The 144,179-nt window shown below is 44.1% G+C and overlaps 2 protein-coding genes across 2 annotated transcripts; both read left to right on the forward strand.

The window, feature by feature from the left end:
* The first annotated feature begins 24,943 nt into the window (after nucleotides 1–24,943).
* Nucleotides 24,944–59,951, forward strand: LOC149374976 (uncharacterized). Its single transcript, XM_089590769.1, has 3 exons — nucleotides 24,944–25,117; nucleotides 25,237–25,406; nucleotides 59,600–59,951. The coding sequence occupies exons 1-3, from the start codon at nucleotides 24,944–24,946 to the stop codon at nucleotides 59,811–59,813; spliced, it is 558 nt and encodes a 185-aa protein (XP_089446895.1). The 3' UTR covers nucleotides 59,814–59,951.
* Nucleotides 59,952–60,695: 744 nt separating this feature from the next.
* Nucleotides 60,696–78,404, forward strand: Antp (homeotic protein antennapedia). Its single transcript, XM_014363609.3, has 2 exons — nucleotides 60,696–61,768; nucleotides 77,136–78,404. The coding sequence occupies exons 1-2, from the start codon at nucleotides 60,883–60,885 to the stop codon at nucleotides 77,387–77,389; spliced, it is 1,140 nt and encodes a 379-aa protein (XP_014219095.1). The 5' UTR covers nucleotides 60,696–60,882; the 3' UTR covers nucleotides 77,390–78,404.
* Nucleotides 78,405–144,179: the final 65,775 nt, after the last annotated feature.

The raw sequence follows: 144,179 nt of genomic DNA on the forward strand, positions 1-144,179 counted from the left end.
AGAAGCTCATTATGTGAGGCATAAATAATGAACGGAACAAAAGAAAAGGAAAAAAAAAAAAGTGCCTCCACGAACTTGTCTTGATCCTCTCACCGCGTATCCTCGCGAATCGGCAAATGTGAAAAATTTCCCTCCTCCCCTTCATATTTCTCCAGAGCCCGATGGATTTGCGTGCCAATAAACACACTCTGGCAGAATGTAGAAAAAAAGGCCGACAACTCACACTCGGCTGTAATTTGGCAAGCCGAGCGCACGGCTCGTGGGTGGTTGCTGTCGGCTGTGCCCCTAGCGCGGGATTGGCCGGGCGTCTGACAGTTGACGGATGACGAGGCGGCCTCTCCACGTACACCCGCAGCGCTTCTCCCCCTTCCTTCTTTCGTTCCACGAGCGCATCCCTCTTCCACTACACACGCACACCCGAGGAGCTAAACAGTCCCGGCAGTCCATTATTTTCTCTCGATGGCCAAAATATATACGAAGCGGGAGGATATACACACGCCGTAACGGGATTATTAACGAAAATGGGCGCATAACTCACACTCGAGACTCTGTATACGGCTGAGCTCGTGCGGGCTTCTTTTGGGACCTACAAGCCTTTTTTTTTTTTTTTTTTTCTTTTTCGCTTCTCTCAATCTCGACTGTGAAAAATCACGGCGATTAGAGCTCCGTCTAAACCATTCTTGGAAACCGGTGGTATTTATTCCACGATTATTAATATAATTACCATCAAGCCGCACAACTCATTGTTTTCAGCAACGCGCAGTTACTTGCAATGTAATATATATGTATGATGACGGGAAAAACATGTCATTGCAAAATGGAAAATCGTGGGAGTAGGGGGACCTGAAGAAACTGTCAAAAAGCACGGAGTCGAGATTGGTTTATGATAGCAGCGCATGAATGCTGGGAACACAAAACCGCGTGCATTGAATAGGCTGCAAAGGCCTCATAGAGCGAGCAAAAAACATGACTGTTCCAATTTAGATCGGAATCTCCTAAAATCGCACATGTATACGTGCACTTACCCGACCTTGATTTCTTCGTCGCGTATGGCACGTAAACTCGTCCGAAACTAATCACGAGGAAGGAGTCCTGTAAACGCGGAATAGAGAGGAGGACCCGGTTATCGAGAGCTCCGATCGCGGGTCTCTTCCCCCCTTGGCCCGTCAGATGCGAATCTCGAAGGCACGAGGCAAAACACACGTATAGAGGCCCTCTCCTCCCGGGGTGTATATAGCCCCGCTCTCCTGGGAGATCTCGCACCATCTTGAGCTACACTTGTCTCCCCGGTTTATCCGCCCGATCTTTGCAAATTAACGTGACTTTACGCGGAGAAAAGGAACAAGAGAGCCAGTATTTCTCTCGTATTATAAAGCGACGTGGGTATACGTGGTATAAATTACCCGGTGACTAGCTCAAAAATCCTTAATTGCCACGAGACGGATGACGCATTTTCCTCTGTCTTTTCATAACTTTCGGAATCCTCGGGGGAAAAATAATAATCTCCTTTCTCTCGAGAGTTCCGTGTGTATTTTTTTTGTCCCTCGTATAAAACCCATTGCATTCATCTTCCGAAGAAACGAGCACTGCACAGCTTACGCGTACAAAAAAAAAAAAAAAAAAAAAAAATGTTAGTCCTGCGTATTATCCTCGAGTAGTCCGAAAAAAGGCGGCCAATTACACGCTTTCTTAATATTAAATTACAAATTTGTATAAATGTGTGCATGCTTCTCGCGTACCTGTTATTTACGAGGAAACATTGCAAATCGGCACAACGAGGCATTATCCAGGAATCTGAAAAGGCACGCACGAGATGTGTGGAGTGTACGAGTATTATAAGTACGAAAAAAAAACGTAGGTACACCGCTCAGCCTATTTCGGAACGCACGATGAGTATCTTGCGTGTATAAGCGCAGCAGCGCTCGACGGTGTGTAAAAAGCATATTATTCATTATATCACCCGCGAAGGCGCGTATATGTGTACGTGTATTATATGTACGAATCGCCATCACGCACCGTACTACCGAGGGAGAGAAAAAGAGAGAAATACCGCGCGTGTCAGTGCTGGCGTCGGTACAAACGATAAAATCTTTTTCCCCTATATACATAGGCACTGCAGCAGAGAAGCCCATACACTCCGTACGGCAGCGTATTACGGTTATGCGCGAGCTAATTGGCCTCTCGTCTATGTACACATATATTCCATTCGTCCCTTTTTTTCCAAGTTCTCGGGCAAACAAGCGCCGCACTCGAGCCATCTTTGGCGAATTCTTTTCCACCTCCCCTCTCCTCTGCAGGGGCCTTAATTTTATTTTATTTTTTTCCACAAAATCCTCCTCTTTGGGAGTTTCGCTCTTCCATCGTACACGACTGCATTACACCCAGAGTGGAAGGATGAGCTCGAAGGGTATACACAACGCATGAGTTACAGCCTCCGCGGAGAATATTACTACCTGTCCGAGAAGTCCAGCCGCAGCCCTCTCATCGAGGAGTCGAGTGTCGGTGAAGGGGAGGGGGCATTATTTATTCGTCCCCGTAGCCTCGTAATCGCCGAGACGTCAACTTTTTTCCTCCCTCTCTCCGTTGTTCCCTCCTGGTGAGCAATCAAAACTTCCTCTCTCTCTCTCGTAATAACCTACTTTTAACAGTCCTAATCGGCCCCCTCGCCTCCCACCCTTTTTTGTCTCTCCGTCCGTCGATGTATACAATTTCGAGGGTCTGTTGTTTTCTCTCTCTCTCTCTGCCATTGGCCGTCGATACGTCTGCTTTTGTTGTGTACAAGGAGTCCAAGCTGTAATTAGACGAAAATCAATTTACGTCAGAGGTTTACCTCTTCCAACGAAACGCTTGATTTATACGCGTCGTAAATAGCGTTGCTCTTTTCATGTTTTTCTTCGATTTTATTTCTCAATCATACTTACCTGTAATCATTGTAATTGACGGTAAACGCCGAGAGTCTTGGATGACGTTGAACAAATGATGCACATATTGTATCGTTGGCTCGTTTTATCTTCCTAAAAATTTACCCTCGCGATTTGGATTGATGAATATTTCATGGGGTCTAATAACATCGGTAATTGCCCGTTTTCTTAGTCACAGTTGAAAAAATGTATATATTTATTCCTCATGAAAACCAAATGTCCGGACAATGAGGCTCCCCTGGATACGATCAACAAAAGAATCGAGGAATGTAGGTGCGCGTATGCGGGTGATCGAATCGTATGGCCAAGCCATCTTTTTCTGGGCACCGCTTATATATAGTATACGTAATCGTGCGCCGTCATCGCACACTTGCGTGCACGTGTTTATCTACAAAAAAAGGAAAGAAAAGAGATTTAAAAAAGGACTTCACCAATGCCAGCCTTCGAGAAAGCGAGAGGTCGTCTTTGTACGCACCAGCTGCAAAGAGATCTTTCATGGAAGTACCGTGTATGGGTACTAGGTATACGTATAATCGTAACTAGGAAGGGCTTTAACAGTAGACAAGAGTTATAAGTTACAGGGAAACCTCCCCGTTTTAACTAATTGTCATTCCACAGGGTGACGAGGTCGATTAGACGTGATAATTGCTTCTACCGCTGACGTGCTCGCCCGCACTTTTTGTCATGGATATTTATATGGCTACAAGCGCGTGTCTGCACGTACCTACACTCGCGTAGTTGTGTATTGGTAATTGCTGCTGCGAGTTCTTATAATAGAACTTCTACCAACTGATGGCACCTGCAAGCGTGCGCGTGGATACACGTGCTGCAGACCACCCAAATGCCATGTAACGTGTCTTTGCGTGAATGTAGGTGGTGCAAATTTTTTCCAAGGTGTAGATGTGTGTGGTAATAATTAGTACAAGGGACTTTGCTATACTGTGGGTATTGATGTTCTCGGGGTAACTATTTTTCAATGCTTAAGATAAAGTTTTGTCACATTGCGATACGTTAACGCCAAAATGTAGATTATACAGTGTAAAAAAATATTTTTTTCACGTGAAACTATGCGGTTCTTCTATATAGAGAAATCGTGTCTAACAAAAAATTTTAACTGTTAATAATGTTCTCAATACTGTTTTATTAACTCTGATGTGTATTTTTGGCGTCTTGTTTGGCATGGGGTTACCATTGTACAATACGAACCTCTAAACTAGTAAAATTCTTTTTCCATACTTAGTAACAAAGCTATGACACCCTGCAATAGTACGAATATAAACTACATAAAAATTTCCTTTCCTTTTTTTTTTTTTTTTTTCTCGCTGAGAACATTCTGGTATACTTTTCAATGTTTGCGATGAATAATTGTGTATTCTGACGAATTTTGACAAAATTTTGGAATGGCACTTGCTTAAAATTTTCTTCCAAAATATTGAGCACAGCTGATTCCGTCTCTGGGATCAGAGTCCAGAAAAGTAATAACAAAGGTTGAGACCTCAAGACGATGATGACTCGATCAAAACATCAAAATAATCTGACAGTCAAGCTTTAACAAAAATTAAAAAATACTTTCGTACCCATTACGTATATTAATTGCATTGATTATTTCGCTTGAGTGAGCTTTCATATGGTGACTATCGTCATTGTACGAGCAATTGTAGTTTCTGTTTTCTTTTCCTCAATTTTGATGGTTATCTGAATGAAACTGGACGTAAACGTATTTAAAGAAGATAATTTTGGTTTTTTAGATATAACTCAGTGTCATTCAATGAGATTAAAATTTCAATATTCTAAAACAATCGTCGGAAGAAAACAAAATAATAATAACTAACAATTATAAAAACGACAATCATACAAAAACTTACTCCATCGAACAACAATTTCGAATTTGATTCTTATACTTGAAAGTGAATCTTGGGTAATAGTTAGATCATCTTAATAATCTTGAGATCAAGTTGTTAATTTAAAAATTTTTGTCTTGAATAATCACTTGAATACAAAAGTACTGCACGTATACTGCGAATCGGCTCATGAATAAATCCAATAACGTTAAAAAGCCATAAAACGCTCGTTATACTTTAAAAAAAATTCAATACCCATGCAGTAGCCATAACTCCAAATTCCCATGGATATGAGTCAAGCACTCGCCTCCATACCTAATCACCTCTACGAAGGAGGTAATGCAGTAGCGAATACAAAAGCTGGTATATAGTACCTATAGGTCGTTGGCATGGATTGATTGATAAGCTGCGCCACGCGCACACAGTCAACGGATAGCTAATGTTGTATACTTGCAGAAAAGACGACGTGTCGTCGTTGTAGCTGCGCGTGGCGCTACGGTGCGCTCGAAAAAGCCCTCCCGTGGCGCCCTGGTCATCTGTATTGCAACGCGCGAACGCACGCGTGTTTAGCACATTGATTAGCGCATACTTCGAGGCCTCTTTTGCTCCTTCTTTCTCTGTCTTTTGCCTCTCTCGATCAGCTGCTGTCGATGTCAACTAGACTAGAATTATTTATCGAGTGTCCGGTTGACAGCCTTGCACATGCATATAGGTACACACCTATGCAATTATGATGAACTATTGTGCCTGCACATTTCTCGCATCGTTTTTAAAATACGACCAGTTAAGAACAATGCAGAGTCTCCCGCACCTCTACGTGTAAAACTAAATGTATACCGCTCACCCACACCTATTCTAGCTCATATACTCCCAAAAGCTCTTCCACCCTCTCGCGCAAGCTCCCGCAGTTTGGCGCGAAAATTCAAACTCAAATGTTCCCGCTCGCACGGTAGCGTGGGCGCTCCCTCTCTCGCGTATCTCTCGAACCCCCTGGCAACGGGATGCTGCGTCGGGATGCTGCCAGATGGCGACTCGGTGTCATCCGTGGCCGCTCCCTCGTAGGAACAACTGCCCCTCCAGCCCCTCGTCCGAAGGGGTGGTGCGCACACGCTCTGGAAAGGGATGATCTCGCTCGGAGCGCCGGAAGCTGCTCGCCACTCTGCCTCTTGATTAGCTGGCGAGCGGAACTCGCGTTTGTATACACGCAGCCGCGCTCCCTTTCACTTATCGTCTCCCTTTCCTCTTTCCCGCTCCTTATTCGTTCGTCATTCAAGAGTATATAGGTGTACAAAGTGCGAGCGGGACTCTGTTGGCGAATTTATGGCGGCCGGTCTGCGGTGGCCCCTCGAGGCCGGTATATCGCGCAGCGGCATCTAAAACTGCACCGGATGATTCGCCGTTAAGCGGCGCCGTTTCATGGATATGAGGAGGAGAAGAGAAGAAAAAAAGAAGGACCTGCATAATGGTGTAAATATAGACTCTTCGAGCGGTACTGCCGCGCGACGGTGCACGTGTGGGTATACGTGTATTATGTATACGCGATCCGACGGCGAGGGTCGGAGCTTCGGCGATTTATAGGTCCACTTAGTGTGCCATTGATTTCGTGAGGCACGCCAATATCGCGCCAATAACTTTTCTCTTCCATCCCACCCTCATTTTTTTTTTTTTTTTTTTTTTTTTTCGTGAAAAACGCTTACTCGCAACGTGTGTCAGTGATTTCGGCTAATTGTGCGCGATCTTTGCTCAATACGCTATACGAGATAAACATTTTTTGTCAAAAATTATCATATTGTGTATTATACATGTACATATCTAAATTTATTAATTTTAGTCAAATTGATTTTGTCATTTTCAACGATTGGATCGGTGCTCAGATGCTTTTTCCACTACACCAACTGACACCAGGATGATCCGCGTCAACGATTAAAATGCTCGACCGTCCTCTTCGCCCCACACGAGGAACATGAAAATGCTTCCCACAGAGAAAGAGAAAAATTACAGGGCATCAAAAAAAAAATACCCGCAGCTCCTTTTATCGATTTAGCTTCTCATTACTCATCCGAGAGTAGACCGTAAAAAAAAAAAAGAAAAAAAAACATTTGCCGAAATCGCCAAGGTCACGAGAGCAAGAGAGGCTTCTTTGAGAGAACCCCGATGAAATCCGCATGAGCGATCGTGACAATTAGACTCGGCTGTTTATTATTAACGCAACGCGTTAAGAGACCCACGGAGAACCGGCTGTGAGCGGCTGATCGATAATTTAAGTATTATCCTTCCCTCCTGTTCGCAGCTGAGGCGTTTGGAGGGAGAATTTTACTCTCTCTCTCTCTCTGGCCACCGAGACGGTCGCATTTGAATAACAAACGATATGTAAATTTCACGTGTGTATATGTTGTATTACAAGTACAGTCCGAGCTGGCGGCCACTGCAAGAGCTCTCCCTGGGCCTATATGTTTGTACATTGTGTACTTTTATATGCCCAGGGTGAACTTGTACCTTTGACGCTCTGTGTTTTTAGCGAATGCCACCGCTGTGTAAGTATACCTCTCATGGAGCCGCTTCCTCGTTGTTTCGCTGCCCACCACCGTTTCGTACGCACTGGGATGTTGTTCCGTCGGCATCGGAAGCTTGTATCGATTGCTGCTCGAGAGTACGTGTAATCGTTATACGATCCTCTTCGAGAGTCTCTGTTACAACATCACCAATAGGTATATTTTTCAGATATGCTGGTCCCGTGTGTCTCTATATACAGATACGCGATTATATTTGTCTCTTTATCTTACCATTTCTACCCCATCCAAGGACAAGTTTATTATTCAGCGACACTATACGTAATCTACGTCAACGTGTAAAATGATTTGAATAACCCTGGACGGATGAATTAGTAGTTGCACGTGAAATAGCGGAAAAAAGAATGTGTGAGCAACCACAAGTATCCAATAGTAAAGAAACAACATATATTATGGCGAAACAACGATTATAATACTCTGTGTACGTTCAACGTGTTCAACATGCATTACCCGCTCGAGAGTTGAAGGGGGTGTTAGTTAAAAGGAGGAAGTAGAACCTACACGCACTTTGCATAATCGAAAAGCCGTGTCGGCGTTTGAATCTTGAATCATCCTTCCCACCCCGCTCCGACGTTTCCGATACGCACGAAATACAGTTCGGAAGGGATTTTAATTAAATCCACCCCTCCAATGTTTCCGGCGATTGGATGACGACCCTCGTGCGTAGCAAACTCGAGTTTTCTCTGTCGAGGGCCTATACATTGTGCACGACTCCTCCCGAGGAGGGGATTTAAATTACACACCGTTTGTTCGATGAACCAAAGACCGTTTGGAAATTTCACAAGAAAATGAGACCTCCTCCAGAATCAAGAAAATTTCCCACGCAAACGGGTAAACCATTGGTTTTTCGTTCCTCTCGATCGCCACGATTTACTTTTTCAACTCAACATCTTGGGCGAATAAGACGTATACCCGATGAATGGCACCCATAACGCACTAAATCACAACTGACTCAGCACGAGGGATGGAAAAAAAGAGAAGCTTTTCTTTGTTCGCCCGCGAGTGTAAATAATAATAAGACTCGGGTAAAACGAGAACAAAATTCCACGGGAGTGAATTTTACTTTCCCCTTCTCCATGCGTGTACTTTATACACGCCGACTCCCAAAAACGCAGCCACATAAATCAATGATCCATTTAATACACAGCTATGTATACATGGCTCCTGTTTTTTTTTTTTTTTTTTTTTTTTTGTAAAAACTTGATACAAGCGAGGCACTGCGCGAAGTAAGAAATCATCCCTGATCCTTATTCCTGTCCCCCGAGAGTGAGGGCAAAAAAAAGGAGCAAAGTATCATTACTCCCGTGTACGGAATACAGGCATCCGTCATGGAAAAGATCGCAACTGTGACGAAGAAAGCCAAAGGGAGGGAGGGGTCGCGTAGGCGGCATAAGGCGAATAGTACGGCCGGAGCGCGCGTCAAGGGGGATGACGTCTAAATCTCCCTTTTGCGCTTCACGCTGACTGGCCGCCCTTTTCGCCTGGCCTTTTCGAGGCCCTAGCTGTGGTACCCCCCCCCTCCCTTTCCTTCCTGCCTTCTGTGTGTAAGGTCGGTCCCCTGTGCCAGCATTACCGGGGAAAAGGGAGGCGCTCGGCTCCGATGGTGAACTGCTGCCGTACAGTCTCGGCGAGAAGTTTGCTTAAGCGAGCCAAGGGTGTCAGGGGTGCTCATCCTTCCCGGCCCGAGGAGGCCGAATTTTCCCAGACTGATTTATTGACTTTTCCTTTCGGCTGGGTGTGCTCCGGAGGATGCCTGCAACGTTCATTCTCCCTTGGATTTTCGCTTCCTAAGATTATTGTTGTTGCGGTCATTAGATTATTCGGGGGTGATTCACGCGCTATTCACTCGTATTATACAGTTTATGGGGTTCAAAGTACAACATACAGTGCCAACATGAATATAGGATCAGCAGTTTTTTACACAAATTCATGTGGGTGGTTAAAGTTGATCATTTTTTTTTTTTTTTTTTTTTTTTTTTTTTTTTTTTTTTTTTTTTTTTTATCAAAGAATGACGGTAAATTGTTTATCAGCAACAGATTTTTTTATTAATTCAAGTTTTAATTACTATAGTTTTCTAACAATAACCACGAATACTTTGAAATTACATGAAAATCATGGTACAATAAATGGTTATTCATCACTCATCGATTGGCGCATCCCAGTCGCTAGAGGGTAAATCTCGTATACCAAAAGTAAAATCACGAGGTCGAGACGTATGTGTAAGGGATATTTAAATCTTTACACAAATAGCAATGTCATGATATGTAGTGTCTCAATAAATTTTTTTAATATGTACATACGTGGAAGTCTTGTAATGTATTTTTTTTTAACTCTGAAAACAAATAGTGGAGAAAATTACAACTCTACGCTGTTTCGCAAGGTGTAAAATGCTAAAAAAAAATTAAACAACTACTTGGGAGCAATAATTACTCACGTCATTTCTTGATGACGTACGTAAAATTCTATTCGCATGAAAAATACAGCAACGTTGTTGAAGTAACATCTCATTAAGAGACACAGAGCGTTGATGAGGTCATAGAGCGTCTCGTGTCTAGATTTCACAAATGACGAGCCGAACGACATAAGCACCGAAGCGCGTATAACAGAGAAGCAAGGGCACGCGCGCCTCCGTCGGGGCTCGGGCACACATGGATTCGCTAATCCCTCACGGAATCGGTGCATAAATATTTACGTCGACTTTTGCTTTTCCGAGTCTTCCGACTTTCCGTGTAAATGCCATTCACCGTGTTGTCTCCCTCTCGGCTATTGTCTACGCGCGTATAACTGCGTGTTTATGCGCTCGGGGCGACCTTTTCTCTCCGAGGGTCCGACGAAGATTTAGAGCCCTCGATTTGCGTAACAAGCCGAAAGGAAGCGAGGAATAGAAAAGGCGGCTCATTTCTCGGGGCAGGTCGGTGGCGGTCGTTCCTTTTGCATTTTTATGGAAGTGAAAGTTTAGGGGTGCCGTGGCATAGGCTTTCCAGCACGGCCGCGGAAAAATCGGAGCAGTGGGCGAGCGCGTGCACAATAGCAGGGTCAAAGTTTCACTTTTGCCACGCTCCCTTCTTCTTTTCTTTTCTATTTTTTCTTTTTCTTTTTTTTTTTTTTTTTTTTTTTTTGCTCCAGTTTTGCGGTGTCGGAAAACACAAGAGGAAACTCAAAAACGATGGTTAGTCGAGGCTCTGCACTTGAGGCTGAAACATCGTTTTTTTCGTAATATCAACCATAGGAACAATCGTAAAGTTATCCTCTCGCGGTACATAATTAATAAACCTACGCGTAAAAGAATCGAGATAGCATTGGGTGGTCTGGGGCAATCGAAAAAATTTATTTTCAATTTCTTCAAACACTTAACTTAAACTCTATTCGCAAGATAGATATAAAACAATGAAATTCTGATTTAATAGCAAAAAAAACATTTCGCACACGTTTTGTACGACAAAGACGAAGAGGGGAGGGAAAAAAATCCATTTTCGATAGTGTTAATCGGCCGATCGGCTGTTCGTTCCGGGCTGGAGGAAGCCCGCGTGTGTGGAGGTGCGTGGCTGCGCTTATACTATTTTTTTTTTTTTTCTCTTGTTATTCGTCGCCGGCGCCGCCCACTCGTCGGGGGCATATCTATCGGGGGCTCGGCGCGCACTGCACGTGCATCGCTGAATTCAGCTGCCTCGTTCGGTTCACGAATGAGTTATCGCCCGTCGAGCTGCTCTTTCATTTCCAGAGCAGGGCTCTTATATTGTGTGTATACGCATGATACGCGTACGCGGCGACGCTGGTAGTAGTAGTGGCAGCAGTACAGTGGTGGTGCTCGCGCGCCGTCAGCAACGTTTTCCCATCTTTTCCTTCCCCCTATCGCATGCGTTAGTCTATATTTGTATTTTTAGGTGTGTATCTATGTACATGCGTTGATGTGCATGTATGGGCTTTTATACGTACACACCTATACCGTTCGTTCTATCGAATTTTGTTTCTTTGCCTCTCTCCGTCTGTGTCGATGCATGCGCCCTTCCCCCCTGTTTATTCCCTTGTCTTTTTTTCTCTCGTTCTTTTTTTTTTTGTTTTTATTTTTTTCTTTTTTTTTATGTAGCTCTGGACTTTTAATTTCGTGCTGTCTATTATCCCTCCGTTCGTTTTATCCATTTAATAGGATTTTAGGATTACCTTCAACCATCGGGACTCATCACTAGGGATATTTTTAAGGAAGCCTTGTTATTTTTATGCATTTCATTGATTCAATAATATTTTGAATTTTTTTTAGGTACAAGTTTTGTTTTAATTATTTATTTAATCAATTAATTTAGTATTTTTTAAGTAGATAGAAAGTTACAGTAATTTTTACGCTATAATAATTATTATGATAAATTTTTTAAAAATTATTTTCAATATACTTAAAAGATGATTTGCATTATTACTGTTACAATGAACTTTACCTTTGAACAATTTTAAAGGCTTGTAAATTACTCTAAATACATGTACATTTTTTTTAATCACAAAAAATTATTTTTATTCTAAAATTTGTATAAAAACCTTTAAAAGCCTTCTTATACCAACTCGTATGACAATAAGGGTTGTCAAAATTACAATAAATTGAATATTTGTAAAACTGCAGTAACAATTACAACATCCCGTACCTCTTAAGATACAAACTACCATAAGTCGTTCCGCGTGCATTAATTTATGCAATAAAATAATCATTCAATAATCTGGCGATGATTCGTGATATGGAGATGAAACCTCAAACCCCAGACTAGCATTATCGAGCAAACAAAAAAAAAAAACTTTCCAATCAATATTATTTCTATCCTCACGCACACGCACAGCCTCGATCCACATCCCGGCCAACTGTTACCCTCCATTTCCCACACAAGTCGGCCGATCCGTTCCCTCTCGGCATCCGTCATTTCCCAATCCAACCGGAGAGGATGATCCAGCTCGTCTTCGTTGGCGGGAGTGTACAATATCTTGCGTGTATGTATACAGGCGAGCGTCCAGCTCCAAGACTAGATCCCTCAGACAGGCAGGCCAACGAACGAATGGACGAACCGGCAGACGGAGGGAGAGAGAAGAGGGTGCGCCAGCTGCTTTCTTGCGGCCTCGCCTCGAGGAACGGGCTAACTAATGGAGGCGCACGTGATACTTCCTCCTTCTCCACCTTTCCTACTTTGTGTGCGTGCGTGTACGTGTAATATCGACGAGACTCACGAGACGCGCTTCGGAGAGACCGGCTGCTCCTCCGATAACGATCTGATCGGCGATTACGCTTGTAATATTCGCTACCGGCGATTTTTCACGTATCCAAGCTGCCGCCAGCACTGTTGCTTTATTGATTGCTGATGAAACACGAGAACTTTCTTTTTTCTTTTTTTTTTTTTTTTTTTTTGCTGTAAAACACATTTTATTTTGTTTCGTTCTATACATTGATGCTTTTAATGTTTTTTCAAAGAAAACACGTCTCGTACAAAAAAACCGCGAATCTTTGCTCGTGCGATGATGTTCGGGTGCGCGTGAGTGATTATTTATTTTACCTTTTTTTCAATCAACCCGAGCTCGGCGTTAATTAATTGATTCCAATCGCGCGTACACGCTATACATACATACGTGTAATTTTACCTCGGCAAAACCATAAGCTCTCGGATTAAATTGAATAGAATCGGAGCACACATTGCGTTGCAGCTAATTACCGTGCGAGCCCACATTGATATTTTCTCGACGGCCCCGTTGCCGCGATTATAATAATTAGCCCGAGATAAAATTGCGCTCAACAGCGGATATGTACACCGGAGCGAGGAAACGTCCACGTGGCCTTCGGCGAAATTCACCGGCAGTATCTATCAGCGGGAAGCGGCGTTTTGGCGGGTGGCCAGCAGTCGCTTCCGCGCTCGCGCTACACGGTATCGAGCGACGTGTTTCCACCTCGGATGTGCTTTTCGGAGGCGATGCTCGCACTGATGCGGATTGTCTGTTTCTCTTTTTTTTTTTTTCTTTTTTTTTTTTTTATCGTTCATCCGTGTAGTTTGGCTGAAATAAATCAAAAAAATTATCGGAATAATATTGCAATCCTTCTTTGCAAATACAAATTGACGAATTCAAGAACAATCGGATATTTAGCCTACGCGTCGATTCAACAACCCTCGAGATTCCATTAGTACGCTGTCCATCAGAGGTGCCTTATGCACAGCAGAAAATCCTATATCCCTCTGTTTCCCTTCATTCCATCCGATGGTCCACAGTACGGGGAATCCGTAATATTCATCCCTTCCCCGGACGGCCTGGCAATTTCCTCTCTCTAAAGTTTCCCGGATCGCTCCCGGGAGTGGGTAGAAAACGCGTCTCTCCCTTCATTCGATTTCCCCTTCGTCTTCGTCTCTCTTCTCGCGTCCTCTTTTTTTCTCACAATTTGTTTCTGGCTTTGGTGATGTTTATTCTTGATACCTCTGTTTTCTATTTTCATCGACCTGTGCACTGTGGGAAACTTAAAGACAATATTTGTTAAGATCACCGATGACTCGGATTTATGTTGGAAAAATAGTGGTGGTTTATTCGTCTATAATTGAATGCCGTCGGTTGTTTACGTGGTAATAAATTGCTCGGGAAAAATTTACATCATTCCAGATCATGAATAATTGTCATTTGTTCAACCAATACTACTGTACGCCAACTGATGCTCTTTTAGAACCATTAGAATAAAGTTTTTCTTGCTCAAATAAATAAAAAAAAAATTGAAAGTCTGGAAAGAACAACACATCAGCCCTCGGAGAAGCGGTGTAGCACAATACAAAGACAACACGGGCACTTTCACCACAAAACCAGGATAGTTTTTATCCCATCCACTTTCTTCCTCGGCAGCTCGCGCTTTTTGATCTATCGCTTCCCTCGCACGCTCTTAGTCAACCACGACGAGAGAGGAAGAGGGTGACTTCCAACGTCGGTTCGGCCCCCCCAGCTTTTCCCCCAAAACTCTCCGACTTCCCGAAGAATATAAGTTCTGCCCCTCCACCTCCTCTCGCAGCGGCTCCCTGTATGTATCTTCCACGGTGAGCCTCCGTCACTCACACAAAACAAGCCTGCAACTCGGGAGCGTAGGACGCCGCCATCGTGTCATGGATCCCATTACTGTAATTGCGCATCGATCGGCCGCTTGCCTCCCTCTCCTTTTTCTTCGTCGCTCGACTTATTTTGCGCGAATGAAGATTGGAGGGAGGGCCGGGGCGCTTTCGGAGATCGAAATCGCTCGGGACTCGGAAATTACAGGCTTGGGGGCGCGCGCGGCTTACTTGGATGCGCTGGAGTTGCACAGCGATTGACACTCGCTCGTTTATTTTATGTTGTATGCTTGTACGCGTGCGCGTTGAATGATACCGTGGCAGCTCATCTGGTTCTCTTTTTTCCTTTTTTTTTTTTTTTTTTTTCATCTCATAGGTAGGGTGAATGGCGTGCTGTTGAGTTTGGGTGGGATGAGAACATTGGTTAGGATGCACGAGAAATTTTTCAATTTTTATTTTTCGATGTCTTGTCACGTGTGATTAATGACCATGTGTTTAATTTCACGCCGTAACTTTATAGAATATTGTTCAGTAGTATGTGATTGAAATTCTAATGCTTTAAAATTATGAACAAACTGCAATCTTAAATTATATTTTAATTTATTCAAAAACCAGCTATTTATGTTCAAATTTAACTTAACAATAAAACAACTACATACCGTTAATCACATAAAAATTAGACCACGTACTTGCTGAACATTTATACATTCGTTTGTACATCTATATGTGACTACTTAATTTTTTTCCTACTGAATTGTTAAATGTGTACTTTTATTGCTGGAATGTCCCAAAACTGCACAAACATAAGCTTTTGAAAACTTCCCGGTCATCCACTACTAGCCTTTTTTTCATAGTGCTGGAGGATCAATTGCTTTGTATCTAAATGATTGATAAAAAAATTAATCAATAAACAAACGTGCAGGCATCATTCGAGTACCCATCCTAAGTAATGAATCTCACGAGGTTTTCCGGGGTATTGAACACAATGAGAAATTCCTCGCGAGGATTTTTTCGAGGACAGTCTAGCATGGGTATCTCCAATTACTCCAAGCCTCCCAAAATTAGACATTCTGAACGCAAACTACCGCGTCTTTTCTCTCCTCTGTAACGCACACCAACACCATGTGATACAATAAATTACGAAACTAAGAGGAAGAAAAAAAGAGAAAAGTTCAGCAAGCAGCCAGCGACCAAAGACAGCCGAGCTATACGACGTATATATATATATCGAGCGGGGGCGTCGAGAGAGCGCGCAATCAAGCGGATGTTTTAGTTTGAAAGTGCCGGAGCGGTGATGCCCTGCCCCCCCCCCCGCTGTATCTCTCTTCTTCTCTCGGCTCGGAGCGATCGAAAGCGCTGGAGAGGGTAAATTGGAATTCCGCGACGGGCGACGAGAGCTATTCTTCTCCGGCCCCCTCCTCCCTTTTCCGCTGTCCTTCTCTCTCGCTACCTATGAATCGACAGCGCAAAAGGGAGACGGAGAAAGCGCTCTTTTTCCGCGTCGCTGTTGAAGGGATGAATTTCCAAAAGTATAGTATATGTACCCTATGGCTCGAGTGTTTTAAAAAAGATCACCAGAGCGATCGGAAAAAACGAGGTTAAATCCGAGGGAGAAGGGAAGCGGCGAGAAGGACGCGGAGGGGAGAGAGCGCGTGGACTAAAAAAGCGGGGGACTCCGCTTGCCACCGTCGGGCGCGTGGTACGAAGCCGGTGGGAGAATATATTTACTGCCATCTTCCCTCGCTCTCCTTCCCGCTCGGCCACGGAGATTCACTGTCGGAGTTGTAAACACCTCTTAAACCACACCAAGATACCATCTCGAGCACTTTCTCCTACCTCCTCTCTTTTTTTTTCCTTTTTTTTTTGCGATTTTGTCGCTCCCGATGAGCCGGATGTGTGCACCCATATACATATATATATATATATATATATATATATACTTTGTCCCCGCAATCCTCGGCGTTTGGGTTTATTAGGTGCCAAAGTGTTTTTTAACGGGCGCGTAAAGAGGGATCGTTAGCTCGGAGATTACGGAGGGTTGATGACTTTTATTGCGCTATCGAGGATGGGAACTGGATGGGGGCGAGGGAGCGCGTTTACGAGATCGTTGTCCCGCCTCGGTGTGCTTGAACGTGGCGTTTTACGAGCGCGTGTGCTCGCGTAATCTGCGGCGATTGTGATAAAAGTTTATGGGACACCTGTACCTCCTCCCGTTTTTGTTCCCGCTCTGCTGGCTCGCTCAGCTGTTTTCGCCTGTGTGTGGTCGCTCGACTCCTCTATGATCGATTGGTATCGTTCTGTGCATGGTTTATTGATTTTTTTTTTTTTTTTTTTTTTCATTTCACACTCCTTTTATTGAACCTACTTTTTTTTTTACATGTCCATTCGTTGTTTTAATTGTACGAGTAGGGGTTTCTATACGGGCTCCTATGATTTTCCAATTTTTGTATCGTGTCGAACGAACAGTTTCATTTCGCAAGTGATTATGCATTAGACGATTTCTCGATAATCTTGTTAAACTAAGGAAAAAACCAGTTTGGATTATGCGAAGGTCTACGGCTGCTGCATCTATGAGACACGAGCGATGCAATCAGATGTTTTTTTTTGGCGTACAGACGTGTTTAAGTTAACCAGAGATGAATTTAAATTACAAGTGAATTTGCAAAGCGATTTATTGTTACATGCTGATAGAGAAAAAGATTATTTGGTGCTTCCTTTGATTACTTGTTTCATTTCTGTTTTATTTAAAAATTACTTTTAATTTCTGTTTTATTTTCTTTTGGGTTCGGCATTTTTTAAATATCAAATCGTTATTTAAAGTGTTCGAATTTGCATAAAAATTTTATTACTTGCAAATCGAAAAATAAAATGACTTGTCAAAATATTTCAGTCATCGGAGAATAATATATAAATTAAAAGGAGTGCCTGACATGTCTAGTGGACATAAAACAGGGTATGGATTATTATACGATATCCTTTTGATTAATTAATCTTCGTTAATATCACTCACCACATTAGCTGTATATTCTAAAACCATTTAAGCTGGAGCCCGTAAATAAAAAAATAAAAAAAATTATTTTTACAATATTTAACCAACATTATTAGAAAAATATCTCTACTGATTTAGATGAGTATATTTATTTGCTAAATGTATTATTACTCATTATTTTGTTTTTTTAAAGCACCGAGTGTTACTATCATACATAAGTGTCACATGAAGACGTGACAAAAAAGTTGACGCACGTGTGAAAAAAACTTTTTTTTTTTTTTTAAATATTAGTCGTAACGGCAAGCGTGAAACAACAGCGGCAAAAGCGAATTCCAGAACGGCACGAAATAAATCCAGCAAAGATGGATGAAAGGCGCGATGGCGTCGGGCGGAGGTCTTGAAAAGCCTGATACTCCGCGGGCGCGAGCTGCCGGCAGTACAGAATCGAGCAAAAGAGAAGGACAGCCCGAGCAGCGACGACGTGTAGGTATATATATGTACCCACACTCGCACACGCGTGTAGGGTCGTGGAAGATGGGGTGCGCGCGTGTTCGCGTAGACGAGCTTGCGGAGAAAGACGTGCCGGAGATGTATACGTACAGGGAACGAGAGAGGGACAAATAGAAGGAGAAGGTGAACCCACTAAATCAATACTCTGCCATCGCTCTCCTCGGCTCATCCCCTCTTGGCGTGCCACGATATTCAACCCCCCCCCACCCCTATCTCTCCCTTTCTCCCTCGCCTCGCTATATAGCTGCCGTGTAAGCTGCTCCCTTTGCCAGCCGCCCTTCTTTTTTTTCCTCCGTCTCCGTTGCACTCGTGTGTGCACTATACATGCCTCTTGGCTTCCCCCTTGTTGCTCGAACTAGCTTTTTGTACCACTATTCTTTTATGTACGCGTATTTCTCGCAAATGGGCACAATGCGGACCTAGATCATGGCAGTTGGGACGTTTTACAATACAACTATTTCTCCAACAATTTACTTTGTGAGCTCCAATTTTGATTTGGGATTTTATTTTTTTCTTTCCCGAGAAAGGGAATAATTACGTTTTTCAATCAATAGCCACTGTTACCGTGTCAAAAGTAAATTCATACCATGCGTAACTTATGAGAAAAGTCATTCCTGCAAAACATAGATAGCCGTAACACCCCTCTATTCACGTGCAGCGTATCAGCGTGGGTGACACAATTTTAAAATATTCATAGTGCACGGTGGCACTGAATAGCAATGGACGAAAAATAAACTTAATTTCCGACGCTTCATACGCCCCGCAGGAGGAGCAGGAAACGTCCCAGACAATCGCGATCCAAGAGGCTTCTCCCCTTCCGAGTGACGCTCACTTTCTCCCCTTCTCTCTTCTTCCTCTTGGCGTTGATGTAACCAGCGGTAGCGGGGGTACACGGGGCCATGCCACCCCTTCCTCCTACACCCACCCCCCGGCTCACGTCACTCTCTTTCTCTCTCTTTCTCCCGCGAGCGGGCGAAACTTGCCCTGCTCGAGGCTTCCATATATCCGCTCCTCCCGCTGAGAGTTTCGCTCCTGCTATGCCCCATCGTCGTTGTAAATGTGCTGCATACACACACAGTCTACTTCATTGTGCATAACAAGTACGTGCATGTTGGTGTCCATCGACGCAAATGAGAAGCCTATAATATGTAGAGCGGGTTCCTTGTGCACGTAATCCTTTGTTTGCACTGCAGGTATTTGGGTCATCTGACTCCTCTGTTGTGATAACCAACACATTTACCAAAGTGCCATTTTTCGTTTGTTTGTTACACCGTAATTTCCACTCTTCACATCGTGATAATTTAAAAACTGACGGACTCGACGCTGCGTGGGAATTCCGGGCAATTGATAAGACACTTACGTAATAATCCGTCGGACGGGGACAAAAGGACAGATCCCCCCCGCGATATCGCGTCACGAGGTAGGATGAGGAGGTTTAATTTAGGTCGAGTTGTTATATACACCGAGGGACTTTTTTTTTTTTTTCTCCCTCGTAACGCTAAAGACGTCTCTCGGTACACTTACACCGATAGTTGTATACATGTATACACAAAAGAGGGAGAAGGAGAAGATCGTCGGACTCGATCGTGAGATAGGGGCTTGCAGATTGCCGGCGAGCGATCACGAAGCTATACTCTCCTCTATTTCTCTCGTGTGCAAGGCACATCGGAGCGTACACACGTACGTATGTTTTACATGTATACATATACGTACACAAAGGCCTGGAGGTTGGAATTCACGTTGCTGCACTATATGCCGCCAGGACGGATCAACACCGGCGTCGGCGACAATCCGAGTGAATCGTGTTTGATCGCCGGCTATCCGTCCGCTATCTCGTGCGAGTACGTGAATGCATGCGCGTGCGATTACTCGTATGTGTGTGTATACGCCGGCGATTACGAGAAGCTAAGCAAGAGAGAGATGGGGAGAAGCTGAATATGGAGGGAACGGGGCGATCATTAGACCGACGCGGCTCGGGGAGCTTGGGCAATTGAAAATAATTTACTTGCTGTTGTTTTGCTAAGTGGACCGACGAACGCTTCCTTTTTTTTTTTTTTTTTTTATCTATTGTTATTATCTTTTTGCTTCTCTTGTGTGACTTTGGATTGCAAGATTTAAATGGTGTGATTATTTTTCCCGAGCTTACTTTGTGGGGTTGATAATTTTATTGACATTATTATTACTATTTGGTAATTCAGCTACGTAACATTGATTTTAATCATAAAATACATGTCCTAGATATACGAATAGTAGATAAGTACTATAGAGCTACAGAGACGGAAACAATACCGTTGCTGCTCTCACAACCACGCGGTTGGAATCTGCGACTGTGTGCAAACTCTGAACATATTATGTGAACGAGTCCACATCCCATTTATTTATGACCAAAAATATATGAATAACTGAACAATTTCAAGTACATTATACAATCTTTTTTAACAACATTTTCTTACTTCTCCGATATTAACTTTATCAATTTTTTAAGTAACCCCCCGCCACGTGAACATTATCGACACTTGAACAAGATATGTGAATAATAATGGTATTTTTTTTTCACTGCCTAAAAAAATATAAGTAATTTATTTTGTGATGATATGATTATTATTTTTTTTAATATTAAGTGGATAAACTAAAAAGTATGAAAATAACTATTTACTTGAAAAAAAATGAAAAGTAAAAAATCCAACCACAGGGGTGGGAATTGTAGGTTAAACGTTGCGTGGATAGGGAGTGCGATCCTCCAATCAAACGAAAAGGAACGGGGCGCGCATGCGTTTGGTCATTCGTGAGAGGCGGAGTAGGGGATACAACGACGAATCACGACGGGGCTCTGCTCGAGTAATACGAGCAGAGATAAAAAAAAATGCTGAGCTCTATTTATCGATAATTGTCGTACAATTATTGATAAAAATGCAGTGATTTATATAATTAGTCGAGAATTTTATCACCGTAACGAGGTATACATGTTTTTATAATGAAATACGTAGTGTTGGTATTATTTATGACGTGGAAAAAAAAATGTATCTTATCTCTTGCATGTCTGGTACACGTGATTATTTTTATCAGCCATAATTAATTGAGCCAATTAGAAAAAATTATCTCAAACAAATTCACGGCAAACGAGCCGTAAACATCGTGCTTAGAAGAAAAGAAGATTACATTAAATTGACTCGGTTCGGTCGGTAGAATACGGGTCTCACACCGAGTCCCTTGTAAGCAGCACATACCCAATTGTCTCGTTAATAGGTACTTTTTCGTAAAAGGTCGGCAATGACAGGGAACGTGGCCAACTGAGACTCCAAGTTTTCAATTCCTAAAACTACCCCAAATAGTTTTTTCTTTTCACCTGTAAGCAATAATTCTTTAATCATAAATAAATAAATACGGTCACATGCAATTTTTGCTTCCCCCCAGTTCCGAGCACTCGAAAATCGTTTATGCGATCGAGCATCGGCTAGATCCGCTCGAGCACTCCCTTTCCAGTCATGCAGCACATCAGGACCGTTACCGCGGTCCCCTTTCGTTGATTAGCAGATGCAAGCAGGGCCGTCCCCTTCGTCTCTCGCAGCCGCGCCCGTATCTCCTTCGAAATGCGTATCAAGTCAAAGCCTCGGCTGAAGACGACGGACGTCGCGCAGAAAAGAAAAAGCGGGAGACCGAGTCCAATTACACGGCTGGCAGCCCCTGCTTTGTTTCACGGCCACTGGTCCTTCTCTACGTTGGGCTTCCTATATATACATATATACGCACTCCCTTCCACGGCGTGACGGTGGCGGTGGTGTATATACACTCGAGGAAACCAGAGAAAAGACTAGCCATATCGCCCGCTCCCTTTCCTCCCCATACACTTTTTATTTCCATCACAGCCGTGCAGGCCTTCCTCTCCTTATCTTTATTTTTTTTTGTGTATAGTTGTACGGCGGGTTTACTGCACCACCTCCCTGGCGTGGATGACGGTCGGCTAATTTCTTTCGCCACCGCGTCCCCGAAACGATTAACGCGCTCGCTTCTCTGTAACGCGATCTGTTAGCACCGCGCGTGTAATTCCCGGCCGCAGTGGAAGGGACTCTCCGCAAAAAAGCGCGCTAGCTTATTTGAAGCTAATTACAAGGCATTTGCGCAAACCTCGTGCTCTTCCCTTCTGTTTGTTGTTGGCTGTAAATTGAGTGCTTTTATTTATCGGTCTCTGGATGATGCATTTAATCTCATAACGTATTTTTTTTTTCTTTGTTTCAGGTAAGAGACTTTTTCTTCATTGCCGAGATACAGGTGGCGATCATCGTCCATGATTGTCTTCTTGACGGTGCTGCGCTCAAGGACGAGGTAGACAATTATTTTCGAGACAATTTTTCATTATTGATTTACCTGTAAGAAAACTTAAGGAGGAGCCAATAAGCAGCTCTTTCCCCCACGAGGGTAACTTTCAATTTTCGTCGGTCCCCTCCGATTCAGTCCCCAAGTGCTCAATCATCGCGAGAGCTAGGCGCATGTAGAATTTAACGCGGCCGGAATTTACGGCGTATCCGCTCGGGGGCGATGAAAGCGAGAAGTAACGGCAGCGCTCAGTGGCGTGCAGGTGGAAAGAGGAGCAGAGAGGGATCGGAGTCGATTTCGACGACGTGCGAGCCAGCCACGCAGACAACCACTGCACGCTCGAAAGGAAAAAAAAAAAAAAAAAAAATATAGACTAGATGGAGATCTCTGTGCTGTACCCCATACACTTTATTCGTACGCCCTCGATTGAATGGTTGTGGGACTCTTTTGGTATAGGTAGTTCTTGAGGAACGAGGATTATTTTGACAAGATTTTATTTATATTAATCGATTAAATGTTTCATTTGGTACACTGTGAAAAGTAAAAAAAAAAAAAAAAACAATTACCATGAAGATTGCATTACTCGATGTATCATCCATCTATTCCAATGGATACGCGTGCACACACCGGAGATGAGGTAAAGCGAGAGGTGAGGTGCGGCTGCTATTTATATCGTTCAGCGCCCAATAAGTCAGACACACGTCCATCCACGGTATATATATACAGCTGAGAGTATCGCTCCGTGCATTGGTCGGATGTTACAAGGCAAACAAAGTAGCCTGTATGTATACCTAGCGCGGCCAATCGGTGTCTGTTCGCTCTCGTCTGCTACTACTGCTTATACAGCGAGGACTGATGGCTTTACGATGGCTGTGCCGATAGATTGACGGCCGAGCAACAACGGTACTCCGAGAGAGATTTTTCGCCGGTGATGGTGTTTCGTTTCAGCGATGCAGATACGCGCTTAGGGTTTCCCGTCGATGCCCCGGCCGTGGAGAGCTTTTTTTCACCGACGCGCCCCAGAGTGATCTACTGGCGAGGCCTTATTGCTTTTCGATTTGACGTCGAGGGATTTTCGGCTGTGAAGAGATTTCTGGGATTTCGCGCAGTTTTCCCGAGGCCCGTGGTCGCTCGATGGGTTAAGCTTTGTTTTTTTTGATAAATCGCTCGGGACGCCATGGTATTCGAAAGATGGATTTGACGATTTTTTTTCTTTTTTGCTCGCGGGTCCGAGTCGATGCAATCCTTGGATGAAAACGATCACACGTAATTGTCGACAAGCAAAAAAAAAATCGGTAGTTGGAAGTATTATAAAATAAAAAAAGCTCCAACAACAACCCTCTGCTTTATCCCTAGAAGCGAACAAAAAGGGGGAGCGATCTTCTGACACAAGCCTACGTATGATACACTCGTGGGTGTTTACGTGTATACGTATACACCCATGCACGTGCGTGTGCGCGAATTCTTTGACGAAAGCGTACACCGACGTGCAACGGTAACGCATATACGGATACCCTCCGCGTAAAAAAAGTGCCCACACGCGCAAGCACGAATCCAGAGCAAAAAAAAAAAAAAAAAGGGGGGGAGATATCCGTGACGACACGTAGCACAGAAAGCGTCGAAAATAAAGCGAGAGAGCGGGTGGACGACGAGGGGAGAGAGAGAGAGAAACGGAGATGATGAAAAACGGGGGCGCGAGAGGAGGCTCGACCAGTAGCCGGTGGGGAGGTCGTTTACTCGAGATAGAAAGAGCGAACGAGACGAGGAGCCAGAGAAGCTGGGGCTCCCCCCGCCCGGGGGGAAGGGGGAGAAGTCACGTCGCTCAACGCATGTGCACAGGGGCGCCGCGCGTCGCGGCGCTTCTCTCGCCTCTGGCGGCGCTGGCGGTGGCGGAGGCTGCGTGAGTTCGCGGGTCACCCAGTCGTCGCATCTCCTCGTCAAGATACGCTCGCGAGCCACGCGGTCGCACGATCCTTGTCGTCGTCGTAGTCGTGTCTCTCCTACTCTCTACTCGCGTTTTATCCGTTGACGGAGGGACACGCAACCCACCACTCGCCCATCATCCTATGACTGCCTATTCACAGTTTCGTGGATTGCCAAAGCCCCTGTGAGATTGACTGGGTGCTCGAGTGTCGAAAACACGTGCTCGCGCCACCACTGCAAGCTCGCAAGGCAGGTGCATAGTCATCGAGGGACATAGAAAGACAGAGTGACTGCCACGAGCATAGACAGCCGTCGTCGAGATGCACGAGGTGCTCTGCTGTCCAGCTACTGATGACGAGTGCGTCATCAGCTGCGCAATTGCCAAAGAGCGCTAGGGCCCGTCTGATCGAGCTTGCACGCATCGCTGGCGATTCACCCGAGTTCGAAGAAAATAAGAGACGTTTGATTATCATTCTTTTTTCTGGGAATACTTGTGGTCGACCGAGCTCTCTGTGGCTGCTGTTGTTCGCGGTTGGTCCGGCAGTGTTGTAGGACGAGTGAGATAAAGTGCTTTCCCAAAGATCACGGCTAAACAGATGTGCGGTGTCGCGAATACGGTGAATGATGAAAATGGAGTGTCCGAGGATGCATTTGGCGACGCGGGGCTCGTAAAGGCCACGCCAGCTTGCGAATCCTGGCAAAACGAAGCGGTCCCTTAGAGCTGCTGGAGGAGCTTTGCAAGCTCTACACCGGCGCAAAGGGCACGGGAGTCACGTACGGCGCGGGGGACACAAAGCCGGGGGCGCATCAGCTGAACAATCCCGGGGGGTGATGTTGAATGGAGCTTGCAAGCTCAGCGAGGTGATATCGGGCCCAGTTTTGGTCGGCATCGACGCTGGTGGCGCAGATGCGGCGGCCAGTCGCAACGAGATCGTACAGCTACAGCGGCAGCAGCGCGCGTCAGAGGGGCATCATCAGAATTGGCAGAGGGGAGTCGTCGAGCCGGTGACGTCGAGGTCTCCCGGGTGGCAGGACGACGGTGGTGGCGGTGAGATCAGGGGGCCGGGCCGCGGAGGGGAGCAGCCACAACAGCAGCCACGACGGGGCCCGGCTTGGGCCCGCAGAGAGGGCCCCCGGTGCAGGCTATCGAGGCGGCCGCCGAGGGCAGCCCGTGCGCCGAAGCGGCCCTGAGCGCCCGGCCGAGAGCCATCATCGCACCCGCGGCCTGGGACAAGTGCCGTGGCAAGCGGGGCATACGGAAACGAAGGCGCCGGAAAAAGAGACGGCGCAGGAGGTAGGTCGTCGATGGCTCGGGCGTTTATTTCACAGTTGTTGGGGGATCGGGTGATTCGTTGCCAGACAATGGTCCCTTTTATTTTTGTACGTTTTATGATCGTGTAAACTGACGCTTGAGTTTGCTCCAAATACCCTATAAACATTAAATTAATAAGTTTCAATTTATGATATGGGTTATATATTGTAAATTTCAACATCACTTGGGAAAAGCTTGTCAATTGATGTCTGAATAATGAGTTAGTTAACAAGAAATTTAATACATTACTTAGCTCGTTAGGAAAAATTTAATATTACGCGTGTTTTCATTATAATGCCTTAGTACCTTATATTCCACGAGCTTCTTTCAATTCCGCTGTCCGTAAATTTTATTTAAATCCAATAGCTTGTGACAAGTTTGTACAATATTTACAATGAAAAGATATTCACTAAAATAAATAAAAAAATTCATAAAAACTTATAACTAAACTTGACATATGATACCCAATGGGTAAAAACTTATTCAGTCATATATGATCAATAAAACCATGGGGGAACAAATAAATTATTAAAAGTAAGTCTAATACGGATATAACTAACTTGTTGCATCCCATGACTAAGTTAGCAGAGTTTATAAGTTGCAATTTCACGCCAATAAAAAAAAAAATTAGTTTTGTATCATTCGTCTGATACAAACATTGAGTTACCTATTGTACAAAACCTCCTATGAGGAAATATCAGTTTATTTTGAGTATTAAAAATTTGTGCCTTTGTTTAATGAAAATAGTATTTGTTATTAAATTTATTTTTATTTTACCGAATAGATTAATGTACTTGTGATTATTTTTCTTTACTGCACAAGATAATAGTGCTATTATTACAAGCTGTCATCTTAAAAATCTGCAAGTCAATATTTTAAAATATTAAAATAAAAATTAATGCAAAAGAGTATTATAGCGCAATTAATAAGAATCTTAGACTAATATCACGTCTTACTTACTAGTTGTAACGACTCAGTTGCTAGAGAACAGTCCCCGTAAGTGAGGGATTCATAGTTCGATTTTGAACTAATTTCGGATCGAACAAGTAAAAAGTATTACACATCATATAGACACAAACCTAAAAAAGGCTGATTTCTGATAAAGCGTCACTTTTTTTTTTTTTTGTAATTAACAAAAGTGAACAAAGTACTTATTATTACAATTGTCGTACATTTACATCTATAGCAAATAGTATATTAAAAACCACAATAGGATGTTAAAATTTGTATAGTTCAAAATTTAAATTTAACGGAACACTAAATTATTAAAATTATTATAAATCCTCATAGACACTAGCAAATTTAATATCTGACCGTCGGATAAAACTAAACGCACTTTTCAATCAGCCTCGTCGTGCCGTTGTTCTATACCTAGGAATTTTAATTACTGAATAAATTAATTTATTTAACACTAAGCAATATTCTTTTATTTATCTGCTATCCTACGATAAAAATGTTAATAAGTAACTTTATTGACATAGTTGAGTGAGTTATCTACAGTTTTTTTTTTCTACAACTTTTTTCCTCAGTACACAGTTTGTCAAGTCCACTTTTTACATTTTTCGCTAAAATTATGCTTTGTTTATTTAGGAAATAATTTTATTTATACAAAAATAGCTTTTATCTTGTTTCATTCAATTAGACACTGACTGAGCTTACATCTTTTATATCTGGGGCAGCAGAAAATATTTCAATAAAATCTTGCAAACTACTATAAAATTTCCACTCATCAGTACAAATTTCCGTTTGAATCAACTCGAGCCTCAAACTATTAACATTGTCCATAAAAGCACACGGAAAATTGCATGCACTCTCAGCGCAATCATTTAAATATTCAAACCCCCCTCTGCGTGGACGAATCAAATTAATTACCCAAGAGCCTCGCGAGAGAGGCGCCCATTCTCTTTATGTATCTTCTTTTTTTTTTTTTTTCGCGAAAAACACAAAAGCGCTTCGCCAACAATCCTCGGAACGACGCAAAAGCCGGCGCTTCTCCCGCGCAAACGCAAAAACCCACCTTCATATTATCTCGGACCGCGTTCGCCTTTGGCAGGGCACGCGGTACTGGGAATCCCGCGTGCTTGAAATGTTCGGTAATTCGCTAACCGCCTCCTCTTAATTGTAATTGTTCCACCGCCGGATTCCTCGTTGTCGTCGAGGAGTTCGGAAGACGATCGAGGAACGCGAATTCCCCGCTCTCGAGCCATAATTCAAGCCGAGGGGGAGGAGGGAGCTTTTTCTTGCTCTCATGCGGATTGTGTATACACGGGCGCAATACTTATTGTTACGGGGACGCGTGCTGTTGCGCGTTTTTCGACGACTCGCCAATTTCAAGATTGTCCCCCCCCCCTCTCCTTTACTCTGCAGTGTTTGCACGCACGCGCTGCGAGGACCCACAGCTGATGCTCCTTCCGAGTGGTCCCGTATGAATTATGTAATTGGCCAGGACGAAAAACTAGAGTATACCTCAGGAGGGCCAAGGCCAAGGAAAGCTATCACACTTCCCCTTCTCTTGTACGTACTGCCATCGATGGAGCACAATTTTACACATTGTCTCCCACGTGACATACAACGTGCGCTTAATCCTACTCGGTATATATACCCTCAGAATTTATTGCTTCATCCAACCGGAGGGTGTGAATTGTAAGGTGTGTTTTTTTTTTTTTTTTTTTTTTTTGGAACTTGCGACTTGATGAGTTTTTCCTTTTTCATCGGGATCAATCGGCGATACCAGTGGTTGAACGAAAGTGAAACAGGCATCGAAGAAACCTTTAATCGTAAATCAAGCTTTCGATTTCATTCACCCGAACAACGACCGTTTAATAGTTTTCTTGGCCGCGCGTAAATCACGTAACGCGCAATTTTTTTTTTTTTTTTTTTTATCATTTACGCGCTTTTGGGCGAAAATCAGCCGAAAGCGAGTACAAATATTACAAAGAGCCGATAAATCGCGGTGGGGATTAAAAAGCTTGGATTGTGGAAAATTAGAAAGATTGATCGCGTTGAGGTGGGGGAGGGGGGGGGGCTAACTTATTTATAAACGCCGATAAATCACGCGGGTTCACCGTCACACGCGCGCTTGTCCTCAAAACAAGCGACTTTACTTTAAAGTGCGAAATTGATGCGTGGCAACACTTGTATGTACCCGCTTGCGAGTGATTTATGCGGACCAAAGTGGTTACGTAAGGTCCGTATAAAACATCGCACAGTAGTATAAACACGAATGGTGTTTTCTTCGATAACGAAACAAAAAAAAAAAAAAAAAAAGGTTAACAAAACATTGTGCAACCTCCTTCTCTTCGTGTCGATGATTTTGTTTTTGGCATTTCTCAATGAATTTCTCAACTCCAACAACAACGACGAGATAATATAATCGGAATATACCATTTGAGATATGCACACAACACACTCCCTAATCAAGCTCGCGCCCTTCCAGACATTCGTCTTCTACGCACACGTGGGCACACTTGGTTTGTTATTATTTTTTCGCTCCTATGCCATTTAAGGGTGTGCAAAAGCTCCTATCGCATCGATCCATGCACGACTAGTGTGTACATTGACAAGGGAGGGTTTTATATAAATATACATGTATACGGTGTATATATATAGACACGCAACAAGGAAGAAGGAAATAAGTGTACGCTGAGATCGAACCGTATAAATATAGTATGGTACGCTCACACAACGGTATACAGTCAAGCCGGGGAGAGGCATGGCAGCGATCTTTAGTGGCAAAGCGTGTCGGTTGGTTGATGGGGGACCCCTCGCGCGACCCCCTCTTTTGTCTCCACGATACACGCACGGAATAGCTCTTCCCTTCCGTTCTGTGTACACCATATATATATATACCCTACGTGTACATCATATAGTCGGGAGGAAGGTACGTCGACAAAAAAGAGAGGGAGAGCCCAAAGTAGGAGGGGGCAGGGGAGTCGCGGTGTTACAGGAAATGAAGCGAGCGGACGGGGGTGATTGGAAAATTTGATCGAGGGTTACCGCGACGTAACAGTATACATGAGGGATCCGTGTATGTGTGTGTAGGGGGCTCTATCAATGACGCTTGCATCATGGCCGCGTCTGGGCTTTCTCGCCCGGCCTGCGCGTATTATCGCGGCGATACGTCAATTCCGGGTGCTACACCGTGCGCCGATCATTATGCCGATTACGGCGGAGCCGAAGCGTCGAACGCACGTGTCTGTATATATATATATGTGTGCGTGCACATCAGAATGTCAGCGGCTTTCCATTTTGCAAGCGAGCCTTCGGTTTAATGTGTTATTGAACGATTGTCGCGTTCACATGCGCGAGGGTGTCCTGTTGAGGGGAGGTTGGAGAACGAATTAAAATTTATGCGAATTAGCGCCCTTTAAATGTTAATTATAATATTTTGATTAACATTATTCGAAGTAATTGTGTAAGTTGATGAACAAACAATTGCTAAACATTAATTTCTTTTCATAAATCAAGTAGCTTCTCAATTACAGTGTATTTCCCTCAAACGTGGGTCCACTCATAGTGCACCTTGAATTTCGCTCAACATATTAGCCGGAACGTACGGATCTTACCGACAGCGCAAAAGGGCCACGAATGGGCTACTCTCGCCCCGAGGATGAACGAGAGAAACGCGGCTTATCGCGGACGCGTCATCGTTTATATATACGCGTATTATACACCACCTAGAAAAAGAGAGAGCAAGCGTTGCGCCCTTGCTTTGTAAGTGTATATACGTCCATGTAAGAGGTATATAAGAGGCAGAAAGCGCGGAAACGCTGATGGAAATCACGGAGCTCGGGCTCCCATTAAAATGCGCAATTCACCAGAGTCTAATGGGAGGCTTTTAATTAAAGCCCCTTGCCGCGAGGCATCTCTTTCTGCGCTTCGGATTTACGGTGCGAGCTACGCAGCCGAACGGCTGGTTGGCCCTCCCAATGTATATATATGTTTCACTTGTTATTTGTAATTCCATGGTTTGAGGTGAACGATCGGCACGAAACACACGAATGATTAAATAAAGTCCTACCCCTTATACTCTCGGCCCTGCATGCATATCCTTTCGCCCACGCGCATCCGACCAAGAAGAGTATATACATAAACAAGTACACACACGTACCGGGCGTGAGATCGGTAAGCGAGGCAAACGCGCCTGACAAATAATGATGCGCTCGGCTCCTTACATCCTTACTCCTTTGTACACCATTACGCGCAATGATCGGGCGCAAAAAGTCGGAGGGCACTCGATGGGGTACAATGTACAGTGCGCTTTTTCACAGACGATTAACGCGCCTGCTAACAAGATCGCGGACCGAGATACATCAGCACCCGGTGGGCATACATATGGGTGTATAAATCTGGTGGGCGCAGGTTGAGACGTGTTCCCCTTAACCGTGCGTATGTGCACACACAATGGGAAGTAACCGTATATATACGCGTCAACTGGGGCTACCTGACGCTGCAGTACGTGGCCCATTAGTCTTCCCTGGGCTGCAAGGAAGCAATTAGGTAAAGAAGACACCGCACCCACGCGTGTCAGTTGCTTCGATTTCGATGATCGCTCACTTGCCCCCTTTGCCGCTGTATACACATACCATATTAAATAACCATTGAGGATTCATGGTGCTGTATCGCAATTCAAGAGTCCTCCGTTCCCATAAATTATCACCCAAAGGGAGATTAGGGAGCACGTGTGTACTAGCATACGTCATGCGTAAAGTGGCCCTCGCGTACGCACGCCCCTAAGGGCGAGCCAGGGACATACCTAGGAGGATCGAGGATCAAGGTCTGAAAGTAGAGAGGAAGAGGAAAAAAAAAAAAAACTGGAGGTAGAAGGACGTAAGAGGAGACGAGCTTTTTAGAGGCGAAGCGACGTGCGGCCTCGAGGTCGCTTCCTCGCAGGATGTGTCAGGAAAGGATGGGGTGGGGGGGGGGGGATCGGGGAAAGTTTGCGCAAGAGCGCGCAGTAGTGTGGTAAGGTATTATGCCGTGGCATTGTGGTGATCCGACGGGTCGAGGGAAAAAGGACAGTCGAAAAGCTCGTGAGAGTAGTATTGTTACGTTGCGTCACTGTTGCAACGGAGATACGCAAGGGGAGGGAGAAAGAGAGCCCCGTCACTGGCAGTCCCTTCCCAACTACACGTTCTTCTTCTTTTTTTCCCTTCTCTCTCTCTCTCTCTATCTCCGCTTTTCGCCAGGCAGAGACGCGCTGCACGTATAATATCGAAATTTATGGCCGCTCCTTTCTCTCTCGCTCGACTGTCGGAGAGTTCGGTCCTCCCCCTCTGCCAGCGCTCGGATCCCCGAGGCGTCTCCTTTCTTCTTCCTTATTATGTTTGTCCTCTTTTCTTTTCTTCGTCTCCCTGCTTGTCTTTCTCTATTTCTCCGGGTGTGTGTGTGCTCCCTTTATCCGCGACGCATTTATACAGAAGAAAAAAAAACTTCGTGCGGTCGAAATTCATTATAACTATACACGGTGCTGGGATGAGAAAGGGATGGTGTTATCGCATTCCGCTGTTTCGCAGCTTTGATTGAAATTACGAATAATCAAGGCTCGTGGGAGATTTTTACGCTGAGTCATCGTCTTCGAAGAGTTTGGCTCTCGATTACAAAATTGATTGAAACAAAAAACACGACTGAATTACTCTTTGAAAAAACCAAGCAACAACAACAACATTTTTCATCCAATATTCCACTTTTTATAGCAACTTCAGAAACGAGCAAAAACAAACGCGCAAATACTATGCGCACGTGTAACATTTTTAAAATTAGGCGATAACCAATCAGCGCCAATGAATAACGTGCAAACGTCCTCTTCTTTCCATCGTACCACGTCGTTCCACGTGTATAAATATACGCACACTCGGTCACACTCAAAAAATCCAGTCGTGCCGACGTACGTATTTTTATTTCGCCGAGGAGTGGGCCCGAGAGCGGCAGTCCGGCTTCTCTAGCCACCAGCGTTCGGCTCTCACTTCTCGTATTTTTCATCGCGCATAAATCACACGGCCGCGTTGGCGGAAGGCCTCTACCCCCCGAACGGCAAGAGGAGGAGAAGGGTCGTCGCGAGAGCACATCCCGGACGCGTGCACGGAAAAGCTCGGGTCCAGAGAAAACCATGTACACCGCGAGGAGCATCCGCTGTTACAGATTCGCTGTCGTTGCACGTTGTCTTTTTTTTTTTTTTTTCACGTCTTCCTAGCCCTTTTCCGATCCGTAGCGCGGAATTCCTCGGAGCTTTTTTCTGATTCATTCGCTTCAATTGCACACAGCCTTCCCTCTCGCCCTAAGAGATTCCACGGGAAGAAGGGCGGATTAGCGCGGATCGCGAGCGAGACCGCGTGTGGTCGGCCTCCGCGGCGGCCGTTCGTTAATTATTTACTGAACCCCGTCCCGATGGCGCGCGGAGCGTAGGAGCACGAGAGAACGGGGCTATAATTAAATTAATTCGGGATATTTGAGGAATGCGCGACACGCGCCCGGGCCAATTTACAGCTCGCTTGGTTGGCGGATTTCAACAATATCTTTCACCCAAAGTTGTTACTTTTAATTAACATGGGATCGAGTGAGATCGATAAAAATAACCAAGCTTTTACAAAATCTATAACCACACCACACACTGGGACTTTTTTTTTTCTTTTCTTCTTTCGTTCAGCGCTTTGTTATCGCGAGCTTTCTTATTCCCTCCTGGTGTGGCTGTTGCACGCAGCGTCACGTCGCGAATATGCACGTCTGCTTGATTTATCGAGCTTAAACACACTCTTCGGTGTCCCCCTTACTCCTCTCCCGAAACATCGGGAAAGCTGCGGTTCTGTGTGCGTGTTGCACCTCGGCCATTACGCAAGCTCGGGTGAGGGAGGGAAAAGCTCGGCGTATTGTTTCCAAGGCACGCCAAGTGCTCACATTCGAGTTATTTTTGTCGAGATCGGCTTCTCCTCGGCCGCCCATAATGGATCGCTCGCGAGCTTTTCTTTTCAGCCCGAACTATCAACCGCAAGCTCTGCAAGTCGTCGCTCATAAGGTACAAAGATTAAAAAGCTCGAGTGGTTCTTCTTTTTTATTATTGTAGACGAAATCGATTGTTTTATTCGAACGCGAGCTTTGCCGCGCACACTTTGCTAACGAGAAAGCTCTCCTGTAAATAATCCGGGTAGTCTAGCTCGGCGGAGTAAGGCTCCTCGAAACTTTCTTCGGGACGAAAACTCAATTATCGTCCCTGTCCAAGAAAACTCTGGCAAAGGGAGAGCCGGAGATATCAAAGTCGCGGGGGGTTGACACAGGGATCCGTCCGCCAACGAGGTTCTCGACGCTGCGTACACAACTCCTTGGGAGGAGGAGGAGGAGGAGGTGGTAGGAACTTGGTCCGTAAGGAGAGAAGTTCCCTTGGCTAGGAGACAGCTTCCCTTTCCTCCTCGTGCAGTGTGCCGAGGAGAGTTGGCGAGCACGCGAGAGTCTTGTGACGCCTTCGGGGCGCCGTGTCTCGTTATCCACGGGATTTATGGCGCGCTAATTGCACCGCGGCGAACAACGCTCGCCTGCGTGGAACTCGAGATCGGCAGGGGGGGGGGACCTTTCGTGTATACTCGTATACGTATGGGTGCAAGGTGCGATGGGAGAGACCCGCGTGAGGAGCTTCGTGTTTCGAGGAGCGAAGATGATCCGATAGATGGGTATCGAGGACGTCTTCGTTCGCTACGCATAGGAAAACCGAGAGGAGGAAATTGAGTTGGTTTCATCTCTGCTTTCTTTCGCGGCTTCCATCCACCGCAAAGTGCTTCGAGTGTATTCTCGGTAATGATGTACACGCTCGGGGAGGCTGTTGGCTCTTCTGGCTACTCGTTGAGCGAGTTGAACTACTTTACATCTCTGAATTGGTATCTTTTTTTTTCAAATGTTAGGGAAACTGGCGTCAATCTATAGATTTCCAAGGGTCCATACACTGTTACTCGCTTATCACGTAATCGAATTTTTTTTAATAACTGCTGGGACACTCGATGTTAAACTCACCTTGAAGCTTCGACAGGTTATTAAAATTGGTTGGGCTATCAATCATCGGGAAAAACAAAAATATAATGCCATCTCTGTGTGCAACCTCGTGGACTTTTAGTGTCAGGGTCTTCTAGCGTTCATTGCCTCGCGCCATCAAATAAAAGCACAGGGCGCCTATTTTTGAAAACAAAAGCTCGACTGTGAACTTGAAAAGGGGGAAAAATTGCGCTAAATCATCGGAAGCCCGCGGTAATAATGGCTTTCCACCTAAGAGCGCCGCTGACAACGGTAGCACCGATCGTTATCCAAACAAGGTGTTGGAGCACATGTGCGCGTCGTCGTTTGCTTAGAAGGGGAAATTCCGAATCAAGCGCGTGTTTTCAAAAGTTTCTCAATCCATGTGGCACGTGGCCACCGATAATTGAGTTGTACGCCGTGAAAGCAATGGAAAAACAGCTGTTACCTACTGCGTGACACGTACATCAATTTTTCTTTGCGCTCAGCCAAGACGCCAAGACTATGATGGTTGATTGATTTCTCTTTGCACAAGATACTCTTTACATTCACACGACGTCAAAGTCGGTAGATTCTGTAATGTTTTACAATCAATTTGAGCGAAAAGTTTAATTTTTTGTCATTCTTGGCCAACACACGTTAGATTTTGACAGATAATAATATATACATGTCTTACTTTGATTTATTCGTGGATAAAACTTTTCACCCACGTGTCTGAGGTGTAGAGATTTCAAGACTACAGCAATTAGTTGGATTTTTTGATAGCGAATAATTTTTCAACGCTCTTAGTTTTGTCATTAACAAAATTCCAGTAGGATATTTAAAACATCCTTATACTCCTTGCACAGATACTTGACTTCATTTTGATCAACAAAAAATTACGCTGTGTACAAATACATTTCGGTTTAATGGCATGCATACAATTTTTTTTGCACGATAAAACAGAAAAATAACAGGTCAGACACACACTCGTAATAGTTAAAGTTGAGGTCGATACGTCGTGTATACATGTTCGTTTATCGGTGGTACTTGCAGGCAAAACCGAGTCGAATCGGCATCCATAGTTGTCGAGTTGATTCAGTCGTGCAGTTAATGATGTCAACGGGAGTCTGTTATCTACATCTCTACAAATATATGTCCACCTATACACGCTTACGTTGCTGTAGTGCCTTATAACGAAGGCACGCGCGTGAACAGTATATCTGTTGTGTTGGTAAAAAGAGTGGCAAGGATTTGTCGGGTTACATGTTACAAGTTGCTTGATGTCTCAACAGCACCTCCATGTACAATAAAACAATGGCTCCAACACGTGAATCCTTAGCTATTGTTGATGTCTACTTAACTTTGTTTCCATTTTATTTTTCTATCTACAATTTCGTGGGTGTATGGTTTTTTTCCGTGAGAAGTTTCAAGCCTTCCTTTGACATCAATAAAACTGAGAGCGTCTACGAACATGTATGGATTCGTATAAGAAACAATTGTTACCATAAAAAGTTTTCAATAATTATCCATCGATATTTTGAAAGTAGCTCAACTACAATCGTGACTAATTAAAAATTATTTAAAAAATGAATATTGAAAAACTGAAAAATTGGTACAATGCTCACATCTGATTATTCAGGGTTGTACGAATTATTTATTGCTAATGGAGATACTTTGGACGCAATAAATCACAAAACCAAGTCACCGCCGTTCGGCATTGAAATCCAAAAAAACAAAGATCATCGTGTACACTAACGTCTCGATTGAACGCTTTAAAGATCATTACCCCGACAGCCTCTGTTTTCCCCGCAAAGCAAAGAAACGGAGAAGAACCGTATATACACAATGGAAAAGCACACAGTTAGGAGATATATACTTAGATGATTACGGTAGCCGTAAGAGAATCGGCGTAATGGGCCATCCCCGGGGTGCAGTAAACGAAGCTATATACCTTTCCTTCCGTCCTCTCTTTCTCCTTCTTGGCTGCAATATTTACGAGCGCCATTGCAGGCCAGAAGCGCCCCTTGGCTCCTCGCAGTGATTTTCACGGGGGGCTCGATACTTTTCCATTTCGGGTTTTGCTCTGCGGTAATTTGCCTTTCCCTCTCGCTTGTCAAACAGATCATAAGAAACAAAAAAAAAAACAAAAAAAAAAAAAAAGCAACTCGAACAACAAAGTTGCTCAGCAATAAAATATACGTAAACACATCGCAGGCAGGAAAAGGTGCTGACCTTGCACAGCCGTCGATACAAGGGGGGGGCGGTGAAGTTATAATACAGAGAAACGGGGTCCGATCGATCCGTTTGTAACTCCCATAATTTAAAGGCAAAATTGCGAGACCGGACCGAAGGTGGGGAGCGAGACCCTCTTCGCGATGCCACAGCTCGAGAGAAGTATACAGTGGGAGGAGAGAGAGAGAGAGAGGGGGCCAGACATCGTCCAGCAAACAGAGTCCGATCTGGCAAGTAACCCTGGCAAAGTTAGTTTGTGTGTTTAACATACATACATATATATATATTGTGTGCACCTATGGATTTTATACACACAAAGCGATCGGAACAATCAGCCGAGCACGCGGTCACGGAGTCGGAATATCACTCGTACGAACGAGCGTATACACACCTCTAGACCTCTGGGTCCTTCGCTGCACGTGGACTGTATCCCTGGTACAAGAAAGGGGGTGGCGGAGCGTGTGTGTGCAAATGGGTCCTGTGTGGGGGCCAGGCCAGCACATATAATTACCGGGACTGTAATGGCTGTCGTAAATCATAGGCGCTTCTTTTCTCTCTTTCGTCCTTCGTCTATGTAAGCATGTCCGTCGGGCGTGTGTGTATAGCGTACCGGCCTACGAGAAAGAAGCAGCTGGAGGAGGATGAGAAATCGAGCCACTCGATTGGATGGAGTCGTCACTCGAGCCGGCCAGAGTTTGCAGCGAAACACAACAGCTACACGATATGGGAACGGACCGGGGCGGACGGTGTTTTTCATTTACCCTCCTTTTCGTTTTCTGAACCGTTGGATACTCTTTTTTTCGATTTTTTTTTTTCTCTCCGCCCGAGCAACCCAGCTGTCGATTATTAGATTGCTCCGATCAATATCTTTACCTTTCGATTTTTTTGTTCGTGGTGATTCTAATTTTGAAACCATTCGAATGTTATTTCCATGCAACGTTTTTTTACCCTCAAAACTAAATCCGATTTTTTTTTAATATGTTCCCGATTGTTTGTTCTACGGTTCCCACGAATTAACTCCCCATTCGCACACTTCAAAGTACACGTATACATGTAGCCTATAGTCGCGTTAATTCATCAGGGTCCAGGGGAGTAGGGGTACAATACTCTCTATGCTCTTGTTTGTTCGGGCCGGTGTGTAATATACAGCAGGCTTGCATTCCGAATTAATGTCGGCTTCAAACAAAGATGTCAGAAAACGTTCCACACTTACTCTCTCTCTCTCTCTCCCTTTGGGCGGCCAATTCTTTCGTTGGGTCCAAACGAGCGTATACATCAGACACGCGCACCATCAGTGCCATAAATATCATTTTATCCGACGTGGTGCATACACTTTTCGTTAACTTCTGTACCCTGTCTCCCTCTTGGCTGTTATATTTAAATTTCGGATTGTAATTGTTAGTCGCGTCATTTAAAAGATTGGCTTTATTGGCTCTGTTGTTTATTTTTCAAAGTAATTACTACATTGGAGAAAAAGGGGTGGTATTCTTTCGCATTGCATTCCACTTACAAGACCTGTTCAGCTTTATATAATGATAATAATAATAATAAAAAATGCCTATTCTAACTACGAGAGTCTCCTGCTATTTGTGTTGCGTTTGAAAATACGTTTTATTGTAAAAATTTTATGATTGCTTATATACACCGTTGTTAAGAGTTTATTGAAGATAGTCGAGGGCTGACGTCGTTGAAATCTCTGCCCTGAGGATAAATTAATATCGTGACATTGCTTTGATGCTTCCGATTTTTTGCTGTTGGTTACAATTAATTGCCTACTGTGTAAATCAGACGCATAAAGTTGTTTTTCTGTAACTTTTACAAAATGTTTTACTAAAAATTTTCAAATCGTTTCCAAAATTGTACGTCAAACATTTCGATAGCTCTGTTTGTATAAGCATCGCGAATCTTTCCACCAATTTGCCGGTCAAAGTGTTAATTTCCACACACGTCAAATAAAAGTCCGACGCAAGGGAACCAAAAAAACCCCTCGTGATTCCCAAAACCGGCCCATACCCGTGCAACCATCGAAGCTATTTTCGAAAATCCCCTCACCACGCGGAGCCGGAACGTCTTATTTATCCAACAGTGGCCACTTCCCGTCAGGCGCTCCTAAAGCAAAAACAAGACAGAGAGAGAGAGAGAGATTGCCAAGGGGGTTGGTCCACGAGGAGGTGGGCAACGGTCAAAGAATTATGAGGCCGGCCGGAAGAGGAGAGGCACTTTCACTCTCACCCCTTGCACGCGAGCGAGCTCTCATTCACTCTTTCGTGCGCCCGTAGTTACACACATACACACACGTACAACGCACGCATCGCGTTCTCGTCATATTTTTTTTTTCCCGCTGCTCCCTCCTATAGACGCCTAGACAGGAACTGAGGGTGGATCGAGGGTATGGCGCACAACGCACGCACACCGAGTTCGCCGAACAAGCGAGAAAGAGAGAGAAAGGAAAGTAGAGGGAGGTTTAGCGGCGGACGGATGGATGGACGGGCCCGAGGGAGGTGGGGAGAAACGGAACGCGGACGAAGGGAGAGGGGTTACCGCCATAGGTAAACGAGAAATCGAGGGGTTGGGCCGGGGGGTTGCGCTGACAGCTCGACTCTCGCTCGCTCGTGCGTACAGAAAACACACACACACACACGTACGTCCACTTACAAAGGTGGCGCGGAGGATACGCTTCTATGCTCGCATTTACTCGTCTCTCTCTCTCTCTCTCGTTTATTCTTTTTATCCATCTCTCTTTTTCCTTTGCGCGCGTATTGTATATCGGCTCCAAGTGCAAGCGCACACGGGCGTGTATACGAGCGTATATACACAGCGACACAAACACGCGTTGTCTGCCTCCGAATGTATACGTGTGTCTCTTTTGCTCGTGAGTTGGGCTTCGCGTGTGCGAGAGCGCCGAGCTTCGTCGCCCGATCGCTTACTTTTTCCATGTGCGCTACTAGCTAGTCGTCACATTCTGCGCGCTGTCGGGCTTAGCTTCGTTTTCCGTCTTCATCCATCGCGCCACTCGGGGACGGACTCTCTGCTCTGTGTATTGACAAGGCAGACTCGCGTTGGTGCCACTCTCGCGAGTGTCTTTAAATTCTTTTTTTTTTTTTTTTTTTTTTTTTTTTTTTTCTATTGTTTTTCCCCTATTGTTTTGTGAGTTGTCGTGAAAGAGAAAAATGTCGGGCATTCAGTGGATGGATGTGCCGGGTTTTGCGTGCGTACTTGTGCCGGTCACGTGTGCTAGTGAACTTTTCTGATCACGCGATGGTGACTTTGGACTCGTTTGGACGCTTTCACTTGCTCGTCGGCACTTATGAAGATTGTACGGAAAGTCTACGACTGTGATCGTTCAAGGTGTCGGATACAAGTAAAGCGATGGCGCTCGTGATGACGGACGCTCGTGTTGTCAAGGTAGCTTATTATTTTTTATCCCAACTCCAAAATGAGAACTCACTTGATAATATTTAATCATGATTTTTAAAAAAACAACCCCCCTTACATTCCCGGGAAGAACTACCGAGCATTGTTAAATTATGGTAATCGATTGTGCGTTGGTATTTGAATACAGTGTGCTCTGGTATTTCCCTTGGGCATTATTCACCGAAACGAATGGCAAAAACGCGTTGGTATGTAAGAATAAGTGCATTGTAGAATCAAGCCAATACAATGTTGGAGTCCCTTGCCAAAACGCAGCGACAACAATGAGAATAATTAACAAAAGTGAAATGAAAATTCGCGTTTGGGGAAAAAATTCAACGCGTGTGTGGGCCAACGAAAGCGAAAGCCAGTGCATGTGTACATGGGAAAGGGAAAAAGTAGGTAAAAGTGATGTGCGAAGGTCGCGATGGCTCGACTTGTATAAATATAAATTTACACGCCATCGCAACGAGGCAAGATTGTCTTCTCTCTGTCGCGAAGAAGAAAAAGCCCCGCGCGGCGTGACACACATGTGCGTCTAAGCGATCGCGCCGATTGTTCGAGACACCTGTGCCAACTCCACTGCCCCCGGCGTTTACACAGTTTGCGACGACGCCATGGGCGTCCTCTTTTTAGCCTTCCTCTGCCTTCGCTTGTTCTACTTATCACGCGTACGTACGGTTTTTTCGATTATTATTATTTTTTTTTTTTTTTTTTTGGTTTTTGCAAATTCCCACGCAAAACACGATTCGCGCATCACGCGTGTGAACACACGAGCGCGTATCACATAGCGCTATAGAAGCGCGGGTCTTATCTCCTCGTTCCAACAACTGTGTTTGGCGCGATGTTCCTCGTGTTATATTGTTTTTCTTTTCTCAATATATTATATTATTGCACGCGAATCGTCGTATTAGAATTGCTAATTAGCCAATATGGGTCGCACCGGTGTGCCGAGAGAGGCTGCGTGTGCAGTTGGCGCGACGACGCCCTTGGTAATGCGCGCGACAATGTGTATTGCTGGTGCGTAGGCGCGTGTGAAGCGAGATATTATTTTTCGCTTCGCAAAGGAGATACAGATGTATAAATATATATGCTCGTGTGGAGGTGAGAAGGGTGAGCTCATTTTGAAATAAAATTATCATACTTTTTCAGTAACGGGGACAAGATTTGCAATATTTTTTACAACAAACACTCGTACCTAAGCGTTTAGTTCTGTACATAATTGTACCCCGCCGAAAAATTGCAGATTAATGCTGAAACCAAAGACTGGATCGTTCCGAAGATTTTTTCAATTTCTTGACATCACAAAAAAAAAAAAAAAACTGACGGTAACACAATTACGCAGGACGACTTATTCGCCGACTAATTTTTCAAAGACGTACGTTGATTTGTGCACATCTAAATAGAAACAGTCAAGTCTGATGATATTCCTCCCTGCTCCAATTACCATATCCCTCCGTTCCTTTGATCTCCAGACAAAAGGGACAACATGTACGTAGCGCGAAATCCGTATTGCAGGGAATGTGTCACAATGACATTCCAGGGCCCGCGTTTCTTCTCCGAACGCGTTCAATTCCTAGACATTCTAATGTATAAATAGATCAACGCGCTGTACTTGTTTTTTGAATACCTACAAGTTGTACGTTATACGTATAGGTGGTAAGTTTTATTGGAGCAAACGTCTGCGAGTCGATTTTGCAAGTCCCGCACACGCGAATCGGTTGTTTGTCTTCCAATCGTTGCGAGTAAGAGAATCCATTGTACCCATACCACCGATGGAGGGAAGAGAGAGTGCGACTCCCTCGCATTATCTCCGAGTGAGATCGTACATGCACAAGTGGACCGATTACATCCGGAGAAACCTTGCGTTCGCTTCCTCGTGTGTGTGAGTGTGTGTGTAAGTATACGTGTGCTTTTCTTTTCGAGCCGACTGCTTCATTAACCTAAACGTCGGCGCATTTGTCTCTCTTAGTGCTCACAATAACCAGCAAAGGCTGTGGACTATTTTTTCGATTTTTCTTCCCTCCGTGAGGCGGAATTTTTCGTAAATGGTCTCTATAGAAACGATGATGACCGGTTATTAGTAATCGGGGACACCGACGACATCCTTTATTAATTGGTGGGCTATGAAAATGTGAATTCGTTACGGTGACTTGCTCGTGTATATACTTACTCTACCATTTGTCAGGATTTGAATTTCTATTTTTTTTTTTTTTTTTTTTTTCTTTAACAGCAGAACTGTTGGCGGTCTGAAATTTATATATCAATCAAATCGCTTGCAACCGAATGAAGACTGAACAAGAATTTTTTTTTTCTAAACGCGTGTTACCACATTTTTACGAGTAGGTATTTTTGCATTATTCAAAAACAGTTTCGCGGAATCGCGTACACAATTATGGCAGAAAAACTTGCAAACGATTTCGCAACCATACGCGGCCAAGTTTCTAAAACACCGCCTGTGGAGTACAATGTGAATTACAGTAAAAATAAAATAATGGGCCATTGCTGAACAAGTGCTTCCTGGTTTTTACGTATTCCAAAGATGCCGTGGACGTAGTTAAAAATTCATATTCTCTCTGCGTGCTGGTACACACTAATTTTACTTCTCTGAAACATATATATGTACGTTTTAATCATGTGAGTACCTGTATGTGTATATGTCAGGTGTACAGCACAAGCTGCGAATGAGGATGGGTGTATTTTTTTTGTCATTTGGTTATGAAAGATTCGGGGAAAAACGAGAATCTCGTTTGTACGACTTGGATCTAAAAGAAGCGCGTGTGGAGATTAAATTTGATGGAAAAAAAAAAGAAAAAAATAATAATAAAAGACTGGAGAAGCCGACCTAATTACAAAACTGAGCCTCACCGGTCGAATACAAATTGGCTTGATTAAATTTCTCGAGGAATTTCGTTATACTTGTGTAAGCCGCATTATAACAAGAGCCCATATGAATGTACGTATACACATTGGCGTGTTTTATTTTTAATTTTCACCGCCCCCAACGTCACCGATGTACACAACATTGTTCGCTGGTTCGGTAAGTACAGTTTCACAAAAAAAAAAAAAAAAAATTGCCCCTCTATCTTTCCGTGGGTATTATACTTTTCGACAATTATCCGAGATTCGCCGGAGAAAATAGGCTCCCTTTCGCAAAACGTCCCAGAGATATGGTCACGGGCGAATGATTTGAGCTTGATTTTCAGCAGCGATAAATCATCCACCGGAGGCCGACTAACGCACCGCACGTCGACGTATAGGAAAACGCCGGGCGAACCATACAGTTTACCCACATCACGAACGAGAAAGAAAAAGGGGAATCGAATGGCAACAACGACTCCTCTCTCCCTCTGTGTCCCTCGCGTCCTTTCGTTACGCGTAGCGGGCTTTCATGCGTACAAGCCGCCGTGGCGAGATATTTATTGCCGATACATCGAGGAGACGCCGATTACAGCGTCGATGGAGCGGCCGAGTTGGCCATTGTGGAAAATCGCGAGGCGTTTTCACGCTACGCGCTCGTACACTACGTCTTTCCGGGCGAGGACGACGGGGGTTGCTCGCTCTCCACCTTTTCATTATTGTTTCCCTTTCCCCCCTCCCCTCCCCTGGACTTTTCAATGAGCGCTACTACGCGTACGCTCTCCCACTCCCCCTTGCGTCCTGGCGCCGCGCAAATTTGAATTATGGCCTCTCCGCGCAACGAGTGCATAAATCTCTGGAGGTTTGTGTATATACGTGCACGAGTTTTGGTGGCTCACACACGCTCGAGGGGAAGATCTTTTTGTCTCTCTTCCTCTCTCTCTCTTTAGGTGGCAATTTTTTTTTTTTTTTTTTTTTTTTCTTTATTTCCAAAGACATAAATAGAGAGGCGATTCCATTGTTACCCTCGCAGCGCCGTTCGACGTTCACTGTCAATCAATAGTACACGTACAGAAAATGTATATTGAGCTGAGCAGGATGGTTGGTGTTATTTATCGAGCGTGAGTCAATTAATTTTATTGATCCCTCGGATGATACACACGTTGCCGCAGTCGAAGCGAGCTGTTGTGGGCATGGGTGCCTAATACGTCCTATTTTACTTTCGCTATCGATTAGTTCATTGTATTCTGGGAACGGCTTTGGTGTTGGCTTCGGGGAACAAAATTACATTCAAATGAATTATTCTATTGGCAATAAAAAAAAAAAAAAAAATCATGTCTATCTACATGAAGGGTGAGATTTTTGCTTATTTTACTCGTATGGCACGATAGAGATTTATGGTATGCACCGTTCACCCATCCTGACAATTGTTATCAATCGATCGAATGCGCGTGAGAGCAATTTTACAAAAAAAAATTATTAAGGTTTCTATACGTCTTTGTAACAAGGGCTGGTATGAAAAATATATAAAACAAATGATACAACGAGAAGTTTTACTGAGACTTGTTGAGTAAAAAAAATTGAGGATAAAAGTTATATGTCCCAAACCGTCAACACGTATAATTTTTTCACTCTAAAAGTCTCCTTTTAAATCTCTTCTGTCACTTTATTTTACACATCATCTTTTTGTTTTTTTTCCAAACCGTACAGAATTGATGGTTTTTGCGTTCACAGATACGCTAAAATTATTCAAAACCAAAATCTCCACGTACCACTATACGACTCACCCGTTGGGCCCCGTTCGTACCATCACCTCTCTAATGAACGCGCATTTAATTATAAAATAAATGAGCCCCCGTTAACCATTGCCGCGGCACAGTAATCCTTTCATCGTTATCATAGATCGAAGCGAAGAGGCGCGCGTCGCGCGCATTTCACAGCCGGTCGAATTTCGCGCCCAGCCAAATCGCCTCGGCTCGAAATAGCGTTTATATAACACACGCGGCCACAACTTCCCTCTTTCTCTCGTCACTTCTTCCCTCCCCCCCTCTCTCACTCGTTTTATCGCAGCTCCCTGATTTAATTAGGCACGGATAAAAGGACTCGGAAGGAGGAGGATGCCTCTTTCTCCCCGGGCGTCTAGCCCGACCGGGAAACTTTCGATGTTGGGGCTCTCCGCTCCTATCTACCCCCGATTACCCGAGACTTAGTTTCCCGGAGATACCACCATCCCCCGCGCGTTAACGCCCGCAGGGGTTGTTCCTCGACCGCCGGTATGTATATATATATACTTCTCTTTGTTCCCGTCGATCGGAAACACACGTATACATTGCCGCGAACCTTGGCGCAACCCTCCCACGCGTTGCTCTATACGCTCCTTTTCTCGGGAGAGAAAAACTCGCGCGCTGATTCACGCTCTCCCGCACTCATGTATAATGCATGTGAGCGTATATTTTTACGTGTGTATGAGAGGAGATGCCGGGGAACGCGTGGACGTGTTTGTATTTATATATCAATCCGTGAGATGTATTTATGGCTTTGAATTGAAACGAGAGGCCGAACCGTTTGCGCTTCGAGAAGTATTTTTCACGTAGTTTTGATTTCGTTCTCAATTTCATGCACCCACTCTTAGAAGATTTACATTTATTTTGACGAATATTACAAGAGAACCTTTTTTTTTTTTTTTTTTTTTCTCTTTTTGCCCGTAAAAGTAATGGCACGTTGATTCGTCCAATGTCGGTGCATCCCCCATTGGTATCGCAACGAACGGAGAACCGTATAATAAGTTCATCTGTTAATTTTAATCGATGCCAAAACAGTATACAAGTGACGAATATCGAGATAACGGGGAGGCATGAAAAGTAATAATAATTTCACGGAACAACGGGCCATATTATAATCAAGACTCGCCTCCACTGCATGCCATATGTATACGTACATACATATAGAAGAGGGACACACGCGAAGAGCAAAGCAAAAGCAAAGGAGCCAGGGGGAGGGGAGCCCAAGTCATCCCCCCTTACTCGCACGACAGCGAGTCAGAGCTAGGCGTCGCGACGCCTTCTCTCCCCCCCCCCCCAAGTTCACGGTGACAGAAAAGCCTTGCAGCGGTAGCTGTGCCGGTTCTCCGGCTGCCTTTGTGCTCTTGTCAAGCTGTCAAAGTTACCCCACCCAGCGAGGCCGAGCCCGGATCCAATACCCCGGCGCGCACTTCGCCCTTCTCCCATCTCCTCCACCGCCTTCTCTCCTCAGAAATCCATGCCACAGTCCTTCTCTCTTTCTCTCTTCGCTTCCTCTTGCCGGGGACGTGCCAAGAGGGGATGAAGCCCTCAGGAGTAGCACAGGCTTTCTCCGTTGAATGTATGTATCTGTGTAGGTGCGTGGATCCACATATATATATATATGCATCTATACGGGTACACGTATAGGATAGAAGAGAAGGAAAAAAGGCCGAGGAGAAAAAAAAAGAGAGATCCAGCGGGCGGAGAAAGATGGAGTGAGAAATGGAAGTGAGAGAGAAAGAGAGCCGGCATCAAGGCAGAGTATGGAATCTCTCTCTCTCTCTGCGCGGCTGTACAGTATTAGGGGGAGCTTAAACGGCAGCTGCCGCAGCGTTATTTCTTGTTTTTTTTTTTTTTTTTCATTTTATTTTTTCATTTTCAGCTCTCCTCTCTCTTTTTTTGCCCTCTCCTTCCTTCGTATGCCGTTCGCGTCATCATGCGGGCACTGAGTTAAGGAGCAGAATCGCGAACCCTACACGCAGAAGGGAGCGTGTTATTATGAATTTCTGTAGGCACACACAAAAGAAAGAGGAGTAGGTATATTACCCTCTTGGCTCACTTGTAGCAGGACGAATCTAGACTCGCTTTTCTCGAGCTAACGAAGCTAATCGCTCGATATGCGCGCGTGAACTCTCTCGAAGAAAGAACTGGTAGGGGAGTTTTATTTATGGCCGAAGGAGAGCATCGGTGGAGTGAAAGAAAAGGGTGGCGAAGGTGGAATGACTTGAATTTGCACGCGACGCGATTAGGACTTGTGTTTATATGCGCCCATTGTGCCCCGGGTCGTGTGTGTGTGTGTGTGTGTGTGTATTTGGCCTTTGTCAGCGGATCGACGGTGCCTTTTTGCTCTCTAATTTGTAGTGCGAGGATAAGTTACATAGATTATATTTGTCGAGGAGATCCCTGCCTGTTTAGATACTGTACTACTTGTGCTGCACAATCTGTAGATGCTTGTGTCGAATGAGTTATTTCATTCTTTAATTTCAAGTGTCTGAGTAAAAAAAAAATTTTTTTTGTTAAGTGATTTTTAATTCAAGCATTTACTTGATCAACTTTTATAATTAGTATTTATTTGTCGTATACTTGACACATGCATATGATGACTATGACTGCAGCCGGTCTCTTTGCCAAAAAAATGTATGGGTATAGCAGAGACAAAGACCTTTTCATGACGTTTTTGAAAAAAATTTTTTTTAGTCATCTGCTTCGCTCGTCGAAGCGTCCTGCCGTCGGAAGGTGAAATGAAAGAAAGGAGCAACTGCCGAACCAAAACGCACCGACAGCACAAAAGACGCGTCGTATCACATGCTCTACTTTCAAGAGACAGTGGCACGCGGGCCAGCGCTAAAGGTTTAATTAGCGTATACGCACCGTACTCGGCCGAGGCAACAATTTTAATTCGCCCCGATGCCGGTTTCCTTGGTACTCTCGAGGTGTGTCCAACGACAGCGGCAACGTATACACATACTCTTCGCGTGTCTCATCGTTCCCGGCGGGGCATAAATTTTCCGGCTCGACACTTTTGTTATATTCACGCGCTGCCGAATTTTCGGGGATAATGGGAGGGCCAATGATGAGCTGCGCGTGTGGCTGCCCTCACTACCTCCTTGTATGTATATATCAAGAGCAATTTATAAATATACGTGCTATACACCCTGGCAGTCAAATTTAATTAAATGTCCGACACGTACACCTCGAAAGTCTCTGTGGACTTTTTTTCAAACTGTTGTTAGCATAGCACACACTTGAAGTTTTTTTTTTTTTTTTTTATAATTCTCTTGTATGTAATTAGAATTATTCCGGAATAAATCGTCTCCCAAATTAAATTCCAGATCATGACGAAAAAAAAAAAAATAGGACTAAAACACTTCTCGGTCTACACGTGATGGGGGTATTGGTACGTGTATGTGCCTCGCACGTCTGGCATCCGAGGGACATACGGCGAGCGAACTCTCTCGTCGGAGAGAGAAAAAAAAAAAAAAAAAAAGATCGGAGGAACGCAAGCTGGAAACGCTGACGATGAAGATGGAGCGAGAACAAAGACGGCTCGTGCGATGGAGGAGAAAGAAAAAGAAAGGCAGCGAACGAGAGAAGAAGGGACGGACGAGGGAAAAGAGAAAAAAAAAAAAGTTAGATAAGCCGCGGGGAACGGGGGGGATGGCAAATCGATAATCGAACCTGCGGGAGGGAAAAAGTAGGCTAAACAAAATCGCGGGACGATTGCACGGCTCAAAGTTCATTTCGACTTTGGATTCAGTTTTTTTTAGTTGCATCGTTGGGTCGTCCGAGCATTTAGGAGGGAAACAATACAAGAACTATAGAGTAAAAATTTCCGAAAGGATGGAAAATAAAGAAAAACCTCAACAGCTTCGACACAGCGGAACAGCGAAAGGATCTCAAAGGGAATAGATAGTGGTATGGGTGTACAGGGGGGAGAGAAGGTGCGCGCCGGAGAGACAGAGGCTGATTTACGGGACAGCGTCAAAACTTTGTACTCTCTCGGCCGCGCCACCATCGCGTCGCAAGCCAAAATAGAGGTCTCCCTCTCTCCTACGTAATTTTAGGGAGGCTGTCGACTGTGAATCGGGAACTCTTCTTCTTTCGGGCTCCAAAAAGATTTGGAATATAATTAAGCCCTCCGCTGCTGTATCCGAGGGGGTAAAAAATTCGGACTGCTCGGCTTGATTCTCGAGGCTGTTGTTTTCGCTGATGAAAGTTGCCACTTTTCTTCCACGGATAAGTTTATCTGGCGAAAATATTGATTTTTCATGAGAATTTTTATCAGAAACAGCACGACCTACTGATTGTTCGCAAACAACACTACGTATATATTGTATAGTAAAATATAATTTCTCACGTTATTTACACAATGTACAGACATTTCGTGTATACATATATATAGGTAATCTTAAGACTCGGCGATGGACACTTTCGTAAACCGTGTGTGTTAAAACAGCTTGTTTGCACAGTTGTACAATCCTCCCGGTAATTTATAGCTGGTAGCTTGAGAATTTCTAATTAACTTCAGCACCGTGCACGCTGAAACGAAAACCATCCCTGCAGAAAAAAAAAATCTGGCTCCCGATCATTTTCTCCTACCATTCGTACTCCCAAAAATGCTCAAATACACCGTCATTGTCGCCACGTTGTAAAATTATCTGGTAATAATCAGCGCTGGTAGAGAACTGAGGGGAAAAAAAGCAAATTAACAAGGTGCGAATGGCGTTAAGGTGTCACGCATAAAATGGAAAAAAAAAAACGAAAGAAAAATTATGAAAATACCCGACCTTGCACCGAGTCCAACGACACGCGAGTCCCATGGCGTACTCCTCTGAACTATGAATTATCCGCGCATCCTTTCCCTCTCCCCATAAGGGCGCGCGTCCCTCTGGAAAATAAGTGGCGTGCAGCATGAATCCTAATTACACTCTGCTCTCTGACTCCGTTGTATTTATATACGCGTATTATGGGCAAGATAAACACACGTGCGCGCCTACGTCTAATGCGATTCGAGAGTGGTATGGTCATGGCCTGTTGAGTCGCAAAACTCCAGCAGCTACGTATATACATACATGTTTTAGGCACAGTACCGGGGAGACCTATTAATATTGATGACGGTAGCAGCCGAGTGTGCATAAGTACATGGAATCAGGGCGCCATATAGATAAGAAAGCGCGTGTACGCAAACCCAAGCCTTTTTTAAATCGTTAATTGCGGCTCATTAACATCTTACAGAAATGTAATTTTTTTTCCTCCCCCCCTCCCTACGTATCTGGCCGGGGCAAAATGGATACTCGAAATTTTTGTCCGACGCCCGCTTGGTTTTTTTTTTTTTTTTTTTTTTTACATATAAATATACCAAGAGAGAAGAGGTGTTGCGCGGCTCTATATCCCACTCCGCGGTTGTATATTACGAATCTGCAAGTAAATTGAGGATGCTCGCGAAGCAGCTGGCTTATATATATGTAGTATAGCGATTAAAATCTCGCCCGTTTGATTTATAACCCCGCGAAATAATGTTTAAGCAATGAAGTCGTTCGAGATACCGATCCCTGCTCGCTATACGCGCTTTTTGACACATCCCGCGTATAATGATATGACGACCAACGCCTCGACCGCTTCATTATATGATAATTTAAATTGCTCCGCGATTAAGGAGAACAAAAGTGAAGAGACTCTCGTATCGTTTGCCCCGATTGATATTCATCGCTTACACAGAACTCAAAAACTCATGAAAGTTTCTCAACTCCTTACCACCACCACATCTTCGAGGAAACACCAATTGTTTAAATACCTTCACACGCGCACGCCATGAGTTGAAGAGAAAAAGAGAGGACGCATTATTATGCAAATTCGGTGATCGCTTGGAACAATCTGGGAATGGCCAGTCGACCCCTCTTGCTTTATTTTTCTTTTCTCTCAAAAATATAGGTGAGAAGTCGAGAGCCGGGAGATTAATGGCAGCAGCTCCCCTAGCCTCCTTGGAAAAGATATCGCAGTTGGCGGAGCTTTCGGGCCGTGTCATTTCTCCTCTGACGAGTTCTGTATACCCACTCTGTGTGTAAATGTACAAATAAAACACGGACACTCGCGTGACCCCCATGATTCAACCCCCCCCCTGCATACTCTTTTGGCACCCGTAGTGGTCTTTAAAGTTCCTCTTCTCCTGCCACACACACTCTCTTACGTCCGTACAGTGTCTTGCGAGAGGGCGATAAATTTCGTCTGGCTTTGCACGGCCACTTCGTTGTCGGTTACCCGTCGCTCGGACGCGGAGCGCAACGAAACTCCCGTCCCGGGGCTCACTTTGCCCCCTTGGCTCGGGACACCCTTTTTCCAGTCCCGGGAAAACAAGTCAACTTTCGCTAATTCCTTTCCGAAGAGCTCCTTCTTCTTTTTTCCCCACTCCGGGAGGAAAGGAAAAACACTCGGCCAAGGGAAGCTTGCAAGCGCTCGTTATCACGCGTTTATTTTACTTATACCACATGAGCGTGATAGCGTCATCGATAACGTAGCAAGGCGCAAACGTTGATAAACCTTGAGATCGAGACCCGTAACTTTTTACAATAGGGCTTAACCTCGTTCTCAATAACAGCAAACGCTGCTTCACCTAATGGCGCTAAGGGAAAAGTGTACAATAGATACCACAGTATATCCATGGCTCAGTTCCTGAATTTTTGTATTTTTTATTTTTTTTATACTTAATACTTCATCCGACGTGCAACTCGATTCCTCGCTACCTATGACAGTTTGCAACAGTCCGAACAAACATTTCATCTCGCATTTTCACCATCTTTCTTTCGCCATCCCTCACTATGTGCAGGGCGAAAGAGGGTAAGGAAAGAGAAGTTGGGACACGGACGCTCGGGGCAGGAAACTCGAGCAGCTCGCGGGGTTTTCCTCGGAGACGACGACGGGAAGAGGAGAAGGACTTTGCGACGGGGAAAAGGGAACAACACGAGCGTCGACGCCGTGAAACTTTTGCCGAGAGGGAGAGCTCGAAAAAAGACTTTCCGGTGAAATCTGTCGGGGAGCCCGAGCGTCGTATCGCCCCGGAGAAATTCGGCTGGCCTACACACTCTCGCGACGTATTGTAACGCAACACATAGCCACGAAACAACGGAGAGGTATACACACAGAGAAAGCGACCGACGGCTGCAGCAGAGAGAAAAAAAAAAAAAAAAAAGAGAGCTTTCCGAAAAAAATGTGAAAGCCGAGGATGAGCAAGGCTACGCAACAGATCACAGGGAAAACAGGGAGTGTGTATATATAACTGCACTCGACCGAGGGTCGCTCTGATGCGGCAGGTCCGCGCGAAAGGTGTCGGGCCCCCGCTGCGCCAAAGTCACGTAAAATTCGAGCACCGGCAAAGGAAAGGAAAGTTTCCCCCCAAGATCGAAGCCGAGATATATACGTATATAGTACACTGCACCAAGCCAGCTAGCTTTAGACCCTGTTTCGGGGTCATCTTTCTTATCTAATATTCCATAATGCCCTTTCGGCATTTGCATTCTTCGGACTGCCCTGAATACCATGGCTTTGTGCACTCGATAAACTGGCCGAGAGTTTTCCGAGAAGGGGAAGAAACAAAAAAGAAGAAAGAAATATTGTGATTTATGTGACGTTTTTTTGGGTAAGGAATAACGCTACCGTTATTACTCTGCTGCGGGATTACTTATTAATTACGAATCAATCGATGGCCGCGCTTTCTCGAGAAAAAAAAGAAAAAAAAAAAAAAATGGGGACCCCGATTTTCGGGATTTTCGAAAAGGAGGCACATGTCGTGTACGCTTTCGGCCGAGCGCTCGAATTACAACTTACGAGCCACGATTCCCGGCTGCCTCTTGGCTTGTTATTAAAAAGAAAAGCACCGGACCCTCGCCGCATGACGGCTTAAACGCTCGAATTATCGAATATTACACCGATGCCCTCGATACGCGTCGAACGCGGAGACAGCAGCGAACGAGGAAAGGAAAGGAAAAAAAAAAATTATGAGCGAACAAGAAGGCGGAGGTGGACGGCGCGTACTTACGTACCGGAGTAAGAAATCCAATAGAGAAAAGGAAGAAGAGAAAAGAAAAAAGGTAACGAGCAACAAATCCGTATACGTGCCGTATGTGTATATACAATTAAGCATCGCTTCTCGATATACATCCTGGCAGCTGAGGCTGGAGAGCCGTAACAGCAGCCCCAGAGGCAGTACACGAGTACATGGGTATATACTACAGAGAGGGAGGGAAGGAGGGTTTGCGCTTGAGCGGCAGCGGCTGCTCGCTCTCCTGCCATTTCGCAACGTTACAACATTGTACCGGTCAGCTCTCTTGACGAGCCTCCTTCCCCGGCTCTCGATCGCGATATGGAAATACGCCAGCCAGACCTTTTGCATCTACCGGCTCTCTTTCATATACGTATAAGTACATAGCCGGTACGTCACGTACAAGGGAGCCGTGTTCGTGTACGCGCGCAGACTCGTACAATGTTATTACGGCATTTATACGTATTACTCCACGTGGAATTGCAAAAGGATTGCATTTCTGCGATCGAGCGACGATGGGACGTTGCACTCGGATGTCATTTCGCGAGAGTGTGGTGTTTTATGCCCCCCCGCCCATTCCTCCCTTTTTTTGGGCCTTCCGAAATCGCACGCGTGTACAAGTGGGTGCGTTTATTTCGTCCTTTGGTTTTTTGTTTTCGGCAGCACTAGTATTGTTTTTTATTTATTTCGAGCTGCTATTACAAAATTTTTTTTCCCCTTTTTGGGTCCGACGGAACTCACGCTTGGCTCGACGGAGGGACTGAGTTTTGGCATTGACTTAAACCTCGTTGCTCGCATGGGGTAGCTTATTTATCTTATGTTTAGCGTTTGCTCAGGGCGGTCGTGCAACATTTTTACCGCCAGTACCAATATTTAGGTGACTAGTTCAAGGTGTTGAGAGTAATTTCGTACTGTTTGTTTGAAGCTAACATTGACTTAATCGTGAAGGGAAAAAAGGTTCGTGTAATTTGTTCCTAATTATAAATGAAATAATTTGAAAAACTTCAACTTAAATTCAAACGAAATTTTATGAGATTTTTTTTCGAGTTAAAATCAATTTTCCAATCGACGGTATTGTCCACGATTCTTCCAAAGCTTCTGCCTCGCTCAGCTGATATTTAAATTGGGAGGGAAAGAGCTAAATCATAGATATACAGATGGCCTGGATAACATTAAAGATGCAAGCGTCGAGCGCGCCAGAGGGAAAGTATATACATAAGCCACATACAAAGCGTATGGATGTATATATATGTGTGTTTGTATACGGTAACGCAGAGCTTCTTCTCTCCCTAATATACATACGCACCCTTGCCTAAACAGGTTTTCATATACGGACGAATCCGTGCTTCGATTATGCTAATGACTTGCACGCACGTGTACACATTTTTGATGAGTGCGTGTATGAGTACGCGTTTCTGCTCTTATGTGATGTTCAGAATTGGTGTATATACCGTTCGCTTTCGTTTATCTTGAAGATATACCAAAGACTTGCTTTTTTATTCTATGTGCTAAATGAATGTAGTTGACGTAATTTGGAAATAAAAAAAAAAATAATAAAATAAATAATTGTTGAACTTGCGAAAACGTATAGATATCGAATACTTTGTACATTTTATGAATAACCTGCACAGCTTGGCTTATATAAAGCCCATGCATCTAATGGCAATTTTTCGAATCAAAATGGATCTCTGCTCTTTGAAGAATTAAAAAAAAAAAAAAATTAGTTTATCGTGCTTGAAAACGTACGAAAATAAAGGGCCCTGTAACTTTTACGCAATCTACACAAGTATCTGTAAATTTTCTAGTCGTCGAGAATAACAATAAGCTCTTTATGAATCCGTCGAAAGTAATTTACACAGAGTCGAGCCGGAGAAAATAGAGCCGTAACTTTTTCCACGATTTGTCTCGGCATGTGTTTTCCAAACGCCAAAATTTTCAGGCCCGTTAGAGGAAAAAGGTATAGTTAACTGCTCATCTTTCCAACACGTGCTAAAAAAGCGGGTTCCATAACGGAAGTGTAAGGCCCTTGGAGAAAAAAAAAAAAAAAAAAACCAAAGCAGACCTTTAAAAGTGCACACGTGGACGAACCGCCTCTGTCCCCCCAAGGCCGCGTCGTGCGTGCAGGATAAGGAATTCCCATGACGACGACCCAACGCCGAGGATAAAAAGCGAGAGAGGCCCCGCAGTCATATACGTGCATCTTCCTGTGCGCAGCTTCCTTTTTTCTCCGCAGCGCGTGCGCTTGGTTATCTTCGCCGACGCTTTCTTACGACACAACATACTCTCCCACAGTTTTTCTCCTCTCGTTCGCATTACCTACATGCGTGCCGGTGCTCGTATATATACACGGTCCCAGTCTGGGCTCGGTAGCTGCGACGTATTTACGAGCAGCGCGACACGCGCCCATATCCACGTATACATATATGCGGCCGCAGTCACTTTTACAGCTGTTAAATATCTTTATGATTAATAACGCTCGACTGTTTTGCGAGATTTACGGCGGCGTTAAAAAACGAGACCCACGGCGGGGGGGGCCCTCTTCGAGAGCGAAACGCGGCATTCTTCGCGCGTCCGAGGAAGATTAAATGGTTTTTAATTGTTCGCCTGCTTGTCTCTCTCTCTCTCACTCGCCGGCCGGTTTGTTAACCTCGTTATGATGTTTTATTATACCACGAGCGTTTAATGAATGCATTGCTCTCTCGCCTGGATTTTCCCGAGAGCGAGCTTTGCGCACATATTATATCGTATGCTCGCGTGCATATATTTTGTGTGATGTTATAGCACTCGGTACCTACTACTTTGTTGTTTACTCAGCAGATGTAATATTAATTAACTTTTCACTTGCTGTGATTTACCCTCTTTCTATTTTTCCTTCTTTGTACGAGCTTTTTTTCCCATTTGTTTGTCCCAATAAAGGATACGCCGATCTATATCATCATTCTTTGGTCACATTGTATTTTTTGTTTTGTGTTAACATTAATGCACACAATACTCGAACAGCCTTAGTTACTTATTTTTATCCATACGTACATTTAAATTAAATCCTGTCTTGATCAAATGACTGTTTATTATACTTAATTTATGATATTATAAACAATTTTATACAAATAAATATTTTGAACAAAAACAATTCATTTGACTAAAACTATTAATGGTGCAATCATAGTCTCGTTACGACTCCAAGTGCAAACATTATCGAGAATATGACATAAAAGAATGTAGACAGACCCCGTGACATGGACAGTATAGCGTGCCGAGGCCATTCTAATGAGTAGAGGCCATCATCGTCGCGCCGCCGTTCGTGACGTCACCCGCAGCTACGAGTTATGGCGTCACGTGACTCCACCCTCTTTTCAATCACCTTAGGAGCCGAACCCACCCAGCTGTCAAGCTACGCTCCACCCAATTTTTCCCCCCTCGTCTAGGCACGCGCACGCACACATGTTATATGTATAGGGACGATTAGCGTCAGAGGGGCCCAGTCGATATCGCTCCCGCCATCTGACGAGCGCACGCCGAAGCCTCTCGATCCTTCAACTTGACTTCTTCTTCTCCTTCGTCTTCGTGCAGGGTTTGTTGTTTCTCCTGTCGATGCCGCCACTTGACGTCCCTGTGCTCCCTGGGCCCTCCACCCGCACGCACAACGGCTGTCCCCTTTTTTGTCTGCATTTTGATCGAGAGTTTACCTTTTGGTGGCTTGTTTTATACTTACTCTACATTAGGTAAACAATTTATAATTGAACCATTTTTACTTTGGATCTCATTGGGTGGGAAAGAAGGTGGGATTTTTGTTGATTACAATCGTTTCGAAAGCACAAAAAATTATTGATGCAACAGCGTTGAAATTATTTATGCACGTTAACAAAGCTCTAGCGTATCATTTCGAAATATGTAAGACAAGAAAGCTTAGAATAAAAATTCGAAGGTTGTCGTATGATATGTCAAAGAATGTTACATTTGTTTGGCGAAAAATTATTTATAAATACAAGTGCTCATAGATCATTAATTTTGTGTCGGTCGAAGTGTTATGTTAGTTTTTTAGAATTTTACACGAAACTATTCCTATCATAACTTTTGCGTACATGTATTACATCATTATAAACAGATTTTCTTGGTGTTCTCACTGCAAATGTGTAACATTGTTTAAAGTAAAGCTTGAATTCATAGTATCTTTTAGAGTTTAAGTCTGCCTCTCCATCAGTTACCCCACATAGACAGATGATCAATCATAATATAGTACGAGACTGTTGTCCCTGTGTTTCATGACGTACTGTATAATAGAAAGCTAAAGAAGTAGAACCTTATAATTTCTACAGTTGCATTGTATAAATTAGATTATTTTGGAGTCTTAATTATGACGAACAATCATACACACATATTTATTTACGAAAACCGAGAAAAATTATAACAGTGAAATACTTACTCTTTGTTGTGGAAGAAAAAACTTTGAATTTCGTTCACGTGCATACATATGTAACATTTTTCAAACAAACAAATTTTTTTACAAACAATTCTACAGAAAGATTAGATTTTTTTTTTTTTAAAATGCATTAATTGTAGAAGTTACAGAAGATGACAGGTATAAAAAAAAAAAAAAAATCAACTCTTGATTAATTAACCTAAACCAAACAAAACCTTCAACGAGTAACAATTATCGACAGCTCATTATTATTGTCCAATTAAACGAGCTCGCAGAGATATACTCTATAAGTCGCACTCTTATTTTATATACCCAAAATCCGGAAGATTCTTCCTCGAGTCAATGGGCCACATATACTCGTAATAAGGGCAAAGTTAGAGGAAGCATCGCCGGAGAATCGAGTTGAGACCCCAAGCCGGGAGAGGCGGTAAAATTTATTCGCGTACAGCAGCAGCCACGGCGTGGAATCGCTATCGGCGGCCATTCATCAATCCGTGGAATCAATACGCCGGAATTAATGAAAGCGCCGCCGCGCGAACACAGCGAGGCTACCGCCCGGAATGTTAATCGCGATATCGAGCGGACCCGCTTTCCCTCCCCCCCCGCACGCACACGCAAACTCCCAAGAGGTCCTTCCGCCACCGCTGAAGCCTCCCCCGCGAAAACGGCCCTTCCTCCTCCTCCTCTTGTTTCTCCGCGGTGCGGGCGCGTATACACCTACAAAGGACGAAGGGAGCTTGCACGCGTGCGAAAGCTCGCTTATCTGGCGCAACTGCTGCTGCTGACTCTTTCTCTCGTGCTTGTGCTCCCGTTGTGGGTGCACGACAATGGGAAAGGGTCGACGTGCACGGCGGGGTCGGGGGCATTCAATTTTCACGCTGGCTTATCGTCCTTTTCAATTCATCGGGTTCTTGCGGTAGCCATTTCACACATGTATACCTATGTATATATATGTATGTGTGTACGCCACGGGCTTTGCGCCGCCTGTCGATGTGCGTGCGTGTATCCCGTATGTGGGGCGCCCCGTTGTTTATGGGGTGTCTGAGGGCTCGCGACTTTATCGGAACGCAATGTATTTCGCCCGCGTGGGAGAGAAATCTCCTCGCCCACGCTACTTCTCCGTGTTTCCCGCTGATACCTTTGTTGTCTTTTTTTTTTTTCTCAATCATTCCATGTTCTTGATATTTTTTTTTTTTTTTTAATATATAAGTCTCAGTAGCGCAGGCCATTGTTCATATTTAGGAAATTTTTTTAATTTTTTTCAGCTCACTTAAATTCTTATCCTATACGAACTGACAGCGACCTACGATATCGGGAGAGTTTCGAGTCCTTCGGCGATAATGAGCCGAAAAAAGGATCCAGATAATACATGATGTGTATGTATATCAGCCGAAGGATGACTCTACAGTCGGTAGGGAAGGAAAAAGCTCGTTCTTTCGAGATCATCTTAAAGGTGACCTAAAAAGGATGTACCCGCGTCGATCGGTTGATTATGCCTTGCAAACCTGTTTTACATAAACTTACAACTTGACATTTGATACGTTTTATTTGTATCTACCACACGTGTACGTAATCACTTGAATGAATTTTCGTACGAATGAGATTGCAATAAAAATTAAAATCAAGTTGTACACTTTGTGACAAAAACAAAAGAGGAGAATCATCCGATAAACAATCATTGATCGGTAGTGGTACAATCTCTTTGTGTATTTAGAGCAACAATACACAAATTCTCGATACTCCTTGTCCTGGAAAATTATATGCGAGTGCACGCAACAACAGCAGTTCTCCCGCCAGAGTGCAGGCCTATATATACATATACAAGCACCCGTTAAATCTAGCGTAAAAAGCCAAGTCTGTCTTTTTGTCCCAAGCGCCGCTGCAGCGCGGCATCTCTTCGTCATTACCGGGTAGAAAAAAAAAAAAAAAAAAGCCCCAGTTCCATCAGCTAGTTTCCCTCTAATTTTTTACCGAGAGTAAATTTAACGATCCCTCAAAGGCCCGCCCCCACCGATACTCGCTCTCGCGATGCCGACTCTCCCGGGCTCTCGTCACCGCATGCTCCCGATGGCCGTTGGCGTGACGAGCCACCACGTGCGCGTCCCCACGTTGGGCAACGGCAACATCCTCGCGGTCCTCGTCGTCCGTCACTCGCGATCCCGTCTCTCGCGAGGGCAACACTCGTCGCTCCCCGAGAAAGCTCAACACGAGCCGACGCCGAGATAGATCGGCACGACGCGATATGCGTCCAATTAGAGGTGGCCGGGCCTCTCGCCGGCACTCGGATTAGCGCGGCTATAGAGCCCCACCGATGCATCCATAAAAGCTCTCCTCGAGCGCGCGCATCATGGACACCAGCGTACACGATTAAGCTTAATTAATGTCAGCGGAGTATGGTGTTTTGTAACGATTTCACGATTTGTTTATTTATTTTTTTGTTTTTTTGTTTTTTTGGTTGCAGGTGCGGCGTAGCGTCGTCAGCGAGCTGGACAGAGGCACATCACCGGCATCACAAGGCTCGTGGAGCAGCAACAGCAGCAGTGTCAAACGGTCGCGCTGAACGAGCTCTATTCGATTACTCCTCGATCCCATCGCAGCCCGGTTGCAACAACGGGACGAGCACCGACAGCCACAGCAGTAAATACGCCCAGGATCGCCACGACCCGGGACTCTGACTATACCCTCCGACGAGCCGCTCCTCCTCCACCTCCTCGTCCATAACTACAAGCATATTACACGAAAGCCATCATCGATACCCCATACCTGCTGTACATTCATACGTTTATATACCAAGACCTTCCTCACCCCCCCCCAACCCAATGATAGTCCGAGTGCTATCTAAAGTGTTGCACGAGTTATCCGAGTCTTTGTATGATTTTTCATTGTTTTCGTTGTTGCCCAGTGCGGTGAGAGGAATCATTGTAATATTGTAAGAGGAAGATTTCGTTCGAGAAGCCGAAAAGTTTTTTTGTTCAAATGAAGGAGCCCAGTGTGATATAAATATATATGTGTATAAAAAGAAGAAAAAAAAATTAATTGATCATTGTTGGGTGATCCGCCGCAACGCAGTGTGATAGGCATATACATATATAAATATCGAGTATAAATACATATGTATGTATATTTGAAACAAAAGAAAAAGAAGAAGGAGGAGCAAGCGAAGCACGTAAATTAGTTGATTTGAAAGAAACAGCCACAAGACGTGAAGTTTTAATAATATACGTAACACAGGTGTATCGTGTCGTGTCCATGAGATGAGAATAAAAATAATAATATTAATCTGAGTGGTGATAACGTTTGTAACAAAGAAAAAAAATTAAAAAAAATAAAAAAAGTTCGCAGAGTGTCCGAGAGTGTGTGAAAGCCCGCGCGTGGATAAAGTAATAATAATAAATAATAGTTGTAATGATAATAATAATAATGATAATAGTATAGTCAAACCGAGAGGATAAAGAGTACAAAATTATAACAAGAAACCTACGAGTGAATAGCGGAAGGAGATTGTAATTACATCGGCGAGAACTGTAGCCAAGGAAGACAAAAAAAAAAAAAAAAAAAAGAAAAAAAAAAAGAAAGGGACAACAAAGGAATAGAAGGAGGGGGGTGGTGGAAATAAAAAAGGTCGAGGCTGGATAATTTATCCAGAGTTTTTCCACCGCGACCAGTTAACGATAAAGCCTAAAACTGTTAGACGACGAGTGCGCGAGTGACTGGCCGCAGCAGCCACACGCCCATAGCCATAGCATGAGTTCGTACTTTGCGAATTCGTACATCCCGGATCTGCGCAATGGCGGGGTCGAGCATCCGCACCAGCACCAGCAGCACTACGGGGCGGCCGTCCAAGTGCCCCAGCAGCAGCAACCGGTGCCACAGCAGCCCCAACAGGCCAGCGATCCGTGCGACCCTGCCCTCCAGCTGCGCCAAGGCGGCGTGCCCGGCCACCACTATGGGAGCGCCGCGACGGGCCAACAGCCGGGCATGCCCTATCCCCGCTTCCCGCCCTACGATCGCATGGACATTCGCAACGCGGCCTATTACCAGCAGCAGCAGGAACACGGGATGGACATGGCCGGGTACAGGGCGAGCTCGCCGACCGCGGGCATGGTGGGCCACATGGGCCACACCCCGACCCCGGTGGTCAACGGCCACCCAAGCACGCCCATCGTATACGCCTCGTGCAAGCTCCAGGCCGCCGCGGTCGACCACCAGGGCAGCGTCCTCGACGGGCCCGACAGCCCGCCCCTCGTCGACCAAACCCAGATGCACCACCAGATGCACCCCCAGCATCCGCACATGCAGGCCCAACAGCCCCCGCCGCCCCATCCCCAGCAGCAACCCCCGCAGGCTCAACAGCCCCATCAGCAGCAGCACATGCAGCAAACGCAGCAGCACATGATGTACCAGCAGCAGCAACAACAGCAACAAACGCCGAGCACGCAGGCACAGCAACAGGCGGCGGTTGCGGCAGCGGCGGCGGCGGCGGCGATGCACCAGCAGCAGGCCCAGCCGCAGCAGCATCAGGGCGTCGTTGCGTCGCCCCTGGGGCAACAGCAGCCGCCCGGCACGCCGCAAAACAACGCGGCCAACAACTTGCCCAGTCCGCTTTACCCCTGGATGAGGAGTCAGTTCGGTGAGTCGAGTTGATTTATCATAATATGATTGCTGTAACTATATTATATAGAAACGGGGTTTTACATGACCTGCACAACAGTGAGGGGGTAGTGTTTTTTCACCCCCATTCGACAAGTCATGCTTGACTAATAGACTTTTTACCTTATCATCTTTTTGAACTGTGGGAGAGTAATCGTTTTGACAGGACAGGTATATATACATTATGTCGATTCCCCGTCGCATTTAATTAGTACGATTAAATTTCATCCTTACTTTAACGTTTTTCAGTGGAAAAATTTCTAATGAAAAAGAGGCTTGTTGTGGCTTATTCTTATGATAAATTGTTAATTCGATTGACTGTCCAATTTCTTTAAATTTCAAATCGGTAAGTTGTAATTTTATTGCACGAACGTTACAAAAAAAAAAAAAAAAAAAAAAAAAAACGGGTAGGCGAGAAACCTTCCAAAAAGTCCTTGCGGGTTTCGGATTTGTGCAATAACACCAGTCGTCCGAGTGAAAACTAGATCGAGAAAAATGTGGTAGCACGTGGAAGAGGACACACACGCGCGTGGGGGGGGCAACCAGAACAGCCGGCGTCCTGGTTATAAACGTATATAGCAACTGTTGTACTTACAGCCAGAAATAGGTGTAGGTATATAATATACGTGTCTCCAATTTTCTAGGCACGCGTCCCGCGCACACATGCACGGCCGGCTCGCGCGACTCGAGTTATTTATTGCCCTGACCTTTTAGCCCGACTCCACTCATATATGCGTGTTTTACCAAACCACGTTGGAATCCCGAGTTTTGCGACACACGCGCGTTGCACAAGACCCGTGGACGTGTTATTGTTACATAAGTTGCATCGTCAACGAATTCGCAGATCGGTTAGCTTTTCAATTTTTTCTAATTTAACTTTTTTTGTTGACCGATCATCGGTTTTTTTTTGTAGAAACCCCATACATAAATCCCTACCGTAAACTGTAGGGCGAGTACGACGACGGCTCATGCAAATTGCACAGCCTTCCGCGTTACGTGGTACAAAGCCGCGCGAAAAGCCGAGTTTCTTCGTTGTGCGATGCTTATCTGCTTGGCGCGCATTTGCGGTAATTATCGTTCGCGTAATTAATGCGCGTACCTTCCAATTTTAAGGTCCTTGCACTGTATACAACAAGAGACGAGCTTATATTATATTAGAAACGATGCACTTAACCGTTACTACTGTTAATTTTGGAAATAATTTCGCGATAAAATCAATTACTTGGATGATCGGGTACCTCCAATACATTTCATGTACATCTCGCTTTCGATCAAGGTCTCGCGAAATTCAAGGTCGAGAATTTGTGGTCCCTCTGGTTGTCTGTATATATAGAGTGGCTCAGCCTCGCAGACAACACAGGCGAGGCAACGAGGCCCAGGATTTATGGGGGCCATAACGAAGTGATAATAGGCCGGTCTCTCGTAATTTATACGCGTAGCATGAGGCAAAGCGGCTATATATATAGTAGACACAGCACTGAATGTACGTATACAGGTATAGTTCGTAAACATCAGAGCAGTGCGGAAGGTATCGGAACCTTTCGACGGACGACAAGTCGAAGAGGCGCACAGGTTGGTTGTGGAACCCCCCGTGGCTTTCGCTCTCGTTTCGTCGTCTTTTCTCTGATGCTCCGTAACGGGCTTTCCCGCCTACCAACTCGGACCAACGCCCCGAAAAGCCATAATAGGCTCGACCGAGAAATTTACCGTCTACCATTATTATACTTAACCCAGCGCAGGTACGTTGTCACCGACGAGTAAATTATCGCAAGGATTTGTAGAAGAAGCCTTTGGGACGTACTGCTACAGCCCCAAGCTCGGGGCTCTCAGTCGCAGTTCAATTTCCGTCGTGGCGAGATATGCGAAAACTTTGAGGAGCTTTTCCTCCCTGAACGTGGGCTCGACGAGGGTGCGCGTCGAGGTTCGATTAAAACTTTCGTGCTCAACCTCGTGCCGGTTGTACTTGTGAACGATTTTTTTTTTTTTTTGGGAAATTTATTTTGTGAAAAGTGCGGGTGCAGTCAACGAAATCACCTGTGGTTCTAATCAGTGATAGTTTTGGTACGATTCAAACAGGATCTAGTTGACTCTCCCATCTTCCGGCTGCTCTCGGAAGCTGAAGCCCTGCCCTCGCGATACTGCGTTGCAATATAGTATACCCGCTAACCGATCGTCCGTCGATGCCGAACCGGCAACCGGACACCACACCGACTCGATCGAGGAGCACAGCCTTCGTTCGTTGCTCTCCTCTTTCTTTCCCTATATATGTACGTATACCTTCTCCTCGTGGTCCTGGTGTGCAAGGTTTGCTGCCCGACATTGCCAGTCGAACGGCCCCATCGAACGAGCTCATAAACTCACGCTCGAGTGGGTTCCCGAGTCGGCTCACAGATGTCGGCACCTTGCGTTATTTTTTCGGAAATATTCACACCAAACGCGTTCGTGTGTAACATATACTTGTGCCCACACACTAGCAACACGCCCTTTTCACGTGGCAAGGAGCTCCGACGTGTCCTTTGGAGTTTTGATCACCTATAGGTAGGTACACCTATAGAGTGCCCTTCGTCCTGCCATTCTTCACATCACCGGGTTGTATCCTATGAATTATGCAACCCTCGATTTCCTCCTGTGTATCGATGAGCCCAAGCTTGCGTGTACATTATACGCTTCTGTTTGTCCAATACGAGCCTTGGATAATCGATCCGTTGAATTATAAGCCTCTCGTCTGGCCTTTTGTTTCCATCGTTGGTGCCATTACGCGGTAATTACCGAGCCCAAACAAACACGCGGTCGTATGAGTACCTCGTGTTTAGGGTAATCGCGTGTGGGGAGTTTTTTTCATGAAGGGGTGGCGTAGGCTGAGCTTTCGAAATGGCCGTCTCCGGCAGAACGGTGCGATCGATGTCATACAGGAGGTTTTGTGCGCTCGTTGTCTCTTTATTTTTCGTCTCTTTGTTATACGGGTAAATAGTTTTGTCCAGTAAATTTGAATATTCACGCTGTCGAAGTGCGTATAGACCATCGCTGCGTGTATTTAACGTGAGGTATTGACGGTCCGTATACCCTAATATACATTACTGGTAATTTATTACGAGTACTCACTTTTACTTTGTTCATCGATGTATGCTTTACGAAAGCCATTGGTTAAATTTACATTTCTTATGAAACGAAACTATAGTTTCTCTTTCTATGCGCGATACACCTGATGACAATAGTTTTTACGCTACAGGGGTTGTTTTTAACACAAAGATAAGACACGGAAAATCTCATAGTACTGTCGTAGATTAGTGCTCAAATAATTACGGTTTATAACAGCACGCATGGCTCTCGTGTGACTGAAAATTGAGCTTTTGATATTTTTTGTTTTGTTTACTTCTTCTCTAGTGAGCTTTGAGGGAGTGAGCAGCAGAATTTCCGCCATTTGTATATGATGTAATATGTATGTATGGATAAATCCGACCGTGGATTTTGCAACACACAGCGGATAGAATCAATGTATTAATCTACTCCTGTCCCATGTCCTGCTGCTCACTACTCTTCTCTAAATCTAATAGTTATATTATCTTGACTGAGAATATAGCTTACTTAGGGGTCTCTAAAATGGAAATTAAAAAAATTTGTCATGTTTAAATGTCTCCTTTTTTTCTCTTTCATCTATGGGGTTTGTCAATTTTTTTATTTGAGGCAACATGCTATTCTCAGGTCTCGTATCTAAATTTTTTCCATTTTCGTGACCCTTTATCAACTGGACCGTTTTGATCAATGTTTCTCAGAGTTTGAGTAACGAATGTTGTGATGCAAATCTTTTTTATACACCTCCGGTAATAAAAAAATAAGTATCGGTAACTATGTTGATTTTTTGCGAAAATAGCGTATCAATGTCAGAACTATCCGATCGCAGAGATAATAAAAACTAGAGTTTTATTTAACAACCGTTTTGTTTTCAATGCACCAATTGTACGATTGCTATGCACAAAAGATGATGAAAAAAAAAAAAAAAAAATTTTGCATAGTTATGCTGCTAATTCTAAAAAAAAGAGCCGAACGAGATGTTCGATTTTCTTCGTTGCTGCACATATACATTATAATATACCTGCAGGAACAACGGTGCTTTTAATATGCGCGAGATAATTTCGTTGCTGCTTCGGGCAGCTGGTGAATTTATGGCGTCGTCGTGGCCCCGCTTTCATAAATATACAACATGAGGCAACCACGTGGTCACTGTTCTCTCTCTCTCTCGGGCTCATCGTGCCCAAGAGAAAGCGACACTTACCTCTCTGCGTTTTGCTACCGTTAATGCCCGTATGAGTGATTTCACGGATTTCACCATTTTTTTCCACACTATCCTTTATCCCCCCCCCCATTTTTCCCCCAAGGCGTTACCTTTGACGCGATTTTCGGCGAGATGTGCATGAATTTTATCGCACGACCGGTCTCCTCCTTTTATACCGTGTTTATGTAAGGCAACTATTATCGTGTGAAACGAGCGCCCCGGAGATGCAAGGCTGATAATTTTGCGAAATTTTTTGGCAGTCGTTAAAGGAAGGTTTTTTTTTGCAAATTGCTCGAGCACGCCGAGATGATGTATGCTTTTTTATCGGGGACGAGTCACGCGTCGAGATGAATGTCTTGGATATATTTTTAAGCAAAATCGCGCTTAAAAATTCTTCAATCGGCATTTTTTGGGCTCAGCGTGTTATCTCTTGTAAAATAATAAAGACCGATGGCTTTTGGGGAAAAAATGGTAATTTCGACGAAAATCGCTTGGTTGTTTTTGTATACGCCCATACACCGATTAAATGCATTGGATAAAATTTTTCTCCAAAAGGTGTAAATGCCTGTAATAAATTATAGGTAATTATTATAACGGATATAATTGTATTAATGTTTAAGGTATCGACTATATAAAACAAAAACCGCTACCAATCAATTAGCGCGTAATTCGTCAAACTCCTAATTATTAATATAATTTTGTTCAAAACTGCAAATAATTTAATTATTTAGGAGTCATTAAATACATGTTATAACTGTCTCAATACTTTTAAAGTTACAATTTTAATATAATTTAAAATTAACATGGTAAAAATTAAAATGATAAATATCATACAAAAAGGATTGACAATACCATTAATGAACTCATTTTAATAAAATGAAAAATAATTGTTCTCTGCTCATGAAAGATGCCATTAATTAATTAATCAACATGGGTCTTATCATTCAATAGTATAAAACACATATTTCCAGTTTTTACTTTTAAGTATTTTATTACGGATGGTATTTTGACCTGACAAATTTTCTACTCATTTATTTTTGTTACTCGAGGATTGGAACACGATTTTCTTATATTTTCAATTTTCTAACTATTTACATACAAAGTCATATCAATTTACTATTAATTTATTTATTTATTTTTTTTTTTAGTTACAAGGTGCCCCGTTGGGGCAACGAAAAAACTTGCATCTTATTACTTTCCGCCTTTTACTTTCGTAACTAGAAATAGGCGTTCGTCGTATCCCGTTATACGTAACTCCGTTAAAACTCTGTACAACGCCTGGAAGTATCATTGTTTTTGGATATCTCCTTTCAGGTCCATCTGCCTGAAATTGGCTGTTTCTCCTCACTACTCTACATTCCCATGTCCTTTCCGAAAAGTGCCTGCCCGTATACTTTCCAGCGCCGATCCTCTGCGACAGCACGTTGCACCCGAAACTCACGCGCATAAATCAAATATGCAGCTGCCACCCCTACCCCCGGCCGAACGAAGAAGAAAAACCAGATAGCCGACGACTTTCCGAAAATTTTCCGAGCCCTACTCCCTCAATTAACGTGCGCATCGTCTTCTCGTGTGTAATTATACTTCCCGGCGCGTGATTCGGTCTAGCAACTGCCCGGAGTATATGTACGTGCATACGTGCGAGCGAAATGGAGAAAAAGATGAAAGCGACGAACGAGGAGAAGAAGAAGAAGAAGAAGAAAGGATGGCGAGGGCCGATACGCGGAGGAAAAGAAAGAAAAAGGGCTGAGGGAGGAGCGAGAGTGTGGAGCTCGTGCGGGAGAAAATGAGCCGGGCTCACAGACTAGTTCGAGAATAAGTATGGAAGTAGAAAACGATACGTATAAGCGAGAGGGGCAAGGAGGAGCCGGGTGTAGCAGGAGCCGATGTCGGGGCAGAGGGGGAGGGACAAATGACGATGATGGATGATCCACGGAAACCCCCGAGAAACGCGTGGTGGTTCGCCTCCTTTTTTTTTTTTTTTTTTTCTCTTTTCGACGAGGCCCACCATCGCCATGCTCGCTCAAACTCCCTCCCTCGCCCTTGCTACATCCCGCTCCCTGTGATCCTATACATTTCTTTTTTTCCTCCTTGCCTTTAATCTCCCTTTTTTTGTTTCCTCCTCGTTTTTCGTTCTCATTAACACCCTCATTTTTTTAAAATACATTTTTTCAACGATTGCTCGAAATCGGACGATCACCTCATCACGGGAGGATGTGTCCTCAATTATTTTCGAATCAACGTGGCACAACGAAACTTTGGGTTCCCACAATTTTGAGCCACCCAATGAAAAAACAACAACTCAAATGGCACGAATAAATACGGGTCGCGTGTCCTCTGCATCACAATGGCTCTTACGCCATTAAAAACCCCGTCGAGTCGGCAGCAGCATAAATGATTCGTCGCACAATCTCGGCATTCCTCCTACATTTCCCCCTTTTTTTCCTCGACTAGCTGCAGCGGCAGCCTTTTTCCACTCACGCGATACGGCCAGCGAGATATGACTCCTCGCACGGCGTCTGAATTTTTCTCTCCCCGGCGCGCCTCGCTATCTCTCATTTTTCCCGTACGGCCTCCACACGTGCGGATTTTTTTTTTTTTTTTCCACCAACCGAGGCACCAAAAACACGAGCAAAAAGACCCCATCTCTGCCATTTGATTCGAGGGACAGTGACTGCTTTGTTCGCGAATTTAATTAAGGGCCCGAGCTTTTGCAAAGCCCGCGCAAAAAGAATCCCGCCGGCCTCTTCCACGTCCTCTTTCAACCTCCGCCCTTTTGTTCTTCCCTACTGCTGTCTTTCTGTTGTAAAATCTTTCTTTTTTTTCTTTTTTTTTTTGATGAATAGACAGAAAGCAAGGAAGAACGAAAAAAAAAAAAAAAGGGAGGGAACTCTGCCGCGCGCATAAATAATTCAAAAGTTAATAAAACAACGCGCCCCTGAGTGATATCCGTGCAGGCAAAGGAGGGAGAAAAAAAAAAAAAAAAAAAAAAAAAAAAGAACGGAGGAACAAACGAAGATCGTATAATGTACGAAAAGGAAGGGGGGTTGGAAGAGCTAACGTGTTTGTACACACCCATGGCGTTCAACAGCGGCACGCGAGAGACGGAGAAACACATGGAGAGGCTCGGCTGTATTGATCACCCTCGTGGGTACATAAATATATACATGTACACGGTAAGACACGCGGGCTTGCAGTGATGCCCATTATGCACAGAGAGAGAAAGATGTATGGGAAGAAAAGGCTCGCGCAACGGAGTATCAAAGCGCGGCTCGCGTATAGCTGAGAAATTAGAGGGAAGGCTTTGCGCGGTTGTGGAAGCGGAAGAAAAGAGTACGTCGCATGATAGATCTGTGGAGCCGGCAGTATGGGTGTACACTTACTCACGGCGCTCGCGCATGTAAGGAGAGAGAGAGAGAGTAGCAGACGTGAACGAAGGGGACACGTGTCCGCTCTAAAAATAATTTGCCCGCGCGCGAGAGTGACTGAGGAGGCCGACACGTGAAAGGAAGTGACGCCGGGGATGGGACGGGGGCTTTTCTCCCTCCGCTTGCTGCTCGTTTTTTTCCACCCTTAATATAGAAAATGGAGGGAGCGTCCCCAGCTCGCGCGTGAAAAATGAGAAATTGATCCTCGGCCTCGGGAAAAAGCTTCCCTTTGAACTTGCGAGGATGATGAGCTCTTGAGAGCGTACACGCTTTGGAAACGTGTGAGAATCACCGGCGTCGCTTTCGTTTTATACGCGTCCGTGCACGCTATCTCCCGAGTTTTCCCCATTGCTATTTGCGCCAAAGATTTTTTTTTTTTGCATCGTCGAGGTGTAAAAAACCATCGATAGATACCTACTTACTCGATATAAAAACCATCCCACGAGCTGGAAAAGATGTCCTCGGGGGAGACGATCCCTCGGAGATTTTCCATCGCTCGTCGGGTCGCGTGTACTCCAATTATTCACGTCCGCAAACAACATTGCCCCGGACGCGTAAACTTTGCCCAAGTTTCTTGAAAAACCCAAGACCCGCTAGCGCGCCCGGGCAAGTTACTCTCGTAACTCCCGTCCGAAATGTGCGTATGATTATTTACGAGCGAAGAAAAATAAAAGGAGGGTGGAAGCTCTCGTCTGACTTTCTCGGACACGCCGTGTGTGATAACAGTATAACGCAAGGTATGTAGGCCGATGATAATGCACATTACACGGTACGAATTAATGGAAGCGATGGGCCGTGGATAATCGTCGGGTCGCGCTTTCAAGGCTGCCAAGGCGAGCACGCGTACAGAGGCCCGCGACAAGGCAAGGATGGGAGAGCCCCCGGGTTAATTGGAGCGGGCCGCGCCTTATTAGCGGGATGCAACATATCCGGCTAGCTGTTCATCTGTAAAGTTGGTGTATGTATCCTGGAGGCAGAGCTCGCGCGCAGAGAGACTCCGTGCCAAGGGGAGCTAGCAAGACTAGCCAGTAACAAGCAAAGTGCTGTGTGTATGTATTATACGCTCTTCATTCCGTGTGCTATGTACCGCTGTTGGTGATGCTGTTGCATCGAGAGGGAGAGAAAGAAGGTAGACCCATAAATCTTTCGGCATACTCCAGGGGACATTTGATCCTTGCGTAACCCAACGCCGTTAATTTATTGCCTCGCGTTTAAAGTCACCTTCGTCCGCGAGAAGTCGTGAGCGAGAGAGGAGGAAAGGCGAGAAAGAGATGCCGTGTCGCGCGAGGAGCAAGCCAGCATCGGTGGCGAGGGAGGCAAAGTGCATGATCTCGTCTATACTCGGATAATTCTACAGTGGCGAGCGCCGGTCTGTGAGAGGCCCGTCTCGGCTCGTTTGCCCTGGATAAACAAGTGTATTTATATGACAATGCGTCGCAGCTGGAGCGTTTTTGCAAAAGCTCGTCTTATATTATGTTTTGGATGCTTGCATTGAAGATACTGCTTCGTAGAACTGTCCCAACTGTACGAACACATAGTATTAGAGTGTTAATCGTTGTAAAAACACCAATAAGTCGGTCTGACTTGAAAGAAGGGCCACAAACAACAAAAGGATATCTCGTGGGTGCAAGTTTCCAGTAGAGTAATTTTCTTCAGTGGTTTCTAAATAATATTTAAGAATATGTCGTATAGTTTTATAAAGGACCTCTTAGAAATCCAGCTTTGCAGGGGTGGAAAAACAGTTTTTTTTGGAATTGAGAATATTTAAGTTCATCATTAGCATCATGTTGTTTAGCTAAAAAACAAGCTTGTTTGTTCACTCTCGCATTAAAGGTCCTTTTGCCATTTTATGATGCCAATTTTATGATAATTTGTTGTTTTATCTACGGCAAACACATCGACGAAGGTACATACAAACGTAACTAGTTATTGTTTATCGTTTCATGACGGCTCTTTGATTTACTTACAATTAGTCACCCGTAGGGTTTTATCGTTTATTTTTATTTATTTCCCTTGTATGGTTATTTTTTTTTTAATTCTACAAAAGCTTGAATTTTTCAAGTTATCAAATTAGTGGATTCAATTCCTAAATTTATTGTATTGTTTTTTCAACACCAAATGTGAGCTCATACCCATAAAAGTGGCGGTAAAAAATACTCCGCCCACGTGGTAAATATCACCGCAGTAATATTAAACGAGGGATCGACTACTCGTTTACCTCATAATTTTTACTCCGGCAAAAACACGAGACACTCGATGTAACGAGTATAGCCGCGGCAAAAGTAACTCGTCCAACCTCCGAGTCTGTCTCCCAAGTGACACGCGGCCCTAAATTAGCGCACACGCGCGAGCGAAACAGCCCAAGAATGAGCAGAATCTCGACAGCACAGACGACTCGTCTCGACGCTCCGAGAGATTCCTCGCTCGCGAGTACACACACACCTACTCGGGTGGGCTCTCTCCCTAGAAATTAAATTTAAACCTCGGCTCTCTCGCGCTCTTTTGACCGAAAAGTATCAAGCTACGGGATCGTTAATCTTTATTATACTCCCGCTATTCTTGTTTCGCTGCCCGCACAGTCGGGATGAGTCCGCCCCATTGTTAACGAGACTCTCGCGTATAAAACGCGTCATCTGCAGCACTGATACATGTATATACATGCACTTGGCAGTGTGTACCATTATCTCTCTCTCTCTCAGCTCGGTAGCGGGTATACGTGTACATTATATACATAGGGATCAAGAAACTTTTATACTACTTACTGCTGCAGGGAAAGAAAAATGTTTCTACACTTGAGACCCAAGTCGACACGTGCACTCAAGTGCGGATGCTTAAACGCGTCATTAAGATAACACCGGCACTTCAAACGCGCAAACACGCAATTAATATGCCACCGCCGCCGCGTGCGGTCGTGAATTATTACTTTGCATTTCGCTCGTCTGAACAAATGCGAAACTCCAATTTGCGGACAATCAGAGAAAAGAGCATTATTATTGCGTCGTCGTTGCATCAGAGGTCAATATTTTTTCTGGAATTCTTTTGATGGCCTTGCCACGTTTATTTTAGCTTCGTTCACGCAATGTGAGGATACACCTTTGCAAATCAACGCCGATATTTACAAAAAATTTTGATAATCACAATGACACGTGCAATTTTCAATCCACATGAGAGTTTTGAGTGATTGTAAAAAAAAGTAGTGTACTTCCATCCACGTACGCGAGGAGATTTGACAAGAAACGCGCTGTGTATAAGAGATCTACGATGTAGTAATAATAATAATAATAACTCTGATATGTCCGCGGCGATGCACCAGCGCTTTTCTTGGTCGTCTGGTCCATATTCTCGACTCCCCAGCGTTTCTATCTTAAGACTTCTCAGGTACACCCAGCCAACGATTCGCGCGTGACCTTTCGCATACATCGTCCGACTTTCTTGTACAACGCGAAGACAGGTCTGATCTCTTGCGTGTAAAAAGCTAGCCCGAGCGTTTGATTACAAAATTCAGTAGTGCCGGCGTCTTGTTTCCGATCTTTTCTCGTATCGGCGGAGTTTTTCCTCTCCCCCCTCCATTTCGAAAATGTCAAGAGGGCGATTCATCGAAAATAACGAGCGGCGACCCACATTCCTCCACCAGGTGTACAGTTGGCGAACATTTTAATCATCCCCCGATCGAGAGCTGGTGCGACCGTTACGACGAGACGATCTCATATCTGGCAACAACGAGTCACTTCCCCAGCCGATCGCCGAGTCATTCCTCTTTCTTTCCACCCACGCCTCTCGGCATCTCCGCGTCTGCGATCCTCCTTTTTTTTTTTCTTTCTTCTTCCACCTCTCATTTTTCTCGCTCTCGCGTGCACCTACTACGAGCCCCTCTCGGCGCGCGCTCACGATCCGCGTGTGATTTACGCCTCGGCCAGAGTCCCTCGATCCGCTCTCGTCTCTTTCATGCGCAATCTTCTTCCGACAAGCGTACACGCGGCTCTCGATCGCGTCTTGATTAACCGGCTCCCAAGCTCATACACAGACACGAGCGCACACATCTTCGTGCCGAATATCGCTTCGGCTAATGCATATTTCATACAATTTCGTTCGGCTGTCGGTTGACATCGATGAAGTGATTAAGCGCGAGATCGACGGCATACATTTTCACATGGGCCGCACCTTTCGTAGTCACGGTGTTGGATTTTTTTTTTTTTTTCGTAACGAGACCTGATATTTAATTATCGTAAAAGAAACCCTCGCACATCCTATTTGGTACGGTATTACAGACTTTGTGGCTGCAGTCTATTGTTCATCGAGATCTAATTGTGATACATCAAAACCCCAAATACTTGGGATGCCTTTCGCATTTTTTCCAACTGGAGCCAAGCCGATCTCGAGATTTTAAATTCCAGTGGGAGATCGGGTACATAATAAGCGCGTTATTCAAAATCATGGAGACTTCCTGTTTGTGCACTGCCGCGGGAGAAGAGAGTGCGATCATCCTCACATTTCTCGGTATTTTTTGTCGCTGACGGGCCCGAAGCCTGGGGGGGGGGCATACAGAAGAACGAGGAGGCTGGAAGGAGATTGTTGGCCGAGAAACTGCCGGGCATGTATAGAGATCGGTATGTTGTTAATTTGAGAGAAGGAGAGGGGGTAACTCGCGCACGTGTACGTGTATACGTATGGTAAAAGAAGACGAGAAAGAGAGGCAAGAGCTCCCAGCAGGGAGCTATCTCTTCCTCTTCCTCCTTTCTCCCTCCATGTGCCCATAACGCTCTTTCTTTCTCCAGCGTTGGTGCAACCATGGCCTTTTTTTTCCATCCGAGAGGAGCAAAGAGGGAACGAGCGATCCCGAGGAGGAGAGCCTTCTCCGTCTTGCTCTCACGGAGGGTTGAAAGAAGTGGGGAGGGGGTGAAAGAGACCGAGCCCGCCATCCGTCTTCATCGGCCGACAGCGCGACGGGCGGCGTTTGCCTCGAATGCTCACCAAGGAGTTTTCTTCTTCTTCTTGCTCCTGTGCTTTCTTTTTCTCCCCCCCCCCCAACTTCTTCTTTGCCTTTCCCTGGATTCTTCTCTTTATTTTTTCATCCTCTGCTCATCCCACTTATCGAACTTCGATGGCGACCTAACCCTTTTCATATTATACCTCGGACCAAGGCAACTTTGTGAAAGTGCCCCGAAAATGGGTAAAGGCATCGTGTTTTTCCTCGAGTGCTTTACTTTCCGAGGTGTGATACGACGGTTTTTACGTAATGACGCTGGCCCCCAACTGAACTGTAATTACATGATTGGAGCTTACGGTTATAACGGGAAAATTGCCTCGAAAACGAAAATTTTTTGAAGATACAAGCGTGATAAACGTGTGGTTGTATCTTTTCATTTCGTAGAGTTTTGAAGTTATTCATGAGATATTAAAAATGCACAGTTGGTAAAAAAAAAAAAATAATAATAATAAGATGTTACTGTAGCATTTACAACATCAAGGTAGATCTTAGTTAATTGGTCGTTACATATACATCAACAATTATTTTAATGTATGGCATCCATAGTCATATACTGAGAGTCGAATCAGCATCGCAGAGATGCCAAGTCATACGACTCGAGTAATTTAGTGTTACTCCAAGTAGACAACAACCAACAATATGATATTTTTACAACATCTTAACAACGAATCTTTGATAAAAAGAATCAACATTTCAAGAACAACATTTTTTTTCACCCTTTTTCTCTTGGCTCGAACTCTTATTTTCCTCCTTGGCTTCACTTCTCGAAGAGATTAAAGTCTCCAAATGCACTTCTCGCTCCTTTCAGCTCCTGCTTGCAATTAATATTCCAAACTGAAAAGCTTTTTAGAAGCGCCAAATTTCGATCACTGCGTGGTTACGTATAATCCACTGCATCATAAACATAAACTCATGCATTCATGTCGCGACCGAACCTTCAAAAAATGACGTTGTATCCAGCTGTTTTAAGTCATAAATTTTGGCAGTCCCTTTGTATGTGCCATCGAGGGATGCAAATAACTTCATTTTATTTCTCTCCTTTGTTCCATCGGCAATTTTGTTTTCTTACTGCCAAGTGTTGAAAATCTGCTTTCAAAAACAATGAAATCGCCATCACATGGGGAATGTATCGTCTCTTCTTGTAATTAAAGTAAAAACAAGCATTATATGCTACCAAAATCACCGTACAAATTTTCGTAATTCAATATTTTACTTTGAATGAAAAAAAACTTTCTCAAAATCAACAAATTTGTCTGGACCGACATATATTTTTCAAAAACTGTAACACACCATGGGTACGTATTCGAAAAGGGCGTGGAAAAAAAAATCCAGCCTCGCGACAACAGACAGAGAGATATGAGGACAGAAGGCGAGGCATGTAGCGGAGGAAAAAAAAAAAAAAAAAAAAAAGAGGAACGATAAGACCAGACGTCTTCTTCGACTTTTTCTCGGAATGTTCGGTATGTGTGTGTGTCCAAGATTCGAAGGAGGGCATTATAAATGAGATCCCTGCGAAAAAGAGGGGCGTACCCGTCCACGGGTGGAGCAGCGAAATTCGAAAACGCGCGCAAAGACACGCGTCCTGGAAGTATAGGTACTATTGCCTTTTGCATCGACTGTGATGTATCCATGGAGGATCCTCGGGTAGGGGTGGCGTGACGGTGAGCAGCCGGTAAATGATAGCTTCGCGATAGAGGAAGACACACTCCTTACCTGCAGCAGCGGTCTGGTACAGGCATGCACAGGCGCAGCCGAAAGAGACGTACATGTGGAATCCCACGATCTTCATCTGCGCCCAAACTCTTCGGGGAACGAATTCTAAAGTAATGCCATTTTTTAACGTGACATTTTTATCGGGAGTAATTTACGCGCGATTGTCGGGAGGAACTCGTTTTCGCCGAGGCGAGAATCAAATTGTTGTAGCCGATGCGTGTTCTTAATTGACAATCATTAATAACTTTTAATTTGCTGGTTACGATGCTACATGCAAATAAAAACGGCTCGAGTATTAATATTTACTAAAACGAGTAGTTGAGGCCACATACTCCCAACAGATGTCTGATATCATTGATTAATGCAGTTGCAATAGCAATTTTTGTCATACATTGGCGCTCGATTATGAGCTTCTATATGATTGGAATGACTCGCAAATTGAATGTCTCGCGTTACCTTGCCGATTAATCCATGTACCGCAGCCACAATATCTTTTTTAACGCTACCGCGGTATAATGTCCAATGTCGTATACTCGGGCGTCCAAGCGTAACGATTATCGCGCGTCTACTTAAAAAGTAAAAGTGTCATAATCGCCACATAAATTGTTTTTATCTCTCCTCCCGAGCCCCTTGCCTCATAAATCTTTCTACTGGGCAAATCCACGGGGGCAATCGTTTAACGCGTGCTTATGAAATTTTTATTGCCTCTACGAAGATAATGTTTAAAAACTCGTATACTTCCAACTGTATGATTTTACCATCCCCTTACGTAATGGTACGTCGAATGGATTTAATCGATGCCACTTGAAGGAAAATTCATTTTATGGAAAGTCTCATGAATCAAATTATGAATTAATTACGATAGAGTAAACAAACTCACCAAGTAAGAAATAAATTAAAAAAAAAAACATGTCTAACGAGTCGAAAATATTTTCTCACGTTGCAGAGAGGAAGCGAGGCAGGCAGACGTACACGCGATACCAGACCCTGGAGCTCGAGAAGGAGTTCCACTTCAACCGCTACCTGACCAGGCGGCGCAGGATCGAGATAGCGCACGCGCTCTGCCTGACCGAGCGCCAGATAAAAATCTGGTTCCAGAATCGGCGGATGAAGTGGAAGAAGGAGACGAAGACGAAGGGCGAGCCGAACTCGGGTGACGGTGACACCGACATCTCGCCCCAGACCTCACCGCAGGGCTGAGCCTCGCCCCTCGGACTCCAGCACCACGACTACCAGTACTACCATCACCAATTACAACACCACAATGATGATGATCATTTCTACGACGAGGCATGATTTTTCAACACATACACATCTATTTATCTATCTATCAATTACCTATACATGTATATCTAAAAACAGCCAGCCAATCGATACAATCCAGAGATAAAGGATGCAAACGAGGTGTCGCGGTAAACGCCTGCCTCCCTATGTATCCGCTAGCCTCCCATAAAACTTACTCTTTCGTTACCAGAGAAATAGCGAAGCATCGGACGAAAGATGATCCTTTCAAGGTTATCCTACCACCCCTTCGATTCGGTACACCCATTTTACATTATATCCACACACATACACACGTACAATAATTTTAAAATTAAAAAAAAAAAAACCGCAATGACGCTTATCTTGTCGTGTTATAAAACAAGCTGCTCGTACCAAATATATAGTGAACGAAGACGCCGTCGAGGGAGGGTCGGCGGGCGCAGAAGAATTTTTATTAAGAGATATAGAATTTTATTATAGTTTCCTCCGATTCGAGATGTATCTCTCGACCCCCAAGGCTTTTTTTTTCTACGCGATGTGGACGTGCTACTATACGCTACACGATACGCAACTATTATTACTATTATTGTTATACCGTCGTTATACGTGTCTCGCACGATGTAGAGAAAAAGGGGTGTATGTGAATACGTGTGCTGGACAAGCGAAAAAAAAAACAAACAAAAAAAAAAAAAAAGATTAGTTCGTCGACGACTACTACTTCTACTTGCTATTATACGGGAAAATGCGCAATCACGAGGATGACGATCCGTTCGAGGATGTAGCGGATACGAAAGAAACTGGATCGCATGCTAATCAGAATCACGCGTTAGCCTCCATTGGGTTTAATCGAGTGTAATTCATCTATATAGAGCCTATAAATTGTGCGTGCTAGGTATGATATTGTTAAGCTTGAGGTAAAAAAAAAAAAACAAAAACAAAAACAAAAACAAAATTAATGTAACAACAAAACTAGTGCGAGTACGTATATATAATTACGTGCGAGAGTGACAATGATGCGTGTGATTGATTAGTCGTTTTAGTCGAGCGAGTATATGAATCCAAAGGATCCAGCAGAGGATGTGTTTTTGATGATTATTTATTATGTTTTTTGTCATTATACCGTGTCGAGTGAAAAGGGATGAAAAAATGTTTGAACATTGTGGCATAAAAGTATGAAGGAAGAAAAAAAAAAAAAATAAAGATAATTAACGTATAAGGGCGTAAACGTCGCGTAGCGTCTATTGTCTTTTCTACACGTTTTCTTCTTTGTGCTAGCTGTAGATATTTTACAAAGGAGGAATAATTCACGTATTGTATGTTACGACTATTATAATTATTATCATTATTACCGCGTCCCTAATTTTAGCGATAAATTACAGCTAGAGCACACCGTTTAGTGTTTTTATTGTTCATTTCGTGGAGAGGGATGTTTTTTTTTTTTGTTTTTTTTTTTTTTATTCTCCTCGAGCGGAAGAGTCTCCCAGTTCGGCTTGATTGCGGCGACTCGCGGCGTGCACGGACGCGTTAAAGACTTTTTTTTCGTACATCATAAAAAATTCTTTGAAACAGAAAAAAAAGATGTACTAGCTATATTTTCATAACATCATTCATTCGAGCGAGAAAATGCATAAAAATTTTAATTAGTAATCATCGGCAAGGATGTTATCCAAAAAAAAAAAAAAAAAACTACAAGAGACCGTAAAGCTTTGAATAATCCCAAACCGGTGATTAACGCAATCACAAGCGCGTGTGCGTCGCGTCACATGAGCCTCGCAAGTCGAAGTGAACGACGACTCGCGATCTTGATCTCGGTTCCATTGAGTCTTTCGACGAGAGGGAGAGAGGGTAGATACGCCGACCGGTCGTTCGTGCATCGATCGCAGCAGAACAACCAGAGTACCCTCGAAACCGACGTGTTCGGGAAAGTGCCAACTTTTGCGTAACGACGAGACAAACCGTAAAAGAGCGAAAACCTGCTCCGATCGACTTGGCTATTATATCAAAGTCTAATTATCTTGTCGGACAAGCCAAAGTGCACATATACACACCGCGGTGAGAAAACAAATGGGGAGGGCTATCGAGAAGCTGGGGAGGGGCGAAATTAAAACTGCGTTGGGAATGAGCGATGGACTCCGCGGCCCGAGAGCGATCTAGTGCATTGTAATTTATGGATTGTCAATATTAAATTACACTACACGCGACGTCCGCGGAGTCGATCGATCGTTCTCAAGCCCGTTACGTTATGCGCCGTGCGTGCACGCCTCAAAGCGACGATTAACACTCGCGCGCGAAAGCCCGCGTTTTAACACGGGAGGGTTACAAATGAGCCCGCTGAAAGTGCGTGCGCGCGCGCGCGTGTCTGTTTTGTTGTGTGCCTCTGCGATCGAGGGCAGGAAATTTATGGACGCAGCTCGCTCGGCGATTTTCTCTCTCTCTCTCTCTCTGTTGCGTGTAAATAAAAGCGCGTAGTTCGGACGCGGGGTAATCGATTGGTCGACCGCGATTGTTCTCTTAACGAAACAAAACGTTAAAAAAAAAAAAAGGAAATAAGTGAGTAATGGACAAAGAGAAAATATCGCGTGGATCTTTTTTTTTTTTTTTTTTTCTTTTCCTCTCGTTTTGCATTATTCGTTTCTGTTGTATAATACGAACCGAACCCCGAATAGTTATTTAACTGCTTCACGGACACGTATATATACATACATACATACAAACTATCACACCAATACACACACGTGGCTGAGTTACCAACGATACGATCGTACACTTATATTTCTACTGCGTTTTTACTCGTTTTTTTTTTTTTTTTTTTTTTTTTTTTTTTTTTTTTTTTTTTTTTTTTTTTTTTTGGCCATGTACATTATGTGAAATTTCCTCGATACACAGGTCAATCGTTTTAGTTTTCCAATAACTTTCTTCTCTCTTGTCGGTACATTCGGAAGCGCGAGGCTGTTATTGCTAGCGAAGTCACAGGGATCTTGAATCAACGGAGAACTGTCCTAAAGTGCTGACTAAAGACGCATACATTTTTTTTTTTTTTTTTTTTTTTGTTATGAAATATCATATAAACACACAAGATACGTAAAAACGATGATGAAACCTATGATATACGTAATGAATTCGTGATTATGACGATTAGCGCGGAGTCGAGTTATTTATAGATGTATGTGTATAGTCAAAGTGTAATTTTATAGGTAAGAGAGGCGCGAGGGATGAGCGACGTAAAAACCCGGTGAATAAGTATAATGAAATCCTGCAACATTTTATTCGAAAGTGCCGTGGGGCTTCTTAAATATTATCATTATTATTATTATTAATTTTATCATTGGTATTGTGTATGATACATAAGTCGCGAATATTTCGGGTGTGACGGAATTTCGGTGTTGTAAGCTGCATAAGCTCGTGTTTTTTTTTTTTTTTTCTCTTTCGTTCGAAAGTCAGAGGGCCAGGGAAAGGGGGTAGTATTGCGGTAGTGCGGGCAAAGTTTGAAGGAAAAAAAAAATGGGAAACAATTATCGTACAGATGATTTCCGGTCACCGATACCGCTCACCACGATTAAAGTACTGTGCTGTGTTGTAAAATTAGTTTGACACCTGTAGCTTTTTTATCATCGTCGTTATTACTATTAATTAAATGAGAAAAATAGCGAATCAGGAGAAGCTTACGCTGTTATGATATACGTAATTGAGACAATGAAGTTATTCATTCTACTGTATTGATAAATGAAAAACGAAATAGAAGGCGATTTACGATATTAGAGGGTGGTATGCTGAAAATTTTGTCCATTCGATCGATTACTTTAAAATGGTGTAAAATATTTTGAAAAACAATGGTTATGTTGTGCATCAAGGCTTTGGTAATGCCAATTATTTTATTTTTTTTTCTGGATAAAAAAAAAAAATCCGATGTAGGAGACCTTATACTTATATTTTATTCCATGTATATTTCAGTGATTTGAATTGGTATCTCTGTTATATCATACACATTCTTAACTCAGAGAGTTTCGTGTCTCGAGCTACTTCTTTCGTATGATCAAAGCTGCGAGACTCAATGCTCTGTCGACCAAACCATGTCAGCGAGTGTATAAAAAAGAAAATGTTGTCAGATTAAATTTGTAATTTTTGAGATTACAGTAATTGAAAATCCTACCTTGTATCTAGATTTGGTAACCTTTGCCTTTGATTCAACACAAATATACGTAAAAGTGCGCTCTTGCGCGCAGCCTTCTTCGCCAGAGAGATTTTTTAACGATACTTTCCCATTTTTTGGTACATTAACGAGCTAATGGACAAAAAGAATTATCCAAAAATAACCGAGCGAGCGTACGTATATACCGAAAGCCGCACGTCGGAAAAATTTTTAATCGACCCGATGGTGTCACCCGGAGCTTTCCACCGCCTACGTCGATAAATCATCTGCAGTGAATATAATATATCGGTGGTTGTAGCAGAGGTAGCCAACCCTCCTATGAAAACCGGATAACACCCCACGGAGATTTTTCACCCAACGCTAAGCCCGTCGCCCTTCTTGTGTTTAACTTAATACTATATACATTTGCGTATCGATAGCAGTTGCGTTCTTATTCAACTTCTTATCGACAGATCTCATTTTTTTTCGGCAAATTTTAAATAAAATTTATATTTAGTTTAAATCAAGGTTTTTTGATTGTTTTTTTTTTTTCTAAAATAAGTTGTTAGTTTTTATATTTCACTCGACGATGGCACTGTATAGGTCCGTCTGGAGTTAACAAGCGATATCAAAGTCCCAGAGTCTCGTTGACACTCGTCACGAGCGCTAATTGTGCATTAATCAGTCGGCAATCTATATATGGGTCACTTAATAACGGCATCGAACGTAATACAATGCCGGTCGGGGCGCGGCTGCGCGGGACAAAATAGCCGCTATGATTTATTACCTCCTCACGCACAGCACTGCTCGTGCGTTTGCTATTGTTTCGGTGGCTCCACGAATTTTATAATATTATATGTTGCCCAATGATGTACGTCGTCGATAATTTTGTTCTAGTCTCTTGAATTTTCGGAATAGTTCAATTACGAATTATTATTTTAACAAAAAAAAAAAAAGATGAATAAACAAGCGCAGGTGTGTTATTATTGTGAGAAACATTTTAGATTGTAATTTTAGAAATTGGCGGTGGCTCGAAAAATCTCCGATCCCCGTTCCTTGGTTCTTCGCGTTTGAACATTTTGTGTCCGTGCATAACGTGCAATTATCTTGTTTTCTCGAGTAACGACACAGTGAAATCGATGCAATCGTGAATCGGCCATTAAAGTCCACATTGGCGTGCGGCCCGTTATAATTTACGTTCGTCTGGTGCACGTACTTTCGTACACATTAACCCGGTGTACGTGAGAAAAATGTGTCAGCTCCGCCAATCGAGTGTGTAACACGAAAAGTGTGGCTACGTAAGATTTAAACGAGAATCGAGAGTACTAGTAAAGTTGGGGTGTGATATATCTATTGCGAGAAATGAATCAAGAATAAAAATTTTGTATCCATTGAATTGTGAATTGGGAAAAGGAGAGAAAAATATGTTTACATTGGATAAACACGTGAAAGTGGTGAGAAAAAAAAAACAAAGATATTTATAAGCTTAAAAAATTCATATTAAATAGGGGTATAAATGAAAATCATATATTTTATCTCTATTCGTATTTAATCGCGTATAAGATGAAGAAAAATAAAATGGATCGATTGAAAAAAACAAAAATGCTACGATGTGCGTAAAAGAGTTCGTAAAATTAACTTGATGAATCAGAGCGTGCGAGGGATGGCTAAAAATTACCGTAATAATTATAAAAAAAGAAAAAATTGATTTTAAAGACATAATGCGCCGTCACTGTAAGCTATAGCCCCTTTAATATAGTAACAAGTAAGCTGTAATGTCTTCAAGCAAAAAAAAGTCCAGATGGATCCTTAAAAATTAAGCAAATTAGAGTTTAAGCGGTAAAATGGCGTTCTTATTATAAAAAAGACGGTTTCTGTGGGCGGGGGCGATGGTAACGAAGATAAAAGTCCAACTACGATTTGAATGTCACGAAATCACATAGTTTCTTCGCCACAAAATTGTACACGATTTTCATTGACGTAGTATCGAATGACCTCCAGCTCAATGGCCCAAAAAATGAAAAAAAAGTATATACATCTGTAACGAATAAAATCGTGCTGCATATGTGATTCCGATAACTTGATAGTTTGAGCGAACGCACGATTTTCTTTTGTGATCGAGATGTACGGAAAATTTGTCCAAAATCATATTATGTAACGATTAAAGAGAAAAAAAAGATCTGCGTGAAGCAATTGAGCAGGAGAATGTATGTGTGAAAGAGATCGATGGAGTTTGCGGAGATGTAAATACTGTAACGCTATATAAGTACGTATATAACGAATTTCCCGCAAAAGCCAAACGAAAAGTCTTAATTATATATATATAGAAGAAAGATGAATATATATATAAAATAACCCGTAATAATGATATTATTTAGTTGCGTAGTATTTATTGATACCAATATTATTATGTGTTATATATACGTGAAAAAGGGGACACTTATTGTTTTCACCGATTTAAAAAAAAAAAAATAATAATAATAAATAAATAAAAGAATGTCTAATAAAAATATTTTTCACAATGCAAAACCAAGTGAGAAATTCTAGTTCGTACGGGCTTTATCTTCATGAACCAACCAATTCCCCACAACACATCAACTTCTTTCTTTCTTTCTTTCTTTCTTTATTTCTTCTACTAAAAAAAAATTTTTCTACAATCTATATACACGATTTGCGAAAAAAAAAAAAAAAAAAAAAAAAAAAAATTATGATAAAAAGTTTTTACTTCGTGAAAGAGGTATCAGAGTCTCCTTTCTTTTTCAAGAGAGAAAGTAACGAGAACGTGTAGCAGTAGACAAGAGAAGATGAGAAAGGAAGACACTAAGATAGAAAGAGAGAGAGAGAGAGAGAGAGGAAGCCTCGTCCTCGCTCGCGCAAACTCCGAAGAGTTCCTGGCCTCCCTGTCCTCGCGACAGGCGTCATTATGTAGTCGCGTGTAGTTTATGGCTCGGTAATTTCCCTCCCCTCCAATCACCCGATAAAGATTCGTACATTTATCTTCTCTCTCAGTATACGAAAACAAAGAAAAAAAAAAAAAAAAAAAAAAATGAACTCAAGTAAAATAAGAAATAAGCCACGAAGAATGGAAAAATAAATTATTCTATCGCCTAAAAGGATATCCTTGAACATTAATTTCGAGACCTTGATGAGATCACGTAGTTATTACGCAGTAGTAGTCATTCGTTCCGAGAGTTCGTCTCCGTGACTTGCCTATTTGAAACAGATCCGATGTAAATTTGCAAATGATTTAAAAAAAAAAAAAAATTCAATAATCAACGCGGGGCTTAACAAAAATAAAGGCAAACCGTGATCTCATTGATGGATCTTCGCTGTACGAAGACTGATAAGCCTACAAATTAACGCAATCTTGTATAACTTTCCCGGCGACGAAATCACTGTATAATAATACATATTAATGTGTAAACGGATTAAATTTTTCGTTGAGAACGCGAAAGTTGAAGGTCTCGTATATTATCTCTAGTGGAGATGCTCCATTTTAATTTTTCTCGGTAAAATATACCTACACAGTTGCACAAGCACCCATACAATGAAATAAGTAGGGGCAAAACCGGTTGTTGCATTAACTCGAGAGAAATTATCGGTAGAAGAAAGGAGAAAGACGTTCAACGTTGCGGCTTTGAGAGCAGTTCCCCCTCTTGTATACGATACCGCGTAAGTATAGTAGGTACCTGTTTAGTGGACTTATCGAGGATATAGAAAAAAAAAAAAATTAGTTAATCAATAAATAAAAAAAAAAGGATTAAATTATATAACGGTAGCTATCAGAGTTTATTGTAAAACTATATAGTTATACTCTATTTATTACGATGTATCTTTATATAATCAGCAGCAGCGAATAATAAAAAATAAAAATAATAAGATGACAAACATGGTAGGCGAGAGAGAAATTGTGCAAAGTCATGACGCAAAGTTCCAGTGTAAAATAAAAAATTGACAATATTGCGATAGCCGCTACGTTGAAACGTTGTCTCTATAACAAATTGGCCATTGTTCCCCGCTTTTAATGTACGCAATTGTTTTTATTCGAGCTCTATTTGAGTATGAAAAATTTCACTTGTGCTTGTTTCAGCCATCGAAACTATAATACGAAATCACATCAATAAGAAGGTTTTGCCCTCAAGTTTCATAGTTTTTTTTTCAGATCGAGTACCTTCGACGTTCCTGTTTTAAGATTCTTATGCACTTGACTTTGGGAAGCCCTCGGTACTTACTTGTCCGAGGAATTGAGAGAAAAAAATACCGGGCACGGCGCGTGTGAAGAGTTTTTCATTCAAAGCGAGTCTGTTGAGGAATATAATCATTTTCTTGTCAGTAAAAAAAAGGTACTGAATAAGAGATCAAATGAAATTCCCAAAAATATTTACTTTACCAAATAAAAAAAAGTAAAAAAAAAATAAAAAAAAAAATATACTAATCAGAAGCTCAAAAACAAGATGACGATAAGGTATAAATAATGAGAAGAAAAAAAAAGTAAAAGAACCATGTGTATAAATATTTGCAGATGCGAAAAAGGTATATATTATAAAAGTATAAATACGATTATAAGTATAATTACTATTATTATTACACATAAACGAAAACGCAATTATTTTGTAGTGTCCAAGCAGTATGTAAACTAAGTGTACACGCGTACAAACAGAAAAAAAATGAGAATAATTATGAAACAATATTGATAAAAAATGAGTACGAAGACAGAGACGTACGATACGATTGCATAATTGAGAGAACGAAGACGGCCGTATACTCTCGCGTGATGACACATATGTGTGCATCGAGAGATGAAAGAAAAAAAAAAAAATGCATTCGCACGTAAGGAGGAAAAAAAATATACACGTACACGTAAAAAATAAATTAAGAAAAAAAGGAGAAAAACATACACATACACGCGACGAACGATATGATTTATGTATTATGGGCGCCGGCGATGGCTATAATGATAAATATAGTATTACCTGCTATTGCGTCGACGAGTCTAAACCATATTGTATTATATATAAGAGTCTGTCCATATTAATAATAATGATATTAATTATAATAACTGTGTTTGAGAACGAGAAATAAAATGTGGTTGAATATGAAAAAAGAAAATAACGTGCTCGTGTTACAAAAGATTATACATATATATATATACATATATTACACATCACAATTATATACATTTATCATTACTGTATATTGTAACGACGCGCGTCGATTATTGTTTTTACGATTGTTTGTTTTTGTTTTGTCTCTCATTTCTTTTATTTTTCTTTTTTTTTTTTTCCTTTTAATTTTAATTTCGACTTTGTACATACACAACTATTTATTTATTCCAATTATATCACAAAATACACCGTTTGTTATTCCATTCTTTTTTTTATTTATGCGTTTGACCACAAATTATTGATTTCGTACGTTTTTTTTCCAAGGCAACGAGCAATTTTTCTTTGTTTGTATTTTTGTTTTTTCATTCAAAATCTCGAAAAAGAGCAAGTTAATTTCAATTTTGATTCACCTCGAGCCAAGAGAAAGAAGAAGAACGGGGAGGAGAGAAGCTAAGACACACGTATATACACGTAGAGGTAACAGTGCCGCGGGAGTCTCGTCAGGTGGGTATACGCAGATGTAAGGGTGAGGTACGTATATACACAGACCTGGGGGGTCCAGCGGATGCTTCGTCTCTCTCTCTCTTCCCTCGTTTTCGAGTTTGCATTCGCACGTTATATCAGAGCTTCGTCGTCTTCGTCGTCGTCGAGGAAGGCACCATTGTATAATCCAAGATGGCCCCGGCACCTCCGAGTCTTCGGTGGAGAGAGGCTTATTATTGGCTAATACAAGCAGAGAGGCTCCGCCTTGGCTCTTGGCTCGTGACGGCTCATGATTAATCGGCTTTTCTGTCTGTTCCCTCGTATAGGTATATACGTATATATATACGTGCATAACCCGCTCGGAAGCTGCGGTACGTCGCCTACGATGTATATACCTGTGGATGTTACACCTACCTCTTGTGCAGCTACTCCACTGACTTACACAACTCCCTCTCCGCTTACCTTCACTCGCCGGTGTATATTCTCTCCCTGGCCCCGAGAGTCGATCTGCGGTTGCTTCTGATTTTGACGTCCCCCATGGGCTCCACTCGCTCGATGAACTTTCTTATGTGCCTGTACATGCTGCTGTGGATTATTGTTGAATTTTCGGGTCTTGCTGGGTTTCCACGAGGCGGGGGGTATTGTTCTCTGGATGCTGAACCACCACGTATGACGCATCGCTGCTCGGATGGCTGATTCGGATGTTTGGGGAAACGGAGAAGGAGTCTAGACGACAATGCGAAACTTTTCGTGATGGATTGCGTTCGGTGCTCTGTCGACGGGTGCTTTCCGTCTGACGCCACAACTTTGAAATTCGATGATTATTTACACGATTTCGCTGTACCTTTTTTTTTATCTTTCGTCCCGTCCCTTGCTGCACGTTCATTTGGGACTTATTGACTATTTTTTGAAAAATTTTTTTTTTTTTTTTTCTAAAGACTCAAATTATTAACATGACATGTCCGGTATTCAGAAACATCATCTGCAACGTACAAGTAAGTAAAATGTATTACCCTTCATTATCCTCATTGACGAGAGAGGAAACTTTGCAAAAATAATGATGTTCCTCCAAAAGTATAATGATTTTAATAATCCTCTTTCCAAACCATGAGTATGCGAGCTTTGAAAAATTTTCTCCCGTCTTTATTAGCGAGTCCCTCAACCTTGTAATCAATACATCACAAGCACACCATACGTACACGCAATCTTGTAAAATCGCATACACGCACGTACACATGAATTATAATTATTATCATTTCTCCATACGTCCACAGCCAAGAAATGTATGATTAAAGCGAACGAAGGCTGCCCCGTACATCGGTGGCATGTACCCGACCGGCCCAGCTATTTTTACCCCACCTCCGTTCGAGTATGCTGTATCCACCCCGTAACACGCACGTGCTACTTATGTATACACATGGGCAGGTACAACATAACGTTACACACATTTTAAAATCTTAAGCATCGGTTGGGCCTCTCGCGTACGTACGTATTACGCGTAGCCACAGGGATCCGGAGTCCAGCCAACTCATGGGCCGGGAACAAGTCGTGCGGTACAACCTGCGGGAGAAGTCGAGATTGCCGATCGGGCTGGAGCCCAACGTCTCATTACGTGCCTCTGCTCGATATTATCTTTATTGCGCAACGACGACGAGTATAGGTACATCCGAGAAAAGCCTTCTTTTTGGGACGCGCAGGTGCGTCTCTCAAAGTGCATCGGCCACTGTTACATAGAGCGATCAAGCTACGAGCGCCGATAGTTCCTGTATCTTTGCTATACATATGGAAAGGAGAGGATCACCACCGGCACAAAGGGAAACGGTTATGACGAGCCTACTGACGCCTACTTCCTGCCGAGTGTGCCCCGACCCATCACCACCATCGCCGAGCTTCTTCGCGAGAGAGTATCGTGAGTAAAACCGTCACTTCCTCTCTGAGTATTAATTATGCTGGGAGTTGTAATAACGAGTAGGTGCATGTTTTTTTTTTTTTTAGAGCCTGGCAGCTTCGACGGTTACACATCACTTGATGCACGGGGGAAATTGATATCGTGTACAACATTTTTTGTTCTCCATCGAAGGATTCGTTTCCATGATTCCCTGGAAGAGTGTAAGAATCATTTAATTTTTTTTCATTTCCTTTATATGTACCTTTTCACAAAAATATGGAAAATATACTTATACAAACGTAAAAAAAAATTCTCAAGCAAAAAGCAAAGCCTTGACAAATTTCATAGGTAAAACTTTCTTACTATAGATTGAAAGGGGAAAGATACTGATTTTGCATCAAATATATAAGCAAGTATATTATATAAGCTGGTAGGCGCGAGTACGTGCTCGTGTTGATCTCGAGAATGAATATCATACGCCCGACAACTACGTACATATAAATCATATTTTAATTGCACCGAGCTCGCTTGCGAGAGAGAAAGTGTGTGTATACACGATAATTGCGAAACAATCGTGACAAAAGAAAGAAAAAGAGGGTCAGGATGGGGATGATCTTCAATTAAACGATTCCGTTATATCCCCGTCCAATCGCGTTTTCGGTGTCTAGGCCTTCCAACTCTCCGAAAAAGAATCACCGACCCATATATATGTTGTTAAATGACGTGGATCTTTTCATAGACTCCTTGGTTTAAAGAAAAGAGTATGTATATACATATGGTACGTCATCGCTAACTCATCCGGTGTCCCTTTGTTCGTAGTTGCAGGTGCAGTCAAAAGAGAAAACGCAAGGAGGCTACCGTGTCCGAGAGAAAAGGACAGCGCATCGTGCTGCTCCACATTCGCCCCGAAAGCGAGCGAGATATTGTGGAAGGAGGCGAAACTTGGACGGAGAGCGAAGGGGACGGGCGCTCGGAATTTATGGGCGCTTTATCACTTTTCCGGACCCCCGGCTCGTCGTCGTCGTCGTCCCTCCGTGGATTTTAAGATGAACTTTGACGCTGCCATACTCGCCCCGGTGAGTCTGCCAAGCTTTCTATTACCGGTTAGCTGCCCAACTTCTCGAGCCCCTTGTTTACACAGGAGCCTCGGGAGAGCGGCTTTTGCGGAAATTGCCCTCTCACGTGTACGCCTACGAGTAAATAATAAGTGACGGGATCACGCATCAGCTAAGGGTTTTTTTTGAACATTTCTCGCTAGCAGCGATTTACAAGCCTCTAATAATTAGTCTTTTTCGAATTGCTTCTTTGTACCGATGTTTCGGGTGATACGGGCAGGGAAAAAACTTGATTATACGCTTCTTTGGCTAAAAATCTCGGTGCTATGGATGACTCGTTGGAGTTGAGCGCGTTGGGACGAATCTCGACTCCTTGAGCTGTGCGGTGGAGGCATGAGAAAAGGAGGCAAGCAGCTTCGTTATGCATGAGCGTCGTTAGGCTTAATAGAGTGTTAACTGCTTCTACGTGGCTCCGATTCAAGGGAGCCCTTCGGGGAGATGCACCGTGAGCGAAAGAGAGAGGATACTCTGCTGCCGTCAGCGGAGATGGGACGCGGGGATGTATGCACGTTGATGGGGTATGTGTATACAATGCGATGGTATACTCGGGTATATCTGCTGCGGCGTCCCGCTGCTTTGCATGTACAGCGTCATCGATATTACATCCGAATGGTGGTGCACTGGCGTGATGGCACTGTAATTGAAATGGCCCTCTGGATATTCGCATGTACATAATGTATATGCTCGCGTGGACGTGTGTATATGGGCTGAGGATGCGAAGGGGACGAGGAGGTCTCTTTCGTCGGTCGGGCTCTGGGCGATTTATGGCGTACCACGCAGGCGCGGGTATATGCTGCCGTTGCTTCGATGCATTTTTGCTGCGGGCATCCCGGAGAATTTTCGTCTGGTTGTTATTATTGTTACTGTTATTTCGAAGGGATGATGGTTCTGATGGCGTAGGTTGATAGGTTGCCGTCATAAATGCATGACAGAGGCCTGGTTCTTTTTTTTGGCAAATATACTTCTTGTACATTTTTTTAAACATAATTAGTGATTATTCGATGCATTTGTCAAAAGTACTAGTTTTCTTTTTCTTTTCTAGAGTAAAATTTCTAATAAAAGTGTGTGTTTGCCTACCGATTTCCATTTGTGTAATATCAAAGTACTTTACCCATGGATTTTTAAATTAATATAAGCTACGAGGAGTAAAAGTACCGCATTGGCTCACGAGTGTTATTTATCCAATACAGCTGAAGTCGAGGAGCAACTAAATAACAAAAAAAAAAAAAAAAAAGAAAATATAAAAAAAAATTATTTTTATCAAATCCGTCAGATGTGTAATAGAAAAATATTGGATCCATCCTTTTTTTTACGTAAACCAAAAATCGTGGAAAATAGAGCATGACGACATAGGGTACATAAAAAGTGACGTCATTCGTTCTCCCTTTTAAATTTTGACGTGCCCCACATTCGTTGTAGTTTTTATTTACGAGAGAACAGAAAAAAAAGAGTGTCAAGTATTTATCTACCTGGTAAACCTAGTGGATCAGAGCAAGTATATACTACTTTGTACCGTCAAAGGCGTGGACATGTATAACTACATTCATATCGACATATTTTTACTCCCCTTTGAGTAACAAAGGACTAATGGAAATAAATGTCCCACGGACACTCGGTATGGATAAAATTGTATCTTCTCTTTAAAACGCGATAAGAAAAAGTCATGGGGGGAAAAGAAAAAGACGAGCACGTACGCTCTCACGCCAGACTAAACAAAACCGAATGAAAAAAAAGGGCATTACACGTTGAACAAACAGGTTTTTCCAGTAGCTGCTCTTCGTAGGTATATACACACGAGCGGAGACTTAGGAACGCTGATAGCGATGCACTTTAGTCGGATCATTCACTCGGCAACGTTAAGCGCACCACCAGAGAAAGAGGGAGAAAGCATGTATACCCGTATAAAGCACAGTATAGAATGAGGGAGAGAGAAAATACATAACGTGCCACGGGACATAAATCAATAATATCGCAACCCCCACTAGCTCCCTTTCGTCTCCCTCTCGAGCACCCCTTCCACCCCCTTTGTACACTGTACGAGGGCTGTCCTGTGTACCATACACACCACTACATTGAGTCGGCGCGCGCCGGCGTCTCTCTCGCAATCAATGTTCACGACTCTCCTCCTCCTCCTCCTCCTCCACCTCGGCAGGGCACGAATTTTATACACAGGCCTCCCCCGCTCGCCTGCTGTCGGCCCCGCGTCGCTTTTGCTCGCCACCGCACGAGACTTAGCTCCCAGCCTCGTGTGTGTATATGTACCTAGCCAGCGATATGAGTTATGCCGCGTTTTAACGCAGGGGGCTAATGTCGTCGCGCGTCGACTTTTTCACTCCCTGGGCTCTCTACCCTCCTCTCCGCTCTCTTTTTCCCTCTTTTCACGTCCGCACCCGACGTGTCGGAGGGAAAATCCCCTTTTTCGCATTGTTATGGAAAATAATTGCGTTGCCCTTGCCGAGCCACGCGCGAATATTTTGTTAATTAAATTACGAAAGTAAAGCGGGAAAAGTTGGTGAATAATCTTTTGATGCCTGGGAACTTCCCTTTCCCCCCCCCCTCTTTCACGTGCAAATTCAACCATTTTGTTGAAAACGTACATCGTTATAATTACAAATAAGGGCTGTTGGTCCAATGAAAGAAATTACTATGATGGCTTTAATTGAATCTTTATTGCGTAGCGCGCGGTTGTACTGTTATATAGTTGGGTAAGTCGTCGGGTACGGTGGAACTTGAAAAATTACACATCGTGATGGTAATGCGACGTAACACAAAGGGAACAAACTGAGAAAGGATATAACGAACGCTAGGCCGGTGTAATTGAACCAACTAGCTGTTTAAACTCGTAAATGGTTAATTACGCGTGGTATACAATAATTTATCTTTTGAAGCTTGTACGCCGTATACACTACAGTTTCAAGTAGAGCTGCACTTAAAAAATTAGTTTTCGTTATTAAAATACTTTAGTTGTGTGCAAAACGAGTTTTTGAACGCTTATTCATTGCTGCTGCAAAATAACTTTTGCCTACCGTTTGTATCAATGAAAGTCTCAATTTTATTGTAACAGATTGAAAAAGTAAATTAACTATTTGATTGAAATGTATCTTTTCGAGTAAAGAAAAGCGTCTGGTCCAGTAATTTTTATATGGAAAGGGGTCGCTTTTAGTACACGTGCACGTGGTTAAATGCAAAATGCTTGTTAGGACGGAGTCGAGAGAGAATGTAAGGATACGAAGGAGGCCTCCTCGTAATTAGCGGGATAGTGTACACATGCGAGTATAACCTACATCGTCGGGCCTCCGACGCTGCTTTTCCCCCGAGGTTGTTGTGCGTACGGACCCTTTGTCGTTTCGACTTCTCGGGGCCGCGACTAAAATAATAAAAATTCGCTCTCGATATATTTATGTCTCTCATGGCTCCCTGCCTCTCTCCTGGAAAATGGGGGTGCGAAAATTGAGTAGGCTAGTGCGTGATCTCCCTCCTTTGAGAATGTAATTGGTGTACACGGATGTACGGGAAGTCGGGGAAAAACTTTTTAATTTAATTTATTTTTCATTTCCGTCGAAAAATTTTGGCCGAGGACCTTCCACTAACCACGACTTGTTTGGTTTGTTTCAGGTTTTCTCGGATGACAGATGGACACCAGTGGCGTGAGATTACCATTTCTCTCGTCATTCATATTTTAATCGAAATGTACACAGCATCGTGGGTTAAGAGTAGACTTATGGACGTTCATCTTACAAGTGCCACGATTTTTTTCAAAGGAATTACTCATTATGAAGACGCGTATGAATTGTGTTTATGAAATAGAAGAACAATAACAACAGGAAAACACGGATACTTTCAAGTGCGCGTACGTTGAGCGATGACTTGTTCAGCTTGTTTTCAGGAAAACATGTGTCTCTCAAGTTTACTCTGTGATCGTCCGGGAAATGAAAACTGATGTCTGCTTCTTCTAGATGTGATTTTTAAGTTTTATTTTATTTTATTTTATTTATTTTTTTTTTTGCAGCTGAGCACAATGAAATGATGTCGAAACGTAACACTTGCTGATAATGCTTTCATTGTCTGGAATATCAAATATAATAGGGGCTGTAAAATACATTCGTCGAGTTCTGATAAACCTGAAAATATATGTTTTTTTTTTAAACAGAATATACGTATGTTATATCGATTATTATTTTTATTTAAAAAACCTTACACTTTAGAGTACTCTATTTTTTAATGCATGATTCCCGATATTCATTTTTACAAATTTTATTTTTAATATCTAGACAATAACGTTAAAACTACACAATTCAATAATACATAAAAATATTAAACACTAGAAAGATATGAGCTATAATATATATTTATTACTAGAAAAAATAAATTGCGTATTATGTAAAAAAAAAAAAGTGCTGAAACGCAAAAATGCAATCGTGCACGAATTTTCAGTCATTTATCATCCATCGACCAGAAACTTACGTGTAAAGAACAGCTCGTCCATAACGAAGCAATTAAATCGCAAGAACATATTATTAACAAGCAAGTGCAAAAGTACACGTACATACATATAAACGCCCGGACTTCAGATGCTCTTTTTCCAGCCCCTGAAAAATCGCGTAACACCGTCTCCTTGTCGCGCAGCTTCTATACAGCATCTCTTCTTTTGCCAACCAACACACTCGCTCCTTCGAAAACAGGCACCGTACGTGTAATATGTACGCGGAGTATAGATGTAGACAGCGCGTGGTCGGCCATGAGAGAGACTCATCCCCTTCTCCTCTGCCTCGGGCGTATGGGGACCGAGCGAGAGGGAGCGATAGGACCCCGTTCGCGCGCGAGAAGGATACAACGCCTCGGCGGGTATGATGGTCGCCGGGGCGGCCCGATCCCCGGGGCTCCACCCAGTCGCTTAGTCAACGTCGCGGTCCCGCGCTCGGGACTGGCCGCTCGGTACTGGGGGACCGCCCCCCGCACCCTGTGCGCGCGCTCCCATTGGCTGGCCCATATCTCATCGGGACCATCGGGCTACTCTACGCCCCCCCCCTCCCCAATAGCTCTTGCGCTTGCCCCTCCACTATACCCACCGGCGGCTGCGTTCTCTCGCTGGTTGAGGGAAAAAGAGGAAGGAGCGGGTATGGCGTATCGAGCGAAAATCGCGGAGAGGTGCTGCTGCCTCCGACGCGCCGGCGGAATCGGGAACTAGTTGCTTGAATCGGATTTTTTTTTTTTATTAACAAAACTATTTATCGATTGACTATTCGCTCTGAAATTATTGTAACTTTTTGTTTTAATTTTCAGTAATATCATCAAACAATCGAATCAGTCAAATAAGTAGGGCCCAAAGTTACTGTTTTCTTTGCAGACTCGGACTAACTGTTCAAACTTTTTTTTCGTCATAAATTTCGTGGCAAAATATGTATACTTTATAAATGTGCAGAGATCATCTTTAGTGTTACGTAGTTTACGGTATCAACACTTTGAGGGTAAGTTTTACATGGTTGAATTGTAATAAAATCGCTTACGTGATATTGTGTAGATTTTCAATGAGTTCGATAATTGTTAAAAAAACGGGATGGAATTTATTTTGGTTAAAGCCATAAATTACACGGATAACGAGGTGCATGTAAAATGTTAAAAAGCTCGGGAAGAACTCCGACACGATCTAGGGTTCTGTCGAAAAGTGGAGCACGAGTAACGAAAGTTGAGAAACGGAAACGAGTCGAGGGGCCGTCGGGACTCTCTCGGAGAGGCCATAAATTGCTCTAGTTTGAAAATTCGACCTCCCAATGAGACGCATCACGTGTGTCCCGTCGTCGATGCAGACACATGCAAATTTTTCCCTCTGCCGGCTTGAAAGTCCTAAGTGGCTGGCTGGCATCGTTGAACTGCACGCTGTTACCTAATGCGACGCTGAAGAAAGTCGACCGAGAAATTAGAGAAATTTTAGATCCCTGCGTCGTGTTAAGTACCTTTACATGTGGGTAGTTTAAACATATGTCAGGAGTTAAAAATACAATCCGACCTTTCCTGGACTTTATTTCTATTTTTCTCATTTTTTGGATAGTTTTGTAGTTGAACAATATATTGCAAGGAAAACAACTGATATCCTTCTGTATTAATTACTTTGTGATTACACTTTTTCCGTACAGTTTTTTTTTTTTTTTTTTTTTTATTTATTTTTTTTTTTTTATTTATTGGTAAAGATGTATGTATCAATTTCAGTCGATGGGTATAAATTAAAGTTCAATCAGTATTTTTCAGACATAGTTCACTAGATCTGTTACGTCCACCTTGAAGGCTGATTAATAGTTTCCTGATGATTCATGAAACAAAAGCCATATTTCACTGCAGAAAACATCTTAATCCAATCGACGAATATTAAGAATTCATTTTCAAATTGAGGCTACGCAGTAAATTAAAGTTTGTCCCAACAATACTGAATGAAAAATGCAAATGAACAAAAAATCATGGCACAAGTTGAAGTGTAAGGCAAGGAAAAAATAACGTTATAGACTTTAAAATTAAACTAAAATCTTTATTTATATTACTAACAACAAAAATAATTGTATGCGTTTTCATTCCGACGCTACGTAGAAACGGTTTATTTTTTATTAGATTACGCTAATATAAAATTAGCTGACATTGTTGTGTATATGTTATACAGTCTTTCATTAAACATTAAGTACAAACGTTAACGTGTAGTATACTTTACTGATTGAACTTAATTTTAATATTTTAATACCACTATTAGTGTTGCAAACAAACTTTTATAATTTTTTAGCTATGCCGTTGTAAATCCAAATATTCTGTCTCACTTACAAAATTGTTTATCTACTCTCCTTATACGTAAATTAAATTGAATTGATAGAAAAAATTTTTTGAAACAGTTACATGAAAAAAAAATAAGTCACAAAAATTAATATCACGAGAGTTCATCATCACCAAGTATGTATGGAAGCGAAAACAGTTTCATTGGCTATCCCATAGGCTCCGCGGTGCCGACGGCCCATGGATTTCGACATTACCACGCCGTCGCCTCCGTGTCAGGCACGACCTGCACCGACACACGATGCGATTTACAAAATCGCACTTTGATCGCGCCAAATTTACGACTCGTCATAAATCTCAGCTGCACGTATCGATCAGCTTTACAGGTAGCACACGGGACAGGATGAGGGGGGCACGCACACGCATTTTCTCGTGACGCGAGCCGTAAGTAGAATTCATTGTCACCTCCCGGCTGATGCCCGTACATTAAATACACGGTCGCAAAGCCGACGGCATTTTTTTGGAGAGTGAAAAATACTCGTTCATTCATTAAATTGAAACACTTTCCCTGGATTACTTTGCCCGGCTAATTATGGATAGAAAAAATGGTTATTTGCCTTCATAGCTTGTGCAACGGACAATGCATTAAACCTCTTTTTTTTTTTTTACCGTATTATGCATTATTTTAATTATATCTCATCGGTTTTGACTTCTTCATTCGCCGTCATTCTTTTCGACTCATCGAGATGAAGATTAAAAATTTCTCGTTATGTATACTGTACACGCCTCACGTACTCGCCGCCTATCAAATGACGCGTATTTATCACGTGCGCACTGCAATTCATAAAGAGTCTCCTTCCGCACCGCTCAATTAGCCACGAGATGCAAATTTCGCGCCACAGCGGGGGAAAAAAGAGCACGTCCGCGTTTCCTTTCCAGCGACTTTTTTCACCAGAATACGCTCGCACAAAAAATTAAGTCATACCACCTCAACGCAGCTGCCACTCCTCGCTCGCGCGTATCACACGCAAACGTATATGTAATACACCGCGCGAGTGCAGGCCTCAATCATTTTCCGCCTCCGAAAGACCCCGGCAATTAATCGCGCTTTCTTCCTCACACGCGAAAATAAGGGCGCGGACGCACTTTCACGCGTGAGCGTCAAAAGCGCACACGATGACTTTGACATCTCAATTAAAGCTCGCGCGTGAGAGTTTACCGGCGAGTGGCGCGATAACGGCCGTAGCTCTCGTACCCACCACCGTACACATATACCGCAAACGCATCCACATGTGCAATGCACACGCACGTTGCTGCTGAGCACAGCTCGCACGAAAGCGCGGCAGTATAGCGCATGATAATGAAAACAAAAAAAAAAGTACAATCGCGCCGGAAATTCCCTCCACCTATTCGCCGTGCAAGGGTCTCTCGCGAATTAAAGGGCGCGTGCTTCGCGGATAATAACAGGACGGTTAACAACAGAAGGGGGTTGCCCTCGGAAGCCGCGCGCGATAATGCAATTAGAGGACGTCCCGTGCGTGCGGCGCCGATCGACGGCGCGAGAGAGTCGCGCTTGCATGTTTCCTTTGCCGTGCACTTACGCGCACGCATCTTTCTAGGGGGCCCCTCCTACAACGAGGGCGCCGTTGATCTGGGCCTTGCCGATGTTCACTGCCAGATAAGATGACTCGAGCCGCGAGGCTCTATCTCCGCGCTCCCTGGCCGTCGGTCCGCGAATTTTCGCCTCTTAGCTGTCCAATCGTGACCGTCTATTTGCATATTGATCGAATTATCGGAGGAGTGCACGATTCGCGAGCTAAAACACTGGCATCCAGTAGCGGAGGGGTTGTTTATTTTTTTTTTTTATCGAAATTTTATATAAGTGCATAGACTCGTGGTATGTTTGCATCAACGTGGCTTTTGCACTCGAGATGCGACTGGTGTATGATTTACGTTTGGCGAAGGGACACAAATGTTTTCCTCGTCGATCTCCAAGCTATGCACTGGCGTTCTTTCGTAACAATTGGAAAATCCTCGAGCCACAAGCTGAGTACACGGCACTCCAAGAAACCGAAAGTCTAAAAAAACAAAATTAATCGGAGAGGCGAGCAAGACAGAGAGTATAAATCATCGGGCATTTTGCATGCCGAGATATCATCGAAACAACTTACTTTACGAAACGTAAGACAAAAAAAAAAAAAAAAAAATTACCGAGACGCGGAGAAAAAGAAAAGGCGCTTACGACGACTCGGAAAATCTCGTGCCCGTACTACCGTTGTCCCAAACGAGCTTTCATAACGTGTAACTTTTCTCCGATTCACAATCTCATTTCCATACGTATAGACGCAAAGCTCTCGCTGCTCTCCCGCGTGTACACATATATCTCGCGTTTCAAAACAACACACACACGCACGGGTGTACCGAAGAAAGAGAGCCCATTAATCGTCCAGCGCCTGACAATCGACTAATCGCCCTCGTAGGAAGAGAACGAAGCGTACAGAGGAATATTCTTCGTTGTAATATACACACACACGGCGAGTTAGTTTCCTTTAAGCAGCGGCAATGGGCGCACTTCGTATCTCGGCCTGTACACGCGAGCTTTCTTCTCCTCGTCCATGTATATATAGGTATATAGGTGTTGTCTCGGATGATTTTTTTCTTCTTTTTTTCATCTCCTCTCTCGCGCTGCCATTAATCAGCCTTCGGCAAGTGTCCGTTGTCGTGTGTAGCTCTCGCTCGCTCGTCCGACGGATTTTTCCTCGGGCGCACACGTGAAGAGCACGAGAGATTGAGAGAGCCCGGTTGAGTATTTGTTCGTTAGTATCGAGGCCCTCCCACGCGCTGTCTATCGCCTTCATTTCGTCCGGATTTTGTTGCTCGTGTCGTCGAAGGAACCGGCGAAAGTGGAGATTTCTGAAACAGAGACAAACAACTTTGGTTCATCGATATTTTTTGTTGGCAAAGAGGGCATATGATTTTTTTTTTTTCTAGCACAAGTTGAATAAAACAACGGGTTCTTGCATCTTAAGAACCTTTGTTGGAATAAAAATGTTGTCTGATGAATACTGAAAAAGTGTCTTTTTCGTCGTAAAAAAGATCTTCAAACTCGCGTTAAGTCAAACTGGTACCTTATTCCCTCGCTTATTTCAAGTGATGATGTGCGATCTTTTGGATCAACAATAAAACCCTCCTCTGTTATACCCACGTGCAAAACACAACTGGTGTATACGTGTGGACAGCTTCCGGCTGTATCCTTTAAAAAAAATTAAGTAAAAATGCATTAAAACTACTTTTAATTACAATAAAAAAAGTTTTTGTCACACGATTTAATTTTGCAATATTTTCATTACTACTTTAGGTACATATTTTAGTATGTAGAACTAAAAAAAAAAATATATATATATACCATGTAAACAATCATGTTAAGAATGAATGTGGCATCTAATTTGCTAGTATTTCAGTCATTGATCCTGTGCCCAATATTCTTTCTCGAACCTAATGTAGATCCCATCGGGCACGAGTTATTTTCTTGACCAACTGCGCTATGTCAGAACGCAACCAATGATCGCATTATTTGTTAACATAACGATAACGAGTGACAGTTCCAACAAACGAACGGTACTTGCAAAATTTGCATTGTACTTGTGCACAAGGCATCTGAGCAAATTCCAGCCAAACATACAGCCCATCGGAATTTCCCGAGCTCACACACATCCACCATCACTTTCACACGTGTCGATCGATCGAGACCCTCGAACGACACACATACCTTAAACCCTGTAAGGGTCAAACGGATAATAAGCGAGTGTGCGGGTTTGTTTAAGGAATTCCAAACATGGAGAGCAGAGCATCCCTCATCCAACACTCGGGGCACGAATGGCGGGGGCAGGGGGGGGGGTGAAAAGATTTGATTCGAAGCGACACGCGGCGTCGAGAGAGATCCAATCCTGTATACACAGCAACGACACGGGGGATGTGCCGGCAGTAATATATCCATAGACAAGCCCCTGTACTGATGATACACGCGTACCCAAGGACGTGGGCGCGTACACGACTAATACCTATACGCGTCACGGCCGGGGGAGGGGGAGGAGGCGCAAGGAGAGGCTGAAGAGACGGACGATCAATCAAGCCGGGCTGCCCTGCCACGCTCACGGACCTCATATCAGCCCCGGCGGAGAGTAAACATTTTTTACTTTGCCACGTTATTAATATTAGCTGCTCTGCTCCTCTTTCTCTCTTCGTATGTTTTTTTTGCTTTTTTTTTTTTCATTTTCCGAGTAACAGCAGCAACGCTACTATACGGTTATACTCTCTTTTTCCTTCCTTCCAAACTTTTCTTCCTTGTTTTTGAGTGATTGAGTTTTCATCGGATTTTTATCAAACTCCAAATTTTTGTTTTATACAATTTCGATAACATTTTCGCACTGGAGGAAAGAAAGTATATCATTTTCGTCCCGATGATTTGAGAAAACGAAACATCTCATTTGAATGAAAGTACATACCGAAATGGCTACCGTGTTGGCAAAAGAAAGAGAAAAAAAAGAGATGAAATCGATGCTAAAAGCACCATTCATCATAATCACTCGATCCAGACGCTCTAATGGGCCACGAGACCCTCTCGCATATTTCCGCGCGCCAGCAGCCATCACGCAACTCCAAACGCCGCAGAAAGCAGCAACCGGTTGCAGCAGCGGCTCGAATCGGCCGTACCGATCTCCAAGGCATTCCATGCAGAAAAAGGGAAAAACTCGGCCCGAGAAAAAGAGAGAGAGGGAAAACCTGTGGTTACGCGAATTACGAAACGCACGGCGCAACAATTAGACTGTACTTTTCCCACTCCCCGAAGGAGCTGTTCAGCCTCTCTAACGCAGCCGTAAGGCAATTCGCGCTCTCGCGGGGCCCATTATACACGCGCCAATTCTTACTCGGGCTGTAATCGGCTCGTTTTAGAGCGTATTTACGCGCGCATGCGAGCCGATCGAGCGCAAATTGCTCCATCGTACGTGTAAGCACTTCATCGATTGATGAATATTTAAGGTGACACGGGGGCTTCGGGTGACGAGGGTATACTCTTATGGGTGCTCGAAATTTTTGGAATTAACGGCCAATTGTGCGTTCTGTTTGTTTTTGGGGCCATTGCGTGTTTCGAGGAAATCAATCCAGACGTCGATCGACTTGTTTATTTATACAAAAGTGCGTCGTTATACGCACGATTATTAAAAGTTTGATTAAATATCGTCATAAGTCTCGCGGGGGTTACCCGTAATTAAGGTTACATTGAACGGATTGCTAACGATGGTTGTACTGTCGAGAAAAATGTGAAGGTCTCTCGTATTCCTCTGGTTGGTTTTCTTCATTAGTCAACTTTTGGTAGAAGAAACTGGCTGATGATGATCGAGATCCCTACTCTTTCAATATATCGTCCTCTTGGACATGTCGAACGTACACTATAGTTGCTAAGAAACCATACCACAAGACAATTGTAAAAACCTACGGAAATGACACAAAGCATCTATATACAAAATCGTGACATTTGTTCATTACATCGGAACATGTGTAAATTTTTTTTCCTGAAAATCATTAAATCAAAGTATAGCGCACAAAAAGTGCATTGATGATCATGACACTCCAAACACCGCCAAGCGCCACCATCTTATCTCTCCGAGTCCTGGTCCTCCTTGCAAGCCAGCCATAGAAAAAGGGACGTGTTCCTTACGGTGCTCCGTACTGGTCATCCACCGGGTGGACGGAGAATCCAACACAGCAACGGTAGCATCTACTCGCGCTCCTTTCCTCTCGCCTCTATTTATTTTCCTGGATTCCAGAGTCCGAGGACATTAATCTCCAGGGCGGGGGGGGGGGGAAAGAGTCCCGCGAGTGCGTCTCGGCGCAAAATCGGTGGAGCGCGTCAGCCGAGGCGTCTCAGCGTCGTCTTCGTACAGCCGGCGAAACTCAGGGTATACGGAGAAAATCGGCCTCGGAGAGAAGGAAGAGAGGCGAGTTCAGCCGCTGCTGACATATGGAGCTACCAGTCCTCCCTCCCTATACACACGAGGCGTCTTTCTTTTCCCTCTTCTTCTCCCCGGGACATCCGCGACGGACAAAGAAACTGCTGCGAAAATGTCGCTTTATCAAGCGCACCGCGCTACACGGAGGATTATTGTCCAAATAAAAGTCGGTTCTCAAAATAGCGTCCTCGTTAATTAATGTGTTGTAACCAAAAAGTACGATGTATGACACAAACATTTCAAGTGCATGCAGCATCATAAAATTAAGGTGTATGTACACGGTTATATTGCGTGCATACACTGCTAATCTCGATGTCACAATACATACACCAAAGTTTTCAGTGAACGCTCTTGCATTCACTGAAATTTCCAGTGTACGTTGAAGCGTTCACTGAAATTTCCAGTGTACGTTGAAGCGGTCACCCAAGTTGAGATTTTGTATCCATATACCATGATACAATGATACGTTAATAAAGTTATTGATACACGGGAAGTTTTTATAAAGGGTTTGACTTTTCAATAAGTTGCAAGGTACAAAGTTTTAATGATGCGTTTGTGTAACCAGGAACGTTTGATACTCACAACCATATGATACGAGCCACATAACCTGTAAAGTGTCAACTTATAAATATCCTACACGGCACCTTAAGTTTTACCGAGATTTTGGATGCATCCTGCGTCGTACATCGAAAATCTCGGTGTACGCTGTGTCGTACATCGAAAATCTCGGTGTACGCTGTGTCGTACATCGAGAATTTCGATGTACGATATATTTACACGCAAAAAGACCGTGCACACGCACCTTAATTTTTTGTTATCAGTGTACCTTAAAAATAACGTGTCATACATCATACTTTATTGTTCATACATGCTTATTGACGATGCTCTTTTATTGTTCATCGAAGTTTTCAGTGCTTGCATGTGAGAACAGTGATTATTTAGGACAATAATCCTCCGTGTATACACGGTATACATGTATACCGACTCTCGCGCGACAAGTTCCTTTCTTGATTTATTAGACCAGTGCGCCCCCCCCCACCCTTCCCTACTCGCGGCAACGGAGTCGCAGTTATAATCGACTGCAAATGAAATAGCGCCTACCGTGAATTAGCGCTTCACGCTGATACGGAATTGGATTTATGATGCTTCCCCCGTGCTACTCTTGTCGCCACTCGCCCCTCCGCTTCTCGCTGCGACGAAATCACGGGCGTCTTCATTCATCGCCTTGTTACCCGACGACGTTTTTCTTTCATTCCGTATTTTCACCCGAGTGAAAGACAATAATCAGCGCCGCTACAGCAAAGTCCACAATACAAGTATACAGCAATTCTATTTTGGCGAAAATTCTGGCCCTCACATTTCAAAAAGCGATGCAATTCCTAAAATTAGACTACTCGCGCCGGTAGGTACACCCGTTACCGAGAAAATGCACAATGGTCTTAAAAACGGCAACACCGGTGGCATGGTCTTCCATGGAGAGATGGAAAAGGAGAGGCAGCAAAGCACAAAGCCAACGCAAGCGAGGAGAATGCATGCAGTTGTCGCTCGTATAGACACACGCGCCCGTATGGAGTGGCACGCGGTGCTTTGTGCTTGCAGAGCTGCACGCACGGGAGTGTACGTGGGAGGAGAGATCAAAGCGAGCGAGAGGTGTACGACTGCCACCCCCTTCGATCGCGAGCAGCGACACTGGGGTGGTAGAAAACACGAGGGAGGATCCTTAATTAAAGTCGCTGCCGAGTGAGACGTCAAAGCTCAGCTCTTTTTGGACGACCAACCCTTTCCGGCGCACGACGTCCAACTGCGAGGAGCAAGCCCTTCTCGTTTGCTTGTACGTGATTATTATGCGAGGAGCGGTGCTGTTCGGGCTGATGGCTCTTGGGATGACGCGCTAATCGACCTGCCGTGTTTGCCCTCCTCGCCCCGGGGATATACGGTTTTATTATGCGCGGCCGATTAAGTAATTCGCGAGGTTGAAACTTTTTTGCAGTTTTCATACCTGAAACCGGGAAAAATGCAATTTGTGGAAGTACGGACAGGTGTCCTTCTCTTTGGTCCATCGGTGCCGAGTTTCGGGATGCTCGAAATTCCACGCCGAGCATCGATAAATCTTGAATTCCAGCCGCGAATGAAAGAGACGAGCTGTACGTACCCATACATGCAACCAACGGGGAATTTCGCGATCGCCCACCTCCTTACTCCTCGCCTTCGTTTTTTCTTCTTTTCATCTGACATGCGTTCAAAAACGAGAGATCCACGTTTCGATAAGGGGAGCTGCCTCCCCGACAATGAGACTTCGATTAAAGTTCAGACTGGATTTTTCAAGATTATCAACCGCATTTAGCAAGGGGCATGCGACAGGTGTATATGTTAGGTTGATTTATGATCCCCGAAGGATTTATGAATCAATTGAGGGCGATGTCAGCAAAGAGTTGTACATAAGTACCGTAGCAATGGGGAACAAGTAATGAAAATTTGCTTTCGCTCAACACGTACAATATACAAGACAGAGTGATGGGAGCTGGGGAAAATCATGGAGTGTTTGGAATAAAAATTGGTCCGTCGGAGCGAGCTGCGGCAAAGGGGAGGCTACGGGGAAGATACCGAGTACATGTACCACGGCGGCTCGATATTATTACTATGTAAATCAGCCCTTGCTCGTGTGTACGGGTGCACAACCACGACGACGAAGACGCCTACGGTGTCAGTCCCCCGGCGAGCCAGTCCCGGGATGGATGTCTCTCGATCACATTAGAAATTCCTCCCTCCTGCTACTGCTCTCTCGTCGCGTCGATACAACCGCCTGGCGTATGCGAGTTGCATAAAAAAACCTTCTTCTTTTTTTTTTTTTATTTTTTTTTTTTTAATGAAAAAAAGGAGGGAGAGATTGAAGCTGCCTAGAGGTGCTGTCGCATGTAATTGAACGTTAAATTACGACTGTACCTATGTATACACATGTACAGGGAGAAATTTCAGTCCCCGCTTGACGCGAAAACGGACTCGAGCGAAAAAATCATCCAGTAGTGTGCAATTTTCGAAATTGGTCCCGCCGAGCCTTGCCCCGACGCGTGTGCATCATTACGTTTTAAATCGCTCTATTTTTTGCCTTCCACAGTCGACGAAGCGAAGTGAAGTTTCCTTGAGCGCGATAACGTGTAATTTAAAGGAATGGCGACCGTGTATAGGCGATAAACAGTAAATTTTGCACAAAAAAAAACGAATACATGTTTCTAAAAAGAAGTATTAATCGAGCTCTTACAAACGTACAAGTATACAAGCTCGGCACCCCCTAATGAACGAGCATCGTTAAAATCAGAGCCTCGTGACGAGTTTCGGCAATTTCGTGCAATGATGACCAAAAGCAACCCTCCTCCATTCCTTCCTCGTGGATAAACGTACACGAAACCTTGCAAGCGTGCCCTAGCGCTAGAAAAAGCAATTTCCAAAAGGGCTCCCGCTCGAGACGTATATACATGTATAGAAACGAGGGAAGGGAAAAGCAACAACAACAACAACAACAACACGCATCGGCTGCTCCCGAGGGCAGGGGGCACAAAGAGGGTGGACTCGTGGGTAGGACCCTTCCCTGCATCCTTCGTTTTTCTCCAATGCGCGCACGCTCCCTGGCTCGGAGTGACGGCCGACATTAGTCCACTGACGCAGCATTGACACATATTAATGACAGAACGGAGCAGCCCCCCCCCCCCCAGACGAGCACACCCCTCGGCGCGCGGCCTTTTCCCGGATTCGTCGCTCGCGATTTCCTCTTCTCGTCCCGATAGCAGCGGGATTCCCTTTTTTTCACCCCACCCCCCAGGCACCACGTTGCTCTCTTGTGTTCCGATGCCGCGGGTAAGGCACGCTTTTTTCCGTCCCCGCTCCCTCCAGGTACTCGCTCCGTCTCTGTCGAAGAAAGTCTCGACTCGGTGGCTGCTGATGCTCGAGGGGTTTTTTTTTTGCCCCTCGTGCAGCAGGCGCATCTGTGAGCTTGTACATACACGCGGGGGACCCTGCTTTCATTTTGTTCGGGTGTATTCGCATCGTCGTCCGAGAATTGTTTTTTGCCCGCACCAAAAGTGTTGCTTTGGCGAAATCTGCCATTGTGGCGAATCGGTATTCGATTTATTGACAAACTTGCCCTTTCTTTTCGTATGGAAAACAAGTTGAAGTAAAATACATCGACGCGTCTTGTATTCCAATCGTGATGGAAAAGCCTCACAGGATTTATGTTTTACTGCATGTCCAAATTATTTATGAACAATTATCTGGATTTTTTCAAAAAATTTTCGCTTAAAACTGGCCATTGTATGTTAAAAAAAATATTTTTAGATCTGAAAAACAAAAATATCCCGTTTATTGCATGAAAAATTAATGACCATACTCTAATAATAAAAACGAGTGATGACATTTTTGAGAGAATAACTGACTGGTGCAGCTTAGTCGATAAATTATCCACCAAAATGTGGAGGAAGCGCAGTGCTGACTAATAGATTGACGTAATAAACATAAGTGTAAAATTCTGTAAGTGTATAAACAGTTGAATACTATTTGGAAGTTTTCTCCTTTTTTTTTTATTACTTTCATTTTTGTACACGATGTAAAACATTTTACAAAAATGTCAAAAAAAACTATTTCACGTTGATAACAGTTATAAGTTATCATTATGCAACTAATGTGTTAAATGTGCAAGAAAAAAATGTAGACATCAACATTAAAACATCGAATAACCCCCAAATACCAATCATCAACGTCAATTACGTTAAAATTATCCTTTTTGAAACTGATGGAAATTTAATTAGTTACCTTGTACGCACAAGTTTAGTTCTTCAAAGCTTTAACCATTAAAAAATTCGAATTAAACAAATATCAACTCCAAGAGTGAGTCAAATTTCAATTTCAAACTGCAAAGAAACGATGGCAAGAGTATAGTCAAACGCGGTCGTTCAATCACCAAACCCCGTAAAACAAATTTCTCGGTTAAATCCCCGAAATGACTAATATCCGAAACATGCAAATGACAACCGCGACATTTTTCTCGACACGCGCCTGTCACGTCACCCCACATCGAAGTATATGCGCGTACCGAAAGAAAAAAAAAGGAGGAAGGCATCGTGACAAAGTGGAAATACTTTTTTAAACGTCGGATTACGGCCTTCTGATAATTCCACTCTCGCTCGATCGGAATCTTTTGGAAAAAAAAAAAAAAAAAAAAAAAGAAAGGATGACGGTATAAGAAAAAGAAAGGCGCGAAAGTGGATAGCGAAAATAGAGAGAAGGAGGGGCACGATAAAGCTGCTGGGCTGCTATCGTTCGGCGCTCGCTCAACGGGATGAAATGTAAAGTTGCCGGTTACGAGGGAGCACTTCGGGGAAAGAGCCTCCATTATTGCCTCTCGTTACTCATTCGGAGCTAAACACGTGCATCGTATTACTTTGCCGGCGCGGGCGAGGAATAAGACATTGCTCGCCGAGGGGGAATAATCGAGAGCTTCCCTCTACACTCGCTTCGTCCCCTTTTTAAAACACTTACGATCGGGGCCCTTTTTTTTGTTTTCTTTTGCACTTATTATTCTTTTCTTTTTTTCGGCAGTTGGTAAAAGTGTGCTTTGATGCTCAATCGATCGTTCGCTAAATCATAGCTCCAGTTAGCGAGGCCAAGATACACATACCCCTTACCCCGTGAATTTCCCATGGACCAAAACCCATTTTTCGTTATTCCCCGTGAGAGTACACCTCGGAAATTAGTTTCCCGACCAATGTTGGCCCACATAACACTCTATCGGTCACACCCGGTGCACTCCATACAGTAAAACCGAAAGGGGAGCAGAGGTCCAGTCTCGGTGTGCATAATTCATTTCACGCCGTGACCCAAGGCTCCGCGAGGATCGCGTGGCAATCACGTTGTATCAATATTTATAGAGACACAGCTCATAGCCGTCTCGACATTGAGGAAGGTCGCGAGAGCCGGAAGGCCATAAACCCACGTGTAACGAGCAATCTGTATACAGCGGTGCCGATTGTCAGCTCGTTGGTGATGACCGTATATACGTCGAGGTCGAGGATGTGCCCATCGGGCCCCGATACTTCTTCTTTGGCTCATCTTCGCGAGCCGTGTGTGCTTGTACAGGAGAGCTGCCAAGGATTTAAAAGAACACCATACGGTACGTGTTATTTCTCGAGGCATTCCGAGATACAGGTATAAGGGGATCGAGAGAGAGAGAGAGAGAGAAGGGAGGTCGAGGCAAAGAGAGAATATAAGCGAGCGCCTGCGGGGGCTTATCCAGGGATTTGTGGCCATCGCCCGTATCGTGCGCCGCCTACTTATGAGACTTATCTGGTCGCGAGGGCCTTTCACGTCCGAGCTCGCGCGTCCAATCCGATTCAGGATCGAGGAGGAGAGAAGGCGAGTCTGCTTTTTTTTTTTTTTTTTTTTCTTTTGCTCCTGCTGCTGTACAGGTGAGCTTTGTGTGTATCGATGATGCTCGGGGAGGCTTGCCCATGCCTGTCGATGAGGATTCATGAAGTGGAGCTTGTACCTTGCGAGGATTGCTGCTCGAGTCGATTCTTATGCGGGATGTGTGGGTGTCGTCTAAGCGGCGAGTCGTTGCAACTCGAGGTGCAAAGTGGCCCATTTTTTTTTCTTTAATACGTCGTTCTAGTCGCGATGGAATTTCTTTCCTACTTAAAAAGTCATCCCTACAATCGACACCTCGAGTTAACATTTTTTCTACATGCATGCAATACTTTTACCTTGTGCCATTGGATTCCCGTTGCAAGATCACTGCACGGAACTGATTATTATTATATTTCTATAGAATTGTAAATTTAACTTATTTTAATAACTTTATATAAAGATGAAGCATCACTCTAAATTCCACGTGTCTATTTTTGATGGGAAAAAAGCCTCGAGAGCTTTAATCAACGCAAAAACTCTGGTAACTGTAAAACAATCATGACAAATGCAAAAGTACCTGTTCTATACGGTCACTCATTAAAAAGGACAGAGTCCTCGTTGCATTAAAACGCGGAAACTCCACGTAACTACTTGCGTTCTCCCGATTCACGCAAACACTGTTAGGAGCGTGTTTCCGCTTAGTTACTCCGCAGATGCGCGCCTCGGCCATAATAAATATACAGTCATGAGATTCCAATCTCATCCACAGCCTCGTTCTCTCTGTGTATTAACGCTCACGGGAATCGACTTTGACTCGTTGGTCTACCGTTAACTTTGTACGTATGTGTTTCTTTGTAAGCGATCGAAAAAGTATATGCCCTGCTGCACGTGATCTCTCGAAGATGGACAAAAGAATACCCAATGAAGAGACAGGGCCGCGAAACGGAAGGAGAGATCGATTAGAGGACGTTTATCCCGAGGATGCTCGCTTGCACTTATTTATGCAGGGCTGCTTATTATTGATATTACTCAAATAACACAGCAGCACGAGCGAGGAGCGATGGAGCTTATTAGTGTGCTGACAATGTCGTAAGGAACAACCTCGGGCTACTGATTCGAGATTCGAGGTGCATTAGAACGTGACCCGTTACAAACCTGATTCCGTACTGATTTTGGTGATGAGCTTCTGTTATGTCTAAACAAATGCTGCATACATATATGTAAAGTATAAAAAAAAAAAAAGTCCTGGAGAAGGAAATTTGAAGGAAAATTCTTTTTGTTGAAAGTTACTGCTCAGCTGGTTTTCATGTTGTTCCCTTTATTTCCTTCACAGCGAGGGTGCCTTTTCCCGACGAACGAGGTGGACGCCGAGACCGATAGAAAGAAGACGCTCCGCGAAGAAGAAGGAGGCGGAGAAAAAGGATCAGCAGGAAAGAAAATCAGGAGCGAAAAAGAAGGAGCATCGGGGGGGGGGGCTCGAGGTTTTCTCGTTCAACGCACGCTTCCGTCTCTCCCGGGACGCGAGGAGGAGCAGACGAGCTGCAAGGGAGAAGGAAGGAAGAGAAAAGCTTCACCAGGGGATCTTTTTGCTCTCTCCGGTGGAGGATCAGACGTCCCACTTTATCTCCGCCGAGCCGTCCTCTCTTTCTCTTCGTCTCCGTGCCGCGTCCCTTCCCCTTTATTCCTCTCCTTCTTTCTTGTAGCAGCTAGATCACGTATAGGAGGAGCACCTAGGATAGCCCGCGAGCTGACGGCTCGTGGAGGAGCCATTTGTCATCCATCAGCTCTCGCTTCTCCCTTCCCTACCCCTCCCTTCTCTGATTCGCGTTTTTTAATACATACCTGTATCGTGCACTGCTGAAACGAGCTCTACACCTCTCATCTGTCCAAATTCGCGCTTTTGTAATGCTCCTCTTCCTACTCTGTATAGGTACACTACGATTAAACATGTACATGGTAAACACAGCTCGTTTTTTATCTATCAATTTCTCTCGGAGTCCCTCCTGATTATCGCGACCTACCCGTAATCTCCGGGAATTCTTCCTTTACGTTTTTTATGATTATTGTTCTCTCACGACTTTTATTTTGGAACAATATCTAACTACACAACACAGAGTTTCAAAATAATATCCAGCACCTACGTCATAGTACTCGAGTTTTATACCTTTATTTTTGGCTTATTGTTTTCTCTGACAAAATATATATCACTCAAGACTCTTATTAATTTTCAAGTGGTACACATAGTTGCATTATTTTAACGACGAGAGAAAAACGTTACAAAAAAAAATGTTTCTAATACAATCCACACGTGCACACCAGCCCAGCACCACCTACTGTATCCGTGATCATTGACCCAAACTCGCGAGCGCAGCGGTGAAGCTCCACCTCGTCGGAATCAATTTTTCATTCAGCTAATCAGCCACTGTATATATGTATGGACGCGCACATGCACGTCTCCCGAAGATTCGTCCGTTCGTTAAGAGCCGCAGATGAGGAGTCAGTCCCCCCGGAGACAAGCAGCTCGCGCACACATAGATACAGCCCAAAGACGCGCTTCTGGGAAAAAGATCGATGGCCACGCCAAGAGCGAGCCAACGACACGACGAAGAATATCCAGCTTGATTGCGAGAGTCTAGAGCTCGTATAACGAGCCACCCGCTACGTCCATCAAACATCAGCGGCGCTGTTTGATTCATTTGGGTACGGGCATGTATATATATATGTGTGTTTGTACATGGCCCCCGAGTGCCAACAATAGCCGGAGCGTGAAAGCTCGTTATTCGGACGACCGTAGCAAAGAATCATCTACTACGCATAGCTATACACGATTGATCAAGCGTCGCGTGTTGTTTCCTGTATACGTATAGGTACTGTTTTTTTGTGGTCAAGCATATCATGAAAGTAATTTTTTTTTAATGGATCGTGCAATAAAGTGCAGTTAAAGGTAACCGTGTCGCTTGTTTCAATTGGAAACACACCCTTGAATATAGATTGACTATTTACGCGAACCACATTGCACGGCGCCTAAGATGACAAATCGATGCCGTACCATCGCGATTCTGCAAGGCCGGGCATTAATTGCCGCAAAGCGCGATGGATCCTGTAAAAACCATCACCCCTCTGGCCAATAATGATCTTCGGATTGAATCATCGATCAAGTTCCGAGGAAACTCGAAAAATCAAGTCACGTTTATCAATACCGCACCTATACCTGAATTTCTCACACTCGGCGAAACACGCACCTGCAGCCATGTACACTAATAGATTCGATACAGAACGTCGATTACCCCCTTTTTTTTTTTTTCGTCCGGCTCAGGTGCGAGATAAATAACCGCAGCGTGGCTAGCTGCAATCAACCAAAACAGTACATCCCTTTTGCCTTTCTTCTGCGTATAAAAAGAAGGAAAAAAAGTAGCCACAACCGATCGGTCGAGAGGAGTGCTCGTACACCGCAAGCAAGCCTCCACCTCTCCTTTTCGCGGAGGATGATACTTCGCGCGATTATAATTGCGGCCAATAAACGCGCCCAAGAAAGTATTTCCTCCTGCGCGAAGGAGGAGGAGGAGTTAATCAGGATGCCACGATCGGGAAGGGTTTAATGCCCGAGCCTACTCATTTTCGCTGCTCGTAAACTATTCATTTATACGGTCCTGTAATTTTCAGCGGACAGACGGATGATTATCTCTTATTGCGCCGCCGTTCCCTCTGCTGCCCACGCGCTCTCGTGTTCCTCCTTTTCACCGCAGCCCTTGTACGTGTACACTCGAGGATTTTTTTCTGTTTTTTTCATTCCCTTGTCGTTTTTGCCGATACCGATGTATATATATATGTATACGCGGCGAGGTGCATGCATACTCGGGGGGTGATTGACTCGCTTCGATTGCTCCTTTCGCGTTGGCCGCCTCGACAAGGGGGGGAAAGAGAAGGTCTGGTTGGCTGGCCCGGACTGCATGCGGCCTGGAACCGAAACATTTTAATTTAACAGTTCATTTATAACCGCAGCTACTTTACGTCCCATTACGTAGTAATAGGGTTTTTTTTGCGCTGCGGTCAAAGGGTTTTTTTTTCTCCTCCTCTTCCTCCTCAGGTACCTTCTGAACGTGCAATCATTAAGTAGTGAATGTTCCGAATAAGGTACCAGCTGGAGATTGCATCGTAAGGTAAGGACGAGCGTACGAGCGAGTGGAATCTAATCTGGATAATTTTTTTTTCTGGCTTTCAAGTGAACAGTGTCAAACACCTGTGATGGTGAAATTGTTTGTAAAAGTAATTCCAAAGGGTAAATAATCGGTGCGGCGTTAAAAAGCAAAGCGAAAAGTCGACGGTAAATAGAAAAATACCTGAGAAATGGCCGTCAAATTACTGTCTCGCTCCTCGAGGATCGTATCGAACGTAAACCTCGAGAGTTTCTCCCCACCGTGTTCTCTTTGCCGAGTATGGTTGGCCTTATTTACGAAAATTGCACACTCCCCCCTCCCCTTAACCGACCATCTGCATAAACGTCGAGTTAAAATTTCTTTTTATTAGTACCTATCCGTGTATTTTATCCGCAAGCCGCGAGAAATACGTGCCTCTTTTTCTCTCGTGTGTGCGTCGGAGCCCCAGTCCTTATGGGTACTGCACGTGTGTGTACATGGTGTACACTTATACATACATATGCCAAAGCGCTTGCGCTTGAAATTATATACATCGCCTAATGTCTTAACTGAAAACGGTTTTGGTGCGCTTGTCCATGTATACAGGTTCACGTCCATTATCATAATTTCGGTGTACTTGTTCGTGGTGCAGCGCAAAGCACTCCTCTTTTCTCTGGCGTTTGGGTGTACGGCGACGGTGGAGGGGAGTGCAGCAATCATCCGTCTGGGTGGCGTCGTATAGCGCAAATTACCGCCGCTTTTCATCGACGCGCGATTGAGATATCGAAGGATAAGGGTATACGTATATATATATATGTATATGTACATAAATATATATACGTGCACGGTTTTATTTTCGCGTTTTTCTGAATTCTCGCGCGTACGGGTCGTTGAGTGGTACATGCCCCGAGAGCAGTAGGGAGGGGCGTTCTAGAGTCGATGTAAGCGGGTAAAAGGGGGGAGAGAGGCACGAAATTGCGCACTTATGTGCCGGGTCGGTTGTTACGTGCGCAAAATCTTTGTGTACTTTTAATCTGAGAATCATAAATTTCAGGGTCTTGGATGAACAGGGGTATATATTGAGTAATTTTCGAGGGTGATTTCGATGAAGCTTCAACCGAGGAAAGAACTTTTTTTTTTTTTTTTTTTTTTTTTTTTTTTTTGACACAGATTTGCGCATGTTTTATTGCGTTGTACGTATTCCTCTGCTCCACAATTTTGATTTAATAATTTACCTACACGTAATCCATATTGACGTAGTTTAATCAGGTATACAACAACAACACTGTTCTCATTTCGCTGGTGTACATTAAACCGGAGGAACTATGTTGGACACGCAATGATAAAGTGAATTGTCTTTAATTAAAAAACCACATTTTCATCGCATTGCAGAGTGCAGCCTCGATTAGGAGGGAAACCAGTTCAAGTCGGACACCTAGGGAAACTTGGATCAAGAGGTCGGGGGAGTTGGGGGCACGCGGGTCGAACGAAATTTCATTTACGGTGTCTAAGGGCGAGCCAACAAATATATCGCAAGCAATCTCAGACGACGTCGCTTTGGACGTCCTCTCTACCTACACACCGTTCTCTTCTGGCTATGCAAATCCTCCCCCTCCTCGGTCTTCGGATGCCAACCCTCGAAGCCGAAGGTCTCGAGCGAGGGAGGAAGGCTTGGCAGGCGACATGATTAAACACAGAGCCCCGTTGTTCGTAGCCCTCCGTGGGGGCACCCACTGTCTCTGTTCCGTTTTCAAAGCTACTCGCCACAGCAGCTCCCGGAACCCCCTTCCCCGGGAACTCCAGCCCCGCACAGACAGACAGACGGAGGGAGAACTGCCTTAATCACTCGGCGAAATCCACGTGCTGGATTCCCTCCTCCCACCCCCTGCATCGCCTCCTCTGCAGTGTCATTCAATAATACGCCGCCACAAGCACCACCTTATATACATATAATACTGTACACCCCCGCTGATTGTGCCTCTCCGCTCGAATCTCTCTCGGCCCTGCACGACGATTTATTAACTGCTCTGCTTTCGTTCCGACCCTGCGAGTATTTCATTATGCCCAGATTATCTTTCGCTGGTTCGCGCGGGGGGCCTCCCGAGGTGGCGCTCCCTGGTATACATCGCCAACCGGGAGTATTGAAATTTTCCCTAAAGTCGAAGTAGTCGCTTAATTGCCATCGATTGGAAAATAAGCACCAATGACTAATCGAACCTTCTTTCAATGCAAACACAATGCACGCACTGGTTAATCCAGGAAACACGGGGCTGTGGAAGTAACATCGACACGGGATGTAATCCAGTATAAGTTGGAGATACCGCGATTAGCTCTTTCGCGCTTGCTTGTTAATAGCTACGAACCATTAGAGAGAGAGAGAGATAGAGTAAGCAAGGGATCGCCAAAAGGGGCCTCGCCGCGAGATATTTATGGGCAAATATGGCCCTGTCTACGCTCCAGAGCGCATCAGTTCTCCATACATATATACGTACGGACGTGTTGTATGTATATACAGCGCGAAAGAGGAAAAGGGAGAGACAGGAGAGCGGGCGCGCGCACAGTGGCTGGCACATCCCCTTATAGCATCACGTTTACGTTTACGAGCACCACTGCTGACGTTTACGAGCCACCGGCTGACGTACGAGCCACTTGCTGCTACACTGTGCCGTACCATACAGGTATATATATATATGTATACCATGCACTGCAGAAGTTTTAGTGTGTGTTGGCTGGCCCCGTGTTGGTATACTTGGTGGGTTCCGTACTCTATACGTTAGTAGTAGTTACGTAACACCCTCGGTGGCATTAACCCCTTCCTCGAACCGCAAGATGCAACCTTGATTTTCCCTCCGATATGGAGACCATATCCCCTTTTACATTACCACTGATCTTATAGGAGGGGGTGGCTTTTCGGGGGAGAAACTTTTTTCACTCCTCCGTGGATTACGATCTCTCACTTTCTTTTTCTTCTTCGATGACCATTGAATTTTCGTCATGTACGAGTTGGCAAGAAAAATGGCATTTGATATAGGCTTGAAAAACTTTTAAGCGAGTCGAGGGAAATCGGTAGCCAGCACGGCTTCTGTCTCGAACACGCGAGGCATCTCTATCCTTGATCCTTATGCGTATACCACCAGTGGTTTTCGGTCCGAGCGATTTATGATCCCTCCCTCGCGAGACACCGTCTTACACACAGAGCGCCTCGGGCTCGTAACTTGGTGCCCGGCGTGTGACACACGTGCAATGTTAAATAACAACGCGTTCGAGAGGGTGACGCGGCGTGACGTAAATGGGTCAGCCTGTCCCTCTCGTGTATAATATGCTCTCCTCGACCTTGGGGCCATCCTTAACAATGGGGCCGTATCTCTTTCTCCGGTGGGTTCGAGGCAGTAAAATTTATCACCGGTAGCCACCTCGCGAAGAAAGGACGACATCACCGAGAGAAAGAGGCTGGCTGTACAGTACCCCGAAATTGCGTGTTCCGGGTTTTGTTGGCGATACCGTCTTTTCTTCTCCCGCGCGCCGGCTGCCGTTTCCTTTCTCTCCCTCTCTCCCCCGCCAAATATACACTCCGACTGTACAGGCCAACTTCTGTCCCGGGCATTCGTGCCCCAGTTCCAAGGGCTGCTGTGGAAGAGTGCCTGAACAATACCACACGCTCGAACACCCCATTTTTTTTATCATTGTTTTTTTTTTTTTTTTCCTTCGGATTAATAAAAAAAGACAATTGTCATAATTTTTGTACCCTCGTTTCGACGCTCGTATCTAGTGGCACCTGGGATGAGAACACGAGCTAGTCACAATTTTAATGAAGAGACGACAACGAGCGTCGTTTAGTAACGACGTCGTCGACTGATAAGGCATACTATATATTTTCCGAGGGGTTAATTACCGCGCAGCCCTTTTCCGCCAGGAGCACGCACCGACGACAACACAGCGCTCCCGAGGCGCGTGTGTATATGTATACACGTAGATACTGCGTACGTCGTCATTCCTGTCACGTCGGATGATTCGTCGCCCTCCTCCATTTTGTCTCGTTGAGCTCCCTCGCGTGACGTGAGAACGACTCCTCCGGTAATGCCCGACGTTTCGTTCGCACGCCGCTCGAATCGTCTATTTTTTTTTCTTTTTCTTCCTCTTCGCCCTAATTATACTTTTTCGTGCGCCAGTTTTGATCGGATCTTTCTTTTTTTCCCTTCCACGAAAGTGTACGTATCATAGTCGCACAAAGTGGTGTATACAGTGAAACGAGATACCCATCGTCGAAAACATCTCTTGATTTGTCGATGGTGGCCTGTATATACATCGTGAAAAACCCATCCGATATATTGACCACAAAGACGTATATATGTGTGTGTACACCAGAGCGAGCTCCTGAATTTTTTCGACGCGGGTAGGGAAAAAAATGAGGCCTCGAGACGAGCGAAGAAGAAGGAAGGGGAGCCACAATGCCGAATCGAGAAATGTTTTCTCCCCCCACGGGCAATTTCCACCCCATTCGGTGGGCCTCCGCTCCCCCGCGGCTCTGTACGTGAAAGGAAGCCAAACAATGAGCTGGTGGTGTTATTTAAAAAAAAAAATGGAAAAACGCGTCGCGCCGGACTTCCGGCCGAGGGTTATTCTCGCTCTCGTATCTACTTCTTGCTCGGGTTTCGTTTATCTCCCGCTCCGCGCATCCACACCCGCACAAGTGCAACTCGTACACGTAATAATATCTAGGCAGTATACGATACACGCACACACGCGTCCATAGTGCCCCAGCACGGCTCGGTCGCTCTCTCTCATGATTCATTGCTGGCGCGATGGATGATCCATCTCTTCCCCCGTTGTAGCAGCGAGAGAGCTGCCCGCAGACCAGAATCCATACACAGCCATGGCACTGCCCCCTTTTCTCTGCTGCTGTTGCTACCACACCGTGTGTCCATGTACGCGTTATGCGATGCCGTGTATCCGAGAGACCGGTCCCTATATGTGTGTATATACATACATGCATACACCGGACCTGCTGCTGCGAGCGGATCCAGATTCTAGCTTCGCAGCACCACTTGGTGTCCGTGTTTTTTCTCCCTCCAGACTCTGACCGAGGAGCTACGGGCTTTTTAATCTACTTATTTTCCTCGCGCACGCCTCTGGTTTTTCTCCGTACCGATGCGTCCGGAGGTGCGTGCCTGCTATACTTGTGTTCCTGCTGAGGTACGCGTTTTCTTTTTCACGGGAGCACGACCTTCACGTACGTGGGAGTTGGATCGTTCGCTGATCGGTCATGAGAATTTTCACGGAGTAGGCGACAGTACAATGCGAGAGATACCGATCTTCGTAACGACAACATTTCGGCTTGAACATTCCGACGTTAAATTTTACCAGTGGCTGTTGCGAGTACGGTATGGACATCAATCCAACGCCTAACGAGACGAGAACGGCGGACCTGATTTCCCGAGCGATACTTCGGACTGTATTAGGCACCTAATGGGTCGTGGGTGAATTTTTCAAAACCGTCACGCCGAGCCGAGTCCTCATTACCATCCCCGGGTGAGATCGCAATTAACAATCAGTCCTGGTGAACATAGTCGCTAGATTAATTTCGGCTCTCGACCCCGTGTGGTGGTTGTATATTATACGTAACGATCGCCGAACAACAAATCAACGTCGTGGCGAAGCTAAGCACGCAGTGGCTCCTTGAATACGCGCCTTCGTATAATAACCTATACTCTCCTTCCCTGAACGCGTTATTCCCGCGTCTTTCATCCTTCCCCTCTCTCTTTCTGCGGATGCAAAATTGCAACGATGGCGGCAGTTCCCTTCCCTTCTTCGCGAGGGTCCTTTATTTTGCTCTTGGGCCTGTTTGAACGAGTGAAAAAAGGAAGTCGATGGTTTCCTTTTGCTCCCGATTATTTTCTGGGTTTTTCGGCTCAACTGTCCGGAGTATCGATGGGCATCGACGTTTTTTCGATTTTTCCATTGATTGATATACCCGTACCCACTGGTGTTCAGCTCGGATATGTTCGGACAAAAGTCAGAGGGCGGAGTTTTTGGCGCTGCTTGTATATCTACGGTGTTTTTCTCGATGTGTCCCGAAGAGCGAGGGGAGGAAAGTTGTTATTAAATGTAAATTCATGCAAATTTAATTAAAATAACCGCTCGAGCGTGTACGAAACCAATTAAATTTTTCGGAAGGTGGAGCGCAGAGTGAGAGAGGACTGCGGGAGATTAATGAGTTTTAATGAAAGTCAAACGCCCGCGCCTACATGCAAATGCGAATCTAACAGCGTTGCGAAATTAATTTCTATATCACGCCCGTGTGCGCAAAAGTTGGTTATTTTTCATTTTTTTTGTTTCCTCCTTCCTTCGACGAGAGCTTTGATACGGCGTGTACGCCAGAGGACTTTGGTCGATTCTTCTTTTAACTTTCATCTTTCTGCGCGTCCCAATTAATATGGAGCAAGACAAAAAACACGGTGCTGTTCTCGGTACAACTTTTTTTTTTGTTTTTTTTTGTTTTTTTTTTTTTCGGTGCAGACATACAAGCGTACATATAAAGGCACGCGTCACTGGCACGCAAGACCCATCCGTCGCGCGTATACGACACGTCACTCGCAGGAAAACGCAGATAGATACGAGGGTATACGTTTCACTTTTGGTACATACGCTGCCACAGCGCTGTGTAAGTCTCTGGTGCGCGACGACAGCAGCCGAGCGTCGCCCGTCGAAACGTACAAGCTATACACCGGTGGCTGGTGATGCTGTTTCAGTGGGTCCCTAATAAACGATGGGACGTTTTTTTGCACCTCTGCAAATACTGAGAATAACATTTTTTCCATCGCCGTATACAAAGTCTTCGATTTGAGCTTATAGTTGGACAAATTCTCTACAGTCCATAATCTGTAGGTTTACCTGTATGTGCACCTGCACCGGTGAGAGGAAGAGCTGCCACGTAACTTATCAGCATCAACGATGCCTATCTCGAGCACAGTGTCCCAATGTCGTTTTCAATACCAATATTTAAATGTAAAACGCCGGAACGAGATGATTTGCGGTTTTAGAGAGCATCTTTCGGCTGGAAACGTGGACCCTTTCCCTCTAATAACGCTTGTAACTAGGCTATTGTAGAGAAGTTCAAGCGTAACAGGCGTGCCTTTTTTTCGGAAAACCTTTGGTGGGATGGAATCATCGGGTATACTCTTCGTTTCAGAAAATAATACGTCTTCTCGAAATTTCGTGGTATATTACATTCCATCGTCAATCATTTGCCAAGTTTCCCAGAGCCAACTTTTGTTAATGAACTTTAAGTACGTACAAAAGTGCTGTGATCGCTTGTCCGAGGTTGTGTGGGACACACCCAATTTTATCTTCCATCGTAGTGGGGGCACATATTAACTTTACGCAACAGAAAATGAGCAACGAAAATCGATGGCGAATACTCGCGCCGATGATGATGCAAAATGAAAAATAAACGAAAGGAGGGAAACTCGTTAGAGCGGCGCGCTGGCCAAGTGATTAATTTTCAAGTGGTTACACACTGACGTGGTACGGAGACGGAAATAACGTAGGCGTTCGCGTTTATTTGTGAAAAAAAAGGGGCTCTCGAGACGCGTCTTCCGACAGTGCCACGTCGTTTTAACGAGCTGCGACCGTTGAAACGTATCAATATTTCCAGCAACGGGTTCAACGAAATTCTAAAATATTCCCTGGTGTCGGACGCGGGGCGGTGGGTATTATAGCGCGGATCGGGTGTGCCATGCATCCGACGGCCGACGGCTGCTGACGTCCGCCATTGCGGCCGAAAGGCTGCGCTCCAGCATCCGTCGCTCCGAGACTTTGCTGCATATGGTTAATCTCATATAAATACTTGCTTGTTTGTTGTTTTTTCAAAATCTGTACTTTTCAAAGTAAATTATTTTTTTAGCTGTCAATATGTAATGAATAATTGTTTGGCGGATCATTTTTCATCGCGTCATTTTGATTTAATGTCAATAAATTTGCTTTAAAGGAAAAAAGAAAAATAAAAGGGTAAAATTATTTATCAACTCAACAGCATATTGTATATTCGGTGCATCGAAAAACTTTGAGCGATGATGAAACATGTACTTTTCGAAAGAACATAAATTTTGAGCTTTCGGTGCGTTGCTCTTGAATATCGTGTAAAATTTCATAAGCCCCGTGATGTCTTTATTTTTTTTTCTGATATTTTTATTGCAACGATTGTTTGATAATGTTGGGGACATCCCATGGCTAAACTGCTGTACGCGACAAAAGGGTGCAGTTTGATTTATGCCCGTGTACACCGCAATAAATTTACAGAAACGAGCTTATGAAATAACTGGTTTGTGATTCGCTAATTTTATTTCAACAATACAATCTTGCGTTGAATATTAATTGATGCTTCATTATTACGCGATTATTACAAATTATAGAGTTTTAGTTTTTAGGTTAACAATAATTAATTTGATTCATTAATGTGCAGTCATTTATCACGATGTATTCGAAGAATATTAATATCGGTTGGTATTTATTATTACAAAAAAAATTAGGTATCACTAAAGTCTAGTCTACTAATTGAGTTTTTAAGTGAAAATTTTTATTTTAAAATCGTACACTTGTATACTTTGATCCGTAGAAACTGTATTTTGGACCTTATCATCAAATTGAATACATATGAATGTATTTTATTTTTTATTTCATTTTTTTACATGTGCTTTTGTGATACATCAGAGTACTTAAGAAATAAGGTATTAAACAATACTTGAAAGTTTTTAAGATCTACTGAAGTTGAAAGAATCTAAAGATACAAAGTGAAATATGATGATTTCTTAATGTAACAACCTAATGGTTTTGTAATGAACTACTAGATTAAACGTTTATAGTATTTAAAATACATTTGTGCACTTAATACAATATGTAATACTGTTAATTTTTAATTACTTGATATGACAGGGATATTAATATTTTATAATTATAGAATTATTCGTAATTTTTCTGAAACAACCACGTTAAAAAGCAGTTATTCAAATAACTTGTGAAATAATTTATGAAAAAAACTTTACAGAGGATAAGAGAGATAGTGTCGAGGACACTAAATTACATGGGATATAAATGTTGTAAATAAAAGACAAACTTTCGTAGGATTTACTCTTATTTTACGCAGTTGAAACAATAAAAACTTGTTGATTTTATTTCACACATCACAAACTTATCTGACATTGTACTATACATTTTAACTTTAAACTAGCTTCAAATGCCGTAAAATTTAATGACAAAAGATTTAAAAAAACAGATACGCGTGAATTAGTTTAAAAAAAAAGACTTAATAAACTAATGTAATAAGCAAAACGCAGTTGAACTTTACCGTGAAGCACCGCAACTTCAAGAAATTTGTCCCGCGAGGGATGCCTACTAAAAAAAGCTGCCCCTAAAAGCCGGATACTCCATCGAAAACAAAGTCATTCAACAATCATTTTGATGCTTAATTTTACCTCAGAAATCAAGAGCAAGCTCCACGTCGAAAACCAGATCCACTCGCGATCGCACTGCACTTGCAACTGAGCCGAGCGTCTCAGCTTTTGAGGACCCCAGGCCCTTCCAGAAGGAAATGTGGGCCGAGCTAGTTTCACCACCACCTCGACCTTGGGTCCTCTCATGCCGTAATTGCATATTCCACGAGTCAAGAGACTAGCAATATTAAAAAAAAAGGGGGGGGCCCGCTCGCTCTCGGGAAAAGAAAATCGTCCGAGGGCCAGGCAAGCCTTTGGGCCAGCAACAAAAACCCCGGCCGTAAATCAGAGCATTTTTTTCTTTGTTTTGTTCCTATAGCGTCTCCTCGGACAATAGCCCCGGTAGCAGCAAGGGGTACACGCCGGCACCGAAATTCCACCGAAAAGCCACTCGCAGCGCTGCCAAGGCCGAGCTGCGTGGAGGGCAGGTATTCATGGACGCGCAAAGTGCATCGGGCCCCGTTTTGCATAACCGAGCGCAACCCTTACAATGGACGAAGGGCGAATCAAGAGCCTTCCAAGGTCGACCGCACTCCTTTTGACGTCCGTCGCGCACGGCTTTGTGCGAAAAACGTCCGCCCGTAGGGATTACCATCCATGTACGGGCTTTTGGCTTGCGGATGCGGCCAGCTGTCTCTTTTTTTTTTTTTGTCTCAAGCGGCGTATATACACAAATTCACACGCTGAGCCGTCCATTGTGCCCCCATTGGACTTTGGGCCCAAGTGTCAGTCAAGCCGGGGATCACTTTGTGTTGCGCAAAACCCACTCGTTTCCTTTGAAAAGCTGCATCGGCCGCGACCGGATTTTCCCTCGTCCACGCTCGACCCGTAGACGCGCGTGGAAAGACTCTCTTTTGCAATTAAAATTGTAATTGCTTCGTTCCCCCGTTGCTAGAGTTCATTTTTCTCGCGTTCCCGTACAAGCGAGTCGCGTAAGCGCAGCTGCCGGGGGACGTGCAAGGAGCGGAAAATTAGCTGGCGCGTGCGTGAGGACTTGGCAAAACAGCGCTGGATGCCCGCCATGTCGCCCTCACACACGTAAAAAGGAGCACGGGTCCGCGAAATTACGGTCACTAGTGTGTGTATACGCGCTCTCGAATTTTGATTCACGCACACGTGTGTATGTGGACAAACAGATTGATCGTCGGTTACCCACGCAAGAAGCAGCGAAGAAAAAGAAAAGGAGGAGGAGGGAGGGGAAAAAAGTATCGAACCGGTGTTCCACGGGGATCGGCGTGAAAAATCGACGGAAATTAATCATTCGCGTATGTACATGCACACACGTATACATTATGTACGCACATACGAAGGCGCGCGCGCGTGCATTAATAAAAGGCCCTTCTCTGTCGCGCTTCTGAGCACATGGCGCGCGCACATAAACACACACACACACCAAGTGACACTTTGGACGACGCCTAGGCGCAATTAAAATATTGTCAGGGGCACAAAGAGGAGCTGGAGTAATGTTTTGCAACGAGCTTCATATATATTTCGGACGTTTTACACGTACATATACTGTAGGGACGGTGGAGCAAAGGAGAAAGCAGGAAAATCTTTCGGGTCAGCAGCGGAAGGGAGAGATACAAGCCGGGGAATGGACTTGGATTGAATCCAGGTACAATAGCCGGCTATATTCGCACGGCCAAGCAAAGTCCGTCCGGAGATTCGCTTACTCGCTGGAGTAAAATACATCTGGTACGACACACGCGACGCGAACGTGAGCCCATTTTGTTATTCTGCTTTTCAACGAGAGACAAATAATTTATACATCGCAATGATTTCTTATATACACAGTTTTCGGTGTACCTTTGATATTATTGTTCATCCCACGCTCCCGAGGAACCTCCTTTGCGCAACGCACACCACGTGCGTTATTGATGATGCGCCTGTTTAGCGTAAACTCTCTGTCAAATAGGTACTCGTCGAAGGATCATTAGTCAAAATCGGTTTTCCCCCGCACGGCTGTGACTATTAGCAAAGGCGCGAATGGAGAATTACAGTCAAAACAAAACGCATGGCGATCCTGATTCCTCTAATGGTGATTGATGGATAAGTAGCCTAATGAATTTTTTTTTTGTTTTCTCCGCTCTCGAAAAAGATCGATGATCGTCGTCCTCTGTACTGATATCCTCGTGGCGGCGTACACATATACGTTTGTACCCCCGCGTTGTTATTGACGTAAAATAAACCAAGCGATGCGCGTTGTTTTTTTTTTAGAGGAAAACAAAGTTGGAGGGAAAAATAAAAACGAGGCTTTTGTATATATATACGTTGTCGAAGGCGTAGAGTGTAAGATGGCGGAGGGACGCGATCGGTGGACCACCTGGCAGGTAGGTTTTGAAAAACGCCACGGGCACCGGGGACCTTGGAAAAAAAAAGGGTCAGCGTGAAACGGAGCGGGAGCAGAAGGAGGAAGAGAAGAACGAGGTACAGTATAGAGCATATTATATGGGGTGTGCCGCGGCTGTGCGCGCGTCGTAAATCATTCCCGAGATTATGTGACTTTTTAGGCAGGAATGCATCACGCGGCAGTCCTCCTTTTTCTCTCCCTATCTACTTTTTTTTTTTTTTTTTTTTTTTTAGCTTTCGATACTTGCGTACGGCTGATTCGTTGTGACTCACGTGTGTAACAATCTCGAGGGTTTTGACCGGGTCAAGATGCTCGGCATCGTTAATTATTTCACTGTCCTGTGGACTGGTGGTTTTTTTTCCCCCCACGTCCGGGGTCGCTCAGTGTCCCGTAATAGCCTGGTATTTGAAAATCATTTGTTACCCTCCGAGTGGTCGGCTAAGATTTCATTAGTTTTTTTTTTTCTCTACAGAATAACATAAAAATGGCACCATGGGTCTATACAAGCGGATAAAAAATATTCGCTAAATAAACAAAGGTATCAAACAAATAGGTAAGGCAAGGACAACAAGTTCAAGGAACTCCATTGAATTCCCATTGTGATCGGTAACTCCGGTGTAACCGATCGCACGACCAGTGTATAGTCACTGCGAGCCCGCGCGTATATTATAATAGAGTCATAAATTTTCACACGAAAAATTATTCAAAGCCGCAAGATTTAATCACAGCCTCTTCCCCTAAGTATCTAATTTACCAAACTTTACGACCTAACACTCAACACGAGATTTAATGTTTGTAAAGCAAGACTATATGCGGCGATCGAGCAGCGTGTAGTTTATGACGCTAATAAAAAAAAAAAAAAAAGAAAGGAGGAAATTAAAAACGGTCAGCACAGTGACGTAAGTGCCATCATAACATCCCAATGGCACAGAACGAAGGAAAGATTCCCCCGTCGGAGACTTTCTCGCAGATATACATAGGTACACAGTGCACGGACTCCTCTAACCATCGGTTATTTATTTGAGCTACTTAAATAACCATAACGCGTTAATAGCCGGCCAGTAGCATCAGCCTCTCTCTTTACCTCGGAGGGATTTATTTATGGGCCATATTTGTTGTCGGCGTGCAAATTTCATTGGGCCACACCGTATACTCGCCCAACCAAGGTTCGACCACAGACGGTCTTTCTCCCCCTCTGTTTTAACGTGCCATCATAGGGCGCCATCTTCACGGTCCGGAGAAACCACAGACTCTCTCTCCTTCGCTTCTCGTCCCTTTCTCTCCTTGTCGTCCTGTCCCATTGGCTGACCCTTGCAACATCGCCTTGTCGCTGTATAAGACGCGATTATTATTAGTGAGTGGCAAACGCTGGGATATCGCGGGAACGTGCCGGTATCCCGAGAGGAGAGAGGAGAGGAGGGCAGGTAGAAGAAATTATCGGGAAGTTTTTGGGACGGCGTATTCTCTCTCGAGGATTTATTGCGCGGCGGCTATTAAAGAGTCGCGCGCGCGCGCTGCCGACGCATGGGCCATCGTGTGAATCTCGCGGTGTCGATTTATTTTACGAGCGACAGGTGACTGTGAAATTCGATTCTATCTGTTACTTACCCCCCCCCCATTCTTTTTTCATCGTTGTTATTTTTTAATTTGAATTTTTACTCGTTCGAGATTATAGATATAATCCCTCCCTTCCTTTTTTTTTTTTTTTTCCATACTTTATCGAGGTCAGTCAAGCGCGAAGTGAGAGATTTATTTACTACGAAAATGGCACTCGAAAATAATGCTCGCCAAACAATTAAAAAAGGCAATTGTCTTTGCAGGCATAATGGAAAAGGTGTTAAAGGCGCAGAGGGAGAAAATTATCATCTCAAAGCCATCTGACGCAATCAAGTAACGTTTCACTCGCCCGCGAAAACGGAAAATCAGCACGTGTATAATATTAATCTCAACCCTCCCCACCCCTTCCCGAGTACACACCACCACTGCACGTTACGTCCACAAAGCGTACATATATAGCCACGTATGTACATGCATCGCAGTGCCTCCTCTCAGCACACAATAACAATATCTCCATCTCCCTTTCTCCGGCTTTCGTGCGGCTTGGCCAAAAAAGCTGGGGAGCAGAGAGGAGAGCCAAGAATCACGCTTTGTTTTACCTCCATGTACATATATATATATATGTATAACGCACGCGTATACAACCCAACTCCGCGGCGCGTTATTTCCTTCTAGCTCGAGCTTTTCCAGCGTGAGAATGAATAATGGCACAGCATCAGCCGTGCACGCGCGCGGGCGAATGTACATACATGTTGTATTTGCGCTCACAGAAAGGAGCTGGTGTTGCGCGAGCACTGGATAGAACAACAACGATAACAACAACAGTTACAACGACGCCGGCGATCTGCGAATCGATAATCGTGTGGGCTATCGGTTCGCTGCTCAAGCAACCCTCGTGTTGCACTGCGCTCGAACGAAAACTCTGTACATATAAATATACACTTCCTTTGTTTCGTTTATTTGTCATTATTGTGATGATTGTTTTTTATTCTGTTGGGCGTGCAATATAGAGTGCAGTTGTTTTACGAGTGTATATATATATAGAAATCGATCGGATCCCACCGTGATCGGGGCGAACGTTTGTAATCCACGAGAAATATTAATAAGGACACGCGCGGGGAAGCAGATGCTGGGTAAATGGGCGGCCACGAGGTGTACGTGGGATAAGATTTTGATCTCCTTCGGTACACCAACACTCTGTCTCTCTCTCTTGCTGAGAATGCTCGTTTCTAAAGTCGGGTTATTATACGTGCCGATATTATGCTCTCTAAATCGGTAATACAACGTATTTCAACTGTAAAAGATTGTGATTTACAAAATGTAAATTATAGGAAAAGGTTGAATTTTTGTGGTTTTTGTACTTGCTCTGTCAAAAGAATTGAAGCACTGTATTGGTCCCTAACGAATAAAGTTTAGTTTTTGACTTCCGTCATAATAGCGATTATTCCAAATTATTCTCACTGTATACAAGCAGCTTGGACTTTCATCCAATGATTGTGAGATCCTCACAAAGACTCTTCTGCATATGTCTCCAACATGATTAAAATATTAATCACAAGGGATAAAATGCAGTGAGGGTTCCTAATGTGTATTGGTTGGATTACAGTTTGTGGCTGCCAAAAAAACAACTGGGCACCTTGAATTCCTTACCGACCAGCCTCGCGGGAGGCAGCTTATACCTGGTTTTTTTTGTTTAATGTAGATACTTTTGTGCTAAGTGGAGACCGATTTTTGGAATTTTGTTGTTTCCTTTATTTATTTACATAAGAAATATGTCGAATCGTTATATTTAAGATCATAGCTCGTTCGAAAATTTGGACTAAAATGGCCAAAAAAATATAAAAAATTTGTTGTTCCCATTTATGTCGATGTAAATGATTGGCTCTAGTTGGTTTTTTTTTTCTTTGATATTGTTGATGTGTCAATGTCTTCAATATTGTTTGTTTATAAGAATAAATGTCAATTGCTTATTAAAAAAAGAGTTTCACTCATTTTTTTTTTTTTTTTCCTTGAGGTATGCATCATTTTCAACCCCGACAAGAAATACGAAATACCTTCCCACGGTACAGTCCAATCCTGAATCAGAGAACAAAAACTAATAAAATTCTGTTTTTTACTCGAATACAAGTGGTACGTTGTTCAGTACTGATACTTTTTTTTTCTCCAAGACTTCACATAAATTAATACAAGTACATAATCCACGTGTGCGACGTCTTTGCGTAAGATTCTTGAGTCTCGATGTTCACTCCAAGCCTTTGTGTTAACGTGGGCTTTCAGGTATTAGAGAGAACAACGATCACGACATTTTGAAAGGCTCTCCACGAAAAGTGCACGAACTCGTGACAAAACTCAGCTGAGCCGCTAGAGATAGTTTTTCAACGATATTCAATTTCGTCCCGATCGCAATCGTTGCGTAATATCAACAAGTTTCTTTGCTGGTCTGGTGTACTATCTTCTAGCATCTTTCCATTACGTGTAGTCAGTGAATATACCGAATGTTTCCAACAAATCGTTTTATCTTAGTTCAAGGAGGAAAAAAAACTATGGTTGGTAAAAAGACTTGAGCAAGAAATTTATCGGTTGTGCACCATTGAAAACATAATTTTTTACATTTTTATATATTACTTGATTAGTTTATAAAAAAGGTTTCTAGGACGCACAGATCACGTGACTAAGCATATTGTTACGGCTCAAGATAAGCATATATTACATTTTGATCTTTAAAACAATCGTTAAAAGCATTGCTCAGCACTAGTTATCGGTATCTTTCTTAATTTAAATGACGCATCGATTGACAATACATCTCCTTTTTTTATTTTTTTTTATTTTTTAACTTTTCAATAGAAAAAAATGTAATGACTTCAAAAATCTTTTTTTTCGACCTAAACATATTTGAGGATAACCAAAGCTCTCAAAATCAGCACCGTTCCACGCGTATAACACAATACCCGCCAAATTCGCCGACACAGAGTTATTTCACTCCTGACGCCAACCAAAATAACAATAAAAAAAAAAACCAGACCAACAAATGTCATAGGATGACGCCCCGAGTTCTGCCAAGGCATACACACACACACAGAGAGTACACTTGGATACAGTGCAAGCAAGCAAGGCAGCCACGGTGGAGCTTTCCATGGCAGGGTGATTGGTAGCAGCAGTTAGTTTAATCATCGCGCATTAACCGGGGCGCCCGGCGCACGGTTGTACCAAGCTAGTGACGTATAATAATACATATACGTATACCAAACGGTATATATATACATGGTAAAGTGTATACACAGGGAAACAAAAAAAGAAAAGAGCGCCTCCCCCGTCGTCCAATTTCGCTCTCCTAGGCTGCAGTCTCCGTAAGCTACCTGCCACTTTCACCCTCGACGTCCGTGCAAATATAAAACGCGCCCCGTACATATTATATACACGTGCAAATATATAGGTGCACCACGCGTTCGGTTGCTCTTCCCTCTCTGGCCGTCCTTTTCCGACTTCCGTTCCATTCATCCGTTCGTTTATTCGCGCCTCTCTTTCTCCGTGTCTGTCCGCGCATACACCCGTGTACGCGCGACGCGAAAATTCAGAGCTCGCGTGATGAACGAGCTCTCACCGAACGACAGATATCTCTCTCTCTCTTTTGTTTTTCGCGGGCGGTATGGTTTCTATACATCGGAAATCCCGAAAATCGCATATAAGAGAGGGAGGGAGGGAGGGGGTGTGCAGGGGCACCGAGCCGTGCTATCAGCGGCTATTCAGCTCCGCGCTGCAAAAGAGTGAGTTATGAGTTTTCGGGCGGACGGACGTGTCGACGACGCCGACACAATAACCGCGGGCGCGGATGACGTCGAGGGGCCGAAAGAGTTGGCGGTGGCTGTATATATATATACGTAATATCTGTACACTAGTACTCGAAAAAGTCACCCCATGGGCAAATTAATTAATCGGATGGGCTATAAGAGGGAAAGGAGAAGCTGAGCCGAAGCAAATTCCAAGTTATGGCTTGTTGCGGGCGAAGGGTATATGACCACGTTGTATCGATCTTTTGCCTCTTGATTGTGAGTGATCGAACGAAAAAAAAGAATGAAAATTCTAGCGTTACTTTATTGTTTAGGGACTTTTGACTATTTGTTTACTATTATTAAAAAATCATTTTTAACTTAAGTAAAGAGATTCTTATTGTTTGCGCGACAGAAATTACTGTCTAATAATAAAATGGTAAAAATCACGTTGCCAAAAATAAAATAGTCCCTAGTATACCATTTACCATTTTTTTTGTTCAGTATACGTAAGTGAGATTTGATCGAAACGGGACGGATGAAAAATGGTACTTTTGTTTGTTTCCATGAAAAAACGGAGCATCGACTAGTTTCCGCAGCTTATGGCAATACGGTGGAAAAAAAAGGGGGCGGCATTAATCTCGAGCTTTCATGCTAGCGAAGACCCAAGGTGACAGGCCTCTCGGGCGGAGGAGGCGTCCGAGCCGGGGATTACAAGCCCGTAGCGTCGCAAAGGAGGAGAAGAAGACCACGGGAGTGGAGTAGGAGATCCAGCCGGCAGAAGGAGCGTCATCCACGGTACACGAGAAAAATAATAATGCTCCTGGCTTTTCGACCTGCACCGATGTCTCTATATACATAAGGATGGTTTTGTGCTCTTGTCGTAGATTACGGGAGAGAGGACCATTTTTTTTTTTTTTTTTTAAGAGAGAGATTATACACGCACCGTGTTTGGGGTGCCGTTATTGGTCCTTTTATTAAAATCGAGGAGCAAGTCGAGATCCAGGCAATCAGGCGCTCCGAGCGAGCCAGCTTCTTTCGAGGGCGATTAATTATGCCCCCTTTCGCGTTTCTTTCCCAAGAACCGAGTCTCGGTGGATTTTAAGGAAATAAATGTAAGGAGGCGCAGGGACGAACAAAAAGAAGACGAAATAAAGAAACAGCCACGCACAGCCGGGCAGAAAGAATGAACTTGTCTGCGCCTCCGAAGAGCGACGCGATACACATCTGGGCTGGTGGATGAATGTTTCGCCTTGGATTTTTTTGTATACGCGTATTTATCTGCACACGCTGCGGACTGTCTACCGCACCGGTGCACTTATGTAGCGCACCTAGGTGTGATATTTTACGTCCGATGAGATCTGCTCAACGAATAAATATGCATACATCGGAAATCGCGCAGAGTAGAAATAATATGTGAAAATCTAGTATCGATAGAACTACTTTACGAATCGTCGAAACGGCGAGAAATAATCAAAGTCAAATAATAACAGCCAGTGGATCTCTAGTCTCCGAGTACCTAGACGTGGGGTCGTTTGTGCGCCATTGTTTTTTGTTCTCTGCAGGTTCAGGAGGTGGAAGGGGGATGGGGTTGCGCGAAACGGGGGTAAACGCGAGCACAAGCCTCGTCGGCTCGGCGCGCTGTGGTGCACAAAAGCGTGATAAATCGACAGCATTAATTTGCATTTTACCATTGTTTGCGCTACAGCGGAATACAATATTAAATGGAATGGCCGAACAATAGATGATGCCCGGGCGCCATCATTTATGCGACGCGCGCGCCACACTGTATACCCTGAAGAAAATAGGTACATTTAGGGAGGGAGAGATTTTGCCAGCGACGCTCTTGCAGCTTGGCAACGAAATTGTTGCGCTTTGCTGTGGGTGGATCGACGTGTTTACTCGTTTTGTTTGATTATTGGATAATTGATATGTGTATCAATGTCATTTTTTTTATCAACTATACATTTAATGTTAATATGCTTATTCCTGTTACGACTTATTTTGCAATCCTCTCCAAAAAAAGTGGAGGCAAAACAGAGGCTGATAACAAAAATTACCTCGGTAATGGCACTATTGTCTGAAGACAAACATAGTGATCTTTATGTTCATTGTACACCATTGTATTCGCAAATTTCACTACTTTTATTACTCAATCAGCATAAAATAACAGCCGCATTAGTTGACGATTGCATGATGGTAACGTCTTCATGATCGTACCTCAATATTTTTATTAAACGGACGTAGGAAAGGAAAAAAAAAAAAAAATCCATTTTGCACTGCCGAGAAAAAAAAACGAGAGGGAAAACAGAGCATCAGCCGGTGCTTATACGGGCTGGCTGTGCAGATGGTGTTGGCAGCCGAGGTGACGCATGGATTCGATTTCTGGGAGCTCGTGATTCCGCTCGGTTAGCCCCGTGTCACTCCCAGTAAACCCCATTACCCGACTCCCTCCTCTTCCTTTTCGTTCGACAAACGCTCTCCGCGCTGTACTATACATACTTGGATCTGCTCCGCACGGGACTCTGCGATGACTGAAAACACAATTTCGTACTTTTCGTTCGACTAAGCGTATTAAAATTTTTTACTGCAAAAAAAAATAAACTAATCGAATCAAGTGTACATTATATAAACGATCACGATAGAAGTCTTGCACACAAATGACTTTTCAGCTTTTCGTATTAATGCAACAGCCGAGCAATATAGAGCAGACAGCCAGATAAACTTGGTCCATCGATTGTAGTATCCGGGTAGCCACCCCCTCGCTGGCTATATACCTTCCTCTCTCGTCCTCGCTCGTAGTGTGGAGTATACCGGTGCTCCGCTCCTTTTCCCTCGTAGAAACAAGTAGCATTCATTAGCCGCAGCAATGCACGAGTAATTTAATTTGCTGCAGGATTTGTGGAATGTTAATTAAAACGACCAACAGGAATACTTAGCCACGTCTTTAGGGCGAGCATCGATCTTCGCTCTTCTTGACCCCGGTACCTTACGGGAAATGCGCTGTTGGTTTGAAATTTGCGTACGGAATTTCTATTTATTTTGTGTTGTTTTTTTTTGGGATTACTAAGGTATATTTAATAATAGTTACGTTTTTTTTACTCTTGTAAAACTCGCTTCATTCTAAGACATTTTGTTCACCACAAGAATGAATTCAATGCAGAGAACTGATGCCCATCAAGAAGATTTCTCTCGTGGTTAGAAATGAAAGATGTTACCGTATTTTACCCAATAGTATACGTTATTATGATGTCGAGTCAATTATTATTTACTCTGTTCAGTATAATATAATTTGATAAAGTAACAACCCTATCACACATAATATTGGGTAACACACTGCTTTTTGTAATCTTACTTTATAAATGAAAATTGTTGTTTTATGAAATCAATTCGTAAAAACAAGGTCAGCGAATACAATACGGAAAAAGATTCACACAGTAAAAAATTCATAAATGACTAAACGATGATGTTGTTTATCATAATAATTTGTTGTGCATTGTGAAAACAGAACAGATTTATGTGCATGAGTGCAAAAGTGCGTTAACTCTATATCAAAAGCCGAAACTAACAATAGATGGGACAGTGGCTAATGTACGGGGGTGTGGGTGCAAAGTGATGGGTTCATAGAGAAACACCGAGAAAGAAAAACAGCGAGAGAGATATAGATGAAAGGAAAAATGGCAGGGTTGGGTAATGGAATCCCTTTGCTGATGCCACTGTGCGAACGCAATCACGATGATGTTTCGAAACCTCTCCCCCACGAGAACCCCACCACGAGACATTTTCTCGTGCTTATACAGCCAAATCGGGCTGCCCACGAGTGCCCCCTTTTACGTTATCTTTCTTTTTCGGCATTACTGTACGCGCTGTGACATCTTTCTTCCTGGATTTCTGCTGATTTTGTTGTAACCACCATCACGATTCTATTTTCATTGTATATTACCGAGTCTCGTTTTTTAACTTTCTGGCTCTGCAGCAATTTACATTGTTAATTGATGTCTCTGACTCCACCAAGATGACTTATACATATTCACGTGTACCAGAAATTCATACTCTTGTTTTTTTTTTTTTTTTTTTTTTTTTTTAAGCAATAAAAGTTGCAAATAACAAATGCACGAACGCGATATTTCAACAGTTGACGCGCATTTCTTAAACTATTGTTGTTTGGAAAAGCTGTGAGCTGTCTATCCGTCGAAACGTGAGAAAAGCTCCCAAACTGTTCTCACTTCCGCTCGGCTTCTTCCTTATCCTCCGGATCTCCCGGGCACCTCTCCCCGCTTATTTCGCCCTCCGCGAGAAAATCCGAGTATACACCGAGTAATGGAGAAAGAAAGAGAGAAAAAAAAATCCAAAAGTAGTGCACCCATCGCCGGGCGGAAGAGCAACGTATAAATCGACTGAATTCGTTACACCCCTTCTTTCTCCCTGTACTCTCGAACTCCCACGTGTTTATCCAAACCTTCGACGAGTACGGAGCGATAACCATCTCAACTTCCACTATTCTGAGTCGAAATGATTTCACCCTCTCTTCCGTGCATTCACACTCCCTTATCGTCCTATTCTCTCCGTCGACTCGGCGTCGATGCATCGCGAATGTCCTCGATCTCTCTCTCGTATAAATTCGAAGCTTACTCTTCGTCTCGTTTCGTATACTTTTCACTGCAGACGTACCGAGAAAACTCGGCGAGGCCAAAGTTGTAAATTCCATTTTAAAAATCTCTTTTTTTCTCTCACCAAAAAAAAAAAAAAAAAAAAAATACGCCGCGGGGGTGGGCTGGATCTCGTCCCGAAAGTTGAGTAAAGATTCCCGCGACGAAGGGATCAAAAAGTGTCAGCTGCTGAAAGTCCTCCCCTCCCCCCACAACGTCGCGGATCAAGGGTCTTGCGAGAGCGAAGTTTTTTCGCCGAGAACAGGGGACGAAGACAGTCCCGGGAGGAGATGTACAGCAAGAAAGTTCGAGGCATTAAGTCAGTCAGGAGTGGAATACGAAGCAGCTGTATGTGCGCGTGCTGGCGAACGAGGGAGCCCATCGGCCACGAAAAGGCATTGCAATTTCAAATTAGGATTTTAAATGCCACCCCTGAACACTCGCACTGTGTATATATTTGTATTAATGTACACGGCCTTTGTTCGCGTTACGATTTATCCGAAACAAAAAAAAAAAAGGCACAGATGATTTTCGTATACGTGCATACATGATACCCACATTAAAATGATTTTAGCATAAAGCAACAGAAATTTGACGCGCATCAAGGGCATCAGAGACAAACAAAAAAAGAAGAAAAAAAAAACTACGGAGGGAAAATCGAAGGAAAAAATGGCAACGGAAGGAGACACGCACGAGGCTGGGGTGCCTATAGGCATATATATACCTACACACACGGAGGAACAAATGCACGTACAGGCAGCCCGGCGCGTATACAGCCCGGCACACGGAGTGCGGGGAGAGGCAGGCATGGTATCAGTCTTGCTTGCGCCGACAGTTCGTCATTTGTCACTGTCGCTGCCATTAATAACTTTGCCATCCTGTCACTGTGGATAATACGAGTGAGTATCTCCCTCTCTCTCTCTCTCGTACACAAACACACATACTGCCATTCAGAAGCACGTATGCGTGTACAGCGTCTCTTTCTGTACGAGGAGTATATGTATAGGCAGGGGTGGCCCCAGTGTTCTCCCCCTCCCCCTTTGCCAGCGTCTTCGTTCGATTCGACTCGAGTTTTCGGGGTGGGGTGGGCAAGGGTGTATTATACATCCTGCCCCAGGAGCGCGCGGCGCATACGTCGTTAAGGGGCTGTCACTCACGTCACTCTGCCGCTCCACCGCGTGACGACACGGCCAATGGACTCGTTCGCTCCGTACATCTCCCTACTCTCCATACCCCACGTATAGTCTAGTCCCTTCCTGCGCAGTTCGCGTTCGTCTTACGTCCATTTTTGTTTGCCCGTAGGATTCTTTTCACGAGATTTTTGGGCTCTGTCTATCGGAGAGACGCTGACTGTTTTTTTTTTTTTTCTCGGATTGCCACACGGAGATGAGCGCGTGATAGATACGCGAAGGGGAAGACGTGGGGGCGGTGATTTTTCATTCCCGGGACGTTGGCTTTTTTGTCAACGCCAAACGGATGGTTTTCTCGTTATTCCCGGCAGATCTGGACTGGGATATGAATTCCTCGAGGAATTCGATGATCCTATCGTTTGCACGACTCGATGGCGTGGCTTTTGATTGATGCTTCACTTTTTCTTTTTTTTTTTTATGATCCTCGTATGAATTAGAAAACATGGATGCTATGTGGATGTTAGTACGTGCAAGCTCTGAAAAAGCGAGTCCACAAGTTTCACCAGTTATCAATTTTTCCCAACGAGAATCGCACCGGGTATACATTTGGTTATCACAAAGATTGTTCTTCCCAGTGAGCAATTACATTTTTTTCAAATCCAATCGATCGAGCGACCACGCGAAGAGCCGTCAGAGCCAGAGCCAACGAGAGAAGGGGCAAATGAAAACAAATCGCACTCGCAAACGAAAGCTGTCAGCAAAGGCACGTAGGGCTTTTGTTTATCGCCGGCCAAAAATTTTCCAAAGGCACAAATAATAAAAGCCCTTTTTTTCCTTTCTCCCGCGTACATGCACACGGAGTGCGGGCAGGTATTGCCGGCGCGTTATTTTCGCCCAGCTCGCATCCCCCGGGCTTGACACGAAACACGGGATGCAACGCGACGAGCCATTATACCCACGACGCGAGGACGGGGCCATTTCAAAAATGAAAAAAGTTACAGAGCCACCGCGACCCTTTATTTTTTTTTTTTTTTATCCCTCGCTGCGCTCGTCTCTCTTCGTACGGCTGTGCGCGTGTCCGTTACGCCGCCGACATGGCTTTTTAATTAGAGCCGCCACAGCGTCCGGACCACCTGACATCCCCCCCCCTCCTTCATCAGAGCACAGTTTTCATTTCGCTCGCGAGATATCTCCCGAGTATACGTGCGTCTACGTAAAAATTGCGCGCTTCCGAGTTTTCCCTCCCAATCTCGATGTCTAACGATATTCGGTGGTGATCAGTACGCTGGGAGATTTACTTTTCACGTTCCAACTTGAAAAATTGCACCGAGATGATGTCGACTCGGAGAAACAAAAAAAAAATAACTATCGGAGCCAGGCGATCGTTTCTTCAAAACAGGCACCCCCAAAATTTCTTCGAACCCTATACATACAATATCCTTGTGCGCAACCTATGAAAGAAAACACAAAGAGAACGGAGGTGCGTTAGGCAAAACCGTGCCATTCTACAATCGCGCACCGGCCGTTGTGTTTACAATATACATTGTGCTGGACACAGTGTGGTAAGCGTGTATATATATGTACACATCGGGGTGTATGGCGTGCGGTGGGCGACAACGATGCGCGACCTTGACTTCCGCGGCTAGACAAAGGGGCCAGCCATAAATCGCCCCGAGGTCACGCGTTGGTCGAGCGCTGCTGCTCCTCTTTCTCCCTTTACTGCTCCTTTTCATGTAAGCTTTACCAAGAGGGTTGAAACTGAGAGGGTGTATATACCCTTTTGCTGTAATATCTTCATGGCCACATCACCCTTCCTCTCTCTCTCTCTCTCGAAGGGCTTTTTTTCAAGCTACGGACCGAGCCGCTTTTGTTGGCGATAGTTCCGGTATCCCATTGAGGTACTGATCCACCTACTACTTGCTCGGAGGTGTGCTCGGATCATCATAACAGCGGTGGGTGTGCGTAACCTTGGGTCTTTTGGAGATTTTTCGGGTTAAGGGCCCCGAAAAGGATGGTTAGGAGAATAGAGAAGGGAAATGATGAAAAGGTGCACGGGACACGTTGTTGTTGCCTCTTGAGCATCATTTTCATGGGGAAACAACTTTGTGAGAAACATCGTGTTTTTCTGGTTTTTCTTGTTAAGTATTATTAGAGGCAAAGCACATTTTTATACATCCATTCCAAAGGGATGATTATTTACTCACTCTGATAGGAAAACAAAAGGGAAATGAATGAGCTGCAGCCAGAAAGTTGCGGAAAATCAACTACCCGCGTGTATCACAATCACGTTTTTTTTTCTCTCGTAAAAATTACACAATGTAATCCGTATCACTTGCTTAAAACCCTTAAATTTAAAGTATTGATCTCTATTTTGTACGTGTGTCCAACTAAACTTTGTCTTGGCTTGATCACAGACAACAGATTTGCTACGCAATGATACATTTCTCTCTTAGTTACGACATAAACAGCGATAAAAAAATTCATGCACGTACACTCGCGAGCCATGGTATAAATATAAAAACTCCACACAGCCACCAACAGGACTACAAGTTTCATGACGGACTGCCAATCGTTTGCAATATCAAAGAAACGTCGAGGAGCCCCTCCACCCCCTCGTTTGAGCTCGTATACAAAGATTACGGGGGCGAGCTATTTTAAATTATCTCGGGACAAGATGGATCGCGGCGTAATTTTTTTCCTCTCGCGCCGGGGAGAAAAAGCACCGGAAAAGCGCTCGAAGAAATCATCGAAGAACGAGAGCCGAGGTGTATGTATACATATACACGTACGTATAGGTACATGCCAGCAGAGTAGAAAAGAGCGAGGCAGGGCAAGGAGAGCAAAAGTCGATAGGCCCGACGGCGCGATAAAAATTATTGGCCCCGATTTATCAAGCGAGCCGGGAGCGATTTTCTCGAAATTTTCGCGAGATCGGCCGGAAGAGCTGTAACCCCCCCGACGCGGAAGCGAAGGGACATAAATTACGCGGCGGCGAGTCCGGCCACTTCACCGACAGGCCCCTCGCCCCCTTCGTTCGAATGTCCTTTCCTCTCGTTCGCCCATCACGTCCACGCACCCCTTTCTGGTATTATTAACGATTTTCAATTTTCAGCGGTACTACCGGTGAGCCTCCCCCCCCCTGCGTGGCCGGTGAGCCTCGGTGCTGACAAATTATGCAATTAGGCTCGTCTTTCTCTCGGACTGCCTCTCTTTTTCCCTCTGCTCGGTAGCCCGTCGTTTTCTTTCCCATCCAACCGGACTCCTACTCCCAGGGATTTTTGCAATCAAGTTTTTTTTGCGCCACGGCCTTGGTGGGTAATCAGTTTTCGAATTAACTCTGGCGTCGATTGTGCGGTGTCTCTCTCTCTAATGCGCCTCGATGCGAGAAATTAAAAAAAAAAAAAACAAGAGCCCCTTTCGTTTTTACGCGCGTTTTTACGCTCCGCGCGTTTTTTGACGGACGCCTCTACTGCGCGGCTGCTGATTTATCGCTCCGTCTAATTGAGATGGCTGAATTATTTTGCTTATTATTGCTATTTTTTTTTTTTTTTTTAGAAGGTCGATGATTGATTGATAATCAACTTTTTTGCTTGAGCGCGATTTCGTTCTGTTTTTTGGGTAATCTGTGAGCCGCAGGTTGGAGCATGAGCCTTTTAGACTTTCAAGGATTGCAATGTAAGAAAAATAAGGTACGTATAAAAAAACTCAAAATTTCACTTCAATCAATGATATATGTTTGTTAATTTTTAACTATTTTGATTAGAAATGTCTAAAATATTCATCGTAACGCGAAAAAAATTAAGATCTCGCTACTTGCTCTGACGACTATCTAAAACGAGCAATGAATTGTGCTATTATTTTATTAAAAAGTTGACGAAAACAATGTTAATTCGAAATTACTAGCTCCCAATAATTACAGACCCGCAGCTTGAATCTACATAGACATTTGCTCTGTCTCGGCAAACTAGACGAGCAGATAAATAGCCAATCGATGATGAATACAGGTACCGCGAGGAAACTCGTAAATATACATGTGACTCACGTAAAAACGAAGCAGTAGCAACAGAAGCAAAGTATTTTTTCGTTTATTCCTGAACCTGCCTTTACAAGTACACGTCTGTGGACTCCTTTTAATATACACTTGCGCGTCGCCATCACTATATATACAGCGTAGCCTATCATTTCGATGTCGTTATTCAAATTCCACTTTTGCATATTTAATCCCGTGCTTCTTTCATCCTGTGCATACACACACACACACGTATTATATACGCACGTAAGTGTACAACAAGCACGTGGATCACCGGAGGCCGTAATGACGCGCTTCGCCGTGCGACGACCTAATGATGATGACCGAGTGGGCTCGCTTCCACGCACAGGAGGAAGGGGAGGAAAGGGCCTCCTATAATGCGAGGTGAGGTGCCATCTTGTCAGTACCGAAATATGGGTCGGGATTCGCCAGGGCACGAGGTCGGGAAAAAAAATGTATAACAATACCCCCTCCGACGTGGATCGACCTCTCCTGCTCGTCTCCTGCTGATGATTTTTTTTTTTTTTTTTTTTTTTTTGATCGAGCAAGCCGTGTCTCTCGTTTCGGGGTGTATACGACATCAGTTTATTTTATGCAAGTCAGGATTACTGCGACGTACGCGTCATAAATAATCCAAAATACATACAAACCCGACGCATAATTAAGGACGCACTCAATGGCCCGCGTCCGAGCCCGCGTCAAAAAGTTGGATGATTTTAATGATCGTGTAACGAGAGAGAATAAAAAAAAAAAGGACATGGCAGCCCTTTGGCTTGTAAATTAATCTTTGCGATATAAGCAGCAGGGAAAAAACAAAATTCCATCGAGATTAGCCCAGATGCTCGAGCAGAAATGAAACAATGACTTCTCGGGAGGGTGGTCAACGCGGCGCTGCCGGAGGGCCATTACTCAACCATTCACTCGGCAGCGCAATCACACGTCACAAAGGCCTTTCATTTGCAAGCGCATTGTGGAAGCCCCGACGATATTAATTGCCGCGGCTCGTTATCCACCCACTCGACCTCCCTCCATCCCTCCGAATACCTACGGCGAGGGAGGGCGATCCCGCTTTTACGTATTCCGAGCCCACGCCATACGACCCCTCGTCCGCCCCGCGCGACTTTCGCTCGAGGATCCTTCACGTAGGACACGCGCACGTATAGGTGTAGGTGTACACAGTATACGTACCCCTGAAATCGCGAGCGCGATTTTGGCAGCCTTGCGTGCGAGACATACCAAAGTCAAAGCCGTGCCCTGGAGCGGAATAAAGCACGGGAGGGTGGATCTCCACCCTCCCTCTGTTGTGTTACGTAAGCAGGGCCGGGTAGCGAAGCTTTTTCTTCTTTTTATTCGGACGGATGACGCGGCTCGTGCAAGAAGAATGCGACTTTGTGCGGGGGTGTACAGGAATGAGCCGGGAATTTTAATTCCCCGTCGGATAAATGGTGATCACGATCATGCCCCGACCGTTGGGAATGCCTCTGAATGATAATGTTTTCCTACCGGCTACAGTTTTTGCTTTGTCTTGCGATTTTGCTTCTCGCAAGGGTGGGTGTGGTTTTTGAAATTCATCCTCAAAAGATGCACAGTCCTCGATACTGAGATTTGGCTCTCACCTCGCCCGATTCTACGGACCGATACGCCAAAGTATCATCACACCGACATCGGGCTGTCCGTGTCGAATCATCGCTCTTGTATAAGCTTTGGGGGGGGGGGGAAATGATTAAACGCGTCAGCCAGAGCTTTTCAATGGCGTGACCGCCGAGTCCCCCACACCCAGCCGACAAGAAAGAAACGCAGTGCAGACATGGAAGAGGGGAGGGGGGGAGTTGGAAAAATCCGTGAGCTACGTGAAAAATCGTCCCTTCGACGAAACACGTCGAGCTGTCAGAGGCGCGTCATTATGATGCCGGGGCCGTGGAAAGAAGGCGAGGCTGAAAAATGCGCTCTTTCTTTCTTGCATCAGTCGCGAGAGTCGAAGAAAGGGAAGGAGGAAAAAAAAAAAAAAAAACACGGTGAGCGTCAAAGATCGGTTGGGCTTTGAATTGAATGATCCTCGTCAGCTCGTCCGTGGGATTCAAAATGGGCTCCATCAGTGGACGGAAAATGGAGGCCGACTCCTGGGCTGCAAAGGCGGCACTGCCGGAGCGTCAAAGGCAGCTGGGCGTCCTCTTCTTCCCCCGTACGCATGTATACGCATACGTATACAAGGGAGAAGGAGGGGGAGAGTGAAAAAACCGATCGTCCTGACGTTTGACGGATCGAGGTAAGAAAGGAGGTGGGGACGCGGCGCGCGCGCTTTTTCCTCCGCTATCGCCTCTCGATGCGTAAAATACACGTACAAGTTCTACTCGCGTGCTGCGCATCCTCGGTACCGAGAACAAAGACATCAAGTTGATGGATGCGCGCAAAGAGCCGGGAGAGCCCACTCATCGCCAGACGAAACACTTCTCTTGTTTTTCCTCCCCTTCCGGGGCACCTCTTTTTCTCTCGGAGGTCCATATACTACTCGCTGCACCTCCTTTTTTTTTTGCTTTCGACGTTTTTGAGCACCGCGAGCTTGCTCCATCTCTCCGTGTCTACGATAATCTTCGTTTTGTTCTGCGTTTTTGGTTCCCTAGTCCGGGACGAGGGACTTTTGTAATTTTCAGTCAAAGTCAAACGTACACCGAGAAAACAAAATACGTTATTCCTTGGTCTTGGAACTTTTTACTTTCGACAACTAAATTAAATTTTCATTATTTAATGGCTGGAGGATATTTTTCACCTGAAATTGATAAAAATCGCAGCATTCGCAATAAAAATTACTGTTCCGAACAGTAATAACTATTCTAAAAGCAGAAATAAATTGTACACAAATGGTAAAAATCTCTACAAACAAAGGAGAAGTATCAGATTACCATCCTAACGCAGTAATTTTTAATATTTATTTCTTTCAGTGCATCTATTTCGAAAAATAGCTCTTTTTTGCTAAGCATTTGGTTATGCATTGACAAAAACGTACCCATACGCAGAGAGTAAAGTGTCAAAAGAGTTCAGCCGACGTTTAACGGTGAAAGGACATGCGTAATCGGATTAAAAAATACAAGCGCCACCCCCTAACGCGCGGTTGTTTCGGAGGCTGACAAACAGAGGGGCGAGTTTTGCTCGCAACGAAAGGGCGTATCGCACTAATGCCGTGTCAATATATATTTTTCACGCGTTTCTAATTGATAATTTTCGTCCGATTGAAAGTATTCGAGCTCGAAAAAAGGAAATCCTTTGCAAATCGCATGCAAGAGTGAAATTTCCAAATTAATCGTCGACTAAGGCTCACCTGCACTCGTAAGCGTACACACACATTTTTAGTGCGCGCATCCAAACTACACACAAAGTCGCATCGCGGAGAGGTGCGGTGTTCGCGGTCTCGTGGCTCGTAATACCGTCCTCCCTCCACGTAGCCTACATATATGTAGCTGTTGGTATAGTGGTACAGTAGCAGCGCGCGGGGCCCAGTAGCGCCGACTATGAGTAATATTACAGGGCATTTCCAACACCCCCTGGGAAAGAGAGAGAGAGCGGGTGGGGTTGTGCGAGCTCGAGAACAGGGGTGGGAAGGTAGAAGCGCCGATCCATCAGCGTCCCTCCACCCTCGCCTTTCCGCCACTCTCATTTTTCTCCGCGCTCCGCGCTCCATCATTCCGCGTCACATCCGCCCTCTTTCGTACCTCCCTTCCCTCCCGAAACCCTCCCCCCCTGGCGCC

This window comes from Copidosoma floridanum, unplaced genomic scaffold (genome assembly GCF_036245765.1).
Source record: "Copidosoma floridanum isolate Cflo_tuat_1 unplaced genomic scaffold, Cflo_Japanese_pri ptg000013l, whole genome shotgun sequence".
Taxonomy (NCBI): domain Eukaryota; kingdom Metazoa; phylum Arthropoda; class Insecta; order Hymenoptera; family Encyrtidae; genus Copidosoma; species Copidosoma floridanum.

What these genes read in the sequence shown, in the direction of transcription:
- LOC149374976 (XM_089590769.1), top strand. Translation starts at nt 24,944, where the DNA reads ATGTTGAATGGAGCTTGCAAGCTCAGCGAGGTGATATCGGGCCCAGTT. An exon ending in AGAGGGGAGTCGTCGAGCCG is followed by an intron (nt 25,118 to 25,236) that starts GTGACGTCGAGG and finishes TTGGGCCCGCAG; the next exon opens with AGAGGGCCCCCGGTGCAGGC. An exon ending in AAAAAGAGACGGCGCAGGAG is followed by an intron (nt 25,407 to 59,599) that starts GTAGGTCGTCGA and finishes TTTTGGTTGCAG; the next exon opens with GTGCGGCGTAGCGTCGTCAG.
- Antp (XM_014363609.3), top strand. Translation starts at nt 60,883, where the DNA reads ATGAGTTCGTACTTTGCGAATTCGTACATCCCGGATCTGCGCAATGGC. An exon ending in CTGGATGAGGAGTCAGTTCG is followed by an intron (nt 61,769 to 77,135) that starts GTGAGTCGAGTT and finishes CTCACGTTGCAG; the next exon opens with AGAGGAAGCGAGGCAGGCAG.